At 43.0% G+C, this 144,179-nt stretch overlaps 1 protein-coding gene across 1 annotated transcript; it reads right to left on the bottom strand.

Moving 5' to 3' along the window:
• Nucleotides 1-29,316: 29,316 nt before the first annotated feature.
• LOC115084499 (serine/threonine-protein kinase Nek10-like) lies at nt 29,317-143,741 on the bottom strand. The gene is made up of 5 exons (XM_029589437.1): nt 143,634-143,741; nt 119,293-119,401; nt 98,436-98,488; nt 98,283-98,338; nt 29,317-30,626 (listed from the first exon to the last, which is right to left on the bottom strand). Exons 1-5 carry the CDS (start codon nt 143,640-143,642, stop codon nt 30,578-30,580), a joined length of 276 nt encoding a protein of 91 aa, XP_029445297.1. The 5' UTR covers nt 143,643-143,741; the 3' UTR covers nt 29,317-30,577.
• Between the last annotated feature and the right edge of the window lie 438 nt (nt 143,742-144,179).

The raw sequence follows: 144,179 nt of genomic DNA, 5'->3' as shown, positions 1-144,179 counted from the left end.
TCAGGCCCTTGTAGGGACGTAAGGCCTGGATGGACAGGCACAGCATTTAAGGTCAAGCCCTTGTAGGGATGTAAGGCCTGGATGGACAGGCACAGCATTTGAGGTCAAGCCCTTGTAAATACCCAGAAGCTATTAAATGTACTTATGCACTTCAGCTGATGACAAAGGCACTTGAAGAGCTCTCAGAAATAAGAAAACCGCTACTCAAGTCCAAATCTACAATATCAACCTATGTTGACTTTGTAGTTTACACAGTGCCTCTGTAAACTATGGGAACACAGAGAATGAACTAGAGTGCAACTACCAACAGTTTTCTATAGTACTAGAAACATTAATGTTGGCACCTAACAAAAGATTTAGGGAAAATGGCCCGTATTATGAAGGCCATGAAAACCATTGAGCATATGAAATATCAAAGCTCCAAGCTGGACAGACAGGAACAGCATTTGAGGTCAGGCCCTTGTGGGGACGTAAGGCCTGGACAGTGGACAGACAGGCACAGTATTTGAGGTCAAGCCCTTGTAGGGACATACAGCCTGGACGGACAGGCACAGCATTAGAGGTCAGGCCCTTGTAGGGACATAAGGCCTGCACAGTGGATGGCCAGGCACAGCATTTGAGGTCAGGCCCTTGTAGGGACGTAAGGCCTGGACAGTGGACAGACAGGCACAGCATTAGAGGTCAAGCCCTTGTAGGGACATAGGGCCTGGACGGACAGGCACAGCATTTGAGGTCAGGCCCTTGTAGGGACGTAAGGCCTGGACGGTCAGGCACAGCGTTAGAGGTCAAGCCCTTGTAGGGACATAAGGCCTGGATGGACAGGCACAGCAATAGAGGTCAAGCCCTTGTAGAGATGTAAGGCCTGGATGGACAGGCACAGCATTAGAGGTCAATCCCTTGTAGGGATGTAAGGCCTGGATGGAAGGGACCTATTCGTTATGGATTGCACATTCATTGAAAACGATGCACATCCCTAATAAACAGGCAGACATGCTTTAATACCAGCTAATCAAGTTATAGATATTAAATCTGACTTGTCTTTTGTATGCAGTTTTCAGGTGGGAGGTAGAGGGCGTGAGTGGACTGCTGAAGGCCTGAGTCAACTGGGTGGTGATCTCAGCATACTGGTACTTGAAAGTACATGCTCAAGTATATATTTTCATAAGTGAGATATGCACCTACATCAGCCAAACTTTATACAATTCTTGCCTCGCTGCTTAAACTGAAGGTTATTATGCACACATTACAATTATTTACCACATAAAATATATGTGCATACTTATATAAAATAGGCATATAAACCATGTGGATCCCTGCATAAAGAATTATGCATTTACTAAAACATATGGGGTAGATTTTAAAAGGTGTGCGCGGGAGAAGATTTGTTCGCGCAACCCGGCGTGAACAAATCTACTCACGATTTTATAACATGCGCTCGCTACCGCTACCGCGTGCATGTTATAAAATACAGCATCAGCATGCACAAGGCTGTACAAAGCCGCGCAGCCATCCTCCGTTCCCTCTGGCCCCCCCACCTTCCCCTCCCTTCCCCTATCTAACCCACCCTCCAGCCCTAATTCCCCCCCACCTTTATTTTACAAGTTACGCCTACCCAAGTCAGGTGTAACTTGTGCGCGCCGGCCAGCTGCCGGCGCGCCATATTCCGGTCCAGGGGCTGGTCTAGATGCCACATCCATGGCCCCGGAACGCCCCTGGGCTGGAACCACGCCCACGGCCCCATCCCCGGAATGCCCCCGATGACGCGCCAGCCGCGACACGCCCCCTGACACTCCCCCGACACACCCCCCCAGGAAAGCCCCAGGACTTACGCGCATCCCGGGGCTTGCTCGCGCCGCTGAGCCTATGCAAGATAGGGTCGGCGCACGCAGGGGTTGAAAGGGGCAGCTTTTTGTAGGGGTGTGCATTCGGATTGACCGCATTAGTAAAACGCAACTCATATTTTTTTTTTTACTTAAAAAATTGATTCGACATAAACGATCGGATTTCCCACATATCGAACATAGATATGTTCGATATGTGGGAAATCGCGATTGTTGAGCCAAAAAAAAAAAATAAACCCCCCCCCCCCCCTTAATCCCCCCCCCCCCCGACTTACCACAACTCCCTGGTGATGGAGCGAGGAGTGAGGACGCCATTTCTGCAATCCTTGGCGAGAAGCATGTGACGTCGGCGGCACGTCGAGTGACGCCGGCGTCACATGATTCCCGGCTCGTTCGCGCCGGACGGCTCGTTCGGCCCAAAAAGAACTTTTGGCCAGCTTGGGGGGGCCTCCTGACCCCCCCAAGCTGGCCAAAAGTTCTTTTTGGGCCGAACGAGCCGTCCGGCGCGAACTTGCCGGGAATCACGTGACGTCGCGTCTGAGTGACGCGGCGCCACGTGATTCCCGGCTCGTTCGCGCCGGACGGCTCGTTCGGCCCAAAAAGAACTTTTGGCCAGCTTGGGGGGGTCAGGAGGCCCCCCCAAGCTGGCCAAAAGTTCTTTTTGGGCCGAACGAGCCGTCCGGCGCGAACGAGCCGGGAATCACGTGACGCCGCGTCACTCGACGTGCCACCGACGTCACATGCTTCTCGCCAAGGATTGCAGAAATGACGTCCTCACTCCTCGCTCGATCACCAGGGAGTTGTGGTAAGTCTGGGGGGGGGGATTAAGGAGGGTGAGGGGGTTTAATTTTTTTTTTTGCACATATGTACATATACCCAACTCATTGGATTTTTTTTATGTCCATATTGGCCGCAAGTGGGACCCCCTTTCGGACATAAAAAATATGAACATAAAATTTTGCTCTGCACATCCCTAGCTTTTTGGGGGTTACGCATGTAACCCTTTGAAAATCTGCCCCTATGTTTGTACTTTTGGGGTGGTAATATATGATAGTAAATTGTGCTGTGTGATTCCTACCGCACAATTTACAAAATAAAGGAATAACTTTTTGTGCCTGTGATTTCATATATGTGCTGATTTGTGCAGAGTAGTGAAAATTACACTGCCCATGGCCTGCTCAATCGCAGTTCAAATGTCTTAAGTCTCGGGTGGTGCTGTTGACACAGGTTCTACATTATACACGTCTGACCCATGTGCTCTCCAATCCAAACAGCCAACCCTAACAATAGCTGATCACAGCAGATCCTCTCCCACAGAATTCTAGAATTAGTGCCTTCATCCTCGATCAGAATAGTTCAAACAAATGGATTCCTACTTCCAGAGCCCCTCAGGAGTTGGTTACAAAGGTTGATTGCAATAGATATTTCTTTTCTGCCACAACCTTCATAGTCCTTTGCCACGACCCTTCCAGCAACTTTGTTATAATTTATCTTTGCCAAGTGCAAAGAGATAGTCCGCCTTTGCTAGCTAACTAGTTCTAGTTCCACTCTGGATCCATTATAAAATCTGGGCTCATACAGTAGGATCCATACACAGACCAAATGTCTCTCTTATCCCTCAGAAGAGAAAAGAAAATCAGACTGATTCCTCAGAACAGAAGACAGCATCACTATGACTCAGAGAACCCTTTCTGCCCCCCCCCCCCCATCTCCAAATTCCTATGACAATAATATACAACAATGAGTCAGTAGAGTTGTTCTGGGTTAAAATACTTTCTCAGATTTTGGAAAATATAGGTCCAAAATGAAAGAACACCCTATAGGTAGAATGCCAATATTTTGCCAGAAATTTTCCTAAATCCTAAGTGGATCCTTGGATTAGTTCCTCTTTCCCTTCTTGATGGGGTCTAGTGGTGTTCTAAGATAAGATAAGTGCTGTATTTTTTATGTATTTCCTATGTTTTGCTTATCTACCACCAATTCTTTATTTTTTTATCTTGTATTGGTTAAAATATTTAATAAAGAGATAATTTTAAAAAATGAACAGCACATCTAAAAAAGAAAAAATCAACATAATTTTGTTTTGTCAATCTTCCTAATAAAAATGTTTCATCTTTTTTACTTTAATGAGTCTGAATTCTTTGGAGGTAATATTCAGTCACTGGCCAAATTGTTAAGTTAGCCAGATAAACTGATCCTGGTTAACTTTGGAGGGATATTTAGTGGTGCAGCCACACTATTGAATATAGCCGGATATCTTAAAGATAGCCAGATAAGTTTATTTGGCTATTTTTAGGACTACTCTATGATATGAGTAGTGTTAGCTGGCTAGCTTAATTCCATACTGGAACACCCATGAAATGCCCCTACATAATCCAACTAAATTTTAAATGATTCAGCTAAACTTTAGCCAGATAAGTAAAATATTGAAAACTTTGTATTTAGCTGGATAACTTGAGTGTTGTCCAGCTAACTGCCATTGAATAGTGATCTCTTTGTGGATACTTTGGTTCCAATTCCAAGGCAGAGTTTTGCAGATTTTCACATATACCCAACAAAGATTCCCGCTGTCATTGAATATCTAGAATAGCTTGACCCTGCAAACATTTGCATATATCTGAACCAATTCAGCTAAAAAAAATAAATAACCCACCGTTCACCAGTTAGATCAAAACTTGGGTTAAAGCTGATTATCCAAATTAATTAAAATCAGATATTACAAATTTAAACCTGAATTTGAAAAGAGGGGTATACTACTAATCTGTAGTATACAACCATTTTTGTATAAATTTAGCCTCCATAATATCTGGATTTTCTTGCTATATTTTTCACTCATATTTAACAATGGAAAAATATAAGCTAAAAAAAATCCAATGATCTAGTTATTAAAACATATTAGGTCCCTATCAGAAGAATATAAATAATTAATGACTCTCTAATTAATTTGAGAAAATCTCTCTCGTTAATTTTTTCTTTAAATGTGTGAATATGTCTGGCTGCATTAAGGTAATATTAAATTAAAATGCAAACAAACACTTTCCCATAAATTCTACTAATATAAATCAGTGTTATGCCATCATAATAGACTTTACTGGTCAACAGATCTTCATTGTGTTACATCTAATCATTTGGCAAATGTCACTTTTTTTGAATTGTTATAACGCAAGTAAAACGTATCTTTTCTTAATGCATCAAACATCAATGCCATCCCGACGTGGTCCACATTTCAAAACTACTGATTCTGCCTCAGGGGGAACTTCAAATGAGATACGGCCTTTGATAAACTCTTTGTAAATCCTTAATCTCTGCAAAAATGAAACAGCATGAATTAAAATTGATAATCAAGTCAATTGCAAAATTGCTCCCGAAAATTTAGTATTCTAGTGCGATCTTCTTTGTGAGGAGATTCTTTAATGAGTTCAATGATACTCCATCATAGATCATCAAATGAATGGCGATGAGCCAGACAATGAGAGACTATTGGGGCGTGTTCCTTCTTGGTAATCAGACAGCTACAATGTTCCATCAGACATGTTCAAATCATTCTTTTAGTGCTTTCCACATAGATCATGGAGCAAGGGCAAATTATGAAGTAAACCACATGTGAAGACCAACAATTAGTGGCTGAGGAGAAATGCATGACCCAACCTGATTGTGGATCACACCATTTAGTCCCTGCAATGGTGGTGGAAGAAAATGTACAACTACCACAAGGGACGTGTCCCAAAATGGTGCTTGTGTCAGAGAAAGAAAGTAGTATAGCATGAACTAGGTAATCTCTCAAATTTGTGCCCCATGTATATGCTACCTTATCAGCCAGGCGTATAACCAAATCTTTGTTTTGTTGTACTTCCCAAACAGCTACCTTCTGAGCATGTGACATGTTGTGAGACAAAGGTGGTAATGATGTTCAAGTTGCTCAACATCCCCAAGAACCAAATCCATAAAAGTTTTATTATATGGGTCCAAAGGTCCCAGAGGGAGCCAAGATCAAATAGGATGATATCAGTAGAATTTATGCAAAAGTGTTTGTTTGCAGTCTGTTTTATTTTTCCCAGTGTTTTTCATGCTGTGAGTTCATTGAAATATTAAATTAAAACCTTCTGTTTTCACTTATGAAATCTCTGTTTGGCTATAATGTATGTGCAGAAGTAATATTTTGCAAAAGCCTGAATTATGTGCATATTAGCAGTGATGCATATACTGTAAATGCAAATGAAAAAAACATCTGGTTTAGGGGCATTCTGGGGTGAGGTTTGGACATTTGTGCACAAGTTAGTATTTTATAGGTGCTACACTTGCACACATTACCAAACTTATATGGACCCTTATACACCCGCTAATTGAGCCGCAGCAATGAAATCACAGTTGTCTCTAGTTTGCAGTTTCTAGGTGGAAGGTTTGGTTTGGCGTTGGGGGCACAGCAAAGTGGGAGAGGGTGAACTGGTAGAGGTGTCAGCAAAATCTGTGGGCAAGTATTTTCGTAAGCAGATTGTGCACAAAATTTGCAATTATCTGATGCATAAAATTTGCATTTATAAAATAGGTATAGAAAATATGTACCTCCCTGTATTAAAAAATGTGCACTTACTGAAACAAAGGAATGCACTTCGAGGCAAAGTTTGTAGCTATTTTCTAAACTGTCCAGCTCCCACCGCACAGTTTAATAAGTTGTAGGCATAACTTTGGGTGCACATACTTATACATATATGTGCTGATTTCACACACTGTCAAAAATTACCCTCTTCATATCTTGCATGGCTTCTGTTATTGTGTTGATAAATTAAAAAAATTGAACCATCAAATATATTACCCTGTGCAGAAGTTTCACAATGTGGTTGTTTATCACATAAGACTAATTGCTGCCCAAGGATCTGCATGGCATATTTGTGCATAGTGACAGAAACGGTAAATTATTAATTGGCTTTAACCGAGTTTTACTTATCATGCAATTTCCTACTGAATTCACCCCTGCTGAATTTAGACAGCAAATGAATGAAATCACTTGTCAAATTTGAGCAGCATGTCACTTCCCGCCAAGTCTGCCTTGTTCTGTCACTGCCCATGCCACTAGCACCATTATATAAATAGAAATGCTGTCAATGTTCATTATTTTTGTATATATGAATGCTATTTTTTTCCCTTCCACCAGTATCTGATGGGTCTGGGTGATCTGTGTGTTATAATCAAAATCCATTTCTGCATTACAGTATCATATTAGTTACATAACTGATTCCAAATCCTAAAAAATTGTATTTTAACCTGGATCCTCTTTCCCTAAGTTTTTCCTCCATGGGCTCCACCAGTGATTGAGCTTCCTGCCCTAATTAGAGTACCTATCTCAAATCCTAGGAGTTCCTGCTATTGCTGATGCCAAATTAGAGACCCCCTCAGAAAAAGTACTCTTTTATTATGCACCATACTTGTGGAATAAATTATCCCATGAATTACATTTTGTGACTAACTTACAAGATTTTAGATAAGATTTTTTTTTTACTCTGGTATTTTTGTGTATAAGACATTATCTGCTGTTGCACTGTTTTATATTATATTTATTATGTTTTGTATTATGAATCAATTTAGGGCATTTAGCATGCTGATTAGTTTTTGGGTTTTTTTTATAAAATAATGTATTTATTAGAATTTTCCAAAATACAAAGTAAAATATACCTTTGAAAAATAACAGCGAAAGAGATATATATTTAAGTATACAGAATTTCAATATAATCAACAGAAAAGCTTCCTTTTTCTATAAAGACCAGCAATTAGGGGGGAAATCAAAATTAAGAGGAGCAAATGAAACAAAAGAATGAATCCTTTATTATACAATAGACGGCATGTAAACTAAACTACCACTCCAATTATATATCATGGATAACAATGGATAGCTATGGGTTAAATAAATACAGAACTTACCCCCCTAGCACTTAGGAACTCCCTTAACTGTTCAGGAACAAAGACAAAAGTATTTATACTTAATTTCACAATACATATGCAAGGATAATGTAGAAGAAACAAAGCACAGAGAGCAAGAACTTCTCAGCGCATTTGAAGGAAACCTTTGCGTCATTCTTGTGTGACCTTAGCTAAGTCAGGATAAATCCTGACTTCAGCATCTAAAAAACTAGTAATAAAGTTTTGAAAATAAGACTACATCACAAAACGTAATTCCTGAACGTATAAAAAGGGAACAAGCAATGTGGACCTTTCAGAAACTTCAAAAGTGGAATTTTCCAAATATGTAGACAAATTAGGTAAGTCCACAATAGCTTGAGGGTGATCCGGTTGACTGGCATTCAGTTTATAAGGAAGAAAAAACACTTTATTGAGGTTAGGAATTTTTTCAACTGGAATTCTCAAAATTTCAATGAAATATTTTCTAAGCGTTCAAATGTCTAAATTGATTTTCTTTAACTTCCAACCTGCTAGATAAAGAGAAATGCTCTCAAATAATCATAGCATTACTATTTGTATATCCTTAAAATCCTTCCTCAAAGAACTAAGGGCCAGATTTTCAAAGGATTTATGAGCGTAGGGGGGGGGGGGGGGGTGTTACTCGCGCCGGGCCTATTTTACAAAGGCCCAGCAACGCGCATAAAGCCCCGAGACATGTCTATGTCCCGTGGCTTTGAAAAAGGGGCGAGAAGTGGGTGGGGCAGGGCCAGAGGCCTCCAGCACAGTGGCCATTTGCCCGGAGGCAGGCGCAAGAGGTAAAACAAAGGTCGGTGGGGGGGGGGGGGGGAGTTAGGATAGGGCTAGGGGGGCAGGAGGGTTAGGGGAAGGGAGGTTAGGTTAGGGGGTTAGGAAGTTCCCTCTGAGGCCGCTCCAAAATCGGAGCGGCCTGGAAAGGAATGAGGGAAGGCTGCGGGCATCAGTGTGTGCAAGATGCACTAGTGTGCACCCCGTAGCATGTGTTGACCCCCAATTTTATAACATGTGCTCACCTGCGCACGTATGTTATTAAATCAGGCGTCCATGTGTGCGTGCCGGGCAGTGCATGCACATGGATGCCCGCACGAAGGTATTAAAATCTACCCGTAAATATCTCTGAGTGTTCCTGCAGGATTCTCTGAGGGGCTTTAACAACTATATCCAGCCTCTGGGAAACAGCCTCTAAATGAAGGGAGTGGTCACCAAATGACTGAGATAAGTTCACAATCAAATCCCAGAGCGAATCCAATGTGACCACTGCTGGTTTGACAAATGAGGGGGAAACACGAGAAACAATACGCTCACCTACTGGAGTGGCAACCGCTGCCAGCAAACTCCCCTTTGATGGCAATTCTGGGACAAAGTTGCCTTTAGCATATTTAAATTTTATTTATTTATTTTTATTTATTTAAAAGTTTCTTATATACCGTTTATACATAATATGGTCTAAATGGTTTACAAACTAAAATCACATACATAATTTAAAAAATAAAAACAGTAATAAAACAAACCGATTGAGTTAGAAAGGTTGTAGATCAACAAAACAGTGCAAAATTAAACATAACATATCTCACTTCTGAAATAGAATCCCACCGCCGAGACATCACAAAACTCATTTCCCCCTCAGTTGAAATGTTGGCAGCTCTCTTCTCTCGGGCAATAGCTGTGAGGTCATGACAAGCGCCCCCACAAAGTTGGCATTCCTCTGAATACTAGCAGGCAGTGGTGGCTGGATATCGGCAGGCTGAGTGATACTTCCCTAGGCGGAGACAGGACTCCTCTCTTTGTCTTGCAATGAGGCTCAACGTCCAAAGTTCTGGAGTGGAGGAAGCATATACTAGGATGGAACATTGGTCCACTAGTTTTTTTTATCATTTATTTATTTTATTGATCACAATCTTATTGTAATTTTCTTTGTATAATGTTGCTTTAAATATTTTGCATATTGTTTATTTTATTGTTGTTTGTATTTTTTTTTAAACCTCTATTTATCCTTTTCATTGCAGTCAGAAAATAACCAGAAATGCAGTAGTAATGTATGCAAACATAACATAACATTCTGAGATCCATAACTGACAATGTGCAACTACTAACATCCCCACCTTCCCCCCCCCCCCCCCGAGCAATGTGCCGCTAAAGGAAGGGTTATCTACGTCAGACATAGTCTATGTAGCAGTCGTGTTGAATTCCCTCTTCGAGGGCGGAGCTGGCATTGGTGGACAGTACCTTTTGGTCAGCGTAATGCCATCAGGTTGTTCCTGGCTTTGGTGTTGAGCAACATCAAATATGGTTGCCAGACAGTCATAAACTGGGCATACTTCTTGGAAGAGGTATGGTTGTTTGTATTTTATTATGCTATGCATCATGAATTTCATATTCAACCTCTGTGCAGCTTGATTAGTTAGCCAGATAAAACTATGCAGCTAACTTACCAGGTCATTTTTCAAATCATGTTAGGGCCTCAACAAGAGATAATATTTATTTATTTATTTATTTATCGCGGTTTATATACCGTCATTCGGTATCACCATCACAACGGTTTACAAGGATCGATTTATATAATCATATATGCATATATTAGTTAACGTGGTGTTTTTGATCAATCTCGTATATACATTCGTAGAGTCACAAAGATTTACAAAGGATTGATTTAAACAATTATATAACATATATTAGTTCATGGTATTTTTCTTTAGTCAATCTCGTTTATGTTGTTTCATAGAGGCGTTAAGGTATACTTTAGTTTAGTTTACTCTGGTATAGACATTTTAAGAATGGTGACATTAGGAGTTTTGGTAGACTTTTGTAAAAATCCAAGTTTTTAGCTCTTTTTTGAAGGTTTTTATGTTTTGTGTTCTCAAGTCGATTGGTAGAGAGTTCCAGAGTTCTGGGCTTCCAAGGGATATGGCTCTCTTCCAGGTTGAGATGAGTTTGTGCTGGGAAGGTGGGATTTTTATTAGGCCTTTGCTGAATGATCGGAGATTTCTGTTTGGTGCGTGGAGTTTTATGGATGCACTGAGCCAGTTGGTTTGTTTTTCGTATATTATTTTGTGAATTATGGAAAGTATTTTGTAGTCAATCCTGTATTTTATTGGAAGCCATTGTAGTGAAATGAGGGTAGGGGTAATATGATCAAATTTTCTTGTTCCTGTGAGTATTCTGGCAGCTGTATTTTGAAGGATTTGGAGGGGTCAGATGGTGGTGAGAGGTAAGTTGAAAAGTAGCGAGTTGCAGGAATCCAGGTTGGAGAAGATGAGTAATTGGAGTACTGAAATCGTTGGGAGACAGGAATGTTTTTAGGTGTCGTAGTGTTAGGAGTTTGTGGTATCTGTCTTTTATTTTTGCGGAGATGTGGTTCTTGAAGGATAGTTCCTTGTCAATTATAACTCCAAGGTTGCATGCGTGTGTGACTGGGGAGATTGCTGTATTATAATTTGTTATGCTGAGGGGTGGCATGGGTGTGGGATTGTTTTTTCTATCCAGCAGGATAATTTCGGTCTTATCAATGTTTAGATTGAGTTTCATGTTATTTAGCAATCGTTTTATTTTTGTGAGGTAGTTGGATGTTTTTTTGTATGTATCTTCTAGAGAGTTTTGTATTGGGATGAGTATTTGTATGTCGTCAGCGTAAATGAAGTGGTTCAGTTTCAGATTCGAGAGGAAGTGGCAAATCGGTAGAAGGTAAATGTTAAAAAGTGTTGCTGATAATGCTGAACCTTGGGGAACTCCTGTGTCAAGGTTTATTTTCCTTGAAAGGGTGTCATTGATTGATACCTGGTATGTTCTTTGTGTTAGATAAGATGAGAACCATTGCAGTGTTTTATTCTTTAATCCGATTTCGGTGAGGCGGTTTATCAGTATTGCATGGTTTACTGTGTCGAAGGCTGTGGATAGATCTAGTAGAATTAGAAAGTAGTTGTGGCCCTTGTCAAAGCCTTTGAGGACGGTGTCATTTAATGATAGGAGTAGGGTTTCTGTGTTTAGTTCTTTCCTGAAGCCGAATTGCGTGGGATGAAGAATGTTGTTCCTTTCCAGGTGGTCACTGAGTTGTGAGTGGATGATTTTTTCGATGATTTTGGCCATGAATGGTAGATTCAATATTGGACATTAGTTTAGCGGGTTTTCTGGGTCAAGGTTGGTCTTTTTCAGGATGGGTTTGATAATTGCTGATTTTAGGCAATCAGGGTAGGTTCCTTCTGTGAGTGATAGGGTCACGATGTCAGTTAATGATTTGGATATTGATGGTTCAATTGCTTTGATCGTCTGTATGGGTATGCTGTCAATAGGGTGTTTGGTTGGGTTCATTCTTTTTATGATGTTTTGGACTTCCAGTGATGGTTCAAAGTTGGGCCAACTTGATGTTTGATTAATTAGTATTTTTATGTCTTGTGCGTTGTTGAGGTTGTTGTTTTTGAGGTTTTTTATTTTATCATTAAAGAAGATTGCAAGGTCATTGCTTGATAGCTTGGAGTTTGGTGTTTTCTGTTCATTGGCGGATTTGGTTAGGCCATGTACTCTGTTGAATAACATTCTTGGGTTATGAAGGAATTCATTTATTTCTTTAGAGTAGAAGTCTTTTTTTGCCTCGTGGATAATTTTTTTGCAGTATGCTAATTGAGCTCTATATGCATTTAGATTTATAGTTGTTTTGTTGATCCTCCAGGTTTTTTCTTTTTTTCTGAGTTCGCGTTTGGCTGCTCTGATGTTTTCATTGTACCATTGGTTTTGGTGTTTTGGGTTTCTTATATTTTTCTTCATCATGGGGTTTATCTTATCCGCTATTGTTTTCGTAATTTTGAGCCAAGATGAGGTGGCGGTTTCTGCATTGGATAATTCTAGGTTTGTTAGTTCTATTTGTAGATTATCCTGAAGTGTCTCTATGTTGAATGGTGGTCTGTAGGAGAAAGATTTAGGTGGGTTATTTTCTGCTGTCAGTATATAGTTAGAGGACAGTTTGGTGTAGATTAGCGAGTGGTCTGACCATGGTATGTTAGTAGTGGTTGTATAGTGGATAGTCCATATGTCGGTGTTGATGAAAACGAGGTCTAGTGTGTGCCCTGCTTTGTGCATTGGACCTTTGATGATTTGATTAAGTCCAAGTGTTGATAGTGCATCTATTATCATTTTGCAGGTGGGGGGTTGGGGAGATGAGTTGGCGTGGATGTTAAAGTCTCCTAAGATGATAATGGATTTGGTGATAGTAAGCTTGGATAAGAAGAATTCTATAAGGGTAGAGTGGTTCTGATCTAGAGAGTTGGCGGAGGGGGCAGTAAACTAGGCATTTCTGTAGATGAGGAGAGTCGAATAGAGTGATTTCCAGTGGTAGGTTGATGTTGGTTTGGAGTTGTTTCATCTTTAGGTTTTTTTTATGATGAGCATTAGGCCTCCTCCTTTCTTTTTTGGTCGGGGGATTGAGAACATTCTGTAGTTGGGGTTATTTATTTGGTTGATAAGCACTGTGTCGGTGTTTTTTTATCCATGTTTCTGTGATGGCTATAAAATCAGGTTTATGATCGAGTAGGTCGGATATGACTGGTATTTTCTTTACTATAGATTGTACGTTGAATAGGAGGAATGATAATGCTATGTAGCTGCTGTATGACTTAGTGTTAAATTCGGGTGATGTTTTCTTGTTGTTGATTGACATATTTCTTTGGTTCTTTCTTTTTTTTTTGTTGCCTTCTGTGGTTTTTTGTTAATTCTTTCTTTTGTCTATTCCTTTAGCTGGTCCTTGTTGCTTTCCTTTTGGGACTCTGGTTGTAAGTTTTCTGGTGGGTGAGTGATTGCCATTTCTTGTTGGTTTGCCAGAAGCTTTTGTTACCTTTCCTTAGGAGGTTGTAGAACAGTTGTACCATTTTTTCAGGAGTGCACGAAGGGGCGCACGAAGGGGCACACAAAGGGGCATACTCCTTTGTGCGCTCTTTGTGCGCGCAACACCCAGCGCGCGATGCCAGAGCGGAGAGCCCTGATTTAAAGGGCTCTCTGGGCACTTTAGAGAGACGTCACCATGCTGGTGTCAGGTGTATCAGGTGGAGGGGGCTCCCGCCCCAAAGATTTTGTGTTGGGGGGGCTCCTGCCCCAAAAAAATCCTTCGTTGGGGCTCTCACCCTGTTGACTCCGGTCCCCAAGGTGGAACGAGGGGCTCCTGCCCCTCATATGGTGAGGGGGGGGGCTTTTGCCCTGATGAGCACGGCTTAATGCTTGTTATTTTGCATATATCACATGATATACACGATATTTTGCATGTCCCTGCCCATGCATGGATAATGCAAATGCATGCAAAGAAGGTCATTACTAGGCAATTCTATGCAAATATTTTATCGCGGACAACCTAGTAGGTGCAATAAAGCCAAATTGGAAGGCGGTCCAACGTAGCCAAGGCAAATGAAACAAAAGTAAGACCATGTACCATGGAAAGAAGGTTTTTATTGTTGCACTTAGGTAAAACACGAATAAAAATCTTCTTTCCTTGGTACACGGTCTTCCTTTTGTTTCATCAACCTAGTAGGTGGTCATCCTTAACAAAATAACAATACCTCCCTGGCATGCATTAGATGTGTAGTGGGAGGCCCAGGCCCCTTATGCAGGTCTCGAGGCTCCAGCTTCATATTTAATATGGCAAGGAAACAAAAGAAAAAAGTGCTGCAGAACGGGGAGGATCAGCAGGCTCATTGCTGACCCCCATTTCAACCCGGGGCCACTGGTGGAGATGGCCTTGACTCCCAAAAAGAAAAATAAAGTGTACTGTAAGTGCATGGTGGTGGCAGCGCCCTCTGTACCCTGACCCCCCCCAATAGGCATAAACAAGCACCCACCCCCCTGATATCCTAAAACAAGCCCCCTCCCACTAACTCTTATAGGCTCACTCATAGCCCCCTCCTCTGACACCCCCCCCCCCGATAAGCATAAACAAGCCCTCCTCCCTCCATCCCTGGTCCCCTCACCTTCTCCATGATCCCATGGTGGGGATGGGTGCATTCTCACACTCGTCCCTTTCTGCACCATTTCTCCTCGGCACCTCCAGAGACCCCATTACCTTTTCCACAATCTTGTGGTGGAGAGGGGCTTGTTTAAGGATATTGGGGGGTCAGGCAAGAGGGGAGCTTGTTTAAGGATATTGGGGGGTCAAGAGGAGAGGTTTTGTTTCTGGATATTGGGGGGCTAGGGGAGGGGGTTCCACCACCATCACGCTTACTCTACACTTTATTTTTCTTTTTGGGGAGTTTGGGATGCCTTGACTGGCAGCCCTGGGTTGAAACGGGGGTCCACAGTAACCCCCGTTCAACCTCCTTGTTTACCCGCATTTTTTTTTTGGCAGCCAGTGGCCCTTTAAGATGATGGCGGTCCCATGAAGTTGGGGCCACCATTGAGTTAAAGGGTCGTTTGCTATGGTCTTTTGCGTCACAGTGTTTGGCCAATACACAAATGAACGCACCATGGAGTCACAATGTGTTTTTGGGGGAGGAACTCCATGATAGTGGCAACACCCTCCATGATAATGGAACCCCCTGTGGAGTCACATAGCAATTTGATAAATCTAGGCCTTTTGTATATTCAGTGGTGCGGTCCACCACTGAATATACTCGGATACCCTAAAATTAACTGGATTGGTCTACAGGATGACCAGACTTAGGCCTAGATTTATCAAAATGCTATAAATATAGTGGAAATAGCACCTGCGATAAAAAGGGGTGTGGGTAGGCTAATTACCCTGTTCCTACAAGGTGGGATTTTTCAGAGAGAGAGAAAGCATCACTGTATCGAGCAGGGGCGGATTGTGGGAATATAGTGGCCCGGGGGATTTTTCTCCATACTGGTCCATGGGTACCCAATTACACATACAATTTGGTGAGTCACCAAATACAGAATAAAGGGACAATAAAATATATACAGAAATGCACAGACAAACTGAACTGGAAATCACAACAAGTTACACTGTATGTAATGCAGCAATGGAAAAACAGAAAATACCATCATTCCTCATAAAACATCAAACAATAAAATCAAGAGCTATAAAACATCACAATAGGAAAATCATACTAAAAATATATATTTCAAAACTGCTGATGAATAGAACCTCCAGTAATTTAACTCAGGGAAATTTTCAAAAATTTGTATATAACACCAATAAAATATTTCAAAAAGAGCAGACATCAAATAATATTCAATAATTAAAACTAATAAGGATTTTAAAAAGCCCCTGCTGTCCCCCTTCTGTGGGAGCGCTTGATTTCCAGTAACCCTGATATTGTCAAGGATTAGGAGGTTATCCTCTCACACACATACTCACATGTCCATTCTCTCTCACACATACACTGTCACATACATACACATTCATGCTCTTATATCCACCATAACCTCTCACTGTCACTGACACTGACACACTCTCAGGCTCTAAGACACTCTTCCTCCTCCACCCCCCCCCCCCCACACACACACACTCTTACTCCCTTGGATTTTCTCATATACACTCATGCTCTCACACTCACTGGCTTCCTCACATACACACCCAGGCAAGCTCCCAGTCATTCTCACACACACACACACACTGACCCACAGGCAGGCTCCCATTCATTTTCACACCACTCCCTCCTCATCCCCCAGGCATGCACACATTCATTCACACACAGACACCCCCAGGCAGAGTCCCATTCATATACATGCACACTCTAAAGGCAGACCCCCCTCTCTTTTGCCAGCAACCTCGGAACCTCTCTCATTCCTCTGCTGCCACGGTCACTGCTGCCACATGGCTATTGGGGAGGTGCCGGTTGCTGCTACTGGCACTGAAGCCCATTCTGCTGCCTCCTCTGTGCAGGCCCTGTGGGCTTCCACTTTCTCCATGCTGATCTTGTACATTGTCGGGCGGATTTTAAATGCCCTGCTCATGTAAATCCAGGCAGATTTACGCAAGCAGGGCCCTCGCGCGCCTATTTTGCATAGGCCGCCGGCGAGCGCAGAGCCCCGGGATGCGTGTAAGTCCAGGGTTTTTTTAAAGGGGGCGGGGCCAAATGACGCGGTGTTTCGGGGGCGGGACCGGGGGCGTGGTGCCGGCCCGGGGGCGTGGTCGAGGCCTCCGGACCAGCCCCTGGGTCGGATGACGGCGCGCCAGCAGTCCGCTGGCGCGCGTAGATTTACGTCTGCTTCTAGCAGGCATAAATCGAGGGACACAGGTAAGGGGGGGGGTTTAGATAGGGCCGGGGGGGTGGGTTAGGTAGGGGAAGGGAGGGGAAGGCGAAAGAAAGTTCCTTCCGAGGCTGCTCCGATTTCGGAGCGGCCTCGGAGGGAACGGAGGCAGGCTGCGCGGCTTGGCGCGCGCAGGCTGCCCAAAATCGGCAGCCTTGCGCGCGCCGATCCAGGATTTTATAAGATAGGCGCGGCTATGCGTGTATCTTATAAAATCCAGCGTACTTTTGTTTGCGCCTGCTGCGCGAACAAAAGTACATGATCGCGCTCTTTTTTAAAATCTACCCCTGTGAGATCCGCATAGAGAAAGTGCTATTCTTACACATTCCCAAAGATTACATGTGCCAATCAGTAAAAAGTAATTTATTTTTTATTTTACCTTTGCTGTCTGATCTTAGTTTTCTAATTGGTTGGTCACAGGCTTTTTATTCCACCTTCCCTTTCTTATTTTTTTGCCAATTCCTTTTATATTGTCTTTTTTTCTGTTTCTTTTCTCTCCATCTTCTTCCCTCAAACACACAGTCAGGTTCTCATTCTCACATGCATTTCTCTCTCTCTCACACACCCAGGCTCTCGCTCACTCCCACATGCTGTCTTGTTCAAGCACAGGCTCTCACTGTCACATGCTGTCTCTGCAAACATTCAGGTCCTCACTCTCACACACAATCTCTCAACTCATCTCATACATGCACACACACACTTTACAGACCCTCAGCCTCTCTCTCACCTCTGGGCCTCCTCTTCGCGGGTCGCCGCAGGATGGGCTCTGCAGCGGCCCTGATCTTCTAGGGCTGCGGCGGCCCTGCTACCAGGCCTCTTCCTCTTCTCAGGCCGTTGCCACTTAGGATTCGCGGCTGCCTGTAAGCGCTGCTCCTCTTCTGCACACACTGATGCTCCTCCTCCTTCCTGCCTACGCGACTCCGGCAATGTTTACTTCCAGGGCCGCACAGGCAGGAAGGAGGAGGAGCATCAGCTCATTTAAATGCGATCTTTTTCTTCAGGCCATGGTGACGTGAGCCTCATCACGGCCCGGCCGATCTGTCGCTGCGCCGCATGAGCCTCCCTGCACCTGGGAGCATTGGCTCCCCTCGGGATACAACTGCTTGCGGCGCCAGCAGACCCTCTTCTTGTCTTTGGCCGGGAAGTAAAAAAAAAAATCACGTGATGGGAGTGACCGGCCCACCAGGGGAAGCCCGATCCCCCGATAGGCCAATCTGCCCCTGGTATTGAGTCAATCTGACACCCAATACATATATGTACCACTGCAGAGGGGTACTGTGAATCGGGATGGATTTTGGAAGGTGGGAGGGGGGCAAGGGGGGTGGTGTTACAGAAACATTCTGAGGTATTCATAGTAAAATTGACATCACTAAAGATTTATAACTAGAGGAGTAGATTTATTTTGTAACACTACCCCCTAACACCCCCCCCCCTTCCAAAACTCATCCTGATTCAAAGTGCCCCTCTACAGTGGTACACATATATGTATAGTGACAGACTGACTCTATACAGAGGTGCTCTCTCTTCTCTCAGTCATTTATTGCATGCGTTAGGGTGCTAATGCAAATTGACAGCTGGATAAATTATCTGGCTAAATCTGAATATTGGAGTTCTCTGGTCAACACAGCTCCTCCCAGTTATGCTCCTAACTTATCTGGCTAGAATTTAGCCAGATAAGTGCCCACATATTAATTTAGCTGGATAATGTCTGAGTTATCCAGCTAAATTCTTCTGAATATGGACCTCAACATGCCTTATGCTTTACTTTGGCTTGAGGTTTACAAGATAATGTGGTTGATATATTTAATACGCTTGAAACCCTTTACCAGGTCTCTGATGCTTCTTGCATACCTTGGTCAAAGTGGGGAGTTAAATATCATTGGGTAAAGGAGAGTTGAAGCTAGGATAATAGAAATATATTATGTGCAGCTTCTGGAATTTCTGTCCATAAGTACCCAAAGACAGAAAGATGAAATTACCTCTGCACTTCCCACAGTGGCCTTCTTCGAAGACAATCAGTAGATGTCATTGCTACATATGCCTTTTGTTTTCATGTTCTGCCTTCAACTTGGGCTGTTGGTACTGGCAGTAGGAAGTTAAATCTAAAATTGAACCTAGGTCATTTTGGTACCAGATAGCAGCATCCATCAGCCAATTTTATTTAATAAACTATCATTTTGATATAATTTGTACCCTGGTATCACAATGTCCTATTGAAGATCCTCCTTCCATCAGGTCTCTAAGATGTCTACATTTTTGTGTGGTGCCCATACATTTCAACTCTCAATCTTAATTTTTAGATTGCTGGCATTCACACACAGGCAATACAAAGCATGTTTTTTATTGTATTCACAACCTGCCTAGCAGTTGAAAGGGGTAGTTTGGAACCATTTATCTCTGCCTGTTCTTTATTTAAATGTACCTAGGCTACTTCTTCTGTCACAGCCTATTGGGATATGCTAACTTCCCCGTTATGCCAGTATCCTTTGAAGATACTTCACCCAAACCATGTGCTCCTTAGTGATTGTCAGCTTTCCCCAACATCTAGTTTAATAGAAGTTCTATCTACTTTTTCAACATTAGCACCAGCAGCTGGGGTCCATGCTAGTTAAGATGGAGCTCATCATTTTGAAATAGGTTCCCCCCCCCTTCTTTCCCAAATTGTTGCTCATTTCCTAACAAATCTAAAGAACCTCTTCCCTGCACTATTGCCTCATCCACACATTGAGCCCCTGAAATGCTGCCTGACTCTATTGTACAGCATGTGGAATAGCAGCCTTTCTGAGAATTCTACCCTGGAAGCTCTGGATTTCAACTTTCTACTTAAAATCTTAAATTTGGCTTCCAGAACCTTCCTCCTACTCCTTCCTCTTTCATTGATGCCCTCCCTACCCTGCCCTGTCTAAAATCCTATCAATGTGGCTCGTGAGGCAGGAAAGTTACCAAGCAGTTCTCACACCCATCAGTCACCAAGTTATCACATTCCCAATAATTGAATCACCAACTACAACATCAGCCCTAACCCTTCCATCTTGTGCACACACCCCTGGAGACCCATCCTTGATGTGTGAAAGGATACTGCATAACCTGGAGGGCAAATCCTAGATACAGGATCATTTCTTGCCACACCAGGGTAATGTTCTCCTTACAGGTGACTTTGCTTCTCAGAGGGCCACCAGACTGGAATTGGGACCACTCTACTATGTCTCTGAAGGTCTCCTCTATATACCTGTCTGCTTCAGCCTCTTCCAGTCTGCCATTCTGGCCTCCAGAGATCAGACTTGTTTTCTGAGAGACAGGAGCTCTCAGTGCATTGGGATAAAAGCTGCTGTATGAGGGAAGGAGAGAGAAAGTGGGGATCAAGCTGTGTGTATGCGATGGTAGGAGAGAACGGGATGAAGCTATATGGGGAGGTGAAGATGCTGTGGTGGAGAGATGGCAGAAGGTTTTAAAGAGTTGGGACAGGCATACGGAATGAAAAGAGGAATACAGTGATGGTGATTTAAAAGGGGAAGAAAAAGGTGGATGGATTGCTGGAAGTAATACAAGGGAAATGAAGGTCTATAAAGAGGTGAGAGGGAGATGGGATTGTAAGAGAGAGACTTGGAGGGCTGGAAGAGGATGATAGAGATAGGACAGTTAGAAGGAGAAGTAATAAGAAACTGGGAGATGAAGGAAAGGGGACAGATAGGTTGAAGAAGGGAAAAAGACTAGAGACAGAGTGAAAGAACCAGGGCTTGGTCTGGCTCTGGGGAAGAGTAGAGAGAGTAAGTTGGCAGAGGGAAGAGATGCAGAAGGATAGAGAATTAGAAAAAGAGATGAAAGAAGGAGGGAGAGAAAGGGTAAAAATAGAAAGTGTGCAAGAGGAAGGAAAGAGCCTGTCGAGTATGAGAAAGAGGGAGAGCTGTTTAAAGGAGGCTGGGAAATTAAAAGTTGAATGACGGATGAGGGAGTGATTGAGAACTGAGAAAAAGAGGAACAGATGGAGGAATGGAAGCTGGATGGAAGGATGAGAGATGGACATGGATAGCAGGGAGAGGGATAGTTGGAGATAAATGTTGGGGGGAAGCTGGAGAGCTGGGAGTGTTGGGGGGTCAGAGACAGATAAAGAGATGGGAAGTGTGCCTGAAGGGAGAGGGGGTAAAAGAATTTAAGGTAGGGAAGGAAGAGTGATATGATAAATGTGGGGAAAGATACAAAGAACTGAAGAAGCTGTATTGGAGGAAAGAGAGAAAAAAAGTGACATGAAAGAATGATTTCAGAGCCACAAATGGAAAGGGAAGGTGAGATGAGAACAGACAAAAAGAAGGAAAAGAAGAGGAAAGAGACAAGATCATTTTATTCATTACTAAAATGAAAACATGAAATGTGTGGGTTTTTTGTGTCATTTTGGATTGGACTTTACACAAAATGAAATAAATTGTGCTGGTATTTCCGTCATTTTGAAACAACAGAACATCCCTAATTATTATGGGGTAATAATCAAACCACACAGCTAGACCCTGCAGGGCTCCAAGTTCATTTTCAAAGGAAACTCCCAATGGAGAACCTAGACTGGCTTGTATACCGTGTGTACACAAGTACCCATGTACTCTGCACCTGTACAGAAGCAGGCACAGAGGATGTGCCAGAAAGTACATGCAGCAATTTCAAAATGAAATCACTGTATGTGCATTCCCTCCCCCATGTAGGCTGTGAAACCGTGCATGTACCTTTGCCCATGGTGCTGGGGCGTACAATTTTCAAAAGAGCTTTTTATACGCTTGGTATATTTTTATCCACGTAAAAAGTTTTCAGATTTGCCCCCTCTAGATTATATGGAAAAGAGTTGTTGTTTTTTTTGTGCTGGGCAGTATGATTTATTCTTTGAGGATAATTTTCAAAACATTTTATGTAAGTAAACAGCTGTATCCCTGCATAAAAAGTCCTGCCAAAAATTGCCCTGCACCCTGATGAATGCGGTGAAACTGTTCTTCTGCTGGCCCAGTTTCAAAGGGAAGCCTGTATGGTGTTCCTCTTTGAAAATGGGTTTGCCGACCCATGGGGGTTGTTGTTTCCATGGGCCTGTAAGTAGTCTCAAAATTGACCCCTTTTAATGTTAGTGTCCAAAAAAAAAAATGGTCTAATGTTTTCTTTACCAATTAACAACAAAGTCCAAAGCAGAGGTAAAATCACTATCACAATATTCCTGGCTGCTCAAAAAATGTAATATCCCTCACTGCATTCCGCACAGTCCACATTTTGGAAATCATCCTGCATCAAGGGAGGCTTTACAAATTCATAGAGTTCGTGATATCTTCATCTTGTTCATAAATTTGTAAAGTGTATAATGTTACATTTTTTGAGCAGTAGGAATGTTGTGATAGTACTAATGTTTTCTGTTCCATTGAGCTGCATAACTACCTAGGATTTTATATTTCCCTCTCAACTCTATCCACTTATTGCAGTGACAGTCATTGGCCAAGGAGCACAACCAGCAGTTACCTCCGAAACCTGGCTAGTGTGAATCCTGAGTTTGGCTACTGGGTGTCATTGTACAGCAATGGCGGAGACTCCTTCTCCCTCAGGAGCTGAGGAAGCTAAACTCCAGAGCCCCTGATGGTCTTAGGGCAGGGGTTGGAGGAAGAGGGATAGAAGACCTGTCCTGGGAATCAACATCAGCTTTTCTGCATGGCAGTGCACAGCACTAGCACGAAGGCATGGGGCCAACCCACTTACCATATTTTTTTTTTCCCTCCGTCAAAAGCCAAACTGAAATCCAGATAGGCAATGCCTACTGCACCTCAGTGATTCACCACTTTTCTCATCTCATGAAAGAACTCAATCAAGCTTGAAAGGATCTTCCCTTTTGCGAAACCATGCTGTCTTGTCTCCTGTAATCTGCTTTCCCATTTCATTGCTGATCAAAGGCACGTCACTGCTTGCAGGTCTTCTTTTTCAGAATAAACCAGCAGAATGAAAACAAGAGAAAAATAATCCTCCAGGACTGTCTGAAAATGTAATTTATTTTCATCAACAGAATACACAAACATTTTTTTAAATTGTTACCAAAAATAAAGGACATATTCTTCACCTTTGGGGGAGAAGCTATACTCTTTCAGGGATTTTACCCTGGTCTCTAACATTATTAAAAGTGCTCAGTACTCATTTCAGTTGTTCGCTAGCTCCCTGCATGGTAACGCTCATTGCTGTTAGGTTTATTTAGCAGCCCCATCCTGTAAAATTCAAACACCAACAATTATCACCCAAATAAAGGTGCTACATACCATATATGGAAAGTCCATATGAAAAACTGAGTATTGCCTTGGTAGAAAAAGGATATTTTAAATTAAAAAATGATCACAGTTTATTTGCATTTATGTATCACATTTTTTCACAAGATATATATTCGTACCAATAGCTATTCAGAAACAAATGCAAATGGTTATGTCAAGAATATGTTCCTTTTTTTTTTTCCTGTGCTCTGAAAATTGCCCTGAGAATGCAAGAGTGATCCTTGGTGAGAATTAAAACCAGACAGTAACATACACTCTCTGAATCAGATAAGGTACTGTACAACTCCCAAGCATGCAAAGATGGTCACAATGATATGGAAGTACGTTTACCTTAGGAAGGCCATTTTTAAAGTCATCCCCATGGTAAAGAGCTTTCAGAAAACTGCCCGCCTTCTAAGGATGTAAAAGTTCACACATAGGTCCTCTACAAGCATATTTTTCCCACAGTAGGGGCTGGAGAGGGGTTTGAACTCAAGCACATACTTTTGAATTTTCAAAAGCATGCGCATATTTTTTCTGAGAAAAAAAACTACCGTGCAAATCAACAGGTGTAAATGTGTACGGGTAGTTTTTATGGGATAATTTTGAAAGAGAAAGCAAGCATGTACTTCCCCTTCGATAATTAGAAGAAAGTACACAGGTAAAAGTGCATCCACACAACTTGCACCAATGCAGGTAGATACAAAATTATCCCTTACAAGATCAGAAAAAGTTAATTAACATTTTTTATTTTATTATTTTATTGTTTTAAGTCACTTTGTGGCAGCCCTATTTCTAGCTAGCAGTAGGTTTACAACCAAACCACTGGAGAAAGAGTGGCAGATAGACCAGTAGCCTTGCAAATATCATCTGATTTATAAACAAAACATGAAATAAAAAAACATTTTAAAAAAAATGTCCTTTTTGGGGCCAGATAAACTTCACCTACACTTCTAAAAGTGAAAGATGTCTTTTTGAGCAGAGAACTGCTTTAAGCATCAGAGAGAAAGTAGAATCTGACTGACAGAAGTAAAGGATTTCAGCTAATTATACATACGGGAGATGCGCCCCATCTGCCTGCCTGCCTGCTAAGAAAGGCAACTAGAAACTTGCTTCAGGCTATTGCGTGGTGCATACTTACTTCCAGAATTCTCTATCTACCCCAAAGCAAATGTGTTCGCTATTATAATCACTACATTAATTTGCAAGCCGGCTTCAATTTCAAAGCCTTGAGTTTGTATAAAGAATACATGATTTCTGATTATACTATATAATTCCACTGATGCAATAAGTTTTTTCATTTTATTAAAAAAGTTGTGCTGTTTTAGCTGTTAATTACAATCTATTCTTGTAAAAAAAACCCCAAAAAACCCCTTTGCTTCTCATAAGATAGCAACAGTACTGCAACAGTAGTTAATGAGATAGAAAGTGCCAATAAGATTCCATATGGTACCTATCCCATGATCCCATGCTAATTATATTAATAAACTGCAGTGGTCATTTTCACAATAGCCAGCCATAATAAAGCCCCAGGAATGGTAGCTCACGATATTGCAGCTAAAATCAGTGTCATAAGGAACAAAATAATGACTGTCATTGGTATAGACAGGCAGATAGTTGCATGTGGACTTGCATATTATAGCAGTAACAGCTGCTATTATTGATGGTATAAAACTGCAGGGTCTGCTGTCTTTATAAGTACAAACTTGAAAAAGAAGAGCAGTATACTTAATTGTGTCATGCTTTTCAGGCAAGGCATGATTTCAAACACTCTTGCGAATCTCAAGGCAACATCAGAGCGTGCACACACTTAACAGCAATATGTAATTTTACAGGCATAATTCCCTCTATTCCAGAATGTTTCTGGGCAGAACAGTTGTAGATTCCTATCCATAAATGTGCAAAGAAGCTAATACACTATGTCCTGGCATCAAAATATGCTATTTATTGCACAAGTATTTCCCTTGGAAAACAAAAATAGCGCAAAATCCAAACATTGTATATCATATATGTAAGATATTTTAATTTTTACAAATTTCAACATTGTCATCCGTCTCTTTTTTTTGTTTGTTTTTACAATAATTGTACTAACAAAAAAAAAGCAATGGGATTAAAGTAATTTTACATCAATGTCTATAGGGAAAACTAAACTAATCAATTAACAAATGTTTTCTTTTGCTTTAGACTTCCCTATAATTGAACCATATTTCTGAGCTCTGAGTTCAAAGCAATAGCACAGAGGTGCTCTCTTGGTCAAGGTACTTACAGTTTTACACATAAGCACATACACAAACATTTCCCTCTTATTCATCCTAAAATAAAATAAAAACAGTCTTACAAAACAAAGCAGCTAGCTGGATTCAGAACAGAGTAAGCTGTATGGGAGACTTAAAGTAATCTAAAACATAATCAAGGTACAAACGAGTACACTGTGTTTTAGTAGGATTTCCATGACAAAACTATAAACTATATCCTGCATAACTACAGTTTCTAATCAAGATAAAAACAAGGACAAGATTATAAAAAAATATATACTTCCCTTAGTTTAACACTGATCATATCAAAATATCTGTATGTCACTGTTAAGTAGTAATTATGATGTTTAGTAGCACCAACAGCACAGTAATTGTTATAATATTATCGCTGCTAGCATAAAGTAATGTAATTCATTCAACTATTTCTTCATGGGGGAAATATTTGATCTTTGTGTCCATCAAAAGTGGGGATGTAGTGAAGGTTGACGCAGTAACCTCCTAGGATTTGCTTAATTTTATTGCTCACATATCCCTTCAAGCACCAACTCTGTTATACAATTTTGAATATCTTTTTAGAAATCCTCCATTTTCATTTAGAAGTACCACACCAGGGTCTTGTGTTGTAATCTGTTTTAACATCTCACTCCTCTGAATGTGTTCCAGCCAATGGCAGGTCAGAAGCCTACACCATTTGATTACACACGACTATGAACACAAATAATATTCTCATCAGTTATCGGGCCATGTCACACTTTTACATAAGTGGATGAGTCTTTAATCTATTCAATATAGCTCCAGATATTTTATTAAACAACAACTATATTTATGGCTGTGACAGTTAACATAGGGGTAGATTTTAAAACCCCGGGGCTTACGCGTGTGGCCAGGCCAATTTTTTAAACGGGCCCAGCCACGCGTGTAAACCTCAGGATGCGTGTAAGTGCCTGGGCTTTAAAAGGGGGCGGTCCAGGGGGCGGGGCGATCCAGGCTTAAATGCACCCGGTACATTGGCCATTTGCCGCTGTGCCGGCGCGCGCAACTTGCTCCTGCTCCTTTGCAGGAGCAAAACATGAGTTTAAGAAATGGCGGGGGGCTAGGACAGGATAGGGGGAGGGTAGGATAGGGGAAGGAGAAGGGAGGTTAGGGTAGGGGATTGGGAAGTTCCCTCCCAGTCCGCTCCTTAATTGGAGTGGATTGGAAGGGAACTGGGGAAGGCCTCGATGCGTCGCCGCACAAATTTTCTAAATTATCCCCCCCCCCCCCTTTGTGTGCGCTGACCTGGAATTTTATAACATGCGCGCGCATTTTATAAAACCGCACGTCCATGTGGGTGCACAGATATTTTTTGAAAATCTACCCCATATTGTAGCTGTAGTAAAATGTAAGACCAGCGGGTACTCAAGGATGCCACGATTTTATAACATACGCATGTTTATGTGCGTATATGCAGGCGTATTATAAAACTGGCTATCTGTGCACACATCTGCGCCCAATTTTTATATTGACGCCCACATGTGCACCTGAATGCAGTCTCAAGCGCGCGTGAGTGGGGGGAATGTAGTAGGTATGTGTGGCGACGCAATAGGTCTTTTCACCAGTTCACTCCCAGTTCACCCCAGTAAGAAGAGGACTTCCCAAACAACCTAGCTAACTTGCCTCCCTTTTATTCTATTAACCCCAAGCCATAAAACCTCACTGACTAGCCTCGCTTTTTTTGTTACACGACTTACGCGCCTTCCATAGCAGAAGTAGTTACCCAGTAGTGGACCCTGGTGCGTGCTTGTGCGCATAACTACTTACGCACTGACTTCATGGTGCAGTCACAACCCACCCCTGTCTTGCCCATGCCCTACCCCCTTTTCAGGAAACTTTTTAATGCATGTACTGGGAGATACGTGTGTGGCTGCAGGTCTTGTAAAATCCGTGCAGCGCGAGTCATGTGCATATCTCCCAGTTTTGGCGCACACAAGCTTTTGAAAATCAACCAGATAGGAAACACCCTTAAAATCTTTCATGGAACATAAAACTTTTCCTCCTAGAATATGCATGACTAGGAAGAGTGTGTTTGGTGCGTTAACTATTAATAATTAGTTAATGATGCAGTATTTTTCCGGTCACAATTAATTCACATTGAACACCACCATGTGGTGCCAAAATTATCATAATAATTACCAACCTATAGCTGCAAAGTGTATTTGCTTTCAAACTGTAATGTCTAATTAATGTAGGTTACAAAGAAATTGAACTGAGCCCAATTCAGATGTTTTAGTAGCTACATATTGGCCATGGGTCAGCATTTTATTTACCAGAAAAAAAATAATCTAAATTGTTATCTCTGACTGGCCAAATTGAACTTTTACACATGTGGCTGATAATTTGACCTTCAATCAGGTCCAATGCCCTAAGTAGAATGGATCAGATTATTTTCTAGTTTGAAATCCCGTTGGAAATATATTGCTTTATTTGTTCAACAGAGGAAGCATTGAAATCTATCCTTATGTACATGCAAGAAATATAAAGACATATGGACTTGAGACAATATACTTTGATAATTCATTTCTGTAGTAAACATACAACCCCCTTTTTAAAAAAATAAATAAATTCACAAGTGTGATGTAAATAGTTTGTCTAGCCTCTTCATGGAATAAATATCTATTGCAAATGCATTCTCTTCCCTCTTTAAAGAAATCACTACAACTACTTATCACTTTTTTTTTTTTTTACAATGCTTCTACATGCAAAGGTCTACTCCAGAACAGTGGACTTTGGAAAATCTCTTTCTAAGTAAAAGAGATTGCAATAATGTCTCTGTGTAAATACCAAACAACATTATGTTCCAGGGAAAAACCTGGATCCCATAGGAATGACTTAATTCACAAAAATACACAGGTTCAGTCAGTGAATAACTGAACATTATTTCACTGTGACATCGTACAGGTTTCACAGTTTCAGGTTCTCTCTCAGATTATATAGTTTATAAACTTTAATAGATGAGAACCTGGGAGGAAAGAAAAATAAATGAGGTTCAGCAGTTAATCTCAGAACTGATACAAAAATATTTTTTTTAAATCCTGAATTCCCTTCATTTTCAGTTTTAATTTTATTTTTCAATGCCAAACAAAAAAAAAAAAGTGGCATTTTCTCCTGTTTGTTATAACAAAGTCACTTTTTCCACTGATGTTTTTTGCTATAACATTAAAATTCCCACAGAAAATAAAATAAAAACTGAATAAAAAGATCCCGAGGTATACATTTCTGAATCTATTATATCACATTGACTGCATAGCTGAGAAATGGAGCAAAATAGAGCCAAAATGCAATATAGTCATTACATCAGCTCCTTTGTCTAATGTGACCTGTTATTCTCCTTGCTATTCTCTTTATATAACATGCTACAGCATATGGTATATCGCAGAAGGTTCATGATATCATACATTTTACTCAAAAGAGACTGTATCAGATTTCCTTCTAGGTTTATATGTTGTTTTTTTAAAATCTTATCAAGACCAATGGCTATTCTAATCACCAGACCTTGCTGTGATATTGCTGGGCTTAATTGCATTAGGTCTAGCTGGTCACGTCAAGCTACAGCATGTTGTTTCATTAAGAACATACTTGTGAATATCATGAAAGGAAAACTAATAGCAGGAGTGTCAATAAACAGGAGAATATCATCAGTTATAATGTGTGTGACAAAGCAATCAACAATTTAGATCATTGGTCATATACACGCACACCACTAATGGATATGACCTGCTCATAGCCTGCAATGGTAGTTTGAGATTAAGTGCTAGTGCTGATGCAGGACAACAGGTGCATCCCATAAGAAGGAATTTCTACACGTGTGGATAGCAGCAATATATTAGCTTCATTTATTTAGTGGTATTTCAAGGTAAATATATGTTGCATATATTTTACTATTTTCCATTCAAATGAGCAATTAAAAGCTATACTTTTGATCCTAAATATGTACAGGCTTTAAATATTTACTATATTTACATTAGAATATATTATTGGAGCAAATGCATTTTATTTGTATAGGGAGGGTAATTTGCCTGCATAGGACTAAAGTCGGCCAATAGAAAAAATCTACAGATTTTAGCCTGACTCATGCACATAAGTCAGCTTTGAAAATCTGCAGATTGTACATACATTTACACACAAAGTTAAATCTGCTTCCAAGCAAGTGTAACTTTCTGCTTGCACACATACTCACAAAAATAGGAAATACTGTAACGCTTCTTGCTAGTGTGGGTAAAAGTACATGTGAAATTGGGTTTCACACATATTTTACATGCACGATCCCCTAATTGATTTTAAAAGTACCACTTATATGCGAAAAGCAGGCATCTATGCACATAAGTTGCTTTGAAAATCAAGTCCTAAATGTTATAGGATTATTTAGTTTCATTAACAGTGTACTTTAAATTAGAAATGGGATAATTTTTAAAATCGTGATGATCATGCTCCAATAGGTTGAGGTTCAATTTTTCTATACTTTCCTGTTTCTGAATCAGTCTGAAAATCTGAATTTTGCAAAATTCAATCCAGCTAAAACCAGTCATAACAGGGCTTAGTTTCTTTTTTTTTTCTTGGACTGATAATTTAGATTGTGATATGATGACCATGAATTGCAATCCAAAATTGGAAATGCAGGGATAAAAATCCAACTTGGGCCATGCTCCTTTGCTTTGCGGTCATCATAGTAAACAAGACAATATTCATTTACATATCTATTTCTGCTCCCTATTTTTTTTCCTGTGTAAGAACTCTGCCAAAGGTCAGAACGTTGCAATCATTAAAAAAAAAGTCACTGTAGGGATGTGCACATCTTTGAAAATGTCAGTAAGAAGTATGGGCCTGCCCTCTCTCTGCTATGGTCTGCATTAATTATACGAATCTTTGCTGTGAACTCAGAGAATCCTTGAAGTGTCATAGTCTTCAGAACCCCAGGAAACCACCACACTTTTTCTGCATTAGAACATCTCCACTTTTAAAGTATTTTAAGCAGTGTGTTCCTTTGATTATCCAATAAACATTGGTTGAAGCATAGGCAGTTTGATCTTCAGATCTTTGAAAACAAGCTTGCTTCTCATTAAAACAGATGCTATCATCTTTTGGTTGGATAGTTCTTAATTCCCCATGGATAGGAATGGTACCTACAAGCAGAAGATACTCTAGTTAGTGATACTTAATAAGTAACATTTTCAATAGTATGTGCAAGTCACCAAGGGCCTTATTTTCTAAGACTATCGCAGGCTTGCGCTACCTACATCGGGACGGAGTTGGCCCCAGAAGAGGAGGAGTCAGGGCATCACCGGGGCGGACTCTGCGAGGCAAGGAGCCTTTTCGCTGCCTATTTCGCGCCCAATAACTACACCTTTTATGGTGTAGTTATTCGGCGTGACGCCGGCAGCGATCGCACCGCGGCAGTGCGATTGCTGCCAGCTAGCGCAGGACCGCCCCCCCGTTTTGCCCCCCACCCCCTGTAACCTCCCCTTTGTGCACCCCTTAGTGCAACCTGTAGTGCAAATGCCAGTTAATATCTTTGCAATTGAATATCTCTCCTTTGTTTAATATACTTCCTGTTATCTCTTTTTGCTCAATTGTTAAAAATCCTGCATTTTGAGCTTTTGTAAACCGTTGTGATGGCTTTACCGAATGACGGTATATAAAACTCATTAAATAAATAAATAAAATAAATAAATAAATAACCACCGGATTTTCTAAGTTCTGCGAACTCAGAAAATCCAGCCCCAAATGCACTTTAAGTGGGCCCATGGAGATTTATGCTAGCATTTTATAAGCGTCTGTGGCGAGAGCCACACAGTTTATAAAACACTGGGGATCTTTGTCCTGAAAGTACATGCATATGTTTCAGTACATTTCTTTTGTATTTTAATTGTTTATATATTTTTAAATATTACATTTCAAGAAATTATCTTGATAATAGAAAATAACAGTCAACTGTAAATAGACCACAATGGGGAAAATATACAATTATCAATAAGAATGGAAAAAAAGAAAAGTATACCTATTTTACATAGTAAGGTCCATAAAACAAGCCATCATTTAAGTAGCAAGATAGAATCATATCAGAAGAGTTCTGAGGATATGCATCTAAATGATTGTTCAAAAAAGGTATAATTGACATTTTTATATCGAATAGAACATTTGCAGGGAAACTTAAGCAAAAAGGTACCCCCAACTCAAGAACCTTTAATTTCCTTTCAAGAAAAAAATGTTCTTCTCTGTGGAGTCTCTTTCTCAACATCAGGAAAAATCGCAATAGGGACACCACAAAAGAATCTATCCTTGAGGTGAAAAAAGAACTCAAAGTCCAATCGTTATCAGATTCCTGAGCATAGACCACAAGTAATGTGGCTTCTCTCTAAATTCTCGGAGCCAAAATCTTCTAAAAGAATGGAAAGGTCTATACTGGCAGAAGGGGGCATAGCTTCACCAACAGACAGTTTTTGTCTAAACTTAGGAAGATAGTATGCTTTAACCACAGAAGGTATTACTTCCTTAGAAACGTTCAATACCTCCAAATAAAACTCCTTCATTCATTCAATAGGGGATAACATTGGGCAAATAGGAAAATTTAAAAAACACAAAATGCAGTTTTTAAGAGCATTACCGAATGTTCTACTTTTCGCTGAAGAATAATGTTATCTTTAATCAGGGTAAAATTGCATTCCTGAACTAGTAAACATTTATCCAAAAACCTCTTTCAATCTTTGATCCTATCTTTGAACTTTTGAGTATGATTATCCACCAGTTGGGCAAACCCTCCCACCTTACCCACTGCTGCATCAATTTTTTGAGAAAGTAAATGTTCAGAGTCTACTAATGCAGGCCAGACAGCATCCAGAATCAGTACTGCAGGCGCTTGCTTAACAACCTTTGAAGAGGGAGTAGATGACATGGCACCGGATAATAACAGGGTAGGAGGCATGTTTCCTCCAAATTCCCCAAGAATATTCCCCAAGAATAGCCTCTGAAAGATAATAACAGGGTAGGAGGCATGTTTCCTCCAAATTCCCCAAGAATAGCCTCTGAAAGATAAAACTGGAGAAGCAGCCTGCAGGAGAACAGGACCATCAGGGGAAAGAGACACCGATGAATCCAACGGAGCAGGAGCTAAGGCTCTAAGCGCAACTAGACCCTGATCAGACAGGGTAACAAAATTATCCAGAGTCATTTGGGAAGAAGATACCGTAGGCACAGAGGGGACCACCCGCACAGTTCCGTTACACTTTTTCCCTACGGCTACCGGGTTGCCTCTGCATGATGTGGTAGTGCGGCATCACTAACTGAAGAAGCAAGAAGACCTCAGAACCAATGTTAGAGCAGCCCTTTAGCTCTCTCCCATTTCAGTACATTTGAAATGATGGAAAATGCATACTTTTTCTATTCATTTTATAAAAGTATATGCATATATTTTATGTATGTAATAATTGTACTGTGTGCGAAATCAGGTATTTTATAAAGATTGCGCATACTCTGCTTATGAAATACTTGTGCACGTACTTGGAATCATCAGTTCACTGACAGTTCCACAAGCTCATCCAGACTACAACCACTTCACCCTAATCACCCATCACTTAAACCCAGACTTCCCATCCAAAAACTGCAGACAAAAGACAAGAGCAATTACACTTCTGTGACTTGAACAGCAAGTGTAAAAGTGTACGGACAAGTTCAGTAATGTATGCATGAATACCACTTACAAAATAGAAATCTGTGCACAAACATTTGAAAATGCCTCTAAAGTACCCCTTTTTTCCTCTGTTAATATTTACATGCCTACTTGCATGTTTCCAAAAGAGCATACACACAAGTACTTGCTGTTTACACTTATAAATGCCAATTTATGGAAACCTTTGAAAATTTACCCCACAATGTAACTCCTGAGCTGACACATCTAATACTAGGGGTGTGAAGAGATAAACATTTTGTTTTTGTTTTATGTTTTGTTTTTGGGAGGTTTTTTTTCCCATGAATTTCGGTTTGTGGAATATTAGATTAGTTTCATTTGTGTGAAAAAAACAAATCAAACATAACCTCCCAAGAAACAAACCAATAAAAGAAACATAGAAACATAAACAGAAATGACAGCAGAAAAGGACTTACAGCCCATCCAGTCTGCCCAGCAAGTTTATGATAGTTTCTGTTGAGCCATACAAGTCCCCCATTCTTAGCAGTTTCCCAGGTCACCAAATTCAGAGCCCTTGTTGGTTGCTGTTAAGAGTCCAAAATTCCCTTTACCTTCTGCCATAGAAGCAGAGAGTAATGTGAGAGTTGAGAATACTCCCGTCCCTATCGCCCATCCCTCCCACCTGGAAAAATGCCAGAACCAGAATTCCCCTGGCCCCCACTAACCCAGTCCAGTAGGGATCACCTGCAAGTCCTAGGCCTAGGCTGAAGCCTCGGCCTTGCTTAGGCTAAGGATGCGATAGGTTGCCACGATCTTGCCTTGGTTTATGCAAGGGCAGAACCTTGGCCTCGGCTGGAGCCCAGGCCCAAAATTGGAGCCTGGCCTGAAGGCCAGGTCTTGACATCTTGACCTCAACCTAGGCTAGAGCCCGGGATCAGGCCCAATGCCATGGGCTGACCCAGAGGCCGGGTCCCAAGGCAGGGGTCTTGACCCAGACCTAAGCCCAATGTCAGGGCACAGCCCAGAAGCCAGGTCCGATGCCAAGAACTTGACCCAGACCCAGGATCAATGCAGTGGTCTGGCCTGCAACCCGGACCCAGGACTGATGCGAAGGCATGGCATGGAGGCCAGGTCCCAAAACCTGGGCCTCGGCCTATGGTCAGGCCCAGCACTAGAGATCAGACCTTGCAGCTCTGATGACAGTATCCTCTAGTTTCTTTGTAAACTGATGCTGTCCATTGGGGGTCATGTCACAGTTAACTCTAGCACACTCACCACAACAGACAGCACCATTTTGATGTACGACATTGTGGCCTGGGCTCCTGGTCTAAGCCTAATGCTAGGCCAAGGCCCAGGCCTTGGGACCCAGTCTCCAGGACAGGTTCCGCTGTTGGGCCTGGTTTTGGCCTGAGGCCCTGCCATCAGGACCCATCCCCTGAGTCAGGCTGTGGTGTTGGGTTTAGGCCCAGGCTTTGGACTAGGCCAATGCCCAGACTTCAGGACGCAGTCTCCAGGCCAGGCCCCAGTGTCGGGCCTCTGTCCGGGTTGAGGCCCTGGCATTGGGACCTGGCTTCCGCACCAGGCCATAGTGTTAGGCTTAGGCTTGGGTCCTGGTCTAGGCCCAGGCCCAGGTGTTGGGCCTGGGCCCAGATTGATGTTCCAACATTAAGACCCTGCCTAGCGGCTTCTTTGAATATCCAACTGATCAGGTAAGTAAAACCTTTTGGCAGGCTCGGGTTTCAGTCAAAGCCCCAGCATTGGCCTGGGTTTATGCCAAGACCCCAATATTGTGCTCAGGCCTAGGCTATGGTCCCTGCTTTGGGCCTTGGCCTTTGCCCTAAGTAAGACCTTGGCTTCAGACCTAAGCTAAGGTGCTGGCATGATGTTCAGGCATAGGCTGTGGCCTGCTTTGGGCCTTGGCCTATGCCCTAGGTGAGGTCTAGACGCGATGCATTGTTTTTAAATAAATCAACAATATGGTTTGTTTAATTTCGGGGGGGGGGGGGGGGGGGGGGGGGGGGGGGCTCTATTCATTTCAGTGCCTCCCAAATTAAATAAATTCCCTTATTTGTCATGATTAGCATATTCTTTTAAAATGAATGCATATCCTGATCAAATACATAAAAATCTTAACACTATCTCACCTTGGAAGGTAATACACTGAAAAATAGTCAGGCAAGATTTCAGGAAGCACAGATGTGAATCAATAAGTTGTGGCCAAGTTGGAACTGTTTGATTTTTCAGACCAATCTTTTATTATATTTCACAGATGGAAAGATTGCTACCAATTTCCAATATCTACCAATGTGCTATAGTATGATAAATTTGCTTTCTTACAAGCGTATTTATCTTTTAAGGTGATTACCTTCTCCTTTGGCTGTTTAATGTACTTTATGTAACCAGGCAAACAAATTGTATCTAGTTATACACTATTCTTTATTATACATAGGCAGGGAAATTTTCAAAAGCTATTTACTTGGGTAAAGCAAAGTTGTTTCCCTATAACAGGTATTCTCTGACGCCAGCAGGATATACTAAAAGTCCTTGCACATGAGTGATGTTATTGGTCAGAGCCCAGGTCATAACATTGACTTCAAAGCTATGAGAGCTAACTGATATGCTCTATTGAGTATATATATTCTTAGGATTTCACCTGCTACACAGCCTCATGCTATTTGCTGCCTCCTGCAATGATGCCTCCTCACCAGCAAGGCCTCTAATGAGCTCTGCTTCTAGCCACTAAAACAAGCTCCTCAATGACTACCTGACTAAGTCTGTGGTGCACCCTCCTCTGCACCAGGGAACCTCAGCATGCTTAATCTCCTTGCCAAACTCCTCCTCAATGCTTGTCCCACACCCAGGCTCCAACCCTATGTAACTCAGCCTTGCCCATTTACCTTTGCATCTTCATTGAGTTACTTTTGGCTCTTTGACCTGGCCATACTTACCTTTATCCTTGCCTTGTGACCTCCAAGCCTTCTTGCTCTTTGTGCCTTGTCTTGTGGACTACCTAGGCCATATCCTGCCTTGTGATCTCCAGGTCTTCTTGATCCTTGTGCCTTGTCTTGTGGTCTACCTAGGCCATACTTTACCATGTGGCCTCAAGGCCTTCTTGCTCCATGTGTCTTGCCTTGTGGCCTACTCAAATCTTCCCTTCCTTAAGGCTTCTAAGCCTTTTTATATCTTGAGCCTTTCCTTTCAACCAGGCTGCTAAACAAGGCCATACCTTGTTTAGCAGCCTACGGTCCTATTGTACTGTTGCCTTCAGGCTTCTATGTTTTTTGTTCAGTGTTCCTAGTCTTGTCCTTGCCTGGTCTTGTCCTGGTCTATCTTGTCCTAGTCCTGTCCTTGTCTGGGTTTGTTGTGCCCTGCCCAATCCAGCCCTTGAATTCTTGCCTTGCCTAGCCCTAGTATGTGCCTATGTCCTTTCATTGCCTTGCCTTGCCTCATTCAATGTCTTTGTCTAGTTCCAGGTCTTCCCAGTATCTTGCCTGCACTCCATATCCAGGTCTTGCGTGCACTCCATGTCCAAGCCTCAAGCCAGCACCCTTTTCCATCCTTACCAGCCCATCCAAGCTTTGCTCCAGCCCTATCGGCCTGTCCAAGACTTGCTCCGGCCTTACCAATCTGTCCAAGCCTTGCTCCATAGTACAGATTTACCATGATGTACTGCCGCTACAGAGATCTACTGGCCCCAGAACCAAGGTGCTCAACCTGTGGGGGAGGGGGCCATATAGGCAGAAGACCAATCTTAGTCCTGCCCTGCATCCCACCTTGCAGTCCTGTACTGCTCCTAGGGCAATGTACCTCCAGCAGCAAAGAGGCCCTAACACACATAGTGTCTCACATTATGGGGTTCACGTAGACACCCCTCAGATTGGTATATAGATACAATTTTGGAGAAAACAACTCCGCAGGGAGGCAGGAGGGTTTTCTGAGGATAAATATCCTGCTGTCCTTAGATACCTGCTGTTACAGGTAAACAACTTTGTTTCTCCTAGAACAAACAGAATATGGAGTCCTCATACATGGGAATTACTAGCTATAGGTTAACTTCAACAAAACAGAGACAATATGCAAAAATGTCAACATTTTTATTTTAGAAGACAAAAAAATAATAAAAATGAGCACTAGGGGGGATGGATTTGTATTCTAAATCTCAATTAGACTTTGCAAATCATATTGCCAAACCTGTCACATCATGAGTCCCTATACAAACAATAAGGAGATGTAAATATGTGCACTGAACTCCATGGTGCAGTCATGCAAATCTCTTCAATGAAGGTTGATTACAGGTGGGTTAGTGTTGCTGCTATAGCTCTGAAATTATGGGGGTCAATTTTAAACTACTATCTGTCCTTGAAAGTTATCCAGATAAATTTATCTGGCTAACTTAGCTAGGATATTCAGCAGTGTGGACCCACCACTGATATATACTCAGCTATCTTAAAGTTAGCCGAATAAGTTTATCTGATTAACTTTATGGTTGCTCTAAGGCAGGACCAGAGTTAGCTAGATAAGTTCGTTGGCTAACTGAATATTCCTTCACCCTGATGCAGAAGTATGAGTTACTTCAAAACATGGACTGATGCTGGGAATTTGCTATTTATGGTTACACTTTATATTTTTCCTGCCTTATCTTCTTTCCAGCTTGTTGCAAGCTTCCAAGTTTCTCTTTCCCTGTTGATTGTAACTTTGACTTATTCGTACCTATTGTTTATCTTTGTTTACTTGAATTGTTTACTCCAGTTATACCCTTGTTAAATGTAAACCGATCCAATATGGTTATTTACTATGAAGGTCGGTATAAAAAAACTGTTAAATAAATAAATAAATAAATAAATTTAAGTACAGTTTGGACATTACATGATAAAATACATGTTTTAATTGAATCTGATAAAACCTTTTTTTAAAATACTCCTCTAAATTTTATGTAGGACCTATCACTGGTGGCCTTTCCAAATGCATAACCTGAGAAAATCCATAAATATGACGATCTTTTATACGTGCTAGTTATATAAGTGTTGGTTATATTCATATATGTCTCTACAACAGTGGAATTTTTGTGTACTTAGTATTTAATTTTTTGAGTTCTCAGTGAAGACTAGTTCATATATTGTAATTTTCAAATCCCACCATTTGTCTGGCTAAGTCTGAACTTAGCAGGACAAATGGCACTAATGTCTATGAGTCTTAACATATCTCTCCAGAGTCCAGCCTGCCTAAATATTCTTGGGGGACTGATAACAAAAGATCATGTTCCACACCTGACAGCAAGGGGTTAATATTTCCCAGATGTCTCACCTGACACATATGGGAAAGGGTGGGACTGTACTAATGAGTTAAGTCTCCATCTTTCTCCCTGCCTATTGTGCTGCCATACCAGCACAGCCCCTAAATACAGAGCCATGTAACTGTGTATTCGTTTATTATTTTTTTTATCTCTGTTTCCTAGGTAAATAATCCTTGTATGCTACCACAGAAAGGTTCTGTGTCATTTCTGCTTCACAGTAAGTGTTTCTCTTGGAGGCAAAAGGAACCTGCTACACACATCTGGTTTTGACCCTGAATAAGCAGACGTCCTCCCACTGAACGGTCTGAGCACATGCAAAGAAACTCCATTTTCTTGGTTGGATTTCAAATGGAAAGCTTGTCTTTTCAGAAGATCTTTTTGAATCAAAGAAAAGGTTTAAAAAAGGAGAAGAATTTTGGCATTGGCAAAAGGTTTTTCTTATCTTCACTGCTGTAGTCACAATGTTATTTCATGTGTCTGCTCTTTTGAAATATTTTATTGATTTTTGGGAACTTTTTAAAAAATGTTATTTTAATAATTGAATGCTCTATTTTTCATCTGTTTTGATATATTCATTTTTGTAGTATGTTTTTACTTTATGATTAATATTTTATATTTCTTGATTGTATTATTTGATATTTTATGAAAAATGATAGAGCTTCTGTTTTTTCATTGATGTACTGCATAAAGAGTGTGGCTTGTTATGGTTTCCAGATAAGTTTTTGTCTGCATGTTTCTGTTTGTACTTTATGATTTCTTTATTCTGCTTTTGGTTAAGGTCTTTTTGTGTTCTGCATGTGTGACAGAAGTGAGGTATTCTGCTACTATGTAGTTATCTATAGAAGCAGGGACAGATTGCAGGAAAATATCAGCCTGGAGGAATTTTTTTTCAAAACCAGCCCATGTGGTATCTATCTGACTCCCTTGTGTGCTTTCCCTGTAGGATGTGTTTCAACAGTTCCCAAAAGCACACCAAACTGACCCTTCAGAGTTACATGTGTGATCTGGAGCCTGGCAGAATTGAGCCAAAAAAATCTGCAACATATATTTCATATTTTTCCTATATAAATAAGTAGTACAACATACACTAGATCAGGAGTGAGCAAACAGAGCTGCGGGCTCTCATCCATCCATGCAATCTGTTGCCATCTGCTCCCAAGTCTAGTTACATCTCTCATATACAGTTTATATTGGATTCATGTCTGGTATTAAAGTCTCTTGCCAACCAATCAGCTCTTGAACCAGTTGCCAAGTGATGTGACAACCACACTACCAGTCAGTGTCAGACATATACACACTCTCTCAGAATCAAACACTCAAACACTCTCTTTCAGATACATTCTTTGTGTCTGAGAGAGGGTGTGTTTCTCTCTCTCTGACATATAAACACACACACTCGCTCTCAGTTTATGGGTGTGTTATAGAGAAAGAGTGTGTATCGGTATCTTTCCTTGTTCAGGAGAAAGACACCCCCCCCCCCCACACACACACACACACACACACATACTCTCTCTCTCTGACATACACATTACATCATTGTGCTGCTGCTCATATCCTCACAATTTGAGTGTCCCTGCTGCAGTACTGCCACAGCATTATGTAAAACATGTTTGCTTGCTGCCAGTTCTTCCCCAGCCTGCAGTAGCCCTCTCCCTCTCCCATACCCACACTCACCCTTCTTGGCACTGCCATTCCAGAAGACTCACTGGTTCCACAGCTAACTAATCCTTTCAGAAGGAAAGACCAGCTTATAGAACCTCCCCAACACTGCACAGGCAATTCCACTCGACTCACCCCAGCTCTTTTCGTGACTATAGCTTGCCTCCACTTCTCAGTGCTCCTGCCACCTTTCCAGTGCATTCCCATTGACTGAGTTCTACAGAGTCTGCTGTTTTTATGGTTCCCCAAGTTCTGCAGTGCTTGCCTATTCCAGAGAAATGTCTATTCCTCCATGGCTTAAAAAGAAAACTGAAGCCCTGGCCAAGACTGGAGAGAGCCACAGGACCCAAAGCAGTACAGCTGCAGAATCCTGCTTTCCTACGTGGATCTAGTGCAGCCAGGGCCAATGCAAGGGTTAAGGTGTCATAAGTAAACCTTACAGCCTTGTACCCCCAGCCCCTCCTTCCTCACACAATTAAAAATGATGCATTTATAACTGTTTTACATTAAAAGCTTGCCTCCACTTCTCAGACTTAAAAACACAGTCTTATGAGGAAAAAGTATCACTTACAGCATGTATATTATATTTACATGCACTGCTGTGGTGCTAACCAAAAAACCCTGCAAAATATAAAATAAAATCCATTTGGGTCCCATGTTGAATTAAGACTATTATAACAGATGCTGGATGTGGGCTCGGATCTCAGAAAGCCCTGGGTAAACTGAATTACAATTAAAATTTAGCAAAACTCCAATATCAAATCAGCAACAAAAGCCAGCTTTCAAACAGTGACAACCCTACCTATGAGAAGGCAATGCTACAAATATTACACCAGACCCTAAATCACCAATTTGGAAATCAGAGCAAGCTAAGCTACTATAGGTCCCTACACATAAACTACATGCTAGCAGAATACCTCACCTGTTACGCGTCCCGTCTGCGCCTGTCCCGTGCACGGGCCTGCTCACCTCCATGGGTCCACGGCAGGTCCCAGGTTGGCCTCCCTAGCAGCAGCTGCTAGCACTTCCAGGCCCTGGCGTCCCGTGGCGGCAGTCGCCGGGCCTTCCACTGCGCACCAGGCCTCACGCCGGAGCTCGGCATCTTCGGCGCTGTTGGCCACGCTCCTACATGCGTGCGGACCGCCCGGCCTCTTGTAGAGCCAAGGGCGGGTCTTAGCTCCGCGGCGCACCCTGATTGATTCTCTGTTATAAGGAAGTCCCTGCCTGCACTTCCTTGCCATGGCAATCGGGTCAGCTTATGCTAGATTGCCTCCGCGCTTGTACTTGCTCTTGTCTTGTTCCAAATCTCGTTCCAGGATCCTTCTGTTCCAGTTCTGCTCTTGCCTTGTTCCTGCTTCCTAGTTCAGGTGTCCTTCTGTTCGTGTTCGTCTGTTTGTCTCCCAAGTAGTACCTCCGGACTGACTCTCTGGTACTGACCTCGGCTTGCTACTTGACCCGTCTACCTGCCTGCCTGCTGCCTGCCTCCTGTCTGTTCCTCGATCTGCCTGCCTGCCGCCTGCCTTCTGACTCCAGTCTGTTCCTTGACTCGCCTGCCTGCTGCCTGCCCTCTGATGTCCGCCTGCTACTCGACTCACCTGCCTGCTGCCTGCCCTCTGACTTCCACCTGCTACTCGCCCGCCTGCCTCTTGACCTCAGCCTGCCTGTGACTTCATCTGACCTCCGGTACCTGACGTCTGCTTTGTTGACCATTCTTCGGACTGACTCCTGGCCTTTGACCTCTTCCTGTTTGACCTTGTCTCTAGATTCTGGCTCTGTTCCTAGCCTTGTTTTCACCTACGCTATTCTGGTCCTCCTTGTTCCATCTGACCTCCAGTCTCGAACCTGACCATGCTCCCCTTTTGTCTGTGGGCACGCCGGACTTCCATTCTCCCAGGAGACCCTGCAAGGCCCACCTAAGTCCAAGCGGCCTGGGTCCCTACGGGCTCCACCCGGGGGGACCTCGGTCTTCCAGTGGTGAAGCTCTTCCTAGCCTCTGTCTCCGTCCATGCTCTGCCCCCTGGGGGCAGTTACCTCCTGGTACCTACCAGGAGATGGATCTCCATTGCCACAGGACAAGGGTCCACCCCTGAGCGCAACATTGCTTCTGTCATATATACAGAACACAGCTCTTCCCTCGTCAAATACAGAATAAGGAGACCATAAAGTATAACTAGAAATGTGCAGACAAAAACTAAATTGGAAACTGTAACAAGCTAGAAGCCTCATAAAAATATCAAATAATGAAATCAAGAAATAAATCAGCAATAGTAAAGCCATACTAATAAAAAAAAATATATATTACAAAACAGATGAACATCCAATAATTAAACTCATATAAAACTTTTAAAAATTTCCCAAAAAACAATAAAATATTTTAAAATAGCAGACTCATCAGATAACACACAATAATTAAAACTAATAAGAATTTTAAAAATCCCCTGCTTTCTATACTTTCCAGTCACCCTGAGATTGTTCTGGATTAGTGGGAGTGAGGAAACACACACATTTTGTCTTCTCTCACATGCATGCTGACAGACACACACAGTCCCTCGCACCTGCTGACACATTCACTCATTCATACACATACATGCACCCGCTGACACTTTCATACACACCTGCTCCCTCCCACCTGCTGACACACACGCTTCCTTGTACCCATTGACATACACACACTTCTTCACAGCCACTGACAGACACACACGCTTCCTTGCACCCACTGACACATACACGCATGCTCCCTCACACCCACTGACATATACACATACATACATGCTCCCTTGTATCTGCTGACACATACACACAAACACCTCAGTCACACCTGCGGACACCCACCCACACATACACACACACACACACACGTCTCGCATCCACTGACACATACGCACACATACATGTTCCCTTACATACACCCACTCTCTCTTTTTTCCCCTGACATCTCTGAATATGTAAAAAAAAAAAAAAATTACTTACACTGGTGGGCAGGAGGGATCCAGTCAGGGCTACCAGATGATGGCCCTACTTTGGGAAGAGGTAGGTAGAAAGGCCGGATTCAGGAGGGGTGGTAATTCTTTTGCTACAGTTCCAACATAAGAGGGACAGTTGGCAGAAATCAGCATAGGCCTTCAGCCTTTGTAAGGTAGCAGCAGGAGGTCTGCTGGTTGCCTTGCAAGACAAAGAGAGCAAGGGGTTGGTGTGCGGGAAGCCCTTAGGAGCATTTCCCGCTTCTGTGCTTCTGCAGGAAAGAAAACAAATACAAAAATGCCATGCTGCAGACATGGAGACAACAAATAAAAAAGCAGCCTAGGCTTGTAAAACTGCGGCTGCAGTGAGGGCTCCTGTTCCTTTAGAACAGCAGCTACGCTATGAGCCAAGTGTTAATCGCAGTGGCTCCACGGGCATGGGGTTGCTGCAATCAACACCAGTCACATGACTGGCCTGAGTGACTCACCGGGGCATGCCCAATAGGCCAATCCACCCCTGTATAGAAGCCTGGCTTGTTCTGTTTTCCTAATTGGAGGTGTATTGGTATTTTAGAGCCTGGTGTAATAACTGCAGTGTTGGTTTTCATAGATAGGGTTGTTATTGTTTGAGTGCCGGCAGTTCTGTTTAGTATGGGAGGTTTACTGCTGTTTTAACTTTAGAAACACTGTGGTCAGCTACAGCAAGATTGGAGAAAACAATAGAGATGTGATTTGGCCAAATTTTTTGGTTCGGCCTTCGTTATCGGCCCGCCACGGGAAATTTCGTTTTCCCTTGGTTTGGGCCAATTTTATTTCGGCTGCCACCAAAACGAAGCCTGAAAACTGCCCCAACCCTTTAAATTTAATTAACAATGGGGATTTGTAAAAAAAACAACAAAAAACCCAAACCCACCCCAACCCTTCAAATGTAATTAATTGCCACCCCTCCCACCTTCCTGACCCCCCCAAAACTTGCTGAAATTCCCTGGTGGTCCAGCGGGGGTCCTGGGAGTAATCTCCCGCTCTCGGGCCATCGGCTGCCAGTAATCAAAATGGTGCCAATGGCCCTTTGCCCTTACCATGTGACAGGGGCTATCGTTGCCATTGGCCGGCTTCTGTCACATGGTAGGAGCAATGGACAGCTGGCACCATCTTAAAAAGTGGTGTGGGCCATCCATTGCTGCTACCATGTGACAGGGGCCGACCAATGGCACTGGGGAGAGGGGGAGATCACTCCCTGGACCACCATGGACTTTCGGTAAGTCTTGGGGGGGGGGCATGTCTTGAGGGGTTTCAATTAATTAAATTTGAAGGGTTGGGGTGAGTTTGGGGTTTTTTTTAATGTGCCCATTCTCTCCCCCCCGAAATACCATAAGAAAACCACATGAACTTTCGTGTGTTTTCTTATCATTTCATCGCCCCCCCCCCCCAAAATGCGATGAAATAGGAAATATCGTCTCTATTTCCTATTTCATCGCAAACGAATGCACATCCCTTATAAGAATTGATAAGAGATTCATTAGGAGATTTGTCTGTTCATGTAAATATGCACTCGCAGTTACTTAACAAAGAGGAAGCAAAATTAGTTCAAATTGAGGAACAAAGTAATACTTTACATGAAAGGAATTTAGCATTGATTAATGATAATCAACTGCTTCATCATAAGCTTGAGCAGCGATTCTTAACCGGTGTGTCCCGCCACAACAATGTGTTGCTTGCTACCGGTCTCTTGTTGCTCTTCCCTCCTCTTCCTTCACTGAGCGAGAGGTAGACAATCTTCTACTGCTGCCGTTACCATCTGGGCTATTGGCATATTCAAGCCCGGATGGGAATGGCTGCCAAGTTAGTGGAGGCTGGCAACTGCGGCTGGGCCTTTTCTTCTTCCCCCTGCCCCCATGGCCCAGAACAGGAAATGATGTGTAATGGGGTGCACAGGAAGAAGAAAGAGCCATGCTGCATGGAAAGGTAGTGGTGGCAGCATCAGCCCAAGCAGTAGTGTCGGCTCAGCAAAATCCGAAGAAGCCAGCAATCGGCAAAGGAGACAGCAGCATTAGCCTCCAGCGGCCAATGGGATTCTTCTTTCTTGGCCTACTGGGGCTGAAGAAGGAGGCTGCTGCAGCTACCATTTGTGCTCTGGAGGGGCAGGAAGTGAGAGACAGAGAGAGACAGCCAGTCAGTCTGTGTGTAAGTGAAAGAATGTTTGTGTGACTGAGAGTGTGTATGTGTAACTGTGATTGAGAGCCTGTGTGTAAGTGAGAGCATGTATTTAATTGAGAGTATGTGTGTAAGTGTGTCAGAGAGAGCATGTGTGTGATTGAGAGAAACTGGTCAGAGAGGTGATATGTGTATATGTGAGAGACAATGAAAGTGACTGGTCAGAGAGATGAATGGAGTGAGTGTGTGTGTGAGAGAAAGAGACTGTCAGGGAGATGGCTGGTGTGTGTGAGAGAGAGTGAGAGATTGGTCAGGGAGGTGACTGGTGTGTGTGTGTGTGTGTGTATGTGTGTGTGAGAGAGAGAGAAATCATGGAAGTGAGAAACCTATGTATGTGAGAGAGCATGGGAGAAAGAAGCCTGGTATGTGGGTGTGTGTGTGAAAGATAGCATGGGAATGAGAAGCCTGTATATGTGAGAGAGAGAGAGAGCATGGGAGTAGGAAGCCTGTGTGTATGTGTATGCATGAGAAAGAGACTGGTTGGTGAGGTAACTGGTGTATGTGAGAGAGAGAGACTGGTGTATGTGTGCGTGCATGTGTGAGAGAGAGAAAGTGATTATGGGAATGAGAAGCCTGTGCATGTGGAGAGAGTGAGTATGGGAGTGAGAAACCTGGGCATGTGGGGATGAGTGAAACACAGCATGGGAGTGAGAAGCCTGTATATATAAGATAGAACATGGGAGTGGAAAGCCTGTGTGTGTGTGCATGAAAGAGAGAGACTGTTTGGGAAGGTGACTGGTTTATGTGTAAGAGAAAGACTGGTCAGGAGATGATTTGTGCGCAAGAGAAAGACTGGTCAGGAGATGATTTGTGCGCGAGAGACAAAAACTGGTCATGTGTGTGTGAGAGAGACAGTGAGAATGGTAGTGGGCCCTAAGGAAGAGGACATTGAGAACAGAGCTTCAGCCACTACTGCTGCTTCTGGTGTGTGCTACTGACCTTCATGGAAGAAGAGTAGGAGAGCTGCTGGAGGGGGGTAAGTAAAGGTGGCTTTTTAAGTTTATTTTTCTTGATTGACTGCCATTTTAATTATTGAATATTATGTGATATGTCTGCTCTTTCGAAATATTTTATTGGTGTTTGGAGAATTTTTAAATAATTTTTATGAGTTTTTAATTGTTGGATGTTATTCTGTTCATAGCTGTTTTGAAACATTTATTCTGCTTATTAGTATAATTTTACAATTATTTCTGTGTGGGGATCTATAGCTGCTTGGCTAGGTCTGTTTTCCTAATAGGAGGTGTATTGGCGTTTAGGGCCTGATTTAATATTTGTAGTGTTGCCTTTTCATAGGTAGGGTTGTTACTGTTTGATTGCATTCCATAATACAGGTGTAACTGTGTGCGGATTAGTTTATGTGCATTACTGCAGATCCTGGGAGTATGATAGGTCAGTTCTGTGTATGTGACCAAGGTGAGGTATTTTACTAGCATGTAAGCATTTGTTTCAGTCTTATTTGTTGTGTTTTCTTAAGAGGACATGCATTGGTGGTAAACTGCTGTATTTTCATAAGTAGGGCTATTGAGCCTGGTAGTAAAAGGAGTTTGTATTGCTGTTATTGAGATGACATCAGAACCAGAATATCTTTTGTGTAAGGTGAGTTGTACGGGGAATGTTGTAATTCTGCTTTACATCTGTTATTGTGAGTCAGGGGGGTTCCTGTGGATGCAAACTGTACTTTTACATTTAGCCCCATGACGATCATGTGTTCAGTGTATCACGCATGTGAGAACCATCTGTCAGGTGTGTCCTGACAGAAAAAAGGTTGAGAACCACTGAACTAGAGAATATGGATAATTATTCAAGGAGATTAAATTTATAGTGTCTTAATTTCATTAAAAGCTCCTTAATATCCTCTTTGGAAATGCTGAGGAAATTCTTGTAGAACTACTGAAGGTTCCCAAAGAGACCATCCCTACGATTTCAAAACTTTATTATTTGCATATTTGTGAGAAGATATCAAAAAATTTTTCCTGAAATCTATTGAGGCCCTTGATAATTTGGATCTTATGGGTTTCTTAGAAAAATCTCAGGAAGAAGTTATGGATAGAGTTACTCTTTTGATTAGTTTTGCACTAGAACCAGACAAATAGTGGTCACTTAAAATGTTTTTTCATACTTTATTTTTAGGTCAGAAAATTGCAGTGCTTCCAGATGTTGCTAGGGAAACACAGCAGAGATGAAAGTTGTTTCTTATAAAAAAACAAAAAAACAAAATTAAAAAAAACAAAACAGTTCTTGCTCTAGGCACTGTTTTCCTACTGAAACTTCCATGTAAATATTTTGTTAAGTTGGAGGGAACAAAATATATCTTCTTTGATCCAGATCAGTTAAACATTATTTTACAAAAAAGAACTCTACCCAAGAATGCTGTTTTGCAAGTTGTTTCTGAATCCTAGCTTTAAGAAAAATGCCTTTTTATTTCTTTTGATATTTTTCTTCTTTCTTGGAAGATTTTAATGTACTTGTTCCTTTTATATTTTTTGTTCTTATTGTCCGTTTTCCTTATAATTAACCATCATTTTTTTGTCTCAAGATCAGTGGTTCCCAACCCTGTCCTGGGGAGCCCCCAGCCAGTCAGGTTTTCAGGATATCCACAATGAATATGCATGAGAGAAAATTTGCATGCACTGCCTCCATAACATGCAAATCATCTCTCATGCATATTCATTGTGGATATCCTGAAAACCTGACTGGCTGGGGGGTCCCCAGGACAGGTTTGAGAACCACTGTTCAACATCTTCTTGACTTGTATTTATTTTGAAAATTCAGAATAAAGAGATTTATAATTTGCAGAATATGTGTTACTGCTGTTTGTTTCTATCCCTTTTGCATTGGAGCAGTGTCAAAAGGCAGGAAATCCATCATAGGCTGGCATTAATAAGGCAGAAGAAAGTAGGGATGTGCAGAGGGATGTCATACTTTGCATTCGGGATTCGGATTCGTCGGGGAGCAGATACGTTGCATTCGGCCATATGGCACCCCGATGCGTTAATACGGCGATTTCTATTCATGTGACATAGTGAGGGCAAAGGCGATTGGCGCCATTTTGAGTACTGGCATCCGAAGGCCGGAGTGCAGGAGGTTGCTCCCGGACCCCCGCTGGACTTTTGGCAAGTCTTGTGGGGGTCAGGAGGCCCCCCAAGCTGGCCAAAAGTCCGTGAGGGTCCAACAGGGGGTCCCGGAGTGATCTCCTGCCCTCAGGCCATCGGCTGCCAGTAATCAAAATGGTGCCGATAGCCTTTGCCCATACAATGTCACAGGGGCTACCGGTGCCATTGGTCAGCCCCTGTCACATGGTAGGAGCACACAATGGTGCCGATGGCCTTGTGACAGGGGCTGACCAATGGCATCGGTAGCCCCTGTGACATAATAGGTCAAAAGATATCGGCGCCATGATGAAACCGGCACCGAGGGTGTGAGAGTGCATAGGATGGCTCCTGGACCCCCCGCTGGACCACCAGGGAGTTTTGGTAAGTCTTGGGGGGGGGGGGGGTCAGGAGGGGGGGTTGTTTAAATCGATTTATTTAGGTGGCCGAATAATTTGGCGAAGATTCGTGTATTTGTGGGGAATTGCGATACATTTCGCTTCCCCACGAATACAACGAATATGGCAACATCCGTTGCGGATTGCCAATACATAGGGACCAAATGCACACCCCTAGAAGAAAGGACAGGGGCAGTAGAAGTGAAATACCGAAAACCAGCAACATGCTTCTGCATGATTATTGCTTCTGAGGTAATGCAGGCATTATTTAAAAAAAAAACAACAAAATCTGAGGAAGAATCATGTCTGTGATTCCTTGAATCAAAAGATATTGAAGAGCTAGTAGCTGAAGAGAATTTGGGAGCATCTTAGCCTCCAGTGAGTAGATGCTATAGGAAGATGATACCAACAGTGTTGAAAGCAACCCCAGGAAGAGCAGCAGTGCAGGTTGACAATATGAGCGATGGCCCTGACCTTTTTCCTCATAGATCACCCTCAATCTCAACTTCAGTGCCAGCATCAGCCCCCCCAAGCATGCATAGACAAGATTGTGAAAGACATCCATTGTATGGAGGCACTTTAAAGTGAAGGAGGATCTATGCTTTGCTCGATATATTCATTGCAGTAAGGTCATAAGACAAGGAAAGTGCTGGACTACTGACAAATGCTAGTATGTTGCATTACCTATAGAAACACAACCTGTTAGCAGTGGCAATAGGGGAGGGTGGCAGTATTAGGCTGGAGATATCCTTTGCCCCGTGTTGTGTCTGTTGGTCTCAGATGGCTTCGACCTCTGTGCCTCACCTTTCTTCCTTCTCTCTCCTCAAGCCTTGGGAAGATGGCTGCTGCTGCATCTTCATGCCGCTCTCTCCAGCGTCCCCAGAATGTCAACAGCGACGGTGTTCGCCATGGATTTCCTGAGGGCCTCCTAGGGTGTGCACGCGCATGCCACCCACGTCTTTATCCACATCATGGTGGGAACCTCGGGGGGCGTCCCCTCCGAGTGACGTCACGACATCCTGGTATTTAGCCTGCCCTTCGTTTGCTAACAAACTGAGTTAGCAAAGATTGGATTGGATTGGAATGCCTCCAGTCTAAGCTGCTCTGTCGCTTCCTAGCTGCCACGGGAAGTTCTCTCTGTGCTTCGGGGTATTTCATCGCTAACCTGGGTTCCCGCTCCTTGGGGGCCCTTATGTTCTCTTACAGGTACCTATCTGGGATATCAGGTACTCACTCCTCGAGGGCCTGATCTTCCTACTCAGGTACCTTACTGATCTACTTCTGCCTGCCAGTATCTTCATCAAATACAGCTATCTACTTCAGTAAGTAACTAATCTTATCAGTCAGTCTCACCTTCAGCTTCAGCGCTCAGAGTCTGCATCCGGGACTTTCCTCTACTACCTTGCGCTGCCTACCATCTACTCGAGTGTGGGACTGGTTTCCTCTGCTGAGGACCCCTGGTCTACTTCTACTGGGTTTCCTCACTGCTGCCTCCCCCTGGGCAGTACCACCAAGCTGTATAATAAATACAAATTCTCTGTGTCTGCGAGTGTAGAGTCTAGCCTAGACTGCAGTTCCTCACGGGGCTCCTCCCTGTGAGAATGTCCATCACCACAGTACCCAAGAATCCACTCCAACACCTCAAAACCATAACACCCCGAAAGCTAAAGCTGTAGCAAAAGGTATGAAAAGAGGAAGGCTTTTCTGCAAGCTGATCCCACAGCCCCTTCTACCAGTCAGGTGGTAGGCCAGCAGCCCCTTGCTATGTGTCTGCTGTGGCAAACCACCATAGAGGAAACGGCGTGGTATTCTGTATTGCTACCCAGGGCAATAGGCAGGCAACATCCAAATTAATGATAAAGTTTATTGTGAAAACAACTATCTCTTGCAGATATTGGAAATCTGGCATTTAAGTGTCTGCTGCACTTAGCTTTCAATTACAAAGTGCCCTCCAGAACTATATTCAGTAGGAAAGTTATCCACACCCTATATTTATTTATTTTATTTATTTAAGGGTTTTTTATATACCGAGGCACGTTTGCAAAACATCACCTCGGTTCACAATGTAACATAACCTAGCAACAAGCTTTACAATAATATAAATTTTTTTAACAAGGAGTCGGTAAACAGGGGGTGGTGGAGATAATACGTGGATTATATACATATGTACATTTTTTTTTTTTTTTTTTTTTAACAATAGAGTTAATCAAAGCAGTTAGGTAGTTGAAGGGGGGTGGGTGGGGTATTAGGAGTAAGAGGGAGGAGGAGAGGGAGATCCCCAAGAAGTGGGGAGGAGGGAGAATAGATATAATTGGGCGTAAAACAGTCGGGTGGTCATATCGTAGCTTTGGCGGGGAGTCCGTTGGTTAGTCGGGGTACGCTAGTTTGAACAGCCAGGTTTTGAGATTGTGTTTGAATTTTTTGTGGCAGGGTTCCTGGCGTAGCTGGGGAGGCATTTTATTCCAGTGGGAGGTTCCTGCTATAATGAATGAGCGCTCTCTAAACGTGACATGCTTCATGAGTTTAGGAGAGGGTGTTTGGAGTTTGGCCTGGTGTTGCATTCTTGTTGGTCTAGTCGGAATGTGGAGTGAGAAATATTCTGGGAACCATTGCATGTTTTGGTTGTGAATGGCTTTGTGTATGAGTGTGAGTGATTTATATATTATCCTGGAGGATACGGGGAGCCAGTGTAGTGACTGAAGAACTGGAGTAATATGTTCATGACGGTGAGTATTGGTGAGGATGCGGGCAGCAGCGTTTTGTAGTAACTGTAGCGGTTGTAAGGTACTTTTTGGTAAGCCTAGTAGGATGGCATTGCAGTAGTCGAGTTTGGACAGAATCATGGCTTGCAGCACTGTGCGGAAGTCGGAGGTGTGGAGAAGAGGTTTGATTCTCTTCAGGGTGTGGAGCTTAAAGAATCCGCTTTTTATAGTGGCAGAGATGAATTTTTTGAGGTTGAATTGGTTGTCTATCATTATGCCAAGGTTGCGGACTTGTTGTGTAGGAGGGTGGCCGGGTAGAGAGAGGGTGGGGGGAAGATTGTGCAAGGGGTTGTTAGGGGGAGAAAGAATGAGAAGCTCTGTTTTGTTGGTGTTGAGTGCTAGGAAATTGTTAGTGAGTACTTTGTTTATTTCAGACAGAGCAGAGTTCCAGATCTTCATTGCGTTTGTGATGGAGTCAGATATAGGGATGAGTATCTGTACGTCGTCAGCATATATGAAATGCTGGATACCCAGTTTAGAAAGAAGTTGGCAGAGGGGAAGGAGGTATATATTAAAAAGGGTTGAAGAAAGGGATGAGCCTTGTGGTACTCCTTGTGATAGTTTGACAGGTTTGGATTTGTTACAGCCAATTTTTACACTGTAACTCCTGTCATTAAGGTATGATTGGAACCAAAGTAGGGCGGTGCCAGAGATGCCAATTTCCATGAGTCGTTTGATAAGTGTGAGATGGTTGACCGTGTCGAATGCTGCAGAGATATCCAGCAGTGCAAGTATGTGGGATTGTCCCTTGTCCATAGCTTTAAGTATAGTTTCCGAGAGGGTGATGAGTAGCGTTTCTGTGCTATGGTGTTTACGGAAGCCATATTGGGATGAGGAGAGTATGTTGTTTTCTTCAATATAATCTGTGAGTTGTCTGTTGATAATCTTTTCAAGTATTTTAGAGAGGAAAGGGAGGTTAGATACGGGGCGGTAGTTGGCTGGTTCATTGGGATCTAAATTCGGTTTTTTGAGGGTAGGTTTAATAATGGCCTGCTTAAGTTGCTTTGGGACCTGGCCTAGTGTTATGGATTTATTTAGGATGTTGGCGATGTATTTGGCTATAGTGGCGGGGCTTGTGAGAAGCATTTTGGTGGGAAGATTGTCTGAGGGGTGGAAGGCAGGTTTGATTTTTTTGAGTGTAGTTTCAATTTCTAGTGCAGATGTGTTTTCAAAGTTCGAGAGAGAGGTGTTTGAGGTTTGCGTGGCAGGGTACAGTTGCGTGATCTGAGTGGTGTAGTCTATGGGGGTATTTTTGGATGCTGATAGGTTTGTAGGGTCAGTGTGAGCTGTGAAGCGTGCCATAATGGTTTCCACTTTGGAGAGGAAGTATGAAGCTAGTTTCTCACATTTTGTTTCATCGTCGTTGTCGGGGTTGCATCTGTCTGGTAATGTAATCAGGCTGGTTACATATTGGAAGAGGGCTTGTGGGTTGAACTGGAATTGATGGATTCTTATGGCATAGAAATCTTTTTTTGCTTTCTCTGTGGCCTTACGGTAGATGTGTAATTGGGTGCGAAACAGAGATAGGGTGGCTGGGAGACGGTTCCTTCGCCAGGTTTTTTCTATTTTACGGAGTTCCAATTTCATGGTTTTAAGATCATTTGTATACCATGGTTTTTTATTATTTTTGTCTAGGTTAATTTCTTTGGTTTGGGAAGGGCAGAGTCTATCTGCTATGTCAGTAGTGATTTGGAACCATGAAGAGGTAGCAGAGTTAGCATCCGTGAGGTCTAGGTTAGGGAGTTCTTCAGATAGGGCCTCTATGACGTCTTCAGTTTTAGCCTGTTTGCGAAATCTAATTGTTTTTGTGGGTTGTGAGGATCGGGGGGTATCTTTTATAGTGCATCGTGTATCGTGTATCGTGTATCGTGTATAATCAGTGCTGAAGTTGCATGCAGGTACAGCTGGCCAAGGCAAAGGGAAGTAGCATGCATTTCACTAGTGAAATCTGGACCAGCAGGAATGATTCACACACCTGTCTCTCACGAGCAACACACTGGTGGGAACTGGCTGAGGCAGGGCACATAGCAGCTATAGTATGGACCAAGCATCAGGGTGCAGGTAGGCCGTGCTACACACCTCCCTCCAAGTAACCTCTCCCTCTAAGTAACCAAACTATTTCCGAGCGAGTCGTCCCCTACCACTATACCTCGTTATCTCAACCTATCTCTGACTCCTTCCACCTCCCAGTTATTTCCCCCTCTTTTATTGTAACTTTGCCTCTGCTTCTGTGTTAATCTACACGAGTTCCATGTAAACTGATTTGATATTTTTATGAATGTCATTATAAAAAAAGTTTTAAAATAAATAAATAAATAAATTTAGGTAATGGATACCAACTATACCTTGCACAGTATCCTAACAGCAATAAGAAAATTGCTGGAGGGCTTGCAAACAGACTGGAGAGGCAGGATGTTCATGCAGGTTTTTTGGGGACAGACAGTAGTGCAAATATGACAAATGCAGAGGAAGATGGGGCTACCAGAGTATCCGTTGCTTTGCACATTTGTTGCACCTGGCAGTGAGGGATGCCCTGGGGCTGGGATCTAAAGAGCACAGGATTACTGTCCTGAAGGACCTAATAGAGAAGTACAGAAAATAGTGGGAAATTTTCATCATAGTGTGAAGGATGAGTAGCTTCTCTGTAAGAAGCAAGAAAAATTTGGAATACCTTATAAGCAGGTTGCGCGCACAAATCTATGCCCACGCGCATCTCTTAAAATCCAGCTCAGTATATGATAGACATCTTTTCACACACCATGACTACTCAGAGTCACTACTCCAGAGTTACTGGATTTAGAAATGTACTGTACAATTACAGTAAAAAACATAGGTATAGTCAGCCAGTAGAAAGTGTGTGCCTCTGCCAAGCATTCTAACTCTGCTTGCTAAGCTGTGCCATTCTTCTTGCTGTATTGCACTGCACCTACTTTTGAGATTTTAACCATCAGTACCACTGCTGCTGCTCCAAATCACACTTGGTATCTTAGAGAGGTTTCTGTTCTGAAATGGCTGTCTCTGAGATTCTTTCCAAATACCTTTCCCTTAAAGTACTTACTGATTCTTGGCCTTGCCCTAGAAATCCAATGTTTTGCACACTTGCTGCAGAACTCATGGACTATTGGGCCCTTTCTGCCACTCCTGGTATTGCTTTGCCTCTTCTGATGCCTTGGTCTTTTGATGCCATTCTTCCTCCTCCCTTAGTCTTTACTGTATATCATGGGACTTTGCTGCCACTCTTCTTGCTGCATTGCTCTGCATCTAACATTTGTGATTTTCATCACCTGTGTCACTCTTGCTACATTTGGGTGGTTCCTCCTCTGTTCTGGCTGTCTTTGAGGTTCTTTCCAAATTCCCTTCCTTTACGGTACTTGCTGACTCTTGGTCTTGCCCTGGCAATACAATGCTTTACACAGACCTTACCCAGTTATTTAACTGTTTCATGCCCTCTTGTACTTTTTCTTCAAACTCCATTTCCTTATAGTTCTGACTGACTATTGGATTCACCCAATATTTAGTTTTTAATGGGTTACATCATAACATAAGACATGGGCAGCAGTAGTAAAGCACCCAAAACCAGGACCATACTCCTCCATTATTATTTTTCCTTGGGTAATGGAGGCAGTATTTTAAAAAACTGATTTAGATGAAGTATCACGTCCTGGATTCCAATGATTCACAGCATATTGAATAAGCTAGTGGCAGAAGAGCATTTGGGGTATCTAATCAGTAGCATCTTAGACTCCACTGAGAAAGTAGAGGAGGCAAATGATACTCACAGGGCTGAGATTATACACAATAAAGGGAAAGACTAACTCCAAGCCTGCACAGCCAGCCCCTTTACCTTATGATGCCATATGGAATGACATTAAGCTTCCCCCAGAGATTTCCTCTGGCTTCTCCCTGCATAGGGCTCTGTACCAATTTGGTTGCTGCTTTTTAACCATTATTTGGAGCTTTGGGGTGATCTTGTTGTGCCAGAGATGGACCCTTGGGCTGAAGTGGGGTTGACGCAACCTATAGGAAGGGACCTACAGGTCCCCACTGTCGGCAGGCAGAGAGGGCTGATGTACAGAAGCCAGCTGGCACTTCACCAATACCAGACCTCATTCCCCGCGGGTTGAGCCTTTGGGTGCTGGGGCCGGCTGGATTTAGGTGGGCCTCTGTATGTTTTATGAATGGAAGGATCGAGGTCAGCCCAGAGGCAACAGAGGAGAGTGTGAGTCTATACTGGATGAGGCAGAGTCCCGGAGACCCGGGCGCCAATAGGAACAAAATCAGACAGGGGGCGCCCGAGCAAGAACAGGCCAAAGCCTGAATAGGCCAAGTCCAGAATGTAGACTAAAATGTCATGAGGCAAGCTGAGGTCAGGGCTGGAGGCAATCGGGAAGTGGTGGCAAGCAAGGCTGAGGTCTGGATGAAGAGAAGATCAAAATTGTAGTCAAACAATGCAGAGGTCTGGTTCTGCAGAGAAGCAACGGAGTAGTCAGGCAATGCAGAGGTCCGGGCTTGGAGAGAGTCAACGATGTAGTCAGGCAAAGCAGAGGTCAGGATTCGAAGAATCGATCCAAGGATAGGTTGAAGATAAGGAACACAGGAACAAGGAGAACAGGAACCGAAGTCAGCAAGGATCAGGAACAAGGAGGATCACGAGGAGGCAACGAGTACTCGACCAGCAAGGAGATCTGTTGCAAAGGCAATCTTGGGAAGTGGAGCCCAGGCTTAAGTACCAGAGCTCCGCTGATGTCATCATCCGGGGCCGCGGCTCAGTTCCTGCTGCTGACCCTACTTAAGTCATAGTGATGCGTGCATGTGCGCCTAGGGAGTGGCATGGCGCTGGACAGTGGCGTCTCTCCGCGGGCCACGTAGAGAGGCCCGACGCAGAACACCAGGATCTGAAGCTGAGCCGGAGGCACCAGGAGCAGCCTGAGGATGGAGCCAGAGATGAGGGACCAGGCATTGGATTATCTTGAGAGATGTAAGAGGGCCGAGTCACGGGTCTGCTGCGGCTGACACTCGTAACAGTTCTTGCCACTGTGGATGTCTGCTTTGTACCTCTCATGGTGCTTTAGGGTCTCTTCATGCCACTCTTTCTTCTGCGTTGACCCTCTATTTCTGCTTTGTTGTTTTTACTGACACTTTTGGTGCTTTCTACCCCCTTCATGTTGCCTTGAGCTGTTCATTGCCACACTTTTGGGCGGATTTTAAATGCCCTGCCCGCGTAAATCCGGCCGGATTTATGCGAGCAGGGCCCTCGCGCGCCGGTGCGCCTATTTTGCATAGGCCGCCGGCGCACGCAGAGCCCCGGGACGCGCGTAAGTCCCGGGGCTTTTTAAAAGGGGTGTGTCGGGGGCGTGTCGGGGGCGTCACCAGATGACGCAGCGTTTCAGGGGCGTGATGCGGCGCTTGGGGGGCGGGCCCGGGGGCGTGGCGCCGGTCCGGGGGTGTTCCGGGGGCCCCGAAACCCAAAAAGGATTTTCCCCGAACTTCGGGGAAACTTCGTTTTTCGGGTTTGTGTGGGAAGAGGGGCACATTTTTTTTTTTTATTAAAAACCACCCCAAACATTCAGATTAAGTATAATACAACCACCCTCCCCCCATCCCGATCCCTCCCCAAGACTTACTAACATCCCTGGGGGTCCAGCGGGGTCCCGGGTTCCATTTGTCCCTCCGTGCCCGGTGTGCTACTGCAAGCCGTGCTCAAAATGGTGCCGAATAGCCTCTGAACTACTATGTCACAGGGGCTACCGGCACCATTGGTCAGCCCCTGTCACATGCTCATACCATGTGACGGGGGCTGACCAATGGCGCCGGTAGCCCCTGTGACATAGTATGGGCAAAGGCTATCGGCGCCATTTTGATTCCTGACAGCCGACAATGAAATCGCTCCCGGACCCCCGCTGGACCCCGAGGGATTATTGGCAAGCCTTGGGGGGGGGTCAGGAGGCCCCCCCCAAGCTGGCCAAAAGTCCCTGGGGGTCCAGCGGGGGTCCGGGAGCGATCTCCCGCACGCGTGACATCGGATGCCAGGAATCAAAATGGCGCCGATAGCCTTTGCCCATACTATGTCACAGGGGCTACCGGCGCCATTGGTCAGCCCCCGTCACATGGTATGAGCATGTGACGGGGGCTGACCAATGGCGCCGGTAGCCCCTGTGACATAGTAGTTCAGAGGCTATTCGGCACCATTTTGAGGAGCACGGCTTGCAGTGGCACACCGGGCACGGAGGGACAAATGGAACCCGGGACCCCGCTGGACCCCCAGGGATGTTAGTAAGTCTTGGGGAGGGATCGGGATGGTGGGGGGGGGGTTGTATGTAATGTTTTAAATGATTTTAAATGCTTGGGGTGGGTTTTTTTAACTTCGTTTCCTGCTTCGTTTTTTGGGCCGGTTTCGGGTTTCCTCGTTTCGTTTTTCAAAAAAACAAAACGAGAAAACCAGAATTTTACCACGAAGTATCCGAGTCAAAAAACGACCCGCCCCTTTTTGCAACGACCGCCCCTTTTTGCAAGCCCCGGGACACGGGGCTTGCAAAAAGGGGCGGTCCGGGGCGTGGCGGCAGTCGGGGGCGGGGTTGAGTGCTCCGGCCCAGTTGCAGCCAGCTGGTGCGTGCAAGTTACACCTGCCTCAGGCAGGCGTAACATAAGAACATCGAATATAAGGTTGATGCCATCCTTGATGTAAGAAAGAGAGGCATAGTTTGGGAATACCTCCTGTCATGGGAGGGATACGGACTTGAAGAAAACTCTTGGGAAACATTGGCTAATATCATGGACAAAGAAATAACTTTTCGAGCAAAGGTAGGGGAGGGATTTAGTAAGGGATGGGGGGTGGATTAGATAGGAGAAGGGAGGGGAAGGTGGGGGGCCAGAAAAAAAAGTTCTCTCCAAGGCTGCTCCGATTTTAGAGCGGCCTTGGAGGGAACGGGGAAAGCCATCGGGGCTCCCCTCGGGCTCGGCACATGCAAGGTGCACATGTGTGCATCCCCTTGCGTGCGCTGAGCCCGGATTTTATAACATGTGTGCGGCAGCGCACATGTTATAAAATCGGGCATAAATTTTAAGATCTGGTCCATAGTGAGTAAACAAAACTCAGAACCTATGGTTTCCAGTAAAGATCTCAGAGCAGATGTTACTAAGCTGAATACAAGCAATTGTCAGATATGAAAGTTTAAGAAAGCAAAGCTGCTGAATAAAGACAAAGTAACATAGTAAGATAGTAAATGATGGCAAATAAATCCCAAACAGTCCATCCAGTGTGCCCAAGTTGTTTAGGATTATAACTGTCACTCAATGCAGGTTACTCCCATGCAGAATATTACACCAAAGGTTGCTACATTATCCTCATTTCCATCCTCTAGCCACTAGGGATGCCATGTGTTTATCCCATGCCTTTCTGAATTTCATTGTCATAATTATCTTCACCACCTCTCCCAGGTGGTGAAGATAATTATGGTAATCATTATGTGAAAAAATAATTCTGACACTGTTCTTAACTCTACCCTCTTGGTGTTTCATATCATGATCCCTAGTTCTACAGTTTCCTTTACATCAGAAAAAGTGTTATTCATGTCCTTCATTTCAGGTATTTAAATGGCAGAGTTCACAAATTATTTGGAAAGGGAAAATAAAAACAGAATTCAGTTTAGAATAAGGGTTGTACAACTTGATCATGAAAGGATTGCAAATGTCTCCAATATTTCTGATATTGAACTAGAAACTGAAGTAATTACTCCTTTGAAATTGTCATATGTATTGCATCCAAGAACTTCAGAGTTGAGAGCACTGATGAGGGCTAGTATATTGATTAGGGATGTGAATCATTTTTGAACGATTAAAATTATCGTCAGATAATTTTAAAATTGTTCTAAATCGTTAGAGTGCACGATACAATACAAATGGCCCAGATTTATCGTCAGGGGCATTTGTATTGTATCGTTAAATAGGGCACAGGAATTATTTGGGGGAGGGCGGGAAAACCGGAACACCAAAACAACCCCTAAACCCACCCCGACCCTTTAAAACCAATTCCTTACCCTCCCCCACCCTCCCGAACCCCCCCAAAATGTTAAGTTACCTGGTGGTCCAGTGGGGGGGGGGGGGGGTCCTGGCGCGATCTCCCGCTCTCGGGCCATTGGCGCCATTTTGGCTGCCACTAATTAAAATGGCGCCGATGGCCCGATAAAAAAAACAAAACACCCGACCCTTTAAATCGACCCCACTTAGCCTCCCCCACCCTCCTGACCCTTTTTTTTTAGGGAGGCCCGCGCCGCTAAAAAAAAAACCCACCCGACCCTTTAAATCGACCCCACCCTCCCGACCCCCCCAAAACCTTTTAAAATTACCTGGTGGTCCAGGGGGGCCTCGGGGGGCCTCGGGGAGAGATCCAGGGAGGCCTTGGGGTGAGAGGAGAGATCCAGGGGGGCCTCGGGCAAAGATTTCCCGTTCCCAGGCATCAGCTGTTCTAAAAAAAAATGGCGCCGATGCCCCTTTGCCCTTACCATGTGACAGGGTATCCGTGCCATTGGCCAACCCCTGTCACATGGTAGGAGCACTGGATGGCCTGCGCCATCTTTACTCATCAGCCCCTATTAGGGGGGTATATGTGATGAGTATATGTGTGTATATATATATATATATGTGTATATATATATATACACATATATATATATAGGTTTTTCATTCTGTTGAGTACCTGAAAAAGTGAAATACAAAATAAATAAATCTCATATGGCTTTCAGTGCAGACCTCCAACGATTCTGATTACCTTTCTCTGAACTGCTTCTATCCTATCTTTATTCTTTTTGAGGCACAGTCTTCAGAACTAAACATGGTAGTCCAGATGAGGCCTCATCAAAGACCTGTACAAGGGAATTATCCTTTTTCCTGCTGTGATGTGATTTGCAAGGATAGACCTACTGAAAATGCAGATCATTGGGACCAGAGAGAAAACAAGGCAAAAAGCATTAATTCTTGATGATAATCAATTAATACATATCGATAGGTGTGCCACCACAAAACACCTGTAGGGAAATTTAAAGAAATTACATGAGAGGTGTAATTTTATAAACAAACGGCTTCTGTTTCACAAATTATACAATTTAAGGCTAAAAGAATCCCAAGAAATTTTAAAGCATATTAATATCATGTTAGAAATCACAGAGAGATTGGGATGCATGGGAGAAGATTTGAATGAGTTCATGTAACTGCAATAATACAGCGCAGCTTGTCCTAACAAATGCACTGGAGATTAGACCGGAATGCTGTCACCAACGTGAGCCCTTAGGCTGTGGCATAGTTGACGCAGCCTAGCAGATGAATCCACTAGCCCTACATTGCCAGCTGGAGGACATGCCCTTGTTGAGACAGTAGCTGGAGCTTCACCTGTACCAGCCCTATTCCCCGTGGGTTGAGCCTTTGGGTTATAGGGACTGGCAGGACTTAGGTGGGTGTTCCTCAAGAGAGAGAGAGAGTCCAGGTACAGATAGTGGTCAGTGAGCAGAGAGAATCCAGGTCCAGGACAAGTGTTGAGACAGACAGTGAGAAAATGGTATCTGAGTCTAGGCCAAGGATCAGGGCAGGTGGTAACTTTGAGAAGTCTGAATCCAAGCAGAGGTCAGAACCTGGAAGTCTAGCCAAAGCAGACAGAATGGACAAAGATGAGACACCAAGGGCAGGACAGAGCAGGTCAGACAAGACAAGGCTAAGAGAAGCAGAGCAAGGCAGGGAAGGGACAAGGTAAGGAGGGCAGAGCAAGGAAACAAATCAGGCATGGCAAACAGCAAGACTCAGATAGGAGCAAGAGGAGGCACAGGAAAGAAGGATCTGTTGCTGAGGCAAAGATCCAGGGGTCTGACCAAATTTAAAAGAAGTGAGAGACCTGACATCATCAGGAGGTGCCAAGAACTGTTTCCTGCTGCAGACCCTTCAAGAGAGGAGCTGGCACATGTGTGTATCCCTTCGGAAGTGGCACGGCCAGAGGCAGGAATGATGGAGGCATTCCTGCTGTTCAACGTTCCAGGAGGCTTCGGGACGGGTCGGTAATGTCCAGGGTGAGTGCGTCTGGCTGTGGCGCCATCCCTCGACTGGCCAAAAGTTACAAATGCAAACTAACATTAGACAATCTGAAAGGGAGACTCAGATGAATATGTCTGCAGAAATGAGAAACTAAAAGAGACAAAGAAAGGCCCAAGCCATCTCTGGGAGATGGGAGAGAGCAAGAAAACATTTTCAATCCTGCTAGGTGCAGGGGGAGAGGCCAGTATATTAAAGCAGATCAGAGAAGCAAAAATTCCTCACACAGCAGGGGGTAAAGCTTGTGGATAGGAACAGCCCAGGAGAGGCAGAGATAGCTACACAGAAGAGGGTGTAGTCTATGGTTGGCAACACAAGATTTGTTATCATTCAGAAAGATGGGCCACTTAAGGAGGACCTGCCCAGCCTGGAAACCAGATAACAATCAGTCGTTAGCTGATACAAGTGAAGTAGGGAAGAGTGCAACTAGCCAGAGAAACACTGAATTGCTTTGGAAATGCAGTTTTAAACTCCTTGAGGAAAATAATATTGGAGATTGGTGTATTAATTTTCTGCGCAACCAGTCACATGACAATAAAACTGGGGTTTTTTTTACAGACACTGACTCAATGTGAAATGCACCTAGTAGATGGGAAGTACATTTTGTAATGGGGAAAGGACAAGGATAGATTACATGTGTCACCACTGCTGGATGCAGTCACAGAATAATCATGAAAGGTGTGTTTGTGCCAGACCTTAGGGCGGCCTACTGTCAGTGAAATGCCTGATCAGTTAGAGCTTCACTGTCTTTTTCCACAAGAATGCATGCACGATTATGAACGGGACAAGAGTAGTGCCACAAGGGGATGTGAGTAACAACCTGTACAGAATCTTTTGCACAGATGAGGAAGCCAAAGTTTATACCCAACCCCCACATCAGAAATGCATGCACAGATGCCTGGGACACATATGCCCTGGTGAAATTAATTACTTACTGAACAAACAGATGATCGTGGATATAAAGATATCTCCATGCACAGGGATACTGACTAGAGATGTGAATCGGAACCGGTATCGGTTTGGATTCCGGTTCCGATTCACATTGTGAAATTTTTATCTTGCAGTCCGATCGGGTTTTTTTTTTTTATCGGCTGCGCCCGAGCCGATAACCAAAAAATACAGCCGACTCTTTAAAATGAGTTTGTTAGTATCCCCCCACCCTCCGAACCCCCCAAAAAATAATTTAAATACCTGGTGGTTCAGTGGGGGTCCCGGGAGCATTCTCCCACGCTCGGGCCGTTGGCTGCCAGTAAACAAAATGGCGCCGATGGCCCTTTGCCCTTAGCATGTGACAGGGTATCCGTGCCATTGGCCGGTCCCTGTCACATGGTAGGAGCAATGGACGACCGGCGCCATCTTTAAAAATGGCGCGGACCATCCAGTGACAGGAGCCGACCAATGGCACCAATAGCCCCTGTTACATGGTAAGAGCAAAAAGCCATTGGCGCCATTTTGATTAGTGGCAGCTGACAGCCCGAGCGCGGGAGAATGCTCCAGGGACCCCCGCTGGACCACCAGGTATTTAAAAATATTTGGGGGGAGGGGTCCAGAGGGTGGGGGGATACTAACAAACTCATTTTAAAGGGTCAGGTTGTGTTTTTAGGTTGTGTCCTTTCTTCCCGCCTCCCCCCCCCATAACAATAAGAAAACCCACCCATTAATCGTGGGGTTTCCTATCGTATCGGGGACCCCCCGATATCTGACGATATTGAAAATATCGGACGATATTTTCAATCGTCAGATAAATGATTCACATCCCTAACACTGACATGTTTGCTGTCTCAGAAGAAAAGCAATTTAAGTAATATTGCTGACCACCACAGAGCAAATCAGCCAATGGAGTTGATCCACAGCAATCTGGGTGGATCAATGAAGACAATGACCCCTTATAGAAACAGATATTTCCTGACCTTCATTGAAGATTACTCAAGTTACAGAAAGATTTTCCCCTCAAGACACAAAAATGAAAAAATGGTGAAACTCAAGGAATATGAGGCAGTGACAAGCAACAAGTTCCAGCATAATCCTGGAACAACTGGCAAGGACAACATAGGAGAGTAAGTGAAATGAGCTACTCAAGTATACCTCAACTGACAAGCAATTGAGCATTAGACCACAGTGCTCTATACTCCTAAACAGAATATCATAGTTGAGAGGAAGAACCTCACCCTGATGCTTCTGGACCCCAATTTTCCTAATAAATTCTGGGGAAAAGCACTGATAATTGGGAATTATATGCAGAACCTGCAGCTAACAAGGGAAAATGAGGTGATGCAGCATGGAATGTGGCATTGCAGACGACTTCATGTGCATTACTGAGGATATTTTTAGCTGCATGACTTTCAACATGTCCTGAGTAAAAAGTGCTCCAAACTGTCAGACAGAGCAACAGAGGGCATGCTGTTAGCATATATATTTTTTTATTTTATTTATTGCTTTGTAATATACCGACATTCGATCTCAATTGAGATATCACACCGGTTTACATTCAGGTACTGTAGGTATTTCTCTATCCCCAGAGGGCTTACAATCTAAGTTTTTGTACCTGTATATATATATATATACAGGTACAAAATATATACTATATATATAGTGTACAAAGCAAGGCATACAGGATCTTCTTTCCCAATGCAGAAAAGGTCAGAGTAAGCACGATCATGAACTTTTAAGATGCTTTAATCAAACATTATGAGCCCTACAAGCCCAGAACAAACAGTACCTATAGATACTTGTACCAACATGGATCCAGAAGAAACTGTGGAGCAATCATCTGAGACAAAGGAGGAGGAGACTTTGAATAGTCCAGACAAGATGAAAGTGGGGCCTAAAGAGGATCCCATATTCTGACGGTCCACCTAGACATCTAAGGGCATACCAGCTCATAGACTCTTGTACATGACCCAAATCCAAGAGACACCAGAATCTTCAGTTTGATAGGACATCAAGACCCTGTCCAAATGTGAAGCTGAAAAATAGAAGAGAGCTACATGGGAAGAGACTGACTCTCTTCACAAAAACAAAACCTGGACACTTACACGATTTCCAACTGGGCATAAGATAGTTGAATATAAATGGATGTTCAAAGCCAAGGACAATGCTGAAGGGGAGGTGGAGCACTACAAGGCCAGTCTAATTGCCAAAGTATCTTACAGACTTATGTCCAAGACTACAATGAGATGTTCGCACCAGTTGTCAAGCAAACCACTTTGAGAACCCTACTATGCATGGCAGCCAGTAAAGGCATGCAAGTGTGACATCAGTGAAGATCTATACATGGAGCAATAATGTGGAATCACAGATCCAGAAAACTGTAACCTAGATTGTAAACTACAAAGCATCTATAGACTCAAGCAGGCTTCCAGGACTCAGAAAGAAAAAGTCAATAGAATCCTTTCCCAAGAAGGATTTGTGAGAAGTAAGGCAGATCTTTGCTTCTACTCCAAAGTATGAGTCAGCAAATGAATCTACAACCTAGTTTATGTGGATGATATATTTTATGTGAGAGAAGTGGGATTATGAGAAGAATATGCACAAACTCCATGAGAATGTCAAGATCAAGGACCATAATATAAGTCAAGAGGGCAGATGACAAAAGTTTCCTGGTCAACCAAAGCAATAAGATCAGTGAGATGCTCACTAAATTTGGACTGAGGGAAGACAAAAATATATGGACCTGAAAAATTTAAAGGTTGACAGCACAGATGATTTCCTGCCAGACAACAACCAATACTAAAAGGCAATTGGTACCCTGTACTTATCAACAGACTGTATATTGTGATTGCAGTTAGAAAACTGTGCAGGAAAATTGAAGCACCAACTCAAGATGACTGGATGCAGTGAAAATGGTCATGTGATGTTTGAAGGCCTTGATCCACAAAAAGCAAAGGCTGCCCGTGATCGAGAAATCCAAGTTTGTTGGCTACGTGTATGTTGGCTGGGCCTGTGATGTGATAGATTGAAGGTCTAACATTGGGTACCTTTTCCAGTTTGGAGGGGGGGACCATCAGTTGGTATAGCAAGATGCAATTAAAAGTGGCACTCTCACCCACTGATGAAGAATACATTGTAGCAGAACAAGCTTGCAAGGAAGTGGACTCTGTCCTTGAAAGTTCATGCCTCAATAAATTGGTAAGTCTATGAGGTACCACCTGGCTCTTGTCATTAGATATAACAGAAATAGATGCAATCTGCTATCTTGTTAAACAGTGTGGGGTCAATGTTCAGTTGCTGAACAGCTTGGTAAGTTGGCTGGATACACTTATCCAGACAACTTAACTGGGATATTCAGCAGTGCAGCAGCACCCAGCTATCTTAAAGTTAGCGGGATAAGTATATTCCACTAATTTTAGGACAGTCCTATGGCACAACTACAGTTAGCCGTACAAATTAACCAGCTAACTCTGCTCCTCCTGGGATAGGCCGCCCCAGAAACACCCCTGATTTAATCAGCTAAGCTGCTAAGCCATTTAGACAGAAAACTTTTCAGTTATCTGGCTAAATGGTTTTTGACTATCAGCCTCTGTGTGTTTAGCTATAGCAATGTCAGGTCTCTTGAGAGAAAAAGAAACAAAAAGCTGAGTGGACTTTCTGTGAACTTTGGTCTGCTCTAGCTAGAAGGTTGAGGCTCTTTTGCAATCCAAACTGTGCAAGACCAGTTCACCTTTATGGACATTTGTTTGGAATGATATTTCCTATTTCATTTCATTTTGTGGTTAAAAAAAACAATAGAAAAATACACAGAATTTGGTGTGCTTTTTCCTATTGCTTTTTCTTGCGGGGGGGGGGAACGACAACAAAAAAGCAATATTTATTTTTTAAAAAAGGCTGACAGGACCCATCTCATTTATTAAAATATTCACCCCCACCCCAACAGCTGACCCCCCTTGCTCACTGTAGTCTACCCTCCCAGGACTCACCAAAATGTCCCTTGTGGTCTAGTGGGGCCCAGGAATGATCTCCCGCTCCCGGGCCCAGTGGCTGCCATTATTCAAAATTACATGGGCCTCTCTTTCCCTCTATCATCTGACAGGGGCTACCAGTGCCATTGGGCAGCTCTTGTCACATGATAGGGGCAATGCGAGGTGAGCACCATTTTTCAAAATGGCATCGGCCAGCCCTTTGACCTTTTCATGTGACAGAGGCTACTCAATTGCACCGGCAGCCCCTATCACATGATACGGGCCAAGGGCAGCCCACACCATTTTGAATAATGGCAACTACCAGACCTGGGAGTGGGAGGTCATTCCCAGGCCCTCACTAGACCACCTGGGACATTTTTGTGAGTCCAGGGGCTCAGAAGGGTGGGCTAGGGTGGGCGAGGGGGGTCAGCTGGTGGGGGGGGGGAATGAATATTTTAATGTATAAGAAGGGTTGGGGTGGGTCCTGTCAGCCTTTTTTTTTTTTTAAACAAAATGAAAATAAAAACAACAATCCAGGGATGAACCTATAATGGCCCACCCCTGAAATAATACAAAATGTTTTTTTATGCACACCCCTAGTAGACATGTAGTCTGGGAAAGAATGTTGGGAGATGGATTGACTAGTTAAGGTAGAAGTCCGATACCATCTTAAGTAGGAATTTAGGATGCATGTGCAAAACCACTCTATTGTTAAAAACGTCATGTAGGGCAGATAATTCACTAGGCCCTGGAGATCAGTGACTCTGTGTGCTGAAGTGTCCGCCATCAAAGATATGACCTTCCAAATTATGTACATCAGCTCACAGAAATCGAATAACTCGAAAAGAACTTTCATCAGCTGGGATCGTGCCACACTGAGATCCAAAGACCCAGAGAGAGGCTCTATGGGAGGTTTCAAGTGAAGCAAGTCCCACATGAATCTGACGACCAAAACCTGTATAGAAATAAGTTTACTTTTTACATGATGATATTAAGTACCAGTCGCACTGAAGCAAACTCTAACAGAGTTAATCTTGAGACCAAACCCTGACAGATATAGAATATATTAATGTAGTTTTTGTGTGGGACAAGAGAATAGACCTATGGCCTTTCTCTCATACCAAATGGCACATCTCTTACATTTAAGACCATAAGACCTTCTAGTGGCATCTTTTCTAGAAGCCAGAAGAATACAAAACAGGTTATCAGGCAGGGTCAGGGAGGAATACAACCCTCTCTATATCCAGGCTGTGAGGGCTAGGGATATGATATTTGATGCAACACTGTTCCCTGATTTTACATGATTGTGCATGGATGTGACAGAATATAAAAATCAAGCCCAGGAGATGAGAGTGAGGTTTCTATTAGGGAGTATCCCTGTATGGCCATAAAGGTCGCTTATAGACGAGCACTGTTTGCAAATCTGGAGTTACTTTTACAGTACAAGCGGACAACATCTACCAATAAACTGGCATATGTTTTAGGTTATACTAATAATAGTGGCTATAGTATCTGCTATTTGTAAATGCTGGAGTATTTTGCAATTACATTCAGTTTTTAAAGATCTTCCTATATTTTCTTTTTCCCGGGGACCAAACATCAAAGATAAGATGGTAAGATCTGCATTCCTAGCAGTATGAAGAGAAAGGACATTATCCTTCTGGGGGTTGCTTCCTGTGTGTATAATCATTACAGGGACAACATGAGTGCTTCCAAGGTAGGGGAAAACAATTGTTTTATAGTCAGGAACCTCTTGTAAATCTGCATGTGTTATATATGTAATTGAGTGTTCTTCTATAAAAATAAACATGGGACGTACCAATCACCAGATTAGGGCTCATTTGATTGAACACTGAAGCTGCCTGACTACAGGGAAGGTTTAGGCTCCTTTGGTGCAACATTGCTTGACAGCTGGATATTCTTTTGATGATCTACAGTTGTCATGGAACATGTGCAACCTTACTGTTACAGCAGTGATGTGCTAGATAAACTTAATTATAGAGAAGCATTTTGGATTTTTAACCTGCGGGCAATGCAACCTGATGGTCTTAATAACAAAATAAATTGGTTTAGTATTATTTAATAAAATTTCCCTTGTTTTAAAAGATGGCAAGGTGATATACATATATAGTCAGCGATTGGGCAGAAGTTTTTAGACTGCCAGAAATGTCCCATGGGAATGGCGGCATTTTGGGTAAGCCAGAGTTTTGTACAGAGTGCAAGTATTTCTTATTTTTTGATCTATGAGCAATGCTGAAGCATTTTTTTGTGCTCATAGATATGATAAATAGAATCCTGGCGTAGAGTATCCCCCTGAGGCAGAAGTGTATGCTTCAAAACATGGCCAGTGTTGAAGAGCTTGAGTTTAAGAAAAAGAAGAAAAAAAGCAGTCTATCCAGTGGAGTTTCTGTCAGAACTTGTGGAACAGATAAAAGAAATACTGAATGATACGTTTTTTGAGTACAACTGTAGCACATTTTTTGGGCCCATTTCTAAGAACTGTGATTATACTGAAGACAATAGCACAATTGTATGTTTGCTGACAATAAGTGCTATATTACACTAATAGATATGAGGTCTTTGGTCTTAACAAATACATTTTTGATTTATAAAATTTAAATTTGGTTTAAATATTTCTAGGAAAATTTGAGTTTTTGGAGTGTATGTCCTTTTTTTCTGGACTGTTTCTTGAGTATTTACATGATTAGAATCAGAGAATTCCCTATCCAGATTGATTCTCTGATGGACAGGCCTCATAGGAGCAATAATTAAATGTGTCATCCCAATAGGGAGATATTAGGATTGTAGTTCCCCAGGCTCTTCTGAGTTTTAACAGAGTCTTTGCTCCAGAGAAACTGGGGAATATGAATATAGAAGACCTTCTTCCCAAGCTAGGGAGAAGGCATCCAAGCCTAATTTGCCCTATGACCCTCTAAGAACAGAACTATGGAACTTTTATGTTCAGAGGAGATGCAAACAGATCCACAACAATGTGATGGTTTGCTACTCCTCTGTACAGGAACCCTTCATTTAGTTCCAGAAACCTACAGTATTTATCAACTAAGATATTCTCCTTGCCTATCAGATACATGGCTCTCAGAGTCAACCCATGAGAGATGGCTTAGTTCCACATTCTGATAAACTCCTAACACAGAAAATAACATCCTGTATAGCAGTGAATGATGAGATAGACATAATTGGCATCTCAGAGAACTGGTGGAAGGAGGATAACCAATGGGACAGTGCGATATCAGGGTACAAATTATACCGCAATGATAGGGAGGATCAGCTTGGTGGGAGTGTAGCACTTTATGTCCGGGAGGGTATAATGTCCAATAGGATAAAGATAATACAAAAGACTAAATGCTCATTAGAATCTATATGGGTAGAAATCCCATGTGTGTTGGATAAGAGTATACTGATAGGAGTATACTATTGTCCACCTGGCCAAAATGATCAGACAGATAATGAAATGCTAAGAGAGATCAGGGAAGCTAATTAATTTGGCAATGCAGTAATAATGGGAGATTTCAATTACCCCAATATTGATGGGGTAAATGTGACATCAGGACATGATAGAGACATAAAATTCTTGGATGGAATAAATGACTGCTTCATGAATGTTATGGAGCGTGGATCCTTAGGCCAAGGAGAAGTTGATACCACCTGTTGGGAGGAGCCCCACAGGTTTCCACCGTTAGCAGGCAAAGCTAATGGGAAGCCTGAGACCCCGTTGATGCTTCACCATTACCAGCCCAGGTTCCCCTCAGGTTGAGCCCTTGGGTACCGGGGCCGGCTGGACCTACGTGGGGCCTCAGGAGATAGAGTACGGCTACAGGTGTAGCTCTTAGCAGGCAGGGATGAGTAAATGGCAGGAGCTGGCAAGGCAAGGCAGATGACATGGCTAGAGGTTGGGTACAGGCTGAGGTCTTGGCAGGCAGCATATCTCAGAAGTCAGGTACAACCAGAGGTCTTGGCAGGCAGCATATCTCGGAAGTAAGGTAGAAGCAGAGGTCTTGGCAGGCAGCATATCTTGGAAGTCAGGTACAAGCAGAGGTCTTGGCAGGCAGCATATCTCAGAGGTCAGGTTCAAGCAGAGGTCTAGCCAGTCAGAAGCAAGAATTCAGGAACAGGACTATCAGGAATACAAGCAGGAGCCGAGGGGACAACGAGCAATCAAGGATACCTGTTGCCAAGGTGAGCTCTGACTGTCAGAGCTCGCCTTAAGTAGTCCCAGGCTGATGACATCACTAGAGGGGGCTGGCAGTCCTAGCCTGCTGCGGGCCCTTGAAATGAATGGGGGAGGAGCACGCATGCACCTAGGGAAGTAGATGAGAGGAGCCGGCTGTAGCGGTGCCTCCGTTGCACTCCAGGACCACCAACGGTAGGCAGGCCGTGAAGAGGAGCGCAGTATCAGGGCCCCCCGCAACACTGGACAGCCGTGTCCCACCCTGGCGAGGCGGCAGAGCACCGAGTGAGGAAGGCCAGTTGCTGGAACCGCAGCCGGGCAATACAGGAATGAAGTAATTGGTTCAGGAACAAATGAGAGAGGGAGCTATTTTAAATTTAATTCTTAGTGGAACGTAGGATTTAGTGATAGTGATCATAACATGATCAAATTTGAACTAATGACTGTAAGGGGGACAATATGTACATCTACAGCTCTAACACTAAATTTTCAAAAGGGAAACTTTGATAAAATGAAGAAAATAGTTAGAAAATATTGAAAGGTGCAGCTGCAAAGGTTAAAAGCGTACAACAGGCATGGAGATTGTTTAAAAATGCATTAAGAAAGGTGGGAGGAAGGCAAAACGATTACCGGCATGGTTAAAAGATGAGGTGAAAGAGGCTATTTTAAGCAAAAAAAAATCCTTCAAAAATTGGAAGAAGGATCCATCTGAAGAAAATAGGAAAAAGTATAAGCATTGTCAAGTTAAGTGTAAAACATTGATAAGGCAGGCTAAGAGAGAATTTGAAATGAAGTTGGCTGTAGAGGCAAAAACTCATAATAAAAACTTTTCTAAATATATCGAAAGCAAATGAGTGAGTCGGTTGGACCATTAGATGACCGAGAGGTTAAAGGGGCTCTTAGCGAAGACAAGGCCATTGCAGAAAGACTAAATTAAATCTTTGCTTCTGTGTTTACTAATAAGGATGTTGGAGAGATACTGGTACCAGGGATAGTTTTCAAAGGTGATGATTCAGATGAACTGAATCAAATCACTGTGAACCTGGAACATGTAGTAGGCCAGATTGACAAATGAAAGAGTAGCAAATCACCTGAACCGGATGGTATGCACCCCAGAGTTCTGAAGGAACTCACAAATGAAATTTCAGATCTATTAGTTAAAATTTGTAACCTATCATTAAAATCATCCATTGTACCTGAAGACTAGAGGGTGACCAAAGTAACCCCAATATTTAAACAGGGCTCCAGGGGCAATACAAGAAACTATAGACCAGTGAGCCTCACTTCAGTGCCAGGAAAAATAGTAGAAACTATACTAAAGATCAAAATCACAGAGTATATAGAAATACATGGTTGAATGGAACACAGTCAGCATGGATATACCCAAGGCACGTCTTGCCTCACAAATCTGCTTCATTTTTTTTGAAGGGGTTAATAAACATGTGGCTAAAGGTGAACCAGTAGATGTAGTGTATTTGGATTTTCAGGAGATATTTGACAAAGTCCCTCATGAGAGGCTTCTAAAGAAACTAAAAAGTCATGGGATAGGAGGATATGGTGTCCTTTTGTGGATTACAAACTGGTTAAAAGACAGGAAACAGAAAGTAGGATTAAATGGTCAATTTTCTCAATGGAAAAAGGTAAACAGTGGACTTACAGGGATTTGTACTTGGACCAGGGCTTTTCAATATATTTATAATGATCTGGAAAGGAATATGACGAGTGAGATAATCAAATTTGCAGATGATACAAAATTATTCAGAGTACTTAAATCACAAGCAGATTGTGATAAATTGCAGGAGGACCTTGTGAGACTGGAAGACTGGGCATGCAAATAGTAGAGATGTGAATCGTGTGATCGATCGTCTTAACGATCGATCACACGATTCACACGATGTCTACGGCCGGCACCATTTTGCGCCGGCCGTAGACAACACGATTCGACTGCAGGAGGTCGTTCCGGACCCCCGCTGGACTTTTGGCAAGTCTTGTGGGGGTCAGGAGGCCCCCCCAAGCTGGCCAAAAGTCCCTGGGGGTCCAGCGGGGGTCCGAAAGCGATCTCCTGCCGCGAATCGGTTTTCCGTACGGAAAAACCAAAGGTAGCGCCGGCGCCATTTCTACAAGCACCGGAGGTCCGAGAGTAAAAGATCACACCAGGACCCTTCCTCTGGACCCCAGGTAATTTAAGGCATTTTGGGGGGGTTCGGGAGGGTGGGGGATTTATTTTAAAGGGTCGGGGTGGGTTTTAGGGTTGTTTTAGTGTGCCGGTTTTCCCGCCCTCCCCCTTCCCCCGATTTACGATTTTTTGACGATAAATCGGGGGAATTGTTATTGTATCGCGGCTCTAACGATTTTTGACGATTTAAAATATATCGGACGATATTTTAAATCGTCAAAAAACGATTCACATCCCTAGCAAATAGCAAATTAAATTTAATGTTGACAAATGCAAGGTGATGCATATAGGGAAAAATAATCCATGCTGTAGTTACATGATGTTTGCTTCCATATTAGGAGCTACCACCCAGAAAAAAGATCTAGGTGACATAGTAGATAATACATTGAAATTGACAGCTCAGTGTGCTGCGGCAGTCAAAAAAGCATACAAGGTTAGGAATCATTAGGAAGGGAATGTTCAATAAAATGGAAAATGTCATAATGCTTCTTTATTGCTCCATGGTGAGACCGCACCTTGAATAATGTGTACAATTCTGATCGCTATATCTCAAAAAAGATATATTTGGGATGGAGAAAGTACAGAGAAGGGTGACCAAAATGATAAAGGGGATGGAACAGCTCCCCTATGAGGAAAGGCTAAAGAGGTTAGGGCTGTTCAGCTTGGAGAAGAGAAGGCTGAGGGGGGATATGATGGAGGTCTTTAAAATCATGAAAGATCTAGAATGTGTAAATGTGAATCGGTTATTTACTCATTCGGATAATAGAAGGACTAGGGGGCACTCCATGAAGTTAGCAAGTAGCACATTTAAAACTAATCAGAGAAAATTCTTTTTCACTCAATACATAATTAAGCTCTGGAATTTATTGCCAGGGGATGTGGTTAGTGCAGTTAGTGTAGCTGGGTTTAATATTTGGATAAGTTCTTGGAGAAGTCCATTAACTGCTATTAATCAAGTTGTCTTAGAATATAGCCACTGGTATTACTGGCATCAGTACCATGGGATCCACTTAATGTTTTGGTACTTGCCAGGTACTTGTAGCCTGGTTTGGCCACTGTTTGGGCTTGATGAACCCTTGGCCTGACCCAGTATGACAATTTCTTATGTTCTTATGCTCTCTGCTTTCTCACATAGAACATAGTTACTTGATGGTCTATTTGGATTAAGACAATTTTGCTGGCGAACTGGTCTCTGAGAAGCCTTAGAGCATTCCAAATTTCCCTTAGCTCAGGAAAATTTATCTGATAAAGTTTTTCCTGAGCAGACTACAGACCCTGGGTGTGGAGTCCACATATATGGGGTCCTCAGCTTTTGATTGATTGTTGCATGTCCTGCCGCGGCAGGCCCTCAACCGGGCCCACTTACTTCCGGCACCAGGCTCCTGGACCTGGCCCATCCTCACTGGCAGCAGAAGGCAGCCATCTGCGCTCCTGCACCCTCTTTGACTCCTCGGCCATTCCTGGCTCCTCTGCGGACCTCCCCACGTGTTCCGCAGGGAGACGCCATCATCCAGCGTCCTGCCTCTCCTAGTCGCGTGTATGCACGCCTTGCTGGCATTGGTGAAACTCCAGTCGTCCTCGTCTCCTAGTCTGCTCCAGCTCCTGACGGTGGGGACCCGTGGGGCTTGCCCTACAGGTAGCATCAACCCCACCTCATGTTGCATCCGTCGGTCTCAGATGGCTTCGACCTCTGTGCCTCACCTTTCTTCCTTTACTGTTCTCAAGCCTTGGGAAGATGGCTGCTGCCACGACTTCATTCTGCTCTCTCCGATGTCCCTGGATCAGCAACGGTGACGGTGTTCGCCATGATTTTCCCTAGGGCCTCCTAGGGTGCGTGCGTACATGCCACCCATGTCTATAAACACGCCATGGCGGGAACCTCAGGGGCATCCCATCCGAATGACATCATCACATCCTGTATTTAGCCTGCCTTTCGTTTGCTAACAAACTGAGTTAGCAAGGATTGGACTGCCTCCAGTCTAAGCTGCTCTGCCATTTCCTAGCTGCCGCAGGAAGCTCTCTCTGCCCTTCGGGGTATTTCTTCACTAACCTGGGTACCCGCTCCTCAGGAGCCCTTCTGCTTTATTTCAGGTACCTATCTTGGTATATCGGGTACTCGCTCCTCGAGGGCCTGCTCTCCCTAATCTGGTGCCTGCCACTGAACAACTTCTGCCTGCCAGGACCTTCAACTATACAGCTTCTGCTTCAGTGAGTACTAACCCTTTCAAGTCTGTCTCACCTTCAGCTTCAGCGCTCTGTGGCTACATCCAGGACCTGTCCCTGCTACCCTGCGCTGCCTATCACCTACTTGAGTGTGAGACTGGTCTCCCCTGCTGAGGACTCCTGGATACCTTCTACTGTACAATAAATACAACTTCTCTGTGTCTGCGTGTATAGAGTCTAGCCTAGTACTGTGGTTCCTCATGGGGCTCCTCCCCGTGGGAGTGGCCATCACCGCAGTACCCAAGAATCCACTCCAACACCTCGTAACCATAACAGATTGCTAACTACATGGATTTGGCTCAGCTCACCGCTTTGCAGGCCATTCCGGGCCTGGCTCAGTGAATCTCCGAACAACAGAATTCGCTAGACAACTTGACTGTTGCCTTTAATCAATTACACGCACAGATGAATGCACCGGCTGCCGCAGGTAAAGAAGTTACACTGCCAGAAGTGACGGTCAAGTCTACAGTGCCTCTATCTGCTCTGACATGCTTCGCGGGTGAAGTTTGGAAATGAAGAGGATTTATTAATCAATGTTGCATGCACTTTTCTCTGCAACCTAACCATTTCCCTACAGCGTATGCCAAGACCACCTATATCCTTTCGTATCTGGACGGAAGAGCGCTGGCTTTGGCCTCACCACTGTAGGAGCACAATGACCCTATCCTGAATGATCTTGCTGGGTTTCTTGAACTGTTTTAGTCAGTATTTGATGACCATGCCCGGTACTCGATAGCAGGATCAGCTTTGGTTCATCTAAAACAAGGTAACAAACTGTTGAATATGGTTGAATAAGGCATCAGGCCTCAAACAGGCCTGATGAGCCTGACCATGACCCTTGCAGAGAAAAACAGCTGAAGCTGCAGGAAAAAAGGGTCCTTGAGCAATTTCAACCGTCTGCACTCTGAAAAGTGGTAAACAGGAAAAGAATGTGAGGTTACACCCCTGAGTACGACCAAAAATAATCTGTGAAGAATGGGACGTGCGTATAGGGAAAAGGTTAGAGGAACAGAAACCTGATAAGGTTGACAAATGTGGAAAGAAGCAATGTGATCAGGAATGTAGGAGTGGAACATAGGAAGGGAACTTTGAAACAATGTTATATGCTTATGCAGCAAATAAAAAAGGTATAAAAGGTAATAGACAAGAAGAAAAAGCATGCAAAGCTGTTTATCTATTCTCTTATGCTGCGTCGTTAATGTAAGTATATTCTATGCTATTTTGCTTCCCGTGTATGCATTTGTTTATACACAGTAATGAACTAAGAAAAGATAAAAAATTAAAATTTTGAATTTTACATTTTAATGACTAAGGACCTTTATTTCAACCTCACCTCCACCTCAAGCAGACAGATTTTAAAACAAAACCTTTACCAGACTTCGCCATTGAATTCAAGACGTTGGCTTCTGAATTACATTGGGACCCAAGGTGCCTGAAAACCCTATTTTTCGAAGGCCTGAACTCCTGGTTGAAAGATGAAACAGTGACTCATGAGATGCCCGAGACCTTAGCAGAACTGATGAATTTGGCAGCAAAAATTGATCGCCAAATTTGCAACAAAGTTCAAGAGGTCAAGAGTCCCAGAAGACCACTTCAGGGAGAGATTTGTGTCCTGCCTGTACCCAGGCCTACACTCCCAGGGCCTGTTGAGGTGAAGAAGAACCAATGCAATTGGGCTGCAGTCATTTGACGTTTGAAGAGAGACGATTCCAAAAGAGGTTGGGACTATGCATGTATTATGGACAAGATGGTCATGCTGTATAAACATGCCCTATATGTCAGGGAAACTGGCAGACCTAAGTCCTGTGGGAGGACTCTTCTTAGGTCTAACTGCACCCTCTCCTCCACTCTCTCTTCCAGTATCTTTAATCTGCGGGCCTTTGGAATATCATACCCTTGACTTAGTAGACTCTGGAGCAGGGGGAAATTTCATTTTGAAACGTCTAATGGAACATTTGCGGATCCCTACCACTACTATGATGCCTCCATTACTAGTGTCCTCTATTCATGGAGAGCTACCAGGTGAAGTAACTCTGCTTACAGTACCAGTGAGCTTACGTGCCGGTGCTCTTCATACAGAGACTATTTCCTTCTTTATGCTAGAGAAGGTCATGCACCCTTTGGTACTTGGGTTACCGTGGCTGCAGAAACACATGCCACAATTCAACTGGACCACTTTGGAGCTTTCACGTTCGGGTCCAGATTGTCTTGGCAAATGCTTAATGGAAGTCTCTCCAACACCATGCATGCCAACTACCCTGTTGTTGTCTGGGTTGCCACCTCAATATGCATCTTACCAAGATGTATTCTCAAAAGAAGCTGCTGATGTGTTGCCTCCACACAGATCATACGACTGCGCAATTAATTTAAAGCCAAATACAGAACCACCCAAAGGAAGGGTCTACCCCCTCTCCACAGTGGAGAATAAGGCGATGTTAGAGTACATCCAGGAGAATCTTCAGAAAGGCTTCATAAGACCTTCTAAGTCTCCTGCCGGTGCAGGATTTTCCTTCGTGGGGAAAAAGGACGGAACGTTACGTCCATGCATTGACTACAGACAGAGTTATTCGATAGGTTACAGGGAGCCAAGATATTCTCCAAGCTTGACTTCAAAGGAGCGTATAATTTAGTTCGCATCCACTCTGGTGATGAATGGAAGACCGCTTTTAATAACTGGTGATGCCCTTCGGCTTGTGCAATGCCCTGGCTGTCTTCCAAAACATGATGAACAATATTCTGCATGATTTACTCTACCAATGTGTCGTTGTCTACTTAGACGACATCTTGATATTTTCTCAGGACCTTCAATCCCATCAGGAAGATGTCAAAAGAGTTCTTCAGAGACTTCATGAGAACCGCTTGTACGCCAAATTGATTAAATGTGAATTTCATAAGGAATCCGTGCCCTTCTTAGGTTACATTGTCTCAAACAAAGGTTTCCAAATGGACCCTCAGAAGCTTGAGTGTATTCAAAAATGGCCACAAACCCACTGGCCTAAAGACTCTGAGACAATTTTTGGGATTTACCAATTACTACCGGACCTTTATTAAAAATTACTCTTCATTGACTGTTCCATTAACAGCAATGACTAAGAAGGGAGCCAACGCTGCTACTTGGTCTATGGAAGCTGTGACTGCATTCCAGAAGTTAAAAGACGCCTTTCAAAGCAAACCATGTCTCCACCATCCGGACCTTACGCGACCCTTCATTGTGGAAGTCAATGTCTCTGATGTAGATGTAGGGGCCGTGCTAAGCCAGACCGGTGATTCAAAGATCTTGCACCCCTGTTCATTCTTTTCCCGATGCTTCTCGCCAGTGGAAAAGAACTATGACACAGGGGATAAAGAACTGTTGGCAATAAAAATGGCATTTGAAGAATGGCGCCCTTGGCTTGAAGGTGCACAACATCAGATTATTGTCTATACTGATCACAAAAATCTGGAGTACCTCTGTCATGCTCAACGCCTCAAACATAGACAGGCGAGGTGGTCCCTGTTCTTCAACAGATTTGACTTTGTGCTGAAATATCGCCCTGGTGACAAGAACGTCAGAGCAGACGCATTATCTCGCTCTTTCCTCTCAGAGTACGTACCTGATGAACCCCAGCATATTATTGACCCAAAGAGAGTGGTCCTCTCAGCTACATATCCGGTAGTGCTGGGCAAGACCATTGTACCCAGCAATCTAAGAAAGAAATTGCTAAGATGGGCTCATGATTCGAAACTGGCTGGACACCTGGTCAATGGCGAACACTGGCCAAGCTACAAAAGTACTATTGGTGGTCCACCATGAAAGAAGACACTCTAGCTTACGTAGTCTCCTGTTCCAATTGTGCCAGACAGAAACCTCTGCCCAGATGTCCTTGGGGCCTGCTTCAACCCTTACCAGCACCGGATCAGCCCTGGACCCATATTGCAACAGATTTTGTGGTGGACCAGCTATTTTCCGGAGGTAACAACACCATTTGGGTTACAGTGGACCGATTTTTGAAGATGGCTCACTTTGTGGCTTTCCCTGGCTTGCCTTCAGCAATGGAACTTGCTAAGCTATTCATCAGTCACATCTTTCGCCTACACAGCATGCCTAAACATATTGTTTCTGACAGAGGAGCACAATTGACAGCAAAGTTCAGGAAAGCCTTGTGTAAGAAATTCGATATCACACTTGACTTCACTTCTGCATATCATCCTCAGTCAAATGGCCAAACTGAGAGAATGAATAGAACTCTCAAACAGTTCCTCTGCGCCTATGTCAGTTCACGACAGAATGACTGGGCTGAACTGTTGCCCTGTGCTGAATTTGCCATCAATTCGCATCCAGCGTCATCTACTGGATCTACTCCATTTGAATTGGTCTACCTTTACCACCTTTACCACTTCCACTTTCTGTGTCGAGCCCGGCAGCTCAATCTACTGCCAAAGATATACAGCAGCTCTGGAGAAAGACTATAGAGATGCTCCAAAAAGCATGACAAAGAGCAAAGAAAGGCTATGACACTCACCGAAGCAAGGCTCCTGAATTCCAGCCTGGAGATAAAGTTTGGCTTTCTACTAAACATCTGAGACTTAAGCTTCCATCTGCTCGATTTGCTCCACGCTTTGTCGGACCCTTTCCTATTCTCCGACGGTTGGGCTCACTCACCTATAGTCTGAGACTCCCTCCAGCCATGAGGATTCACAATGCATTCCATGTTTCGCTGCTGAAACCACTTGTTCTTAGCGAGTTTTCTACCAAGACACCTGAACCAACCCTAGTCAATGCAGAAGAAGACATCGAATATAAGGTTGATGCCATCCTTGATGTAAGAAAGAGAGGCAGAGTTTGGGAATACCTCCTGTCATGGGAGGGATATGGACCAGAAGAAAACTCATGGGAACAATTGGCTAATATCATGGACAAAGAAATGCTTCGTCAATTTCATCGATCGTATCCTCAAAAACCAAAGCCAGGTAGGAGGTCTGGAGGGGGCCCTTTGAAGGGGGGTACTGTTGCATCCGTCGGTCTCAGATGGCTTCGACCTCTGTGCCTCACCTTTCTTCCGATTTTGGCGTGGCCTCAGTGGGAACGGGCAGCACACGCAGGGCTCGGCACATGCAAGTTGCACAAATGTGCACCCCCTTGTGCGCGCCGACCTCGGATTTTATAAGATACGCGCGGCTATGCGCGTATCTTATAAAAGCCAGCATACTTTTGTTCGTGCCTGGTGCGCGAACAAAAGTACGTGCGCGCGCTGTGTTTTAAAATGTACCCCAGCGTGATGCTGAGGTCAAATGGCTAAATGCAACCAGATGACATTTTTTTTTATTTTTATTTAAACATTTTTATATACCGGCATTAGTTGTGGACATCATGCCGGTTTACATCAAAACTGGTAAAGTATGGAAGTTACATTTTAACAGGGAATTAGAAACTGGGAGGAGGGTAAATAATTAAATAGGATAGACGATAAATAACAGTAACATTAACATTAACATGGTTCCTCGGTGTGAACGAGGAGAGAGGATAACAACATATGGTTCCTCAGTATGAGGAAGATGGAACAGACGCAATGTGGTCTATTTTTATTGGAGGAGGTGTGAGTTTTTATTCTGGGTAGGCATGTTTGAACAACCATGTTTTCAATTTCTTTTTGAAGTTGTTCATACATGGTTCAAGGCGTAGGTCAGGCGGCAGTGTGTTCCAGTGAGTGGGACCTGCTATGGAAAGAGCACGGTCACGTGTAGAGGTGAGATGGGCTGCTTTAAGGGAGGGCACAACTAGGGTGCCTTTATTGGTCGTTCTAGTCGGTCGATTGGACTGGGTGGTTCTGAAGGGTAGGTCTAGCCAGTTGGAGTTGTGGGTGTAAATTGCTTTATGCATTATGGCCCATTGTTATGGAATACCTTGCCCACTGAACTGCGCCTTGAGCCATCTCCCAAAACTTTCAAGCAAAAACTCAAGACATGGTTATTTACACATGCCTATACCTGAAATATATATGTCTTTCTTCCCCTTTTTATGCCCTGCCTTATCTACCCAACACCCCCTTTCTCTACACTATCTCTAATTTCCCCTTTTTATGTCCTTACTGTAAATACCATTCCATACTTTTGCTCTTAATTGCACCTGAAGCGCTTTCTCCCCTCTCTTATCACTCTTAATTATAACTCCATCTCCTCCTAACCTGTCCCTAACCTCTTACCTAATTTCCTAAAATCCCTTTACTTTCCAGCTCTGTTTAACTCAGCTCAGTTAATCCTAAATGATAGTTCTGTTTTAAAAGATTCTACTTGTTTTATGTTCAAATATATATATTCTTACTTTTGTTAAATGTATAATGCTTATTTAATCCTGTTAAATGTATAACGCTCCGGCGTAAGTTCCTGTTCATTGTACACCGACGTGATATCTTTGATGAGCGGCGGTATATAAAAAACTATAAATAAATAAATGGTGAGTGTTTTGTAGATAATACGAGAGGCTATGGGGAGCCAGTGTAGGTCTCTGAGTATAGGGGTGATGTGGACATATTTATTACATATCTGAGATACTTCTTGTGACTTGGATGTATCTCCATGTGGGTATAAGTACCCTTTAAATCCAAGGAAATAGTCAGTTTTATTTTTCTAGAAGGGGGATTAAGGTTCCTAGGAAAACATATTGAGCTTTTTCTTAAAGGTCCTTACATCTAGGATGGGACAGAGTCCTTCTATATTCTTTTGCATCATAAAAAAAAATTCATACTCTCTTTCCTTTTGTGAGAGTAATCCTTTTTTTCATGGATTTGTACTGTTTCCAGGGGCACACAAAAGAATTTATCTCTAGGGCTGTCTCCACTAATTCCCTTTCCCTTTCTGCTTGTCCTAGGCAATCCTTCTTGGCCAGGCAGCGGTGTGATTTTGGTTTCCCTTAAATGTGTGTTTCAGTGACTCTCTGTCTTTGTGATTGTGAAGTGGTACTGCTGGGACAAACAGGCAGGACACTGCATTGGGTGTTCAAATAAAATTTACTGATTCTTTTCTAAATGTTCAAATCAATATCCAATCAGAAGATAGCGATGTATATTTACAAAGGGGTATCTTACAATGGTCTCGCTTCTTACAATGGTCTCGCTTCCTCTGAGTATGTGTCCTGTTTCTCTGGTTTCTGAGATGGAGCTTATCACTTATCTTTCAGTGCATAAACTGTCCCAGTGAGTCAGGGAAATCCTATAGGTGATGGGATCCCCTTAGTCTTAGAAAATTTCTACCTGAATCCCAATGGTCAGTCTCTTGCACCCAGCCTATCTCCTGGTCCCTTAGGGTGGAGATCCTGTTGAAGGTCTCCTGATCTTCCTCCTTCTTCCCAAACTTCCAATAGATGTGACTTCTCTGAAGGAAAAGTCTGAAGTAGACAGAAAACCAGCTATACCAGTCTAGCTTCCCTGTTAAGAGGGATAGATCAAAAAAACCTCCTCACAACTAAAAGAAAAAATAAAACACTTTGAAGCCAAATCTCATGCTGGGTAATGCTGTTACTGATCTTGCTTCCTCTAGGGAGTAGAAGGATAGCTCACAGGTCTTCAACCCCTGGCCTCTGGAGTTGGGGTTTGTCCCTTACCAAAGGGTCCATAGTTTTCCCCTGTACAACACAACTTCTACAAGGGTAAAACTACTCAAAGTCTTTTTTTAAATAAAGCTTGAAGTTTAGGCATAATTATGGATACTACTCTTTCATTACTTTCTCATAATAATCACCTTGTACATACTGCCTATTATAAACTCTATTTGATATGTAGAATATATCCATATCTTGAAGAAAATGATCTAAAAACAATAATCCACTCTTTAATTATGTCTCCTCTTGACTACAATAATATCTTGTTCCTTGGCCTATCACAGACAACTTTATGAACCTTATAGTATGTTCAAAACTCAGTAGCTGAAATCATTTCAGGGACTTTTTTATGGCAACATATTTCCCCAGTATTGATGCAATCCCACTGGCTTTCAATGGTGTGGCAAATAAAGTTAAGAGTTCTGCTCTTTGTTTTTAAACATATTAATGGCTTTGTTTCTCCTGTTTTTAATTCATCTTTGAAATTATATCAACATACCAGCCACTACGGTGAGCCTCAAAACTATTATTGGAGGTTCCCACTTTTAGATTTATACAACTTGATGAATCTTGGGATTGATTGTTTATGGTCCAAGGTCCATCTTTATGGAACACCTTGCCTGTGGAAGTTAAAAAAGAGATCTCTTTTTTAAAGATTAGAAAGTTGGTAAAAACCTTATTTAACCAGGCCTATGACATAATATAGAATATTGTTTATTTATTACCATATTCTTGATGTAATGTAAGGGTCAATTGTTTCATTGGCTCGTGACATCATTCTGCATGTTCTATTTTTACATATTGCCGTTTGTTCAAGCCAAATTATAATTTAAGAATTAGAGTTGGCATGGTGATTAATTAGGTAGTGTATTTATTTTTATTATTATTATTATCATCAAAGAAGTAGTGCTGTATGTTGATTTATATAGCAGCTAATTGGTAACCAGAGGTGTTTTTTAAACAAACTTTTATGGCAGCTAACTGGTAACCAGAAATGTTATTTAAAGTTTTTTATATTTACTGTTTTATTTTATTTTATTGTTATGTATGATTTTATAACGTTATGTAATACGATTCATGTTTTATTTATTATGACTGCTTTTATTGTAATCAAATGAACTTCACGATCAACTGTGTGCTCTTGTGAGAATAAGAGGAAAAAATCCCTATATATTACCAATAATCCTCCTCCCCTTAGTAATTGGTAAGTGTTATATGTCTACTAAATAAATAAATACCCCAGTATCTATCCAGAAGAACCTTCCTATGGTGGAAAGTTAAGGTTTTATGTAAACTATTGACCCAGAATAACCTCATACAGCTAGGTTCCTAGTATAATATGGAAAAGAAACAGACTTATCTATTGGAAACTATGACAGGTTGTCCACTGTGAGGTTCTTGATTTATTTTTCAATCATAAATTACTCCTCTCTCAACTCAAGGAACCTTCCTTCCTCGTAAAGGTTAAAGCAGCTGATCCATTTCCACCATAGGTGTGATGGTTGTTGTCTGTGGGTTGCCCCAAAAATAATCAGCCTAATTCCAGGAAAGTCAGGCATGAAAACCAGAGGAAGCCCCAATTTGGACAAGGTATGAGAAACCTGAAGCAGGCTAAGGAGCAGGAACAAATCAGAAATCTGGGAACCCAGGAAGGAGAACAAACAGGAGCAATAAATGTAGAAGCTAAATATAATGAAGTCTTCTGGACACAGGAGTGGAGCCAGACTATGATGACTGGAAGGAGGGCAAAGTTCTGGCAATTGACTGCTGAGGCTACCTCAGTAGAAGTACGTCTATATAGGAAACAAGATGGCTGCCGGGGGAAGCAAGAATCACATAGTTAGGAGAAATAGACAGACCGTTGAAATGACTCACAGCACCACCGGTAGGACAGAATCCTTATGTGGCGACCCACTGGTCAGCCACTAGATGGCGCTAGATCCCAGCCATAGAATTAAATAGCCTAGAAGGAGACACCATTCCTGTGCAGCACCTCCTCTTGAGGCTGGCTGTAATTGGTGATCTCAGTCTACTGGGGAAGGGGGGTGAGGAGCCAGGAGTAGGAGCAGGGTTGCCATTTTGTGTCGACCTGATTGCCACGGCGAGGTCCTGAGGGACAGGACCTTGCTTTTATAGGAGGTTTACGTGACATCATCGGGCTGTGCCGTGGAGCTGGTTCCCACCCTTGGCCCTTTAAAGGGCTGGGCGGTCCGCGCCCACACACCTAAGGACAGGGCCGGCGCCGGAGAGGAAGCCGTGCCCCGGCGTGGAGCTAGGCCCGAAGTGGAGGGCCTGGGAGACGCCGCCGTGGAGAGCCGCGGATGGGAGGCACTTGCAGTGGCAGCAGGAGAGGATGGCCCGGGGTCCGACAGCGCAGGAGCAAGGTGAGCAGGCCCGGGTGCAGGCCTAGCATGGACGGGACGCGCAGTACATATTCTGCCTTTGCTCAGAGAAAAAAGGCATTTTGAAAATTGCCCGTCCTGTATGTGGGTAAAAGTAAACATATTGGGGTAGATTTTCAAAAACCGCGAATAGGCGTACTTTTGTTGGCGCTCCAGGCGCAAACAAAAGTACGCTGGATTTCAGTAGATACGCGCGGAGCCGCGCGTATCCGCTGAAATCCGGGATCGGCGCGCGCAAGGCTATCGATTTCGTATAGCCGGCGCTCGCCGAGCCGCGCAGCCTACCCCCGTTCCCTCCGAGGCCGCTCCGAAATCGGAGCGGCCTCGGAGGGAACTTTCTTTTGCCCTCCCCTCACCTTCCCCTCCCTTCCCCTACCTAACCCACCCGCCCGGCCCTGTCTAAACCCCCCCCCTTACCTTTGTTGGGGGATTTACGCCTCCCGGAGGGAGAAGTAAATCCCCGCGCGCCAGCGGGCCGCTAGCGCGCCGGGACGCGATCTGGGGGCGGGCCCGGAGGGCGCGGCCACGCCCCCGGGCCGCCCCGGGCCGTAGCCACGCCCCCGGGCCCGCCCCCGGAACGCTCCCGACACACCCCGAAAACGCCGCGCGGTTCGGGCCCGCCCCCCGACACGCCCCCGACATGCCCCCTCCGAAAACCCCGGGACTTACACGAGTCCCGGGGCTCTGCGCGCGCCGGTAGGCCTATGTAAAATAGGCTTACCGGCGCGCAGGGCCCTGCTCGCCTAAATCCGCCCGGATTTGGGCGGATTTAGGCGAGCAGGGCTCTGAAAATCCGCCCCATTCTGTTTTAACACATCTATTTTTACTTACACCGAGGGAAGGAGTTCCCAAGTGTGGTCTTAGGGTGGGGAATGCAACAACACATCTAGTTTTATATTTTTAAATCAGGCACATTGTTTTTCAGGGAAAAAGAATCCACACAAAAAGACAGGTGCAAATCTCCGTGGGTGATTTTTCTCTAGGCAGTTTTCACAGGGAAAGTATAAGCATAGTTTCCCTTTGAGAACTGGTGCAAAGCCTGCAGTAAAAGTATGAACTGAGCTTGCATCAAAATGTACAAATTTAGAAATTGTCTCTTTAAATCTAAGGGATGTAGCCATGAATGAAGGGATGAGAAGCCAATATCCAAACTGTCCAATTCTGCCCATCTAACATTTTAAATCACTCCATTGACTTGCTGAAAAGTTGGAAGCTTCATCTTATTTTACACATATCAATCTCCCCCTAGGCTCCCTGAGAACAGGCAATTATATTCCTTCTGTCAGTCTTTTCAAAATCCCCCGAGAAATTACTTCTGATTTCTACAATTACAAAAACTAAAACTTTAAATCTAACAGAGAAAATGTTCATGAAGAAATACATTGGGGGTTGAATTTTCAAATCAATTTTCATTTAGAAAACCAGATTTTATGTGAGGAAATGGATATTAGAAATTAGCCTGGGGCTCAATGCACATAAAATGATGTGCTTAACCCTGTTGCATGCAGACTTTCATGCTCATTGTGGAGAAGCTTTCTGGGTGGTGGAGATGAGAAGGGATGGGAGCAGTGCTGGAACTTCATTCTTTTTGATTTTGAAAAGTATACGCATAAGTTTACTCACACAAGTTATGCCATCTAAAGAGGAGATGTAACCTTGGGCAGTTTATGCTGTTCATGTACCACCAGGCCAATTGCCCATGAATTTTCAAAGGAAACTTAAGTTTACTTTGAAAGTGCAGGGTAAAGTCTGCACATGAAAAGTACACCTGACTGGGCACAGTTATAGAATCACCCTCCCTATGCTCCTTGATGAACAAATACTTCTCATTGTATTGGGGAATTGTTTTTAAAATCCATCAGTAGGCTGCTTTGTCTCTCAGATGTTCATTGAAAATAATTCCATGTTTGGCTATTGACTGAAGTTCTCTGTGAAACTCTAAGTTCTATTGGCCACATGTTATAGTTCAGCACATCCTATTAGTTCTTATACTGCCATGATTGAATAAAAGAATGATTCTAATTAGCTTATTCACTCACGTATAACAAGTAAACCTGGTAGAATCCTTTGCCTCCCTGCCACTTATTCATTGTGGGGCGGATTTTAAGAGCCCTGCTCGCCTAAATCCGCCCAAAACCGGGCGGATTTAGGTGAGCAGGGCCCTGCGTGCCGGGAAGCCTATTTTACATAGGCCTACCGGCGCGCGCAGAGCCCCGGGACTCGCGTAAGTCCCGGGGTTCTCCGAGGGGGGCGTGTCGGGGGCGTGTCGGGGGCGGGCCCGGTCGTCACGGCGTTTCAGGGGTGTGTCGGCAGCGTTTTGGGGACGGGTCCGGGGTGTGGCTACGGCCCGGGGCAGTCCGGGGGCGTGGCTGCGCCCTCCGTACCCGCCCCCAGGTCGCTGCCCGGCGCGCAGGAGGCCCGCTCGCGCGCAGGGATTTACGCCTCCCTCCGGGAGGCGTAAATCCCCGGAGAAAGGTAAGGGGGAGGTGTAGACAGGGCCGGGCGGGTGGGTTAGGTAGAGGAAGGGAGGGGAAGGTGAGGGGAGGGCGTTAGAGGATTCCCTCCAAGGCCGCTCCGATTTCGGAGCGGCCTTGGAGGGAACGGGGGTAGGCTGTGCGGCTCGGCTTGCGCCGGTTATACAAAATCCATAGCCTTGCGCGCGCCGATCCAGGTTTTTAGCAGATACGCGCGGCTCCGCGCGTATCTACTAAAATCCAGCGTACTTTTGTTTGCGCCTGGAGCGCAAACAAAAGTAGGCTATTCGCGCTCCTTTTAAAATCCGCCCCTGTATCTGTAGCAGCTATGGCAGATTGAGGAACACCCCTGCTATGAAATGGATCTTTAAAGGTTTAACTGTTTTCTCTCTACTTCTCATTTAAAAAAAAAAAATAGTGTAAAGGGGATGCCCCTCTCAGCCTTAGGAAAGTATCTCTGCCCTTTATAAGTAGGCAGGGTGTGGCTTCATCTGGTCTGTGTCCCCACAGTATGTTTGGGGGTCTCAACAGATTCTGCCCTTGGATGATGTCAGACAGAGTCCGTATATTAGGGAGGGGTGAAGTAGTGATATAAAAATCCCCGCTTCCATATGATTAGAGGAGAGTTGTTGAAGAAGTGGGATTCTAAGCCCTAGAGCCCTAAGTAGTGTCTAAAGCCCTCTCCCAATGAGGGGCTCCATAGAGCCTATCTCACACTGAGCTGCTCCCAGAGGGATTTAAGAGATGTGAGTAGAGGAGAAGAATTCCAAGGTGGAAGTGCCTGTAAGGCCTAGAGGAGAAGTTCCTGCAGCATTTGGTGGACCTGTGTACTGGGAGGTATAAAGGGAAAAGGCATCCTGACTGGGAAAGTTCACCACTGTCAGAGGCTGCTGCAGCTAAAATCAGCCCAAGACTCCTGTCATGCCAGGATGAGGGGGACTTGTTAATGATGCAGAGTGAAGGGGGAAGATGTGATCTTGAGGAGCAAGTCAGAGGGTATGAATTTCCCCTGCTAATTAGACCTTTCACTTTGGGCTAGGTGGCATAGGAAATTTTGCTGCAGCTAACCTGGACAATTTACTTTTTGGTGTTAATGTCTACATTAATGCCATACACAGACTAGTGAGAGAGATTTTTAGTGTGTATTGGTAAAATGTATTGCATAGTATAAGTACCATTTTAGCATGCACATAAAATTTTTATCGAAGTGCACACTAAGGGGGTCATATATCAAAGTGCTATGTGGCGTTTTCACATGCAAAAAACACTTTTAACGCATGCAAAAACTCCATTAATGCGTGCGAAAGCACCATAACGCTCAACCTAGCTTGATGGACTCTCTACCTGGGTATCATCAAGCTAGGTTGAGAGAACATTGCACAAATCTCATCTTTGGGTGAGTTTCCTCACTCCGAAGGTCATCAAATCTTCACAAGAGAGCACTGTTCTGTTCGTACGTCTCACTTTGAATGTCAATATACCCAATACACTAATACCTAAACCTCACCTCTAGTTACTAGGTGGGCCTCCCATAGACATATAAATACCTATCTAGTGTGAGGGCATTATGGCTAGGTTCTCTCTTGCTCTCTCTGTCTTCTCCCCCCCCCCCCCCCCCCCCAGTGGTTGTAGGAGGGCCGCAATACCTAGTCTGGCTCTCCAGGAGCTTAAACCTACTAAATATGGTCCCCCCAGTGGTTGTAGGTAGGAAATACAACAATTCTGGCACTTATCGCAAAGTGTGAAAACGTTATCGCAATTTGCGCTAAGATAAAGCTTCGCATAGGTATTAGCGCAAATTGCGATAAACTGCCTCTTACCATAAAACACACCCCTTTTCCTATCACATGCGATATTAGTGCATTTTGATAAATCCAGCCTACATTTTTTAGCACACTTTCTATTTCCATAGCTCCCCAATGTATTATAGTCTTACTCTTAAACAAACTATACTCTCTATGTCTAGCAGATTAAGCAAATAAGTATAATATTTTGAGGATAAAAAATCATGGCTATATTGTTATTGATTTAAGTTATAAGAGCTCACCATAAAAATGAAGAGAGCAATTGTAATTCTTATCATTCATGTGACAAGATATCCCATTGTGAGTGAAGTTTTTTTTTTATGGTATAAGACATGATATACTGCTTTGATTTGGCTCATCTACAGGAGGCTTTTGAATGAAAAGACATTTTAAATTATAAAAGACATGTGCAAATTATATTCCTGACAGTGGGTCTTATTCAGACAATTCATTTTCCTACCTTTTGCCTATGGAAAGAAATCTTTAGTGAATAAGAATCTCTGCTCTGAAATAAAATGAAACTTACTGTTTCAATTCTCTGCTTTTATCTCTTGTTTCGATGTAAATTTGCCTCTGTCATATAGCAAGAAATATTTGCAAATCAAAGCAACAGATTATTTCATCCTGCTGAGTTACTTCCTGATGAACTGGAACTAAGTTCAATTTGCATATTTGCTTACAGCACCATCACAATAAAACTTTGTCAGCCATTCCCATTTTGCCATCCAGAGAATGTCCCATAAAGAGAAATGTGTTAAAGGAGTAAGAATGCATGAATATGGTGAACAATATTATCACTGCAGCTGGAGAATAGAGTGATTGGGCACTATCTGGGAAACAGAATTACAGAAAAGATGAGAACATTGAGGGAAAGATGAGGAGAGGGTGAAAACGGATTGGAAGGAAGGGAAGAAAGAGGAAATGGAGAAGGCAGACATAAATTGGGTATATGGGAATTTTAGGGGTTTACAAGAGGAGCTCCCATTGGCTTGAAGGATTTATTTTTGCCTGAGAAAATTAGAAATTTCTTTGTTCTGAAAGCCTTTATAAGGCTGGCTAGAGAGGCCTGGTACCCTTGTATAACATTCTTTTTGGACAATAGTTGGGGAATGGAGTGGTAAACATGTGTGAAATGTCTATGGTAGGCCTTTCTACCTCCATGTAGTTGTAAATTTCCATGAGCCCAAAACAAATATCTCCATAAAATGACTTGAATATTGTTTACATGGCATGAGCAAAATATTTTAAGTCAGCTATGCCCAGATATTTAACAGTTTACCCAGGATTCGTATTGTTTTTATTATTGTTTGTGACTGTTTGTGTTAATTTTATGATTGTTAATCTGTAATCCATGTTGAACGAATTGGATTACACGGAATAAAAGATGTAAAAGTAAATAAATAAATAACATTTATGCAAAATCATGTTCAAGGTTTTCATTCTGTATAAATAATGTACTGTTAATTTGCAGTGACTGCTATATGAATCTCTCCAGCAAAAAAACCCCAAAAAACAGACTCATATTAGCAAGATGACAATCAGCTCTTGTTTTCTTCTATCTCTCCGGTCTAAATAAGCATCACAGGACAGTTAATGGAGCGCCTATTTAACATTTTAAGAAAGATATAGTCCACATAGGAAAGTCAGCAAATCTGCTCATAAGTTACACAAAATTTCAAAGCAAATTTACCTGCATGTGTTATTACCCCACCAAAACTGCTCTCACACAATTACACCTGCTAACCTGTGAGCTGAACATTTTCAGGAAAATTTTGGAGCAAATGTTTGAAAATCCAAAAGTATGTGCATAAGTCCAAACCCTTTCTCGACTCTGCCTCTGGGAATACCTCTGCTCAATCCGAGTAAATTTATATGCATACATGCCTGTGTATCAGACATGCAATTTTAAAATAAGACATTTCTGCATGTGTAACACAGTTTTACCTATGGAAATGCCTTTGAAGATTAACCTCCCTTTATCTAAGGAAAAGAAACCTAGACTCCTATCGCTTAGAAACATCTTTAGAGAGAAAATTACATTGAGCCTGTTTTCACTTTTACTGGAAATTAATGGCGTTATTTGTTTTATCTTTTTTTCTATTTTATAAGCATGTTTCAGTGCTTTTACATAAATATGAATTTCAGGAAAATAAATTATGCCTGTATAAGGCGTATTAATGTTAACAGAAATATGTGAGAAAAAGACAAGGGGTGCAAAGATGAGCAAGGGATGGGATCAGAGGAATAGAAAAACTAACAGTCAAACTGGATGAAATTTGAAATTATCAACTTTGAGAAGAGAAGGCTAAGAGAGAGGCATAATTACAGTATTCAAGTACCTGACAGTCACGAATAATGAGGAAGGACAGTTTGCATTAGCAGGTGAAAGGATGACAAGCAACCATGAGATATGCTTAAATTAGATTTCAGGAATTTCTGCAAGAGCCATATAGATAAAATGTGACTGAGGGAAATAGTATTGTCAAAAAAATATAAGGAAATCCAAAGCTAAAGAATCTAAATTTAGAACAGCCAACAAAATTACAGACTACCTTTCAGCAAAGACAATTTTTTCTTTAACAAATTAGATGTAGCATCTGGTTCAGTGATAAAATTACCTTTTTTATAGGTAATATTCAGAAGGCCACCAATCAAAACACTCAAGAGAGAATTAGAATGCTGTATTGGCTAGAGATGTGAATCGTGTCCTCGATCGTCTTAACGATCGATTTCGGCTGGGAGGGGGAGGGAATCGTATTGTTGCCGTTTGGGGGGGTAAAATATCGTGAAAAATCGTGAAAAATCGTAAAAAATCGAAAAAACGTAAAATCGCAAAACCGGCACATTAAAACCCCCTAAAACCCACCCCCGACCCTTTAAATTAAATCCCCCACCCTCCCGAACCCCCCCCCCAAATGACTTAAATAACCTGCGGGTCCAGCGGCGGTCCGGAACAGCAGCGGTCCGGAACGGGCTCCTGCTACTGAATCTTGTTGTCTTTGGCCGGCGCCATTTTCCAAAATGGCGCCGAAAAATGGCGGCGGCCATAGACGAACACGATTGGACGGCAGGAGGTCCTTCCGGACCCCCGCTGGACTTTTGGCAAGTCTTGTGGGGGTCAGGAGGCCCCCCCCAAGCTGGCCAAAAGTTCCTGGAGGTCCAGCGGGGGTCAGGGAGCGATTTCCCGCCGCGAATCGTTTTCGTACGGAAAATGGCGCCGGCCTTACGCGTATGGCCGGCGCCATTTTCCGTACGGAAAATGGCGCCGGCAGGAGATCGACTGCAGGAGGTCGTTCAGCGAGGCGCCGGAACCCTCGCTGAACGACCTCCTGCAGTCGATCTCCTGCCGGCGCCATTTTCCGTACGAAAACGATTCGCGGCGGGAAATCGCTCCCTGACCCCCGCTGGACCTCCAGGAACTTTTGGCCAGCTTGGGGGGGGCCTCCTGACCCCCACAAGACTTGCCAAAAGTCCAGCGGGGGTCCGGAAGGACCTCCTGCCGTCCAATCGTGTTCGTCTATGGCCGCCGCCATTTTTCGGCGCCATTTTGGAAAATGGCGCGGCCGAAGACAACAAGATTCAGTAGCAGGAGCCCGTTCCGGACCGCTGCCGTTCCGGACCGCCGCTGGACCCGCAGGTTATTTAAGTCATTTGGGGGGGGGTTCGGGAGGGTGGGGGATTTAATTTAAAGGGTCAGGGGTGGGTTTTAGGGGGTTTTAGTGTGCCGGCTCACGATTCTAACGATTTATAACGATAAATCGTTAGAATCTCTATTGTATTGTGTTCCATAACGGTTTAAGACGATATTAAAATTATCGGACGATAATTTTAATCGTCCTAAAACGATTCACATCCCTAGTATTCGCCAATGCCAAGATGTTGTCTATTATATTTATTAAAGAGCATGGCAACTATCAGCCCTAAGTAAAGAATTGTAAGATGTATCGTTTCTGTAGATATTACTAATAAATATGCAGTTCTTGCTGCCAATCAGAAAGGTCACACTATAGAAACCAAATTGCATGGAGAATAATAAATTGCAGTCATTAATTTCAATCTACTGCTTGAAAAAGTCCAGCAAGCCTGTGTCCTCCTGACAGATAAGCAAAATGCCATCAATGAATATACTTTAGTCCTGGAGAGTTTCAAACAAACTAAATGATGCAAAATACCCTGATTCTTTAGCCAAATATATGCAAACCATCATATGAATATTCATTGTGGTTCTTTGAAAAACCAAATCCATTTACTGGCCTAGAGAAACAGAGTTGTGCACCCCTAATAGATTTGAGGCATTCCAGGAGCAGGTTACCAGAATGATGTAGTCTCTGAACCACAAGGCCTACGCGGGGAACCTTAAGGACCTAAATATATACTACAGAAGAGAACAGTGATAAGAAGATAGAATAGAAACAGAAAAGAACTGCAAAAGTATAAATAATTCACATGAGGCAAGTATCTTTAAGTGGAAAGAAATTTCTAGAATAAAACATTATGGTATGAGACTGGGAAGGGGTAGACTGAGCAGTAACATTAGGTAAGGGTGGTAGATACATAGGATAGTCTTTCAATTGAGGTTGTGCAAGGCAAATTTTACCATTAAGTAAACTAGGCAGTTGCCTAGAAAGTGCCATAACTTTTCTTTTTTTTTTTTTTGGAAGGGGCATCAAGAATACTGAAATGAAGTGCTACCAACCATGAAATTCAGGAGAAATCCAATGCATCTTCTTTTCACATGTAATCTTTACATTCTAAAGGGTGTATTTCAAACCCTATTAATGGGCCGATACAGTAAAGTCCGCGGGAGAGTGGGCGAATGGCCACTCTCCTGTGCGCGCAATTCAGTATTCAAATTAGGGCCGGCAGTAAAAAGAGGCGCTAGGGACACTAGCGCATCCCTAGTGCCTCTTTTTGGACAGGAGCGGCAGCTGTCAGCGGGTTTGTCAGCCGACACTCAATTTTGCAGGCGTCGGTTCTCGAGTCCGCTGACAGCCACGGGTTCGGAAACCGGATGCCGGCAAAACTGAGCATCCGGTTTTCAACCCGCGAGCCGCTGGCCGACTTCAAATTTTTTTTTTTTTAAACTTTTTGTAACTTTCAGGACCTCCGACTTAATATCGTCGTGATATTAAGTCGGAGGGTGCAGAGAAAAGCAGTTTTTACTGCTTTTCTGTGCACTTTCCCAGTGCCCGGAGAAATTAACGCCTACCTTTGAAAGTAAAATGTGCAGCTTAGCTGCACATTTTCCATTCTGAATCGCACGGGAATACCTAATAGGGCCATCAACATGCATTTGCATGCTGCGGGCACTATTAGGCACTATTAGGTTCGTGGGGATTGGATGCGCGTTTTCGACCCCTTACTGAATAAGGGGTAACGCTAGCACGTCGAAAATGCATGTCCAATCGCGGGTTAACAGTGCGCTCCAGGGCAAAGGCGATTGGCGCCATTTTGCTTACTGGCAGCCGACGGCCCGAGTGAAGGAGATCGCTCCCGGACCCCCGCTGGACCCCCAGGGACTTTTGGCAAGTCTTGAGGGACACTCCTGACCCCCACAAGACTTGCCAAAAGTCCAGCGGGGGTCCGGGAGCGACCTCCTGCACTCCGGCTGTCGGATGCCAGTACTCAAAATGGCGCCGATCACCTTTGCCCTCACTATGTCACAGGTACATGTAAAATGGCTGCACAGATGGTGTTGATATGAGAGTTTTAGCTACCTAGATCATAGGATGATATTTCCAGGATTGCTGAGCAGAGATGGGAACCACTTGTCAAAGAAGGTATGCAGCATCTTTCAACACAGAATGGCAAACCTACTGAGGAGGGCTTTAAACTAGAATCATCGGGGATAGATGAACAAAACCTTAAGGTAAGTGAAACATTAAATACTCATATAGAAATTGGAAAAAAAGAAACTATGTACACTAATGCTCACAGAATGGGAAATAAAGTTCCAGATCTAGAGGCAGTCATAGAAGATGCAGAATTAAATATGAAAGCATCAATAAAAGCGATAAATAAAGATGGCTTCTATAAGTTACAAATTTTAAAAAGGTTAAAACCTTTTCTACACACAGGGGATTTCCATACAGTGCTTCAGGCACTTATATCACCGAAGTTGGATTATTGCAATGCCCTCTTGTTGGGAGTACCTTACTCAACTTTGCGCCCTTTGCAGCTATTGCAGAATGCAGCAGCGCGCTTACTAACCAACAAGAGGAAATATGACCATATTTCACCGGTTTTGAAGGAACTTCATTGGTTACCTATCCAGTCAAGAATACATTATAAATGTCTACTACTAATTCATAAATCAGTCTACGGAAACAATACGGAATGGTTAAATGCATCTTTATGTATCCACACCCCAGCTCGCAATCTAAGATCCTCAGGGAAAGCATTTCTAACAATACCATCTCCAAAAATAGCACATTTGAACTCAGTCAGAGAGAGATCTTTGGCCCTGGCTGGACCAAAAATTTGGAATGCATTACCTTTAGATATCAGAACTGAAACAAGCCTTCATAAGTTTAGAAAACTGATAAAAACCTGCTTATTTGAACAAGTGTTCAATGATCCATCTGGAACCAGTGGCTGATTATTTCCCAGACCACTAAGTCATAAATTTTAGTAGCTTAGCTTTACATTCAATAAATTGCGGGCTATTGATAGTCTGGGAGAGTAAGAAGGGGAGGGAGCTTTAAAGAGCTGAGAAAGGGATTAGATGGTTAGGAGTGCTTGGTATGCACTAACTCATGGTATGTTAGTTTTATTTTCATTTTCCATATTCATGATAGTCCTAAGCCTAGGTTGTAGTTATTAATTTTATTAGCTTATCAGGTTTTATTTTATTGTATTAGAGTTATAGTTTTAATGTATTTTAGTCTTAATTTTAGATTGTATTCTATTGTATTAGATTTATAGTTTTTTGATTGTTTTATTATGATTGTATTGTGATATATTTTTTGCATTGTTAACCGACTTGATATCTGTTGAGGAAAGTCGGTATATAAAAAGATGTAAATAAATAAATAAATACGCTGATTTAGATATAGTAGCTTTCATGAAGATCTGGTACATGGGAAACCATATAGTTATACCCAGCTACAATCTATTCGGGAAGGACTGAGTAGCACAGAAAGGAGAAGACATGGTATTATATATAAAGAACAGTATTAGAACAACAGCATCATTGGGCTTACGATATAAGGAGGTCTCAGGACATACTGTTGGTTAATCTGGAAGGAGGGAATGGAACATCTATTTATATTGGTATAATATAGAGATTTCCATCATAGACAGAGGAGATGGATAGAGATTAAATGGAGGATATTCACAGGATTGCTATGAAAGGGAAGGTGTTGCTGCTACAGATTTTTAATCTTCTAGATGTTGATTGGGACATCCCAACTGCAATATTTTGTATAAGCGGGGAGATCCTGGATTCTCTGCAGGAAGAACCATTCTGTCAACTGGTAACGGAAACCACATGGGAAGGGGCAGTAATGGACCTGGTGCTTCCAATGGGGACAGTATTTCTAATGTTGTAATGGATGATCATCTAGGAACCAGTGCCCACGGGATGGTGTGGTTCAATATTAGGATGCAAGAGGTGAAGATTCACTCTAAGGTGACGGTCCTAAACTTCAGAAAAACTAACATTCTCAAAGTGGGAGAGTATCTTAAGGAATTATTACCTGGATGGGAAAATCTAGGGGACTTAGAAGGGCAGTGGGTAAAACTAAAAGGAGATATAAGGGCACCTAATCTTTATGTTAGGAATGTAAATAAAGGGAAGAGAAAAAAAGAGACTGTTTCTCAGGAGGGCAGTTGGTTTAAATTGTCAGTTAGGAAATAAAATCCTGATTAGAAAAGATAATAATCTTGACTTGCTGTACTTTATTTTCTGTTTGTGTTTGTTTGAATTGTGTGTTTTTATTATTTTATGAATATTATTATTGTATTTATGAAATCTTGTAACCATCCAAGGCTATTAGTGGTCCTATATTTCTTCAGAAAAGCAAGAGAGCTAAATATCTCTAGCTCAGTCATAGATACCAAGGGATGCCCCTTCTCCAGTCCCTGACGTGAATCCTTCTTGATGGAGTTATATGCCCTCCTCCCTGCAGGTTTCTTCATTCCCACAGTCTCCCCATTTACGTATCTCAAACTCAATAACCTCCACAAGAGGCAAGAGTGATCCACAGTTGCTCCTGCCCCACCAGTGCAGTTTCTCATAATAGCAAAAGCCATTTAGCATACAACAAAATAGAGCTGCAAATCAGGAATCTGGGAGGTCTGCAGGGGTCCATGAGGGGTGGCATAGAGCCTGGGGAATGCTAAGGGGGTCTTTCTATAAATGTTGGCTAAGGTTATTTATTTTTATAATGACAGTGGCATAAGAAACAAAAGAAAAACAGACTCACAAGTTATCCATCTAAATGGCTTAAACAGCATATTGAGGATATTGAGCCTCTTATCCAACTAAAGTATAGCCGGATATGTTGTTATCCATCTATTATTTAGCCAGATATAAAAGGGGCATTTTGGGGGTGTTCTGGGGGAATTTTCAGGGAGGGGTCACATTATCCGGCTAACTTAGCTGAATATCGGGTATATCCAGCTAAGTTATCCATCCTTTGTGGCCGTATAACTTTAGACTTAACCATATATATTCAAAAAAGAATATATCCGGTTACGTTACAGTCCAGTCAAAAAAAAAATCATTGTGGGCATGTCTCCCACCTTCCTCCCACTCAATTTGCAAAGGCCCATTTAAAGCAAAATAAAAAATATTGGCAATGGGAGAACCCCTTCCCCCTCCCCTAGCCCCTACTCCAACTTCCCGTTAAACTGTAACTATAGCCGGATAAGTTGTCCACTAAATGTCCTACTCGATATGGACTCCTATTTGTCTATGCAGTACAGGTGAATGGCTTCTTTAAAAAAATTCTGCAATTTACCTTTTAGAAGTTGAATTGTAATAACCACTTTCTTCTAGAACCTCTTCAATCATGGTCTACAATCAAGAAAACATAAATGAAGTAACATGGTACATCTTATTTAAACATAGTAACATAAAATATTTTTTTCATAGAAAATTCAACAACTCTGACCTGCATCTGTTCATATGTTAATCCCTCTTCAAATTCAAAATTGCTTGGAATGCCTGGAAAAGTAAAAATTATACAAAATAGTTTGACAATTAAATTTAAATGTAAGCTTTACATTTCAGTTTCTTAGAATAATAGTTATATCTTCCAGGCCAACTGTTTAGCTTATGGAATTTCCATATTTCTTCTTGCCCTGCTAGGGACATTATTTTTACGCCTAGAGGAAGCAATTTTCAAAAGCTCACTTACACAGGTAAAGTGCATTTACATGTGTAAAACCCACTTTTAAGCATGTAAATGCTTTTGAAAATCAGGCCCAATGCACTTTAGCTAATTTAATCATACATTTATATGGATTCCGCAGATAAAATTCACCTCTCAAAGTAATATATTTTTAAAAACCCCTTCCACCTATTTTGCATCAGCCTAAATAGATCAGGGAAAATCCAAAACTTTTGACTCAAAAATAAGCTATTTTTAGCTTTTAATATTGAAATGATAGGCCAGGTCAAACTGGTGGAGGAGTAATACTATGGGCCAGATTTTTAATATTACGCGCGGGGGGGGGGGGGGGTACATTTGTGCACGCTACTAGGCATGTAAGGGGGGTGCACACTTGTGCACCTTGCGCACGCCGAGCCCTAGGGGAGGCCCGATGGCTTTCCCTGTTTCCTCCAAGGCTGCTCCAATTTCGGAGTGGCCTTGGAAGGAACTTTTTTTTTGGTCCCCCCCACCTTTCCCTCTCTTCCCCTATCTAACCCACCCCCCAGCCCTACCTAAATCCCCACCTACCTTATTTTGTTGAGTTATACCTGCCCCGCTGTGTCGGGGCACTTGGCCATGCCCCCGGACCACCACCATGCTCCCAGAAATGCCCCCGGTCTGTGGCCCCACCCACTTCCCTGCCCCAGGACTGCCCCTTTTTCAAAGCCCCGGGACATACACGCATCCCGGAGCTTGCGCACGCCACCGAGCCTTCCTACTTAATCAGATATCTTTGAAAGATATCTGGTCAAGTAGCTCTGACCCCCTCCCCCCAAAAAACCCCCACAGAAGTAAAGAGGTCTGTGGCCTGAATTCCTCCCTTTCCCCATCAAATTTCATAGAAGGCTCTGTTGGGCCATGCACCCCCACCCTACATCCCCTCCTAAATGTCTAAGCAGATTACATAAATACATGCATAAAATATTGTGAGTTTCCTCTCTGTAAACCGTTGTGATGGTACTTAACTAAACGATGGTATAGAAAAGATTTTAAATAAAAAATAAATAAATAAATAAATCATATCCAAACAGCAAATATAATCAAAATAAAAACAACATTAAAACATAACATTTTACAAATAAAATCACCATACTTAAAACATCAAGGATTTTTGGGGAGTCCTATCTGGCTATGAGGGTCATTAATCAACTTGCGTTATGGCATTTTTCGCATGCGTTAAGGCGTTTTTCACATGCGGAAATGCCTTAACACATTCAAAAAGCACCATAACATATGATGTGATGCTAATTTTTAAAAGGGGAGGGATTGGGGCAGAGTCAGGGATTTTGTGAAAGTGGGCTGGCTTCTCACTTTGCGAAGCTATAACGCACAATATCGCACAGTTTTAACACCGAAACTAACTACACCTTTTTCATTAGTTTTAAGCTTTGTGATGTCATGCGATATGCCCATAATGCAAATTGTGATCTTTTCGCAAATTCCACTTTAGGCATTTTTAGGCCTGAAATGGGGGGGGGGGGGGGGAGAGAGAGAGAGAGCACCTAGCAATAAGTCCCTCCTAGAACTTAGGTATTTATACCTCTATAGGAGGCCCACCTGGTGACTCGAGGTGAAGTTTAGGTAGTAGTGAGAAGTTAGGGGCCACTTTGACATGCAGAGTGAGATGTACGAACAGAACAGTAGGCTCTTGTGAGGACTTGATGTACTTCGGAGTGAGGAAACTCACACAAAGATGAGATTTGTTCAATGTTCTCTCAACCATCTCATCTTTGTGTGAGTTTTCTCACTCCGAAGTACATCAAGTCTTCACAAGAGTGTACTGATCTGTTCGTACATCACACTCTGAATGTTAAAGTGGCCCCTAACTTTGAGTCACTAGGTGGGCCTCCTATAGAGATATAAATACCTAAATACTAGAAGGGCCTTATAGGTAGGTTCTCTCTCTCTCTGTGGTGAAATGAGCACTTTTCAGCATTATTGTGGTATTACTGCAAAGTGCGAAAAGTTAATGCAATTTGCAGTAATACCTATACGAAGCGCTAAGATAAAGCATATTGCGATAAATAGGCTATTACCATAAAACATGCCCTTTTTTATATCGCATGCAATATTTACTGCTTTTTGATAAATCTCAGCCTACGCTAACTAGACAACTTTAGACTTGCATCAGAGCTTTGTGTGGCAGATAACTTCCTACTTAATCAGATATCTTTGAAAGATATCCGATCAAGTAGCTCTGACTCCCTCCCCCCATAAACCCCGACGTAAAGGGGTCTGTGGCCTGAATTCCTCCCTTTCCCTATCAAATTTCATAGAAGGCTCTGTTGGGCCATGCACCCCCCACCCTACATCCCCTCCTAAATGTCTAAATTGTTCCAGGGTCCACAGATCAGGACCCCCCAACTCCTCCTTCCATGCAAAGCAGCTCATACATTCCTAATCCTATGTAAATAAAATAATGCAACTGACTTAGAATTTTGTCAGCCATGTTATTCTATGTATACCTTTTGGATAACTGTTAGTCTACTGTGGAAGCCCCAAGATCCTAATGTGGGTCCTGATGCTCCCATGGTAGATTTAAAGAGGCCTGCAGCCCAACTTGGCACCTCTTATCAGAAAGCTAAAAATCACCAGGGGTCTTATTAGATGCCCATGATTACCCCATAGCCACCAATCAAGGCTGCCCCACCAAAAAAAAAAAAAAGAAAAAGAGAAGTATCCACACGATGACACCTCCTCCCAGTCACCCAGCTCCTTAATGCTCGAAACACCTCTCCCAAATAGTCATCCCCCGTTCCATCTTTCCAATATTAAAATAGTCCCCCCACAACTCCCCCTGCCCTTCCCCTTTCCAATATAAAATAGGCCAGAAGGGTCCCCATCAACCCCCCACCCCCTCAAAAGGCCAAAAATAACAGTGACAGCCTACTAGCACTCCTACCCCCCCCCCCCTAACATTTTCCAAAATGGTGCCACCCATGCCTGCTTCTTCCATCCTGTAACTTCTAGAGAAGGTAACAGCTATTTCTTCCTTCTTGCTCTGTGACTCTGTGAAAAGCCCCAGTCCAAGTGTTAACCAGAGTTTTTATAACCTTTCCCTAATCCATGCTCATAAGGGCGGCAACAATTTGTCTGTCAAACAGTTGTTTGTAACACCCACTGACCAAATGATGACATTAATACAACTCTTCTAGGATTTCCCTTAGGAGGAAACTATCACCTTCACACAATACATCATCAGTATTTTACACTCTGATACACTAATATATTTGAAATCAGAGTTCTTCACAGTGAGATGGGAAAATCTTTACAAAATGCTTCAAAACAATGCCATAAACATATACATACTAAGGTAATTGACTGTTTTCTTGCCTTTAGTAAAGTAAATATAACTGTGGAGCATATCTTTTCTTTACTCATTTTGACCTCTCAAGAGCTATGCTGTAAGATCAAATGGAGAAGGATCTTCCATTATTATTGGAACTTGGTGTAGGAGACCTGGAACTATTGCAAATTATAGAGGGTAATCTATGCTCGGTCTCATCAAATCTGCATGCTAGGATCTTCTTGGCCAATCTGGGGCAACTAACACTACTTGAACTTTCTCCTTTTCCACTTTTCTTAGAATGCATCCTATCAAGCACCAAGGTGTGGAAACATAAACTAATTCTTTCTTTGGCCAAGTTTGTACTAATGCATCAATTCCAGTGGTGCCAAACTCTTTGTATCGGCTGTAAAAAAAAAAAAACATTGTAATTTTGCATTCTTGTGAGTTGCCATTAAGACTAACTGAAGTGTGCCCCATCTCTTTACTATTTTCTGAATGGCTTCATTGCTCAATTCACATTCACTTGGATCTAGGAAATTTCTGCTTAGAAAATCTGCCTTTACATTTTCTGTCCCAGCAATGTGCAAAGCTGAAATTTGTTGTAGATTGTTTTCTGTCCATGGAAAGAGAAGAGTCATCTCTTCTGAAATCCCTTGACTTTGGATTCCTCATTGTTTGTTTATATATGTCACTCCCATTGCAAGTTGTACAGCCTTTCCTTTCAGAGTTGGCAGAAAATGAAGGTAATGCCAATCAAATCGCTCTCCAATCTGTTGATCAACCAAAAGGCCTCTGAATTCACTGACCTGGAGACACTCATTTTGACAATCCATTAATCCATTAAACTTGCATCTGTACAGCTATCCATGATGAGAGTTTTAGTAATTCTCCTTATGCCAGATTTGCTTTGTTTGACCCTCAAAAGAGACTCTTTTTCATCGACTATGGGAGAAGACAAAAACTGTAATTTTGTTGCTGGGGTCTCCAACATGATAGTAGAGCACATTGAAGGGGGGTCTCATGTGCGCTGTTGCCCAAGGCACTAAATCTATGATTGCTGCCATTGAAATCATTAGTTGAAAATAGTCCCATGCCCTTGGAGCATCCAGCTTGATGAATTTCTTCATTTGGCCGATAATTTAACAGACAAAAGGATAGAAAAGATTTACTTTTCTTTCCTTTGTTTTGAAAAATACTCCAAAAATTCTATTGATTGAGATGGTTTTAGATTGTTTTCATATAATTGACTATCCAATCTAATCTCTCTAAAATTTCCAGTACCTTGGATGTTACTTTGATTCTTTCTTGAAGAGACTTTGCTCTAATTAAACAATTGTCCATATATGAATGAACCATTATTCCCTTCTTTTCTTAAGAAGGCTGCAACTGCCAACATTACTTTGGCAAACGATCTTAGAGCAGTTGCTAACCTGAAAGGCATAGCTCTAAACTGATAATGCTTTCCAGTTATGCAGAAGTGAAGAAATCTCTGTTGATTTTCCTTTATTTGAATATAAAAGTGTGACTTTTTGAGACCCAGGAATGTTAAAATCTCATCTTTCTGGACTAATAATATAACTGAACAAAGAGTTTCCAATCAAAAATGTAGGACATTTAAACTTCTGTTAATCTCTTTTAGATCTAGTACAGGTCAGTGTGTTCCGTCTTTCTTTGTTATGATGAGGTAAATAGACTAACAATCCTGTCCTTGCTCTTGGCAAGGTACAGGACAGATGGTATGAGGCTTTAGTAATTTGATCGTTTCTTGAACTGCACTCTTTGTGGGAGTCATAAATGGTGACACTATGAATGTCTGCTAGCTCCAAAGAATAACCAGCATAGGACAGCTGGAGGAGGAGGAGTGCCAAGATAGTGAGATGCACTATAACGAACAGCACTATGGGAAGCCATTTCCTGCCATGAAGAAAGGCCTAGAAGCCTGCTGCTGCCAAAATCCAGCTGTTGTACTCAAGAGGAGGGTTCTCCTGTGCGTATGAAGTGGTGCCATGGTGAGGAGGAGTGCTGCAGTGAACTTGCAGGAGCTCAGTCAGTGCAATAGAAGTGCCACACTCAGGATCGAAGATGAGGGAGGTCCGCTGCCACCATAGTGGTACCCCACTGGAAGATTAAGGAGCATGGCTGCTACGGAAAGCCAGATCCTGCCATGTGGAGGGGCCTGGAAGAGCCAGAAGCTCAGTCTCATGGATGAGAAGAGGAGGAGGGCTGCGGCAGTGAATATCAGGGGAAGATGGGGGAAGATGGACAGCACTGGATGGGACCATAGAGGGAGGGAGGGCCGGTGGCAATGGGGGAGAAGCTGGGCAGAAGGGAAAGGACCTTGGATGATGTCAGGAGGGAGAGGACAGGGGACCAAGGGGTGAAGACATGAGAACTGGAACACGGGGGAAGGCAGAAGGAAGAGGATAAAGACAGAGAAGGGGACAGAGGACAGAAGGGAAGGAATGAGGTCAGGGCCTTAAAGGGATTCACTGAATCCCCTGCCTTAAATGCATTCTTTTTTAATTTTTTTTATTTTGCAGCTTTGTTTTTCCAAGCAGGGCGACAACATTTCTCATGCCCGTTATCAGCAGCAGCACTACACAGGGCAGAAGGCAGGGACCTTGTTCCTGCCTTCTGCCTTGTGCTGTGCTGCTGGCTGTGCTTGTTTAAGTCAGGCAGCTCGTGCAGAGCAAAGAGGAAAAGGACACGTGGGCACTAGAGGAGAGGAGGCAGAGGCATGGCAACAGCAGCAGAAAAAAATCAGCATCTGTCCTCCTGGGCTGTTAGGAAGTATCAGTGGTGGTGGCATGGCAGCTACAGCTCTAAAGGGTAACCCCTGCTCTGAAGTCTCGGTACCGGCTTTGAGCTTTATAAAGCCTATAGGATACCTTGCTTCTATCTTCTGGCCAACGTTGAGGTCTGGATTCCCCCAAACTCTTTTCCAGTCTGTATGGTTCCTCTCCAAATAACCGCTGTCCCTTGAATGGTAATTTACAGAAGCAAATCTTAGACCATGAATCTGCTGCCAAATATCTAAGCCATAGATGTCATCTAGCCCTTACTGATAAAGCTAAAGCCCGTGAGGAAAGTCTTATGAGGTCATATAAAACATCTGTTAGATAAGCTGCTGCCAATTCTAGCCTTGCAGTCTTTTCTTCCTCTGAAAGCTGTTGAATCCAGCGTAAGAGAGCTCTAGATACATAATTTAAACAGATTGCTCCCTGAATAGTAGAGCTATTTGATGAAAAAGCATGCTTTAATAAACTGTAAGTTCTATATTTTTTTTTGTCCTGTGTGTCTTTTAGGATGCCCCACCTTCTATTGAAATTGTAGCGTTTCGGATCACAGTGGAAACCAAAGCATCTACTCTTGGAATTTGAAATAAGTGATCTTGAACATCCTTTGGGAGTGGGTATAACTTGGAGAATTGTTTTATGCACTTTAAACCTGAGTCTGGTGATTCCCATTCCGACACTAACATGTTTTCAATTTCAGAACAGAGGGTATTAGCCTGTAATTTCTTTCTTAGGGAACAGAAGTATCACTGTCTCATCTTCCCCTTCAGAAAACACTTCCCTTTCTTCCAGTCACTTTTATATAAACTTTTCACAAAGTCCTCATTAGACAGGTCTAATGGAGAGAAAGAATGATCATAATAAGATCTGATCCTTGCACTCTTTGGCTGACTTAGATGAAAGAAAGGGCATGGGATCAGACTGCACCTGAATTTATTATGGAGGCTTCCTCTGCTACATTCTGCTTTTGTAATGCACAAAAGGCTTGATGGAGAAATTGGGAAAACTCAGGAGAACAGCTACTACTGGAAGGATAATTGGTGTTAAAATTGACTGCCCACTGAGCACTGGAAGCCGGTAGCAGAAGCACGGGGATCAATTTTTTCATTTAAATGAATCTGAGTTGCAGCATGCTCGAATTGAACCTTTTTTAAAATGGACACCGTGGAGGTTTTCAAACCCAAATTTCGACCCCTCTTTGTTATTGGAAAATGTTAAAAATTTAATGTTTGTACATGAGATAGTATCTTTTGCACTGTGCTTTGTTTTTGGCACTGTTTTCTCATGGTTGACCAATCATTTTTCAAAGCGGAGACAGACAGAGCAGCCGGAGCTATTGTCTGTTGAAGCACATTTGCTGCCTCAAGCCATTTAATGGCAGGTTTCTCAGACATTTGCGACTGAAATAACAGTTACTTACAACTTTAAGCCTCCACCTTAGCAGGAAAAGATTTATTTCAAAGGATAAGAGTTTGATTTTCCCAAGTCTTACTTTACCAATGAGTTGGTTCTGGCTTACTCATTATAGCTTCTCTTTTTTTATTTTTAAATTAAGCTTTCTTTAGATAGAAGAATAGCAACAGCTATAATAGAGAGTGAGCAAAACTGCATTCATTTTCATAGTAACCTAGATCTACTAAACCAGTAGGCTCCACTGAAACCTCTGCTATAAGCAGGGGCAGCTCAAGGCAATCTGCTGCCTGAGGCGAAGGATGAAGTGGTGACCCCCCCACCCCCTCCTATGGCTCGATATAAGTGAAATCACTGAGGGCCAGGGCACAGGGAAGGCAATGGAAAGTGAAATGACTTGCCCAAGGGCACAAGAAATGGCAATAGGATTTGAACCTGGTTTCCCTTGTTTGCAGCCCACTGCTCTAACCACTCAGTTTTGGGGCCTGTTCTTTTTTGTTCCCAGTTTTCGGCATCCGCACTAGGGGGCGCCAGAGAAATGTTTAATGGGGTCTAGAAATAGAACTCCTCCATTCCCTATTTCCTGCCTCCCACCCTTCTCTAGGATCGGTCCCCTGGTGGTGTGAGAGGTTGGTGAATGGTGGGAGTCTATGTGTGTGACATACTCTTTCTTAGGGCTGATACAAGGGTATTAAATGCCCTAGACAAAACTTATAGCCCTTCATGCTCCCTTACCTCCCCTCCCCACACAATTAAAACTTATGCATTATTTTCAATTTACAATTTACTAACTTCCCCAACCTAAATAGTCAGATTGCATATTCAAAATACACATTCAAATTATAATCTTCTGAAGTAAAAATATCACTTACAACAACATATATATTATATAGGGATATATTGCAAAAAACACACTTTCAATAATAATAGTTTAATAGACTTAATAAAATACCTTTCTCATTGTAATCAAGACAGTTTACTGGATCCCATATTGTATGAGGCCTTTGGTAAAGAGCATTCGGTGTGGACTTAGCCCACAGAAAGCCAGGAATAAACTGAACTACTATTCTAATATAGTAAGCCTTCCATATCATAATTGCCAGCACTCAACCTATGAAAAAGCCATACTGCAAATATATCAGGCCCTAAACACCAATATACCTGGTATTAGAAAAATAAATTAAAGCCAAGATGTTTTAAATCCCTATACAGAAACTACATGCTAGCAGAATATCTAAAGCCTCAGTCACATAAGCAGAACACAGATAAACTCTCATGAAATACAGAATAAAAAGATCATAAAATATAAATTGAAACATACAGACAAACTGAACTGGAAATCACAAGAAGTCAAATTTTGTAAGCAATGCAAACACAATAAAAAAATATAAAACATTAAATATACCAATAAAAAAAATATCAAATCTGATTTACATTTATTAAAATTTATGGATCATTTAATGCTAAAAGAAGGTCTAAGTGATGTACAAAATGACAGTGACATAAATTAAATAAATTAAAACCTAGTAACAGAGCTAAAAACAAAACATGATGCCAACTGAGCAGTTAAAATATAATCAAGTAAAAATAAACATAAGACATAAAAGATAATACTAAAACAAGTAATAAATAACTAATATAAAACAGCCTTAAAAATAAGCAGTTTTAAAGAGAAAAGTCTTAATATGTTTACTGAAATCTTTCATCGAGTCACAATGACGAAGTTCTATTAAAAAAGAGTTCCAAAAATAGGACCAGCCACTGAGAAAGTGGCACTCTCGAGTGATATGGAGATGTGCAACTCTGGAAGATGTAACATCTAACAAGCCAAGCTGAGATGAACGTAAAGTTCTAGTTGGTTGGTAAAATTTTAATATGGCATTGGCCCCATGGACAAGTCTGTCATTAAGTGGTTTAAAATGTGTCATTCCAATTTTATAATTCTTCATTAATAGGGAGCCAGTGTAAAACCTCAATCAAAGTTGGCGTGATATGATCAAAATGCTTCAGTCCTGGTATTAATCGAGCAGTGTGGAATTTAAAAATAGTTGCAGTGATCTAAGTATTATAAATGGAAGGCCAGCATATAACCTGTTGCAGTAGTTTATTATGGAAAATATGGAAGCTTGTAACAATGTACAAAATTCTGGAAGATGTAGGAGTTTCTTAAGACCACAAAGAAAGTGAAGTTGAAAAAATTCCTTGAGATATCACTTTTTATTTCGGGATGAAATGTAACTGTACTGTCTAGTGTCATCCCAGATTTTTAATCTGCTTTTTCATGGGAAATTAGAAGTTTCCAGTGAAATATTATTTTCAGTGAAAGATGAGTAAGGGCTCTGGATTGTAAGAAATTCTGTCTTGGACATATTGAGTGAGAGCTTATTGTGTTTTAGCCAGTTTTTGATGATAGAAAAACAAATCTTAAGATATTCAATAGTGTCCTGGCTGCCAAGAAGAACAAACTCAGAGAATGAACAGTATGTTGTCAGTATATAATTTGTAGCAATCAGTTAAATTAGACAAAGATTTACAGATGGAGGCTAAGCAAATATTAAATAAGACTGAAGATAGCGCAGATCCCAGTGGAACACCAGTTTTGATTTGAGAAACAGAAGAATACTCAGTTTTAAAATGTAACTGTTTGAGAATGATCAGAGAGGTAAGAAAGAAACCAGTTTTAAAGGTGCTGGACAAACCTCATTCTTGTAAGTGGAAAAGAAGGATATCATGGTCAATAGTGTTGAAAGCTGAAGAAATGTCAAGAGAAATAAGTAGAAATTGCTGTGCATTATCAATCCCTCTTCTTAAATTATCAGTAAGAGAAAATAGGAGTAATTCTGTACTCATAGCTCACCTTAAGCCATATTAATGAGGGGAAAGTAAATCATATTTTTTGAGGTGGTCAGTCAGTTGAGTGAGTACAACAGATTCAAGAATCTTAGAGAAAAATGGCAATGCAGAAATTGGTCTATAGTCACTGGGGTCTTTGGGATCTAAATTAGTCTTTTTAAGAAATGGGCAAACAACAGCTTTTTTTAAACTGGGAGGAATAACACCTTCAGTTAAAGATAAATTGATAAGATGAGCAAAAATGGAGATTAATGAGTTTCTAGTGATCTTGAATAAAGTTATGGAGTAAAGGCTTGCAGGGCACAAAGTATCATTAGAGTTGGATATAAGATCACCAGCTTCAGTAGAAGATGCAGTGTCAAAAACATCCCAGACAGATGAAGTTTGAGGTGAGACATTGGAGTGCCAATTTGGAACAGCTGAAAAGGATAGAGTTTTCAATTTTGAGATTAAAATGAATGAGGTAAGATTCTGCTGAGAGTGAATTGGGCTAGGCAGATTTCAAAGAAGCAGAACTAGTTAATCTTTTGGCAATTACAAAAAGGACTTTGGGATTATAACCAACGTTTCAGATTTGCTGATAGTAAAATTATATTTTTTGGCATCGGCAATAAAATTTTGCTAGTTGTTTAAAAAAGATCGAAAAGCATTAGCATGTTCTGCAATGGGAAATTTTCACCAAATGCATTCTGACTTTCATAAAGTTTGTAGGGCAATTTTAATGGAGGAATTAAACCATGGGAAGACTTAAGTTTCTTAGTGTTAGAAATTTTTAATGGAGCTATATCATTAAGAACAGATTCTAAGATGGAGTCCCATTGTGAGATAGCATCAGTGATGTTATTGTAAGAGATGTTAGCAAGCACTGGAGTAATGGTTGAGGAAAATAAAGTGTCATCAGTGATGCCATGATGTGGTAGCTTGGAGGGAGGTGAGAATGTTTGAGTATTCAAACGTGAAACCTGCACACAGAATTTTATTAAGAAGTGATCAGACCATGGAATGTGAGAAATGTTTAAAGTTTGAGAGAAGACATTTTGAAGGGTTCATTGATAAAAGCAAGATCAAGTGTGTGTCCCAGCTTGTGAGTTGGTGTTTGAATAATTTGATCCCAGCCAAGTGATGATAAGATATCCAGAAACAAAGCACAATGTGTGAGAATTGGAACATCGTTAATATGTAAATTAAAATCACTGAGAATGATCATGTTGTTTAAATCAAATCTGCAAGAGATTACGGTAGTTGTTTCAAAAAAAGGTGATAAATCATTTAGCAAGAGTTTTGGGGGAGAAATCACTAAACAAATTGAAAATTGATTTAGAGAGATTGCCATCATTTCAAGAGAGGAATTAGTATTAAGGTGTTCAATTTTGATAGACCAGGAAGTTTTGTAGATGATAAGAAGACCCCCCACCTCTTTTCTTTTGACAAGGTTGTGAGACATAGAAATACTTTGACAGATTTGATTTAAAACATAATCAGAATTTATCACCCAAGATTCAGTAAAGCAATAAAAATCTAATTGTTCTTTAAGAATAAAATCATGTATCAGTTGAGACTTACTTCTAATGGATTAGACATTAATTAAACATAAAGAAACTTCTACAAAGGAAGAAGAAGAAGACACATAATTCAGCAATGTCATTGGAATTTGCTTCAAACAAGATGGCCGATGTGTTGCACTTCCCGGCCGTGTTGGCTCCGCGGCCGGGCCTGCTTACCTGGTGCGACTCTCTACAGCACGGCCTCAAGCTCTTGCTCTGCCAACCCCGACCGTGTCCTCCACAAGCGTCCATGGCTCCCTCATGGCCTTTGGCATTGCAGCTCTCCTCGCACCAGGGCTCAGCATCCTCCTCGGCGTCAGCCCCGCCTCCCTAGCATGCGCGCGCACGGAGCTCAGTCTAATTTAAAGACCCAAATGCGGGAAGACCTTGGGCGGCACCTGAATCTGACGTCACTCATGCAAGGTATATATATCACAACCTGGCTCCTAGCTCGGGGCCTTGGCAATTGGGTCGTACACTCCAGTGTCTCTAGTTTGCCTTCCTGCATTCCAGTGTCTTGCTCTTGTGTCTCTTGTTCCAGTCTCCTGTTCCAGCATCTCCTGTTCCTTCGTCTCTCCATTCCTGGTAGTACCTTTCGGACTGATCTCACGGTACTGACCTTTACCTGTTCTCTGACTACTCCTGCTCGCTGCCTGACCTGACCTCTGCCTGGAACTCCGACTACTCTTTGCTGCCTGCCCTGATCTCTGCTTGAAACCCCGACTACTCTTGATTGCTGCCTGACCTGACCTATGCCTGGAACTCCAACTACTCTTGACTGTCACTTGGAACTTGACCTTTGGCTTGACCTGACTATGCCCGGATTGACCTCTGTTACCGACCCTGCTTTGGCTGACCATTCTGGACTGATACTCTGGCCTTGATCCTCACCATACACTCAAACTCTCTCTTCTGGCCTCCTGCGACCTGGTCTTGCCTGTCTGGACACCGACTGCGCACCCTTGTTTGTGGTGGGCACTCTCTCTAGGAGACCCTGCGAGGCCCAGCTAAGACCAGGGGGTCCAGGGCTAAACCTGAGGGAACCCGGGTTGCTATTGGCGAAGCTCCAGCTAGCCTCTGTCTCCTCCTGTGCTTCACCTCCTGGTGGCAGGTGTTCTCAAACCAAATAAGCCTGATACTTCACTTTTAATGCATATCCAGCATAGCTCTCTGCTTCAATGGCAGGGGAGAAAGACCGATACTTCATGCATATCCAGCATAGCTCTCTGCCTCAACGGCAGGGGAGGAAGACCAATACTTTATGCATATCCAGCATAGCTCTCTGCTTCAACAGCAGGGGGAATTAAGAAAAGTGGATCTATATACAGACAACAACCAACAAGGACTGAATTACATAGTCTGGGTAAACAAATAAGCATGGGTGTAGCTTGCTTATTGCAGCGGTTACTACCCCTAACTAATTAAGCTAGATATTTCACTTAGATGCAGTTCCCACACTGCTCTCTACATTAATGGTGGGGGTGGAAGGGAAATAGAACCAAAAGGTTACTAAGAGCCAAGAGAAACAGATAAGTATGTGAGAGAAAAAAAAGTGTGAAGCTTGCTGGGCCGTTTGATCTTCTTCTGCCGTCATTTCTATGTTTCTATATGTTTTCTACGGGTCCGACCGGAGGGCCATACCAATCATGCACCAGGCCAAGGGTCCACTCCCAGTGCAACATGATGGAGATTTTTACAAGTTTTGCAAAAGGAAAGATCACCATACCTTCCTTGACCAATGCTGGGTAGAATGGAAAAAATAATAGTTCTCGGACTACTACATACAGTTGCAGTTACCTCACAAACACTCGGAGCACACAAAGGAGATCCTTTGTTTTGCTCCTTCGTGCACATGGACAGAGCGAGTGCTTGCTCTGACTCATGGCACTTCCGGCGTCACACACCCCCAAATCGGTGATGTCATTGGGGGGTGGGGCACAAGGCTATCACTGGTAAGGGAGCCAGCGGGAACATCAGGCCCTAAACTCCAATATATCTCCTATTAGCAAAACATATTAAAGCCAGGTTGTTGTAAATCACTTCACAGAAACTACATGCTAGCAGAATACCTAAAGCCTCAGTCACATAAGCAGAACATAGATAAACTCTCACAAAATACAGAATAAAGAGATCATAAAATATAAATTGAAACATGCAGACAAAAACTGAACTGGAAATCACAAGAAGCCAAACTCTGAGGGTCATTCATTATTTTGCGATGTGCCTGTATCGCATGCGGTGTTATTTAAATTAGGGTAAGTGGAGGAATGTGGGCGGGGTTTGGGCAGAGTTATCTCTCGGCGGTGCTGCGGGCAATAATGTTTTTCACATTGCCAGCAGTTCTACAGGAAATAACTACACCTTTTCCCATAGTGCTATGGGGCGATAGTGTGTGGTGTGGCCACACCATGGCGGGCAAAATTGCACTGCCGTGATGCGGCCAGCTGCCCACTATCGACCCCCACCCCTTTTTTTTCAAGACTCATCATTCTGCTATAAATATAGCAGAATGATGAATCTAGGGATCTGTAAGCAATGTACCACAATCAAACAATATAAAACATTAAACATACCAATACCAAGAATGTCAAATCTGCTGATAAATTCAGCCAATTAAATCCACATATAAGAATGTTTAAAATATTACCAAATACTAATAAAATATTTCATAACAGCAGATACATCACATCCAATAATTAAAACTAACAAGGATAAAAAAAAAACAAAAAAACCCTCCCATTCTCCATATCTGGGAACTTTAGATTTCCAATCCTTCTGAGATTGTCGTAGATTGGAGGAGGGTGCACACACTTTAACCTCTCTCACACTCATATATACAGGTATTCTTACACATGCACGTACACACATACACATATCCACACATACAAAAACCCTCTCATACACACACCACCCCCACCACCCTCTCATATACACACACCCCCACCACCCCACCACCCTCTTTACACACACCTTCACCACCCTCTCACTCACACACACACACACTACCCTCTCATAAATACACACAGAATCCCCACCACCGTCTCATACACACCCCCACACCACCCCCATCACCCTCTCATAAACACACACTCCCACCACCCTCACCACCCTCTCATACACACCCCCCCCCCACCACCCTGTCATACACACACACCTCCCACCCCCCCCTCTCATACACACACACATACCACCCCCACCCCCTCTCATACACACACCATACCACCACACCCCACCACCCTCTCATACACACACCCCACCTCGATCTCTGGGACTCTGGGCTGCAGCCACTCAACTTTACGGCTCTCTCTACACCATACTGCAGTCTGCGCCGGTACCGCCACGGGACCTTTTTTGCATGTCACAAAGCTGTGCTGCCACAAGATGCAGGTCCTATCTTGTACTGGCATGGAGAAACCCTGCCAGCACATCATAAAACCGCACCACCATGGGATGCCAGGTCCTATCTTGTGCTGGCAGGGAGATCAGCACATCATAAAGCCACGCCGCTGTAGGATGCTGGTACCTATCTTTTGCTGGCAGGAAGAAACCCTGCCAGCACGTTACAATTCTGCACCTCTGTGGGATGTCATGACCTTTCTTTTGCTGGTGGAGAGTGGAAAGCCCACCAGCATGTCACTGCTCCACGCCACCAAAGTTTGCTTGCATGAAGGGTGAAGCAGGTGTGGCTTGAAGGTTTCAGGAGCAATTTTGAAGCCTCAAAATGCTGCCACTTAAAGCGACCATCTCACCCTGCGTCATTATTGAACCACTCCTAGCTATGAGGAAGGGAGGTATATATAACCCAGAGGCAGGAGCATGGCCCAAGAACTCTAGCCACTCTATTTCCTTGTAAATGATTATATTTTAAATGAAAGGCCTATCTATTATTAATCCAGTAGGAGCACTGAGAGGAGAGGATCACCTTGCTGGTGGCTGAAAGGAATCAGTAAGTGTTTGCTTGGGGATTTTTTTTTTTTTTTTTTTTTTAGTATTGGGACGAAGTTAACTATTTGGGAATATTATTTTGTGTGTTTGTGTATGTTTGTGCTTTTAATAGTCAGTAAGGCAGGGAATAACATAAGAACATAAGAACTTGCCATGCTGGGTCAGACCAAGGGTCCATCAAGCCCAGCATCCTGTTTCCAACAGAGGCCAAACCAGGCCACAAGAACCTGGCAATTACCCAAACACTAAGAAGATCCCATACTACTGATGCAATTAATAGCAGTGGCTATTCCCTAAGTAAACTTGATTAATAGCAGTTAATTGACTTCTCCTCCAAGAACGTATCCAAACCCTTTTTGAACCCAGCTACACTAATTGCACTAACAACATCCTCTGGCAACAAATTCCAGAGCTTTATTGTGCGTTGAGTGAAAAAGAATTTTCTCCGATTAATCTTAAATGTGCTACTGAAGTTAGACTGTTTCTATTTTTAAATAGTCAGTCAGTAAGGCAGCTAATAAGCAGTAGTTAGTGTGTTTATTTTTAATAGTCTGTAAGGCAGCTAATAAGCAGAAGTTAGAGTGTTTGTATATTAAAAAAAAAGTAGCCAGAAGCTAGAAATAAGCTAGGAGCAGTGTTCAACACTCGCCTTGGAAAGGTGTTAAGGTAGTGTGATTTAATTTGATTAGGTACCAACATTTGTTAATCACGAGAGCAGTGAGTCACTCTGGCTAACTAACTGAAGTTAGACTGTTTGTACTTGAACATGCTGTTCACCACTGTTGTCTTGACTTTCTTGCACCTCAAGCCATGTTTGATCCACTCCAGTCCAATTTTCGCCCTCTACATTCAACTGAAACAGCTCTTGCCAAAGTCTTAAATGACCTGTTTTGGATAAAGCCAAAGGCCTTTACTCAGTCCTTAACATCCTTGACCTATCTGTGGCTCCTGACACAGTTGATCACTACCTACTCCTTGATATTCTGTCCTCACTTCTATTTAGGGACTTTGTCCTGTCTTGGTTGTCTTCTTACCTCTCACATTGCACTTTAAATGTTTCCTCTGGCAGATCCTCCTCTACTGCTACCCCGCTATCAATTGGTATGCCTCAGGGTTCTGTTCTGGGTCTCCTTGTCTTCTCCCTGTATATTAATTCCCTTGGTACTTGATTTCCTCCCACGGCTTTCAATACCATTTTTATGCCAATGACTCTCAGATCTACCTCTCTACCCCAGAAATTTAATCAGAAATCCAGTTCCAGATCTTAGCCTTGCTTGTCTGACATTGCTGCTTAGATGTCCCATTTCCACCTTAAACTCAACAAGGCTAAGACTGAGATTCATATTTATCCCACAAGCCCACTTCCCCTCTTCCTCCTTTCTCTATTTCTATGGTAACATGCTCATCTCCTCCCTAGGCCCATAACCTAGGAGTCATCTTTGACTCCTCTTTCACCTTCTCTACACATATCCAAAACTCTACTGAAACGTTCCATTTCTTCTCTAAAAGTTTAGCAAAATCTATCCTTTTCTTTCTGAACACACTTTCAGAATCCTTATCCACTCTATCTTCTCCCACTTAGACTATTGTAATCTGCTCCACACAAGGCTCCCAGCGTGTCATCTCTCACTACAATCTATCCAAAATTCAGCTGCGTGACTTATTTTTTGCCAAAGTTCCTACACCCATATAGCCCCTCTTCTGAAGTCACTGCATTTATATATTATTTAAAAATGATTATATTCCACCTATATCAAAAACTTGTGCTAAGTGGATAATAAATTAAAACATATTACCACATTCATAAACAATACATACACTTAAAATAAATATAACTAAATAAACTTAAAACATCATTTCCGAATCCATCATCAAAACAGGACTGTACCTATTTTATACTTTGAAAGATTGCTTAAACAAATGGGCTTTCAACTATTTCCTATGAATTCTGATATCATTGATGGTACATAAACAATAAGGCAAAGAGTTCCATAATTTTGGCCCTACAGCAAAAAAAGCCCTTCAATATGCCCCTTATAATCGTGCTGCCTTAACCGTTGAAGCTTATGAGCATAATGCATGACTGGGGACATATAATTTCAACAGATCTCCCATCCATTTTCAAGACCTTGAAAATCAACACCAGGATCTTAAATCTGATATATTTCACTGGGAGCTAATGTAATTCCAGTAAGCATGGGTAAATATTCTCCCAGCACTGCCTTCCCAATGAGGCCTTGGCTCCCTATCCATTTCCACATACAGTTCAAGCTCCTCTTACTAATCTACAAGTGCATTCACTCTGCAGCTTCTCTCTACCTCTTCTCTTTTAACTCTCTTTACTTCCCTCCTCATGCATTCCGCTCATCAGACGAGTTACTCCTACCCTTCTCCTCCACCATCAATTCCTAACTCTGTGCTGCACCATGTGCTTGGAATAGACTTTCTGAATGGTACATTATGCTTCCTCTTTCAACTTGCTTACAGTAAATCTCATCTAAAAACCACTTTTTGAGGCTGCTTTAAATCTTATGTATCTGTTGACCTGTATGTTTGTCTTGATTATATTATAAGCTCAACTGAGTAGGGAATGTCTCTTGTGTTTTGCTTGTTCAGTGCTGCGTACATCGAGTAGCAGTATAGAAATGTTAAGTAGTAGTAGATGTGATGTCATAAAATAAAAAAAGCTAATGTTCTGCTTCTTCATTGGCTATAAGAGGGGACAACACAATTGTTCTGAATGGTGCAGTAGGAAGAAAAAGATGATGAAATTTATTTCAACAGATAACTAGAAGGTAGGTGCTCGTAGTGTTACAATGTACACCATACTGTGGACATACAGAGATAGCAAATTAGTCAGTCACTTTATTACAGAGTACAGTGACTTGGTGATATTGTTTACTATGTATACTAAGAGTCAAGCTTAGTGCAAGAGTTACACACACAAGAATTAGTATACAGGCTCTTTTATACAGAGAAGCAAACTGCCTTCTCTGACAGTTACTGCCTACTCTATGAGAGCCAATTTCTGTCTGTATCTTTCCTGCAGAGACAGATATATGCCTCCTGCTGTATTGCTAGTCTTACCCTGATGATAATTCAGTGTAAACCTCTGACACAGAGATTACAGTTTCTTCTGCTACTACTATTTCAAACCACAGCTAGGATACAGAGTCAGTGATATAACAACACACCTTGCTTTTTCTTCTGAATTTAAGCATTTTGATTAGCTTTTCTTTAACTCTGAACTGTGAAGCAAGGAGCTTCAGAACCTCTGCCTTCTCTCTCTGAAATACAACTGAAAAAAATAGTGACTGTATAGTTTCATTTTCACCTAAAAAATACTGCTGAAAGTACATATAAGTTACAGTTAGTGTAGCTGGGTTCAAAAAAGATTTGGATAGGTTCCTGGAAGAGAAGTCCATTAACTGCTATTAATCAAGTTTACTTAGGGAATAGTCACTGCTATTAATTGCATCAGTAGCATTGGATCTTCTTGGTGTTTGGGTAATTGCCAGGTTCTTGTGGCCTGGTTTGGCCTCTGTTGGAAACAGGATGCTGGGCTTGATGGACCCTTGGTCTGACCCAGCATGGCAATTTCTTATGTTCTTATGATGAAGTCACGACATGCAGCTAGAATAGGCTGATTGAAAACTTGCTTCAACATAATTGGTTCTATTCCTTCCTTGTCCCATTCCCAATCAAATTTGCTCTGCCTGGCTTTGCTTCCCCCATAGACTTTAATGGCACTGAACTGAATGAACCAAAAAGAATTTGGGGTATTTGTAGATGTTTCATTATTTTGTTCCCATGCAAGAAACCAAACTGAAAATCAACATTTCTCATATTTTCCCATTTGGATTCAAATTAATGCACATGAATACTAAGCACATAACTTTAGATCCTCAATCTAGGCAAATGAGTAACAGCTCTATATTTAGGATTCTATGTTTTAGGTACCTATTTTATGTGAGTGTTTAGCTGAAAAGATAAAGGCCTGGATTTATCAAAATGCAGGGGCGTGTTTTACGCTAATGTAGTATTTATCACATTTTGCGATAATTACCTATTACCCAGGTAGAGAGTCCATCAAGCTAGGTTAAGAGACCCTTGCCCAAATCTCATCTTTGAGTGAGTTTCCTCACTCCGAAGGCCAGCAAATCTTCACAAGAGACCACTGTTCTGTTCGTACGTCTCATGTAGAATGTGAAAGCGGCCCCTAACCCCCTACACTCTTACCTAATCCCCACCTCGAGTTACTAGGTGGGCCTATCCTAGGGATACAAATACCTGTGTATGGGACATGCTATTATGGCCAGTCTCTCTCTCTCTCCTCTCTCTCCTCTCTCTCTCTCTCTCTCTCTCTCCTCCTCTCCTCTCTCTCTCTCTCTCTCTCGCCTGCATCGCACCATACGATATGGTGCGATCACATGCGGTAAACACGTTTTCGCATGCAAAAACGCCTTACCGCATTTTGAAAAATGACCCCCAAAGATTGGTATTTAGCTGGCCAGTAAGGGGAAAGTTACTCATGTAACTTATATGTACTTTCAGCAGTATTTAACTGGATATGTCTGACAAGCAACTTTAGGATAGTGATTTTTCTGACAATTTCCACTATATTTACAGCATTTTGATAAATCTAGGGGTTAGACCCCTAAATTTAGATGTTGAAATTTTTTTATTATTAGTCTCTATAGTGAAACATTCTCGACTGGAAAAATGTACTTTGAGTATAGCACTTTGCTTGTTGTTCCTACCTGTTCTTTCATCAGGGACTAGCGTAGTTCCTCTTAAGGAATGAAGTAAGAAATGAAAATCTTCTGTAAAAAACTTGGTCTCTATAATTTCAGGGGATCCTTGTAACAGCTGTACAAAAAAAACATAACATTAATTTAAAAAAATGAAAACATTTCAAAGATGGCAGAGCTTACACACTGAGGATATAAATATATTAAAGAAAGTGTCATAAATGTTAGGCAGGTGAGCAGTACCTAATCTTAGAATGAATATTTCTAAACCTCATCAAGGGTTAATTTTGTAATATTGTGTATATGTTAGCTAGCAAATATGCACATAAATTCCACCAATTTTCAAAGCAGACTTATGTGCAAATGTCCGCTTTGAAAATTATCCTGGCAAAACTACATGCACACAATAACACCTGTTATTTGGTGCACATAGTCTGCCAAGAGAATTTAAGTGCATACATTTTAAAATGAAAAGGTATGCCTGTAGGTCGGCTCAGACTCCATCCCCTGAAACACATGTCCCGTATTCATGTAAAAGTACATACATAGAGAATAACTTTAAAAACTGCTCCTGCATGCCCATATACATCTGTATGAGTCTGTGCAAAGTTGCTACAGTATTTTATAACCTGCATAGAAAGGATATGTACAGGTTATAAAATACGAAAGCATGTGCACGCACAAATGCTCATGTACGTAAAAACTACAAGTCGTGCAAGTTCGGACTTATTTGAATAAATGCTGATTTATCTGGCTAAATAGCAGCACATCGCCAGATAAGTCCAAAAAGAGCTACTTACTTGGACAAATAGCACTTTTCAGACTTATCTGGCTATGTAGGCCTGCTGCTGCTTAGCCGAATACATTGGAAATTAGCTGGTTAAGTGTTAGCAAATCATATACCTGCATATTTGTACTTCCAATTTTAAAAGGAATATGCATGTAGATTTTAAATCATGTTAATTTGACACTTTTATTTCCCCGTAAGATGCTTTTACATGCATAAGTTAAGGTAGTTTATAACATGAATGTGGCAATGAAATTACTAGTTTTTCCAATTAGTCTACCAGTTGCTCTGTCCATCTGCAGCTCATGAAGATCCTTCTTGCTCTTCAGCTGAAGTCTCCCTATTGCTTCCAGACCCTCTACCCAGTAATTTTTTCACTTTAACAATGTTTATGATCACTTATACCAAATATAGAGCATACGTATCATACCTATAAGGGAGCCCGGACCGACGTGCCGCAAATGCGCAGTAGAGAGCGGCTGGGACCGACGGGCTGCGCATGCGCAGATGGTCTGGGCTCTCTTCCGATGGAAGTGCTGATTTGAGGCCCTAATGCAGAGCGATTGTCCTTCCGACGTGGGGAAGGGGGGAGGGAGCTGGGACGGCCGGCGCATGCACGGCAGAAAGCTGAGTCTGCAAGGCACGTGGGGAAGGGGGGAGGGAGCTGGGACAGCCAGCACATGCACGGCAGAAAGCTGAGTCTGCAAGGCACAGAGATCCTTCCCCTCCGACGCTGGGGAAGGGGGGAGGGAACTAGGATGGCCGGCTCATGCACGGCAGAAATTTGACTCTGCACATGAATGGCAAGTACGGGGAAAAAAAACACAAGGGAGTGACTGAGGGGGGAGGGAGGGAGGGAGACGGGGGAGGGGGGAGAGAGTGAGATGAGGGGGAAGGTGAGAGGGAGGGAGACTAGAGGGGGGAGGTGAGAGGGAGAATGGGGAGGTGGGAGGGAAGGAAATGAACCGAAAAAACAATGTTAATGTAGCCCGTTGTTACGGGCTTAACGGCTAGTATATATATATGCAAGTAAAAGATATACATGCCTCACTTTGACAGGTTTAAAAATAGCAACTCATTTAGGTAAATGTTGGCCCTGTCCTGGAACACCCTGCACATTCCTTTCTTACATGCACAAAGTTACTTACAGATCCTGATTTACATGTGTAAGCTGCAGTTTTCAAAACAGCATGCATTCGTGTATGTGCTGTTTTATGTGCGCAAGTGCTAATTTTTACACAATGTTTGAAAATTCACCTGTTAGAAAGGATAAACTTTAAAAGAATTGCACACAAGCCCAAAATTGTGTGCATATGGGCTCATACGCTCATGTGCATGAATTTTATATCATGTGATATAAAATGCATGTAATTTTTCCATTCACATTGTGACTGTAGGTTATGCATACATTTGCATGTGGTTTCTTGTTTGCATGTAAATTTGCACGTGTATCATACATGTATACACTTCTGCAACACATAACTTTCAGTTCTTCGGGGGTGGGTTCATTCTGCAATCCCACCACTAGCAAACCAGCCCAACTTTACCACCAGAGATGTTCCCTACCTAGTACCCCTGCTGGTGGAGGATAAGGGGGGTGCTGTTCCCCATCGGGGGATTCAGAGGAAGCTCTGTAAGAACAAGCAAACCTGGAAAGGCCTTCAGTGTGAATTTAACCAACAAGCATCATACCCACATGGAGTAAGTAGTTAATGGGTAGTAGGGATGGGGGAATGTTAGAATGTGCATGGGGGGCTACTAGCGGGGCCTATAGCGTGTGAACTAGAGCAGCCCCAAAGTGGCTTATAAGTAGGGCAAGAATCAATAGGTATTTTTGGATACAGTAACATGTATATTTCATTAATAGCATTACAAATGTACATGTGTTGCCAAGGTAAATGCAGTGGTCCTGTCCTCACATGAGTTTCAATGGTAACAGGAAACCCTGGGTGAGGAGGGATTAGGACCACTGTAAGGCCTGTGAGCTTTACTGCCTCATAGGCCCCAGGTTGACCTTCATTATTAATGCACTGCTGCTTAATGATCACTGTGAAAGTTGGGGCCAGCCAAGATGGCAGGAAAGGACTGAGTGTCCATGGGCACATGAAGATTGCTATGGCTCCTCTCCCCCTATCTACCAGTGAATTTACCCCAAGAGAAAAATGTTGCTGCTGTCATCAACCTGCCCTCTCTTCTCACCAGTTGTCATGCACCTTTGGCCTCTGATCCATAGCAAAATGCTGCCACAATGCTGACAGTATAGGTCTGAAGAAACCTCTGTCTTACTGAGGGTACTCAGTCCACCATTAGGCACATGGGAATGTATTCTATGCAGTTTGTAGTGCAGCTTGAGGTGCTAGATATGGGCCCAGGTAGTTGTTCTGGTAGGCAGAGAGCCAGCTCCAGTTACTGTGAAGAGAACATGACACATTGCATGTATATTGAATGTATTTACACTCTTACTTTTTACAGGGAATCAACCACCTAAGGATTCAGATGAACCAGAACCCAGTGGCCCCTGATGATCAAGGTATCACTCTCGGGTCTCCAGCGCTGAAGAGGACAATGAGGAGAATTAGAAATCTGCAGAGGAGCATCTAACATCTGAGCAGCAGCAGTGAAGGAGTATGCAGCTGAGACCCAGGCAAGGGCAACACTTTCATGCACGCCAGATCTCCAGCAGCTTGCATGTGGCCTGGACCCCAGCTCTGCAGAGGAGGACCTCATCTCTCATGAAGAGGAGGTGCAGGCCACACTGGCAGATAGGCACTTAATAGACCTGAATGCCAGACTGGTGGAGGAGATGGAAGGTCTCAGGACTGAGATGCAGAGCATTTGGCAGGAAATGCAGGGTGTTCGGCAAGAACTAGGGGGCATTCATTATTCATCAGAGGACTAGTATGTAGTTTGGAGGGAGATGCTGCAGACAGGGCAAGGGGATTAGGCACCATATGCACCTTCTGACTTGCACCCATCTCCCCTGATCATGCCGTACCCCCTCCCCCCCCCCCCCCCCCCCCCGGTCATGCCACCACCCCTTGTTTTGGTCCCGCCTCTTACATTCTTTCTTGATCACGCACGCCAATTTTGTGGTTTTCTGGGCCATGAGCAGGTTGGGTATTGCTCATGGCTCACCCAATCTCCACTCCTCTTTGCCGCCACTCGCAGCCCCACATGGCTCATGCCCCCTAATGGTCGGTGCCCTAGGCCCAGGCCTAGTTTGCCTAGTGTTTCTGCCGGCCCTGGTTGCAGAGGATACCCCCTTGCAAGCCAATGGCCCTACCACTGTCCTAAAGTTACTCAGGAAAATTTGATAAGATACAAGAACCTGATATAATATATTCAAGAAATATGTTTGTGAAATTTTAATAGTTCTGGTTACCTCATTTCTATATCTCTCAAAAATGTATTACCTCCACCAGGGTAAGAAGGAAGCTGCTGAGGGTTTTCAATATCAAATGTCTTTTGGCAGGCTTGTTCTAACCAGTTTCCTTGAGAGGTCAGAAACTGAGATAGTGGCAACAGCAATTTTAATTGTTCAATTGGTTCTTGAAAGAGAGTGGCTGGTAAAAAAATCAACCTTCTTTATATACAGAAATTCTCTTTTAATAAATTTTAAGATTCACATGTTCCCAGAAGTGGCATATTTCATACAAAAGAAGTGGAAACAGTTGTGTTATTCAGGCTTGAAGATTAATTTTAAAAAGCCCAGTGCACATATCAGTTGGGGGATGTGCAAATAAGTTGGGCTTGTACACATCGACCATATTTTTAAAAGTGCCCAGATACATGCATGCATAAATGCTGTGGTGGGCACATGGCCATCGGCACCATCTTGTGCTCCTACCATGTAACAGGGGCTGACCAATGGGCTGACCAATGGGCTGACCAATGGACCCCCGCTGGACCACCAGGGGTTTTTGGCAAGTCTTGGGGAAGACTTGCCAAAAGTCCAGCAGGGGTCTGGGAGCGACCTCCTGCACTCGGACCGTCGGCTGCCAGTATTGAAAATGGCGCCGATAGCCTTTGCCCTTACTATGTCACAGGGGCTATCGGTGCCATTGGTCAGCCCCTGTCACATGGTAAGAGCACAAGATGGTGCCGGCCATCCAATGCTCCTACCATGTGACAGGGTCCGGCCAATGGCACGGATACCCTGTCATATGGTAAGGGCAAAGGGCCATCGGCGCCATTTTGATTAGTGGCAGCCGACGGCCCGGGAGCAGGAGTTCACTCCAGGGACCCCCACTGGACCACCAGGTACCTGTAAAATGTTTTTGGGGGGGGTCGGGAGGGTGGGGGAAGCTAAGGGATTAGTGTTAAAGGGTCAGGGTGGGTTTAGGGATATTTTTGTGTGCCGTTTTTCCCGCCCTCCCCCAAAACGATGAGAACCCCCTACAATCAATATCGTGGGGCTTTCCTATCATTTTGGGGGAGCCCCCGATTTCTGACGATTTTGAAAATATCATCCGATATCATCATGCAAATTAGAGTTTTGGTCCGGATGACTAGATGGATTTCTAGCTTTTTTGGAACAATGTGATGGATACTGAGGTGGGTTGGTAGGGAGGGGAAGAGAGAAATAGGGGCTAGTTTTGAGAAAGTTACTGAAGGAAAAATTGGGCTTCTCTCTGTCTTTGGTATGCCCTGAGGTGGTGTGCAGAAATCATGCATCGCTTTAGGGACAGAATATTGGTATGTGTATATAATTGTGAAACGCAATAAAAAAGATTTAAACTTAAAAACTCATAAAAATTTCCCTAACATCAATAATATTTCAAAATATCAAACATCAAATAACACTCAAAAATTAAAACTAATAAGGATTTTCCATACCTGGTAACTTTTGATTTCCAGTCACCATGAGATTTCCATTGATTTGTGCAGGGGAGGCAGGATGGGAGGGGAAACTTTCTTCTCTTATATTCACACATACACACACAGACACACATAGTAACTCTCTTACAGACACAGACACAGATACACACACACACACACTTTCTCAGACAGAAACACTCAGTCACTCTATCTTAGAGATGCAGACACACATATACACAGTCACTCTCTCTCAAGACACAAAGGCAGACCTGCACACATACACATTCTGCTATTGTGCTGCTGCTCATGTACTCACTCAGTTAGTGCCCACCCCAGCCCCAGTACTGTTGCACTATGTAAAGTTCTTGCTATCAGCCCTTCCACAACCTGCAGTAACCCTTCCCTTTCCCATACCCATACCTTTTCAGCACTGACATTCTCCAGGAGATTCACTGACAACACAGTCAATGCATGCCGCTCATGAGATGCAGGTTGACCTCCCCGTGATACCAGAATAACTAACACATGCATAACACAGACAGATCCATAGCAAACAAAGAATAGAGAGACCATAAAATATAAATAGAATGTTGCTGACAAAAACTGAACGGAAAACTGCAATAAGCCCAGCTGTATTATGCAGGGAAACAATGGAAAAACAGAAACATCTCTCGTCAGAAAAATCAAGCAATAAAATCCAGAGATATAAAACATCATTCATAATATTAAAAACAAGTTAATGAAAAAAATAAATATGTCAAAACATCTGATGAATACAATATCTAATAATTAAAAATTAACATAAAAATTGCAAAACAGAAGATACATGAAATAACATCCAAAATTAAAACTAATAAGGATTACAAAAGATCTCCCACTCTCCATACATGCGATCTTTTCATTTCCAAACAACATGAGATTGTTGTGGATTGGGGGAAAGAAGGCTGCACAAACTTTATCCTCTCTTTCTTACACTCACATATATACATTCATTCTTTCATACACTCCCTCACTTGCTCTCACACACTTCTGTTCTCTCCTTCTCACATATACATGCTCTCACATATACTCTATTTCACACATACACAGGTTCTCTCTCTCTCACACACATACACATGTAAGCTTTCACATACACAGGCTTGTTCTCTCTATGCAATGTAACAATAGAAAACAGAACTATCACCATTCTTCAAATATCAAACAATAAAATCAAGAAATATAAAAAATACATAATCATACTAGTAAAACATACATACCAATAAAAAGAATATTTCAAAAACAGCTGACAAACAGAAGATCCAATAATTAAAATCTATATATAAAATTTTCCAAACACCAATAACATGTTTAAAAAAACCAGATGCATCAAACACCTGAAAAATAAAACTAATAAAGATTTTAAAAATTCACACTCTCCATACCTGGGATTTTTTTTTATTTCCAGTTACCCTAAAATTTTCATGAATTAGTAAGAATGAGGTGCACAAATGTTCTCCCCTCTGTCTTACATAGATATATGTATATAATTGCCCTAAGTTAAACCAGCACGCATACATCATTTGTAAAAAACGCTATTAATTACGTCTAAACATAATTTTGTATAATGAAATAGTTCACAAAGCTTAAAAATTTGCAAAAACTGTCCCATTTTTAAGCTTTGTGAAATATTTCATTATACAAAATAAAGTTTACACGTAATTAACAGCGTGTTTTACAAATGATGCATGAGTGTTGGTTTACATTAGAGTAATTATATGCATGCATCAACATAGCACTTCAATTTATTAAGAAAGCTTTTCTGGTATCTATTCTGACTATCTATCTATCTATCTATCTGTCTATATATATATAGACAGATAGTCAAAATATATATATATATACATATATATATATATATATATATACACCACACACAAACACACAAACACGCTGCCGCCCATGCACACATTCTCCCTCTCTCACATATTCTCGCGTACGCCAACACATATTTATAACACATGCTCCCTCTCTAATACATATGCTTGCACCCACATACACTTCCTCACTCACACACACACACACACACACGTTTCCTCTCACATGCGCCTTCCTTCACACAATGTTCACATGTCCCTTTCTGACATACTTGCTGCCCTGCTCAGACAGATACTCAAACACACACAGCCTCTCTCTCTCTCACACACACACACACAGACTGAAGCACTCACACATAATATACAAATAGACTCACAGACACACAGTCTCTCTCAATCACTCTCCCCCCCACCCCCCAAGCACAAATAGTAGTAGAAGCAGCTTCCTTCTTCAGTCTGGAACACGGACAGAACTCTTTCTCCTTCTTGGGTGGGTGCGCTGGTCTCTTGCTCCAGATCCCCATAGCTGCTGGCCCCTGCAATTGCAGCCTACTTTGCTCAGGCCACACAGCCTGCTGCTTCACCTTTTGATGGCTGCATGGCCCTGCTTCACTCCAGCTGACCACTGTGACAGTACTTCAGCCAGCTGATCCATCATAATCCACTGCGCTGCTGCAGTTTGGGTGCTGGCATGTTGGGATCTGCTGGTGGCCCCATGGCCTCATTCAGTCTTCTGCCACTGGCAAAATAGGAGCCACCAGGGTCCGGAGGCCTCTTCCAATCTTCAGCCACCGTCAAGTTTGGAGCCACTGGTGGCCTCGCAGCCTCTTCCAATCTTCAGCTACCAGTAGCCTTGCAGCCTCTTCTGATCTTCTTCCATTAGATAGATTCTAGCTCTGTCTTTGCAGCAAGGTGAGGTGGTCACCAGGCATTTTGGGGGGCCACTTTTACAGTGACCGACCATGGCCTAAGCATATACAAGGGTGAGGCTTCAGCCTTGGCCTAGCTGTTGGAGTCAGCTGGAGTCTGGCTAGACTTAGGCCAGGGCACAGACCCAGGTCCAACGCCACAGCCCAGCCCAGAGGCTGGGTCCTGATGTGAAGCCTCAGCTCAGACTCATGCCTGATGCTGGAGCCTAGCCTAGAAGCTGGGTCCCGACATCTGGGCCTCAGCCTATTCCAGGGGCCAGACTCAGGCTTGATGCCGTGGCCTAGCCTGGAAGCAGGGTCACAATGCCTTAGCCTTGAACAGAACCCAGGGTGCATACCCAGGCCCATTGCTGCAGCCTGACTTGGAGGCTTGATCATGATGACTAGACCTCAGCCAGGTCCCAGGCCCAATACTGGGACCCAATGCCTGGGCCTCAGCCTATGCCAGGTCCCAGATCTAGGCCTGATGCCATTGTCAGGCCAGAGGCCAGGTCCCAATGCTGAGGTCTTAGCCTGGATTGAGGCTCAACATTGGGGCCCAGTGAGGTGCCAGTTCCCAACACCTGGGCCTGTGCCCAGGACTCCTCTTTAATGGAAGGCATAATTTTGATGTACGGTAGATAATTCAACAGCCATACATCAAAATGGCACCCTCTGCTGTAGAGGTTGTGCTGGTGTTAACCAACTCCAATGTAACGACCCCAGCGGGCAGTCAGTTGGCGAAGAAAAGCCGAAGAAAGATGGCACTGAAGAGGAGATCTGAGGCCTGGTCTCTAGGCCTAGTCTGACCCTGGGCCAAGGTGACATGCCTGGGTCTGGGACAAGGCCCCTGTGTCAGGACCTGGCTTCTGGAGCAAGCACTGGCATAGGTCTGGGGAAGGGTTGTTTGTGAACTTGGGCCTGGGTGTGGGCCAAGACCCTGGCACCGGGGCTGGGCCAGGATGCAGTGTCAGATTTTGTAAATATGGGGTGGAGGTCATCAAGAAATTTCACAGGCCTGGGCCTTTGCAGGGGTCTCAGCTTAGGCTCTGGCATCTGTACAGGGCCTAGGCTGAGACCCCAGAGTCACGCTCTGGCATAGACCGTGACACCTTCATCTGGTCATGTCCTTTGCCTAGGCAAGACCCAGGGAATTGGCCTATGCCTTGGCCGAGAAGCTTGAGTCTCGCTCAGGTGAAAGCCAGGACCCCTGCTTTGGATCTTGGCCTACTCCCTAGGTGAGGCCCAGACTTTGGGTCTGAGCCTAGGCCCAACTAGCAACTTTCTTTTGTAAATAAGTTTTTGAAACAAAACGAGATTCGATTAAATTCCGTTTTGAAAACAATTCAAAACTAAATAGGAAATTTCATCCCATTTCCTACTTCATTTCTCCTGAATACACATTCCTACTGAGAACTTGGGAAAAGTTGATCAGCATACTTTGTCTTATTTATTTTGTTTAGTTCTTTTTTTTTTTCATTTCCATGACAAAACTCAACAAAGGAAAAGATTTAAAATGTTTTGTCAAGCATGTTTCTGCAAATAGATGAAAATTAAATTTATAAATTCAGACTTATTTCTAAAGTACTTGAGTATCAGGCATAAAATGACAAAATCATTATTGAAAATAGAGAGCAGTCCTACTCTGGAGAACAGAATTTATTTTGATGAGCCTCGGTACTTAACCTTTTTATCAAACATTGTAAACTCAGTTGGCGATGGTTCCATCTTTTCCTTCAAGCATTTAAACTGCTATAATACACTGAGCCTGTTTTGCAATAATGTGTTTCTTTCATTCTCTGCCTAAGGTAAAACTCTCCTGAGAACAGGGCTTTTATTGTATCTACCACAGTGACTTTTTAACTACAAACACAGAGGCAGCAGAATACAAATGTTCTGATTGGATCTGCAAGAATTGGAATGCATTTATATACATAGTGCTGACTTTTCAGAAGTGGTGGCCATCTGCAATAGGCCTGTTGTTGACGGTAGCAATTTGATGAGGCTTTGTTGACTTTAACAGTGTCAAGTGTAGGTTGCTGGTAAAACTGTAGCATACTGCTCATTTCTGGGGCTTTCAAATGGTTGGGAGTATATTGCTATTAAGAAGGTAATCTAGTAACATGACACATAACTTAGCCAACAAAAATGTGCATTAAATTTCAAAGCAGATTTATGTGTGTAACCTCCTCTTCGGGGACCTCCCAGAATGCAGGGGTACACTATTGTCTCTGGTGCCACTTTCTCATCGATAGCCCTCTTGTTACACCAATACAGTCCGAGTGCCCTGGGGTGCCAGAGTTCTTTCTGGCGGGAAGAGCGATTCAACCTCCAGGGTGCTAGGCTCATAGGGGTGGAAGCCAACACACAGTGTCTTGATCTCTCTACTGTTTCTCTTCCAATTGTACTCACAATTAAAATGTGCTTGCCCTGGAGGCACCTCTGGTACTCACAAAAACAGTGGACATTCTGTTGGGAGTATTCCAAAATAATTTTACTGCAACCAAAAAATACTTTTCCAATCAGCAACAAAATTCTCCATTTGATCTTCTCACAAAATTAAACGGTCCAAAAATGTGTACCTTCTCAGTTTTATCAACTGAGTCACTGTTTCTTAGGGGGCAGACACTAGGCAATAACTCAGCACCCATTAGTGGTAGAATGTGAGATCCTAATAGGGACTGGGATTTCCTGTCTTTTTCTCTCAAGTTAGCTCTGGACCGCTGATGTTAGAGCTCCCAAAAAATGTCCAAAAATCCAATATATCTTCTCTCTCTTAATGGGCAGGTTTTGGTGGCAAAAAAAAAAAAAATCCCTTACAAACAACAGGAACAAACACTTCTCAAAACTCACAAACTGATTCTCTCTTCTTCTCTGTCAAGTCACTGTTGCCCTTTCTTTGCTGGGTGGAAGGAATCACAGAACCTTTTCTTGACCGTTCACATACAGAGATGAAAATCCTCCTGAGCAGTATCAGGATCCCAAAAGAAAACTTCTCAGAAATCAAACAGCTGGGCCACAAAGGATCTTCTGGCTTGCTGCTGCTCTGCAACTTGCCTGGATCACCTTGGCTACCCAGCTCAATGAGTCGCAAATGTGACACCATCAAGAAGTGTCTCAGGAACATCTTAAAAGAGGAGCCTTGTGGCAGTGCGGTCGGCTGTGAAGGATCTCATGCTGGCTCCTTGCTACTTTCTTGGATCATTTTCGCTGCCTGGCTCTATGAGTTGCGAGTATGACATTTTAAAAGAAGGTGCCCTATGGGGCAGAGTTGTAGCCAGGCCATTTGGCACCTATGGCCAAATGAAAAATTGCACCCTCACCCTGAACACAACATACAACACCGCAAGCTGGGAGACACTGTTAAATATAGGGAGCTTTTAATTTATATTAATTGTGACCCAGAAGTTTCCTCCTGTTCCTTTAGGCTTCCAGCTCAGTTGGATCCTGCATAGAGATACTGATGCCATGAGCCTTCAATCACTATTACTGGGGATCTTTTTTCCCCTCCCAACTTTCTTTATTCTTTATCATTGCACTGTCCATTCTGGGATGGGGGTCATGCACATTGGCTCCCTCTTGAACCCTGGAATCATGGGCCCCCAATCCAACCACTAGGTGTCACTCCTCTCCTCATGGGCCCCCAATCCAAGCACTAGGTGTCACTCCTCTCCTCCTCCTTTTTACATGCCACCCCCATCGAGGTGGGGTGGCATGTAAAAAGGCCCCAATGACTTTTTGTAATCTTTTAGAGAGAAGCCATGTTGGGCCACTTGGCCTTTTAATTCTACCACGGGAGCTTTGGGACCCACATTAGAGTCTCGGTGGTCCCATGAGTAGCAGGTTATTGTAATAGGGGCAGATTTCAGGTCTAAAATATTCAAGATATCATGAATATCACACAATATCATCACGATAGATTTATATTGCATGGTTTACAGCCTGATACATGCTGTTTAACGTGTGTTATAGTTGTATGTTGACTTGATGAATCTCCCTATAAGTCAGGGGCAGTTCTGTAATGAGACAGGGTGAGGCGGCTGCTTCAAGGGGCAAGATTTTGAGGCAGGAAAATTGCCCCCTGAAACCTTCCTGCCACAGCCGCACCACCCTTCATTCAGGTAAATTCTGGTGGCAGGAATACCTGCAGTGCTGGCGGCGTAGAGCAATGACATGTTGGCGGGGTTTCCACTCACCGAGTGGCACGGAACTGAGTCGAGCTAGCAAGGTTTCCACCTCCTGCAGCAAAAGGAAGATCCTGGAAATGTGGAATTGTGACGTGCTGGCAGGGTTCCCACTCTCAGCCAGGAAAAGGATGACCCAATGGCCAAAGAAGAGTCACTGCGGTGCCGCCAGTGTTTTCCCCACAGCCGGCAGCAGGAAAGGGAGTATGATGTCACCAGTGTTTTCCCCGCAGCCGGAGGCAGAAGAGGGTCTGAGGTGACGCCAGTGTGTTCCCTACAGCCGGCGGCAGAAGAGGCCTTGTTGTGCAGCCAGAGAAAAGGTCCAAAATATGGTGTGAAAGAAACTGGCCCTGTGAGAGTGAGTGCCTGTGTGTGAGGGAGACTTTGTGAGTGTGTACGAGACGGTGTGTTTATGCATAAGAGAGGGTGGGGGTGTGTTGGTGTGACTGTGTGTGTATATGAAAGGGTGGGTACGCGTATGAGAGGGAGGATGGCTGTGGGTGGATGTCTTTATGAGAGGGTGTGCGTCTGTATGAGAGAGAGGGTAGGAGTGTCTGTTTGAGAGGGTGTGTGTCTGTAGAGAGGGATGGTGGGAGTTTCTGTATGAGAGGGAGGGTGGGATTGTCTGTATGAGAGGGTATGTATGTGTATGTATGAGAGAGTGTGTGGGGGTGAGAGTGTGTATGAGTGGGTTTGTGTTTGAAAGGGAGGGTGGGTGTGGATGGGTCTATGTAGTATACCTATCTATATATCTCAGAGGGTGGGTGGGGGGTATATGCATGGGTGGGTGGGATTATGTGTGTGGGGTGGGTATATGTATGTGTGTATGAGAGTGTGAGTGGGTAAGGCTGTGTGTGTGTGTATGAATGGGTGGGTGGGTGAGGGTGTGTGTGTGAGAATGTGGTATGTGTATGTATGTGTATATATGAGAGGGTAGTAAGTGTGTATATATGAGAGGGTGTATATGTATGTGTATATATGAGATGGTGTTAGTGTGTGTATTTGTGTGTGTATATATGTTAATTTATAGTTTGGAATTTTTGTTAACTTATTGTTTGATTACTTAATTCTGTCCTATCTTCCGACATCCAGGTTTTTACTCTCCCTGTTTTAATGTAACTTCTCATTTCCACTTATACGTTAATTGGTTTTTTCCCCTTGTTCTAATGTAAACCGGTACGATAAGACCTGGTCTTGAGTGTCGGTATAGTAAAAGAAGTTAAATAAATAAATAAATATATATATATATGTGTATGTATGAGACGGTGGGTATATATGTATGTGTATATATGAGAGTGTGGTGTATATGACAGGGTGGGTATATGTGTATGTGTATATATGAGAGGGTAGTGGGTGTGTATATATGAGAGGGTATGTGTGTGTATGTGTATATATGAGAGGGTGGTGTGTGTGTGTGTATGACAGGGTGTGTATGTGTGTGTATGTGTATATATGATAGACTTTTTATGTGTGTATGTGTGTCTATGAGAGAGTGCCTGCACACCTGGGTGTGCATGTATGAGATTACCTATATATATGTGTGTGAGAGAGGTTAAAGTTTGTGCACCCTCCTCTAATCTACTACAATCTCAGGAGGACCTGAAATCTAAAGTTCCCAGGTATGGAGAATGGGAGATTTTGTTTATCCTTGTTAGTTTTAATTATTGGATGTGATATATCTGCTGTTTTGAAATATTTTTTTAGTGTTTGGTAATTGAAATTTAATGTGGATAAGTGCAAGGTGATGCATATAGGGAAAAATAACCCATGCTATAATTACACAATGCTGGGTTCCATATTAGGTGCTACAACCCAAGAAAGAGATCTAGGTGTCATAGTGGATAACACATTGAAATCGTCGGTACAGTGTGCTGCGGCAGTCAAAAAAGCAAACAGAATGTTGGGAATTATTAGAAAGGGAATGGTGAATAAAATGGAAAATGTCATAATGCCTCTGTATCGCTCCATGGTGAGACCGCACCTTGAATATTGTGTACAATTCTGGTCGCCGCATCTCAAAAAAGATATAATTGCGATGGAGAAGGTACAGAGAAGGGCTACCAAAATGATAAGGGGAATGGAACAACTCCCCTATGAAGAAAGACTAAAGAGGTTAGGACTTTTCAGCTTGGAGAAGAGACGACTGAGGGGGGATATGATAGAGGAGTTGAAAATCATGAGAGGTCTAGAACGGGTAGATGTGAATCGGTTATTTACTCTTTCGGATAGTAGAAAGACTAGGGGGCACTCCATGAAGTTAGCATGGGGCACATTTAAAACTAATCGGAGAAAGTTCTTTTTTACTCAACGCACAATTAAACTCTGGAATTTGTTGCCAGAGGATGTGGTTAGTGCAGTTAGTATAGCTGTGTTTAAAAAAGGATTGGATAAGTTCTTGGAGGAGAAGTCAATTACCTGCTATTAAGTTCACTTAGAGAATAGCCACTGCCATTAGCAATGGTTACATGGAATAGACTTAGTTTTTGGGTACTTGCCAGGTTCTTATGGCCTGGATTGGCCACTGTTGGAAACAGGATGCTGGGCTTGATGGACCCTTGATCTGACCCAGTATGGCATGTTCTTATGTTCTTATGGCTGAATTTATCAGCAGATTTGACATTCTTTTATTTGTATGTTTCCTGATTGTGCTTGCATTGCTTACAGTTTGGCTTCTTGTGATTTCCAGTTCAGCTTTTGTCTGCACGTTTCAATTTATATTTTATGATCTCTTTATTCTGTGTTTGGTGAGAGTTTATCTGTATTCTGCATGTGTGACGAGATTAGGTATTCTGCTAGCAAGTAGTTTCTGTGTAGGGATTTACAACAATCTGTCTTTAATCTGTTTTCCTAAGAGGAGGTGTATTGGTGTTTAGGGCCTGATATAATATTTGCAATATGGCTTTTTTATAAATTGAATGCTGGCAGGTATCATATGGAAGGCTTACTAGATTGGAATTGTAGTTCAGTTTATTCCTGGCTTTCTGAGGGCAAAGTCCATACCCAATGCACTTTACCATAGGCCTAATATCATATAGGATCCAGTAAACTGCCTTGATTACTATGAGAAAGGTAGTTTATTAAGTCTATTAAATTATTATTATTGTAAGTGTGTTTTGGTTTTTTTTTTGCAGTGTATGCCTATATAATATGGGGCGGATTTTAAAAGGCCTGCGCCGGCGGCCTATTTTGCATAGGCCGCCGGCGCGCGTAAAGCCCCGGGACGCGCGTAAGTCCCGGGGCTTTCGAAAAGGGGCGGGAGGGGGCGTGTCCAGGGCGGTCCCGAAATGACGCGGCATTTCAGGGGCGGGCCCGGGGGCGTGGTCGAGGCCTCCGGACCAGCCCCTGGGACCGGAGGACGGAGTAGGGCTGCCGGCCAGCGCACGCAAAGTTAGGGGGGGGTTTAGATAGGGCCGGGGGGGTGGGTTAGGTAGGGGAAGGGAGGGGAAGGTGGGGGGAGGGTGAAAGAAAGTTCCCTCCGAGGCCGCTCCGAAATCGGAGCGGCCTCGGAGGGAACAGGCAGCTCACGCTGGGCTCGGCGCGCGCAGGTTGCACAAATGTGCACCCCCTTGCGCGCGCCGACCCCGGATTTTATAAGATACGCGCAGCTACGCGCGTATCTTATAAAATCCAGCGTACTTTTGTTCATGCCTGGTGCACGAACAAAAGTACGCGATCGCATATTTTTTAAAGATCTACCCCTATATATGTTGTTGTAAGTGATACTTTTTCTTCAGAAGATTGTACATTGAATGTCTTTTTCCATATACAATCTGCCTTTTTAGGTTGGGGAAGTTAATAAATTTTAAAATGGAAAAGAATGCATACATTTTAATTGTGTGGGAAGGGGAGGAGGGGGGAATGAAAAGCTGTAAGGTTTGTCTAGGGCATCTAATACCCTTATATCAGCCTTAAGAGAGAGTATGTCACACGCACAGACTCCCACCATTCACCAACCTCTCACACCCCCAAGGGTAGGAGGTAGGCAATAGGGAATGGAGGAGTCCTATTTCTAGACCCAGGAGGTGGGGTGGCCAAAGGCATCCCCGCCCCATTAAACATTTCTCTGGCGCCCCCTAGTGCAGGCGCTGAAGACTGAGAACAAAAAAATAAGAGGCCCAAAAACTGAGTGGTTAGAGCAGTGGGCTGCAAACAAGGGAAGCCAGGGTTCCAAACCTATTGCCATTCCTTGTGACCTTGGGCAAGTCACTTCACCCTCCATTGCCTTCCTCGTGCCCTGGCCCTCGGTGGTCTCACTTATACTGGACCATGGGGGGGGGGGAGGGGGGGGTCACCATTTCATCCTTCGCCTCAAGCAGCAGATTGCCTTGAGTCACTCCTGCTATAAGTGCTGAACTTAGCTAGAAAACTCATTTCAATATTGATTTCGAAGTACCTGTGGACTTTTTCACTTCGTATGGGTAGATTATTGCTAGAAAATAATTGATATAAACTATATATTTGTAAATAGAATCTATGTCTAAAAGTATGCATGTTGTGGAATACTGGGCATTCGTTTAGGCGAACTGAAGAACAAAAATGTTCAGGCAATTAATTTATGTAGGAAAATTGAAATTTACCCACAGAAATGAACAGAGAAACATGATAGCAGAAAAAAAAAACCATATGGCCCATCTAGTCTGCCCATTCATCCAATTTATCTACTATTTACAATTCCTATCACTCCCTCAGAGATCACCTGTATTTATCCCATGCTTTCTTGAACTTAGATACCGTTTTTGTCTCCAGCACCTCCACTGGGAGGCTATTCTATATCCCTATCATTCTCTCTGGAAAGAATATTTCTAAGATTTCTCCTGAGTCTGCCCCCTTTCATGCTCATCCCATGACCCCTTGTTCTAGGGCCTCCTTTCTGTTTGAAAAGGCTAGTCTCCTGTGTGTGAGATATTTGAAAGTCTCTATCATATCTCCTCTATCTCGCTTTTCTTTAAATCTTTTCCCATGTGCTTTAGAGCAAAGACCACCAATCATTTTAATAGCCACCCTCTGGACCGGCTTCAACAAATTTATATCCTTTTGAAGGTGCAGTCTCCAGAATTGTACACAGTGTTCCAAATGAGGTCTCACTAGGGACCTATACAAGGACAATATCACCTCCCTTTTTCTGTTGACCAGTCCTCGCTTTACACAGCCAAGCATCTTTCTGGCTTTCGCTTTATCCAACTATCTGGCCACCTTAAGATCATCAGATACAATCATCTCCAGATTCCACTCTTCTTTTGTGCTTAGAGGAATTTCACCTCCAATACTGTACCTCTCCCTTGGGTTTTTGCATCCTAAATGCATTAATTTGCATTTTTTTAGCATTAAATCTTAGTTGCCAGTCTCTAGACTATACCTTGAGCTTTGCTAAATCCCTTCTCATGTTTTCCATACCTTCCTGCCTGTAACCTTAGGGATAGATTTTAAAAGGTGCGCAGAGGAGTAGATTTGTTCGCGCAACCCGGCGCTAGCAAACCTACTTCCGATTTTATAACATGCGCGTGCTGCCAAGCGCATGTTATAAAATACAGGGTCAGCGCGCGCAAGGCTGTGCAAAATCGGCAGCCTGAGCGTGCCGAGCCGCGCAGCCATCCTCTGTTCCTTCCTGCCCCCCCCCCCACCTTCCCCTCTCTTCCCCTATCTAACCTACCCCCCAGCCCTAACTAATTCCCCCCACCTTTATTTTACAAGTTACACCTGCCTGAGGCAGGCGTAACTTGCGCATGCCGGCCAGCTGCCAGCGCACCATGTTCCGGTCCGGGGACTGGTCCGGAGGCTGCGGCCATGTCCCCGGAACGCCCCTGGGCTGGAACCACGCCCGCGGCCCCGCTCCTGGAATGCCCCCGATGATGTGCCGGCCACAACACGCCCCCGACATGCGCGTCCAGGAAAGCCCCGGGACATACGCACGTCCCAGGGCTTGCGCGCACCGTCGAGCCTATGCAAGAAAGGCTCGGCACACACAGGGGGTGGAAGGGGCAGCTTTTTGGGGGTTACACGCATATCGTATGCGCGTAACCCTTTGAAAGTCTGCCCCTTATTGCAGATTTTGGTATCACTGGCAAAAAGCAAGCCTTTCCTGACATTCCTTCTGCTATGTTAATTATGAAAATGTTGAAAAGAACTGATCCCTGAGGCACACAACTAGTAGTAACACTTCCTGGCTCATAGTAAACTCAGTTTATCACTACCTTTTGTCACCTCTCACATAGCCAGTTTGTAAACCAGTCAGTCATTCAGGTTCCATACCAAGGATGCTCAATGTACTTATGTCTCCTGTGCAGAACTGTGTCAAAGATCTTATTGAAACTCAATTACACTACGTCTAGCATCTCTTTGGTCACCCAATCAAAAAAATTGACCAGACTCATCAGACAAGATTTATCTCTAGTAAAGCCATGTTGCCTTGAATTATGCAATCCATTGGACTCTGGAAACTGTACTATCCTATGTTTTAGCAGCAATTCCATTATTTTGCTCACCACAGAAGTCAGACTAACCAGCCTGTAGTTCCCAGCCTCCTCTTCCTTCCACTTTTATGAATAGGACCCACATCTTCCGCTCTTTAGTCCTCCAGAACTATTCCAGACTCTAAAGAAGCATTGAAAAGGTCAGCCAGTGGAGCTGGCAGGACTTTTCTAAGTTCCATCAATACACTTGGATGTATCCCATCTGGTCCCATAGCCTTATCTACTTTCAGTTTAGTTAGCTCCTCATGAACACACTGTTCTGAAAATTGATTGAGTTGTACCTCATTTCTAATCTTATTTGTGTTTGTTATATGTAATCCTGCTCCAGGACCTTCCACAACAGAAATATTTAAGCAATTTTGCTTTTTCCTCATCAGCCTCTACATATCTTTCTCTCACTTCTGAGTCTCACAATGCTACTTTTACCCTCCTTCTATCATTATCATATCTGAAAAACATCTTGTCCTTCCCATTTTACCATATTCGCTATTTTTTTTTCCATTTACATGTTTGCATTCCTGATTACTTTTCTATTTTCTCTTAACTTTTCCAGATATTGTTGCCTGTCTTCAACTTTCTGTGATCTCTTGTAGTTTATGAATGCCCATCTTTTTTCCTTTACCATTTCAGCTAATTCTTTTTCCTCTTTCCTTTATTTATTGCCCTAACAAAAAGGTTAGTTGCCCTTATAATATCTCCTTATGTTTTGCCCACTGATTTTCTATTTCCCCGTTTCCCCAGCCAACTTAGGACTCCTTGAAGTACTTCCCCATGTTAACAAAATTAGTTTTCCTGAAATCTAGGACCCTTGTCTTTGAATGAACCTTCATATCTTGTGTTCTACTACTGAACCACACCATCCAGTGATCGCTGCATCCTAAATGATCATCAACTACAACATCAGAGATGCTATCCCTGTTGGTAAGCACCAGGTCCACTATCATCCTCTCCCATTTGTGTTCTGTACCAGTTGATAGAACAGTTCTCCTTGCAGAGAATGCAGGATCTCCTTGCTTTTAGAAGACACTGCAGCTGGGAAGTACCAATCAACATCCAGCAGACTGCAATCCCCTAACAATAGCACCTCCTAGGGGTGTGCATCCGTTTTCCACGTACTTGTAATCCGCAACTTATTTTTTGCAATCTGTTGAATACGTAGGGAGGCGAAACGCATCGTGACTCCCCACGTATTCAACAGATATCCGTTGTATTCGGCCTCCTAAATAAACATTTAAACCCCCCACCCTCCTGACCTCCCCAAGACTTACCAAAACTCCCTGGTGGTCCAGCGGGGAGTCAGGAAGCCATCCCTGCACTCGTTTGCGGTTTCCTCACGGCGCCGATAGCCTGTGTCACAGGGGCTGCCGTTGCCATTGGTCAGCCCCTGTCACATGGTCACCGGCGCCATCTTGTGCTCCTACCACGTGACAGGTAGGTCATGTGGCAGGAGGTCGCTCCGGGACCCTCGTTGGACCCAACCGGAATTTTGGCCAGCTTGGGGGGGCCTCCTGACCCCCACAAGACTTGCCAAAAGTCCAGCGGGGGTCCGGGAGCGACCTCCTTTCACGCCGTCCGTCCGATCCCAATACTCAAAATGGCGCCGATCGCCGTCATAGTGAGGGCAAAGGCGATCGGCGTCATTTTGAGTATTGGCGGGACGGCGATTTTGAGTCTCAAAATGGCAGCGATCGGCGCCATTTTGAGTATTGGGATCGGACGGACGGCGTGAAAGGAGGTTGCTCCCGGACCCCCGCTGGACTTTTGGCAAGTCTTGTGGGGGTCAGGAGGCCCACCCAAGCTGGCCAAAAGTTCCGGTTGGGTCCAACGAGGGTCCCGGAGCGACCTCCTGCCACATGACCTGTCACGTGGTAGGAGCACAAGATGGCGCCAGTGACCATGTGACAGGGGCTGACCAATGGCACCGGCAGCCCCTGTGACACAGGCTATCGGCGCTGTGAGGAAACCACAAACGAGTGCAGGGATGGCTTCCTGACTCCCCGCTGGACCACCAGGGAGTTTTGGTAAGTCTTGGGGGGGGGGGGGGTCAGGAGGGTGGGGGGTTGTAGTTAATTTAGTAGTAACGTATTTACAGATCGACAACTTATTGAATTCTCCATACGTTCGCATGGAACGGAATTGACCCCCCACGAATACGGATCGCGTACGCAACAAAAACATTTTGCCTGCACATCTCTAGCACCTCCCCTTTCATAGCAATTTTGAAAATATCCTCCATTAAATCTCTACCCATGTCCTCTGTCTGTGATGGAGGTCTGTATATTACACCAATGATATAAATAGATGTTCATTCCCTCTTTCCAAATTAACCGACAGTGCCTCCTCCTTGCTTAGTGTAATTTTGTTGGTTTAATATTATTTTTTATATATAATGCCACACTTTCTTTCTTCCTTCCTACCCAGCCCTTCCTGAATAGATTGTAGCATGGAATAACTATATCCCAGTTATAGTTTTCTGTGTAACAAGTCTCTGTGACAATCACTATATCGAAATCAGCTTCTTCAAGGTCTGCCTCTAGAGCCGGGACATTATTTTCAATACTATGTAATGTTTTACTTACCTTAGGGTTTTGTTCATTCTTGAAAATTGCCGTTCCTGGCTATGAAAATGACAGGCAGACTTGGGACTTCCAGCAGCAGTCCATAGATTTTTAAAGGACAGGATTGTATTCGCATACTCTGGGCTAGTTCATCGATAAAGATTTTGCATAATATACATTAGAAAAAGATTACCTAGATGGGAAATTTTAGTGATGGCATTCCACTCCTGTGATAAATGTACATTCAGGTATTTTATAAATAAAATAAATGTGACTTTTAGTGCTATTGTACTTTACAATTCAGATCAGGTTTTGCTTCTTGCTTCCTAACATGTTTTCTGGATGAGTCAGCTTGCATCATGTTCTTGAGCACTGGTTCTTATGCCAATCTTTTGCTGGTGGCAGTGTTCTTTTGACAAAACTGTAATATTTCCATGTCTATAGATATCTAACTAAGGTCATAATTTACTAAACATTTTCTCCCATTTTGTGTCTATGGGAAAGATGCTTAGTAAATGAGTCCCTAAATTCTTTCTGCAAATCAGTTCAAAGGATACCTTTGATGCTGATTCACTAATTAACAGAAATCTATATTATCATTCATGTGGGCTTCCGAGTGTTATTTAGTGAATCAGCTCCATGGGAAATAATAGGGTCCATGGCAATTAACAGGTGTGGTAACCTGTGTTAACAATAGCATGCTTAGGGCCAGATTTTCAAAGGGGTACGTGCATAAGATACGCACGTACTCCCCCCAAAACCTGCCCAAAGTTCCCCCTGCACGCGCCGAGCCTATGATGAGTAGACTCGGCGGCACGCACAAGCCCGGGGACACGCGTAAGTCCCGGGGCTTTCCGGGGGGCGTGTCGGGGGCGTGTCGCGGCGGCGCGTCATTTGGGGGCGGGTCCACAGGCGTGGTTCCGGTCCAGGGGCATGGCCGAGGCCTCCGAAATAGCTCCCGGGCCTGGGAATCGCGCGCCGGCGGCCGGCCCGGTACAGGCATAACTTGTGCAACAAAGGTAGGGGGGTAGGTAGGGCTCGAGAGGTGGGTTAGGTAGGGGAAGGGAGGGGAAGGTGTGGGGGGGTGGAAGGAAAGTTCCCTCCGGGGCCGCTCCGATTTTGGAGCGGCCTCGGAGGGAACGGAGGCAGGCTGTGCGGCTCGGCGTGCGTCGATCCCGGATTTTAACGGCTTCGCGTGTATCTATTAAAATCCCGCGTAGTCTTGTTTGCGCCTGGTGCGCGAACAAAAATTTGTGTGTGCGCAAATTTGTAAAATCTACCCCTTATTGCACATTAGTGAATCAGCACAAAATCTTTCCGTTTGGTACATTGCATATTGAAGAACTTGCTACTAGACACATTTCAAATTACTGAAACTCAATAAAAAGACATATTGATAATTATTAGGTCTTTACTGATGATATATTCTTAAATTAATACAATTGTACTTTCTGAGGTAAGTATTCAGAGAGCTAGCGAGTGGGTAAGTGAAACAGGTAAAACACAGGTAAAGTTATACATGTAGCTTTATCTGGATATTCAATAAGACTTATCTGGATAATTTTACTGCCAAATATAAGTGGATAAAGTTGCGCTCAAACTTTAACATGAATAACTTTGGAAAACACATTTTTCTGACAAGACTTAGGCACATTACCTTAGCTGGACAGCCTTCAATGGGGCCGTTGCAATAAATATGTGCAGAAAACGGACACTCAGTGTTGAGCGTCCGCTTTCCTAATGCGTGCCCAGCCACCTCTTCTGGGAGCGTGATCAAATATTTAAATGAGGGCTCGCACTAAGTGCATTAGGGGCAAATGTGCACTCCTAGCACCTCCTTGGAAGCGGGCACCCAGGAGAGGTGGCTGTCAGCGGGTTAGGAAACCGGACACTCAATTTTATGAGCAAAGATTTTCCTAACCTGTGCATAGCCATGGGTTAGAAAAATGGGAACTTGTTAATTGAGTGCCCCTTTTCCTAACCTGACCGCAGGCATACTTTTTATTTTTTAATATTCTGGTCCTTTTGGTTCTTCCAACAATATCGCCACAATATTAAGTTGGAGGAAGTACAGAAAAGAAAAGCAGTATTGTCTGTACACATTTTGGGCTGCTCAGAAATTAATGCTTGCTCTAGGCAGGCATTAATTTCTGAGGGTACAAATGTGTGCGTCGGGCGCATATATATTTTTTTTAATCAGTGGGGGAATAGCTAATAGCCACATCAACAAACATTTGCATGTGATGAGCGCTATTAGCTTCACGGGTGTTGGGACGTGTGTTTTGGACGCGCTAATCCCCTTATAGAATAAAGGGTTGTGGACGCACGTCCAAAACCCGCACCCAATCATGGTTAAGCGCAATGTATTGTATCTGCCTCAATATCTGCACTGAATAGCCCTATGCCCAGAACACCAATTCCATCTCTTTTTATCCAAATAAATTTTGTACGCACAATAAATTACTCACACAAAATATATCTGCTCAATATGGGGATATATTGAAATCTTGGCTTTTTTCCAGCTAACTACAAAATCTAGCCAGATAAAGCCTTTAGTGACCTATCTCCAAGCGAATGTTAAAACATGAACGTATTTATTTTTCATTTATGTCTTTTATTGTGTCAAGAATGTATTACTTGTAAAACAAAATGTCATAAATATGTATTAGCAAAACAACTGATGCATTTTAATTCATGCTGGAGCCACAAAATTTAATTAGAATTAAGTTAATTTAATACATAACTTTTTTTTTTTGCTATATAAAAATGTACCTTTTTCATTTCTGATTTCAGGTTGCAAGGATTGCTCTGTAGACAAAAAAGGGACTTCTTGAATCTTTCAATAACTCTTCTTTTTAAATTGTCATGCAAAGCTGGAGGGAGCTGTGGAGAGGAAAACAATTGTTATCCTGCCTGCACAAAAAATCTAGGTCTCTTCAGGTTTGCTCTTTTAACTCCAGTTGCTCTGCTTCTCATGCATCATTTAGTATTCTTTAATGTAAGCATGAAGATATCCTGATACAGTATGATGCTCTCTCTCTGTATGTATGTACTCATGTATTTATGTATATATAAAGGGAGAGAAAGACAGTCAGCTTGGAGGGCTGTAAAGCATGAAGGCCTCCAGCTTCCAAAAAATATATCAATGTTCAAACAACTATGCTGTCTGCTCACTCAGCTTTGGTCAAATTTAAATATAGTTTTTTCTTCTCCTCCTTTTATAGAGTAAGCTTAACAATTCTATTACTCTTCAGTTGTTTTAGAAATAGTAGTAACATGCTATTCTGGACAATTTAAAGACTCAAGTTAAATATACCT

This window comes from Rhinatrema bivittatum, chromosome 2 (assembly GCF_901001135.1).
Source record: "Rhinatrema bivittatum chromosome 2, aRhiBiv1.1, whole genome shotgun sequence".
NCBI lineage: Eukaryota > Metazoa > Chordata > Amphibia > Gymnophiona > Rhinatrematidae > Rhinatrema > Rhinatrema bivittatum.
The sequence above is the reverse complement of the archived record's forward strand: the minus strand, read 5'-3'. Positions and strand labels throughout refer to the sequence as shown.

Coding starts and splice junctions, on each gene's coding strand:
- LOC115084499 (XM_029589437.1), bottom strand. Junction 98,489..119,292: donor AGTCCCTGATGAAAGAACAG/GTAGGAACAACA, acceptor TTACTTTTCCAG/GCATTCCAAGCAATTTTGAA. Junction 30,627..98,282: donor TACAATTCAACTTCTAAAAG/GTAAATTGCAGA, acceptor TTCTGCTTGTAG/GTACCATTCCTATCCATGGG.